This window comes from Cryptotermes secundus, unplaced genomic scaffold (genome assembly GCF_002891405.2).
Source record: "Cryptotermes secundus unplaced genomic scaffold, Csec_1.0 scaffold493, whole genome shotgun sequence".
Lineage (NCBI taxonomy): Eukaryota > Metazoa > Arthropoda > Insecta > Blattodea > Kalotermitidae > Cryptotermes > Cryptotermes secundus.
In genome coordinates this window covers 359,343-481,411 of record NW_019738879.1, presented here as the reverse complement: position 1 = coordinate 481,411, position 122,069 = coordinate 359,343, and the positions used below count along the sequence as shown (strand labels likewise).

Here is a 122,069-nt window from a genome sequence, read left to right as displayed (position 1 = left end):
AAAAAACAAGAGACTTGCTCCGAGTAACTCAGTTTGGGAAACAAATTTTCCAGGTTCATTATTTTCGATTTCGTCTATCTTCTTGGCTTTGATATTAATTTAAATGCAAATCGTAATATAGACACTCAACTCATTGTCGTAAAACGAATGTTTTATCTTATTTCTCTTTGTGTTTCGAAATATTTATCAAACAAAAACAAGTTTTTTACTGAATAAGATATTGGAACAAGACTTAAAGTACTATCTAAGTATATAAGCTTAGCCGATCACAGTAGCCGCGCGGTCTAAGGCATGAACTGTCTTCGCTCGCTCGGAAGCCGGGACCGTGGGTTCGGATCTGTTTCCTGTGAGGTATGAACTGAATTCTTATATATTATTCTTATACACTGCAGGTCACAGTAGCCGTGCTGTCTAAGGCATGATTTTCTTCTCCCGCTCGAACAGTGTGATCATGGGTTCGAATCCCACTAGAAGTATGAATGTCTGTGTACGTTTATTCGGTGTACATATATTATGCAAGTTTACACAGCCAACAAGTTCGTAAGCAGCAGTGACATAAATAATTTCTAATTCCTCTTTATGAAAAATGTATTTTATTTATCTCTGAAGCTAAATTTTTCAATTGCTGTAAAGAGACATCAACATCCTTTTAGAAGATAAAACAAGAATCTTTTCAGTTTAGCTTTTAGAGCTTTCAAACTTAGACAGTTGTTGCATTCAGATGTCTCAGTAACTGAAAAACGTAAAAGAAAAATGTAAAGATCACGGGTTGTCTATTGTACAGGGAAAAAAGGATAAAATTGAGTGCAAAATTAAGGTTATTCAAGGAAAGACTTGACTGATGGAAAAGAGGAATAAAATGGGATAGGATAATAGTATCACATTTCTATACGTTCCCCTTCCCCTCACTATCTGGAGTTTGCCTCAACAAATTGCTTGATTGATGGACAAATTTGCCTGTAAAGTCGCTGTCGGATACTTGCAGACGTTTCCAAACAATTCCTAGTAATATTGCTTTACCTTTTGTTATATGGGGAAAATTCTAAACTGGATTATGTATGAACATAAACCGTGAAGCTTGTAATGGAAATTAGGATGATCGGGGGACTATTGAGTGGCTATTAGACGTGTGTGTGTCGATCAGTAATCCTATTGCTGGATTTTAGGTTTTATTGGTTTTGGCATATGATACAAAAAGTTTTCTATTTTTTGGGGGAAGTAACGTTGTGTATTTCGATAGAAGTTCACCAAATTTTCGGAGGGAATTACCGTCTCCATCCTCAGGGTATAAGACTAAGAGGGGCAAGAAGGAAAAAGCAGCAACTCTGCTTATTATTTATGCCGCTTTTAATATCTGAACCGAAAAAAATTAAAAATTACTTCATGGCACCATTACGAGATTCAATGATTGAGAATAGTTCTTTCTAGTGTGCCACACGGAGTAGGTGCCTCCAAATCTTTCACCTGAGGACTGAAAACTGTAAAGTTTCCTGTATGCTGTCTTCTTTGGAATACTGGACGATGGAAAAAGTTAAAGAAAAGCCTCTTCTCAAGTGTTATATTCTATCGCCAAAATTTTTAGCAGTAAATAATTGCCTCAATTAACCACATTCCTACAGTTCATATAGCTGTGTCTTTATATAACAGGTTTTAAGGAAATTACTGACTTCAAAAATGAAATCTGCCTAGGAATGTAGACCTCAGCGACCCACCAATATTGGTGAGTATAAAAGTAAAATAGAGGTAGAACTATCCCTGTACCAGGCCCGTGGAGGCCCATAGGGTTATGAGATGTAGGGATTCCCACATTTCCTAGACAATCGGCTCACAGATGGCGGTGAAGTTGTCAACCTTAGCACCGACAAGACGAATGCGTCGCGAAAAGACCAACTGCTACTTACCGTCCGTCTTTAGACTGTAATTATTGTTATTGTCATTATTATTATTTATTTTTAAACTGCAAATTGGTTTTTACCCGGTGGCAGTGATACAACACATAAAACACAAACTCCGTGGCCTGTAGTCCGCAAGCGAACTATACCGACCGAACGACCGCCGCTTTTCAGAGAAGTTAGTGCCAACTTTAGCGAATAGAGGGTGTCGAGTGGTCAGTACAACGGGTCCCCACGGCCGTTAATTTCGGTTTTCTAGACCGGAACCGCTACTTTCCTTGAAATAGCTTCTCGATTATCCTCACGAGGCTGAGTGGACCCCGTTCCAGTCCCAGTACTTCTCAGAAAATCTTGTAGCGCCGGTAATCGAACCCAGGACCTCTGGATCTGTATCCAGGAACTCTGACCACTATACCACAGAGGCTGTCCAAATAACACACATCACACAAAACCACACAAGCAATAAAGGACACACTACACAAAATGAATGTTACAAGAAACAAGTTTAAATATTTCCCGTTTGTTATGCGGGCAAGTTTTACGTAGCGGAATGGGCAAGACGTGATCTTCAGGGATTTGAATGCATCATAAGGTGACTGCCATGTTATTTCGTTTATAGCAATGAACATTAAAAACGAATTACAAGACGGTTTAGTCCACTACAGAGTTACGCCGTACAAATTGGGTGCGCAATATAACGTTATATTCACTTAAGTACCGTTCGGAAGATAGTCAGTTGTTACATGTAACAGCTGGTAAAAATGTCATCTCATTCTGTTTAAAATAGGATGCGACGCGGAAATAGAAGTGATTCACACACGAAGGTATGCCCACTAAGTAAATTAAAATATATGTGGTCTAGTGGTCAGAGTTCCTGGTTACAGATCCAGAGGTCCCGGGTTCGATTCCCTGTGCTACCAGATTTTCTGAGAAGTAGTGGGTCTGGAACGCGGTCCACTCAACCTCTTGAGAATAATTGAGGAGCTATTTCAAGGAAATAGCGGTTCCGGTCTAGAAAACTGAAATTAACGGCCGTGGGAATTCGTTGCGCTGACCACGCGACACCCTCTATCCGCTAAAGTTGGCACTAACTTCGCCGACAAACGGCGGTCGCTCGGTCGGTATAGTTCGCTTGCGGACTAAAACCAAGGATTTCTTTGTTTTAATCATGATAATAGATCTCGGATTCATATTAACATGTAAATTTCACAAGAAAGGAGAAAAGCTTAAAAAATTTAGATTGAAAGGAGAACAGACGAGATCAACTGGGAGACTTAGGTTCAAATTGGAGAAAAATATAAAAATGGATCTAAAAATTTGGAGTCGCCGAAAAGGAATAAATTTATCTAGAGCAAAATGGGGGTATTGACAAGTGCACGGCAATGAATTTTTGGGCAAGTACTCTGTGACCGCTCCCTTCCAATTCCGTTTTTAATCATCTTATATTGATTACTATATTGAAGTCACCCAAAAATAACGAACAAAAAGTAACATCTGGATCTCACAAAAAGGGGAGATCTTGACCAGCTGAGCAACAGCCAGATTCACAAGAAGAATTTTGCTGCTTGGAGTTAGTTGCGCTCTTATACATTCTCCATTATCCTTCTTCCCTCCTTCCGTTCTTTGCTTTCCTCCTTTCTTTCAGAGTCGTGACGTGGCCTCTCTCATCACTGGCCCACCACCGTGCACACTGTTCCCTCTGAAAGTAAAACTGGCTGATGGCTTAATTTATTTTCGTTATGTCCCTGAATAGTATGCCTGTCTGCTTTATAGCGTTGCAGATAGACCACCCCCTGAGCTATTCGACCAACAGGAATTCGATCTGATCCATTCTTATATCCACACATCATCTTGCAGAATTTTAATGGCCGATCACAACAGAAAATAACCTTATACATTTATTTTTCTTTTGTTGAAATTTTGGGTTGTGATTCAAGTTGCTGTCTATTGCAGTCTCACCTAACATTTCTAGAGAATGATATGAAAAGATGACCTCTGGAAATTAGATCTGGCATTTTATTAATGCAGTTTAGTAATCGTTATGTTAAGCGGCCTCCGTAGTCTAGAGGTAACGTTCCCACCTCATGACTCGTAGTACGCGGGTTCAAATACCCGGCGGAGGTCGTCGAATTTTTAAGGGCGGAATCAGGGAACAAGTCCTCCGGGAGGGACTTTAAGCTGTGTGTCACGTGTCGTAACTTTACAGCACGTAAAAGAACCTCATATCCCCAAAGGGGATCACTGAGTCAAATTCCAGGACGTTTCCCGCCCAACAATAGTCTCTCAGGTCTCTGATAGATGGGGGAAGCATTATAGACACCGCTAAGCAAATGGCCGAACTCGCTTGCTCGGCGGGACTGATGGTACGCACCATTTATAGGTTGGGTATAGAGACTGGTAGAATATCATAGAGGGAAGCACAATAGATCAAACTGGTCGCGGTGCATGGGGAAACCCACCCTCTCTAAATAACTAACTAATAATCGCTATGTTATTTGAAGTTAAAAATCTTACGATTTTGTGAATGTATAATATTTTCAAGCTCGTTTTGAGAAGCGCCAAGGTAAATGTCTTTCTTTTTTTGAGAAAAATGTTTTTTTTTGGGAGGATGTAACCAAATACAGAGTAAGAAATACGATATATGAAATAATCAACGTGCTACAATTTGTGTTCATCACGCCGCTAGAAACAAAAGAAGATGAAAGAAAGCGCTGATCCGGAAATCTGCTAGTGGCACTTGAGATCAGGGTACCGCGATATTGTTATATGGGATATACGTCAAACACCTACGATGCGGACACAAACATGGACGCCGCAAAAGGAAAATAACGCGGAAGTGAAAGAGATTTTCGTTCTCAAATAAACACGTTTTAGTGTGAACAACGATATGCAGTAGCACGGAAATATATTGACTTAAGATCTAGTGAAGTGCGATAGTTTCTAAAAATAAATAATTACCTGAAGATGGCGAAGTAAGACCGAAACATGTAGAAATTTTAATGTTATTTTAAATTAAAGAGAAATTATGAACAATTTTAATTTGAAGAAAACAGTCTTCTGTGATGTGACGCCGTGTAGATATTGTGTTAACTGACGTTTCGGAGGAACATATCGCCTCCATCTTCAGTGTAGAAAACAATAAGAAATTAGCAAGCGAACCAGCTTGAGCAGGTTCAAATTTTAATCTGCATTAAAGATACTTGAATGATTGAATGATGACTTACTGACGGAACATTCCGGGGCATTATCATCGATTTGTTTTAACCCGTTTTATTTGATGGCGTTTTAAGTTGGTACCCAAAACAGCACTGCCAACCATAACATGCATTTGGAGGAAAAAATGATTAAATTTGAAATATACAGACATTATATTTGTTATGTTGTTGATTCCTGGGTTATTTAACAATTTCGATCTTATTTTCTTCTTTGCTAGCTCACAAAAAGAAAAAAAGGAAAAAAGACAGGAGAAAACATCCATATGCAACTTGTCGTTGATATAGTTGCTCTTCTTGTTCTTATTCTTGTTTTTGTAGATTTTCTTCTTCTTGTTGCTGGTAAATCGCTGACGGTTCTGCTTTCGGTTACTCTTATAAACTCCTTTTTCATTTCCTGCTCTATCGTCTTCTTCTTTTTCTTGTTGTTAAGTTGGCGACTGTTGTGGATTTTCTTACTCTTGTTCCTGCTTCTTCTGTCCCGCAAGTTTTTCTTCGTCTTCGACCTTTTAACAAGCGTTGCTGTCACTTTCCAGAAACGTTTTATTCTTTAGTCAGATCATACTGTCTTGGTCTAAAGTATGATTGAGTATTTATATTCACACGACTGAACATGTACTGAGAACTGCGCCATTCTCTAACGGACTGTCACATTATCGATCAGTTATATCGATCCTGTGTTGACAGTCGGCCATTGGTGATTTACAGGATACTTCAGGAGTTGGATCTCTTTCCTTTTTAGGATAATTGGCCGTCATACTGAAAAAGGTATTATTTTGCTTTGCAGTGTACGTGATAAGGACGCATATTCACTCCTATTGTTCGTCCTTATATTTTAAATCGAGAGCCACTGGAGAGATTTAAATTAAATTCTGTACGAAATTTACGTAATTAGAGACTGCCATAAACACGTAATGAATAATTTTCTACAAACAATAACAAACTGACAAATATATATTGTAACGCGTATACCCCTTGCTAGGCAAAGACTCGGTGAAAACTTTCCCGTGGTAAACACCCCTCAATAATAGAGAGGCTGTTTTCTGTGTGGTCCGCGCCGCGATCTTTTTTATGCAGTGGTACGGTAAACACGTCTAAAAAATTCGGGACAACAATACGGTGTTTTCCGTGGAATCAATGTAAAGTGGTTATAAAGAGGAATTCATTTGAGCAGGGGAGAGTGAAGAGTCGAGTTTCGAGACGCCAGCCTGCCAGGAAAAAAGCTTGGAAGTAGAGGAACTGAATTGAGTTGGCAGTTGCAGAATAATGGCAAGAAAGGAATTAAACAATGAACAGAAGACTTGATGTGTAATTTGAAGTGACAATGAGACTGTTATAAATCCGTTGTCAGGACACGACTAGTGAAGACTGAGAACCATGGTGCGTGTGTAACGGTGAAATGTAAAGTGTGTAGTACAGCGACAGCGCTCTATTAACTGTAGTCCCGGGTTGTGTGTATTAGGTGTCAATAAATCCTATCATTCAATCCAGACCCTTTTTTATAAGTCCCCCCCCCCCCCGAAAAAACGTGACACACTTAAGGATTTGTTTGGATATTTGCTTATTTTCCCCCATTTTTCCCCAGATATTCTAACAACCGGACTCTACACAAATTCATTTAATATTTTATTGAATATGTTTATATATCTCACATATTTAATAATTTATAACAATATTCATTTTTGTACATCCCTTGATTATTCTTAAATGTGTTGTTCATGCAGACTGCACTCGTAATTTGGGGGACTCGTTACTACGACGGATTAGGCGGGAGAACAGCTCGTTATTAATGGAATTGTTGTGAATCCTTTTCAGGTGTCCTTCCAACGTGCTGACTGAATTTCACGCCTCCTGGAATTTAATAAATAGTGCACCTGTTTCAGAGGTTGGTGGCTGGATCTCCAGACGTTGCCCTGCACGTCAGACGTTAAATGCAGCAGCAACAATGGCGGAAACCAGAGACGTTACAAGAATTCCATAATTTATTTTAAAATGAAGCGAATCATGAACGATATTAAGAAAAATGTGTGTGATGGTTAGTTTCTTATTCTGTAGGTACGAATTTAAAATCCCGGCTAGGTTACAGCTGCTGTGGTCTATGGAATTTTCTTGGATGACTTCAGTTCTCACAGGGACAGACAATATGGAGTAGTACTTTAAAACAGACTTCTGTCTTCTGGGATATAACGGTGTGTCATCATTATTCATTTACTTGCCCTAATAAGATTAAAACGGGGGGCACGCTGTAGCGTATTTGGTTGAGGCACTATGCTACAAGCCGGAATGTCTCTGGTTCAAGTCCCGATGAGGTCATTGAATTTTTTTCGATTGACATAATCCTTCCAGCCGCATTATGGCCCTGGGGTCGACTCAGCCTCTAACAGAAATGAGTACCATGAATCTTCCTGGGGGGTAAATGGCGGCCGGAGGGCTGACAACCTCACCGCCATCTGTGAGCCGATTGTCTAGAAAATGTGGGAACCTCAACGTCTCACAACCGTATGGGTCTTCACGGCCTGTTACAGGGATACCTTTATTTTAATAAGATTAAATGAGGATTAAATATCTGTAGTTCATGTTGGATTTGAATTCCTCACAACATTGACTATGAAGAGTATTGCCCTCTCAAATGTGACGCCGTGCAGTCCCTTAGAAGTTCACCGACATTTTGGAGGGATGTACTATCCAAATTTTTAGGGATGAAGAGTAAGCCAAGCAAGCACAGCTCTGTTTTTCGACCCTGAAGCAGGAAGCAGTATGTTTCACCGTCTTGCCACTAAAATTTTACTTGACTACACGGCGCCACAACCCGGAGCATATAATCTTCATATGAAGTTCCTCATTACGTATCTCACTGTAATGGTTCCGTTACTGCAGCTCTCCTGGGTGAATAATTTGTACTCTACTTACAACAGCGCTCTGTTCGGGGACACAAGTACTGCATGCCCATAAGGCTGCAGAGCAAGTTTCACACCCATGCAAAACAAAAATTAAAATTATAATTTAATATATATTTAGTTTTTTTTGTACTTATCAAGGTAACTGACAGTTTCCCTTCTTGAAATCGTACAAATAATAAATTTCTGGTTCTTAAATGTTCAATTTAACTGGAAATTAGACAATAACATAACATAAATGGAAGCCAATAATGTTTTTAAACGTGACACATCGTTTCTGGCACTACAACCGTTAATCTGCAACAGCATCTATTTGTTTGTCCCCCTAAAACCGGAAACAGAAGCACAGAATCTTCTCGACACAGAGTATAGCACTCCATGTCCGTTATCTTTGCCAAGTGACTGTTCGCACTGCCCTCAAGCAGTCGTTGTACCGAACTTTCCATCTGATATGCATAATGTTTACTTATCTGTGGTCATGGAATGTAAGATGAGGACGTGGGTTGTTAAAGGTGAGGTATAATTTATTTCGTAATTTGCTAAACCGCACCTACGCGACAGTCTAAACGTAATTTACTGATCCTGACTCTATCAGGGGTGTCACACACGTTGCCAGTTTGAATAATAATCNAAGGCAGACTCGCATTTCACGTATCATATGATTACTGTACTTCTATTGGCTTATTTTGGACTTCACCCATCGTCTGGTATATAAAAGACAAAAAAACCACGACGTTTCGGAGACTGGATCTGTCTCCGTCTTCAGGTGGATAGGGAAGGATAAACCTACTCAGTTGGGCCCCTTAGAAAGATTGATTGAGTGAAAGAGTGATTGAGACTAGCTCTTTCTAAGGGGCCCAACTGAGTAGGTTTATCCTTCCCTATCCACCTGAAGACGGAGACAGATGCAGTCTCCGAAACGTCGTGGTTTTTTTGTCTTTTATATACCAGACGATGGGTGAAGTCCAAAATAAGCCAATAGAAGTACAGTAATCATATGATACGTGAAATGCGAGTCTGCCTTGAATAACACGAGAACATTTTAATAATCTCCATATTTTGAAACTTGCAGGCAATATGCACGCTAAACTTCTATCACACTAGACGGTGTGGCATCTCAGAAGACAGTAATCTTATGAGTCACCGCTGAGAGAACCTCAGATCTCATATAGTTTGCTTCCTTTATATTGTGACGCGCCATCCACGTAACAATATGTAGTGCTTTAGAAAGGAGGTGAAGCTCGCAAGTTTTTAATCTAAACGGTGGCAGCTGCAGACATTGCGGTGTCCTCAAAGCTTCTGACGTACAGTAGTCGCACAATATTAAAAACAATGAGTCTTCTTTACCAATAAGTGCATTTTTATGTAAATGTTATTATTATAATATCAAAAAGAACAAACTCCGTGGCTGTAGTCCGCAAGCGAACTATATCAACCGAACGACCGCCGCTTGTCGGAGAAGTTAGTGCCAGTTTTTGCGGATAGAGGGTGTCGCGTGGTCGGCGCAACGAATCCCCCCGGCCGTTAGGCTGAAAACCCATTGACGCGACTAGTCGCGAGTGGCTAGCCGCTCTTTGTCGCGCGCGTCCGTTTACATATTAGGCGTGCGACAGCTCTGCCGCCTGTCTGCCGCGTTCCAAAACTTAACCGCGCGAGGCTCCTAAAAGCAATACAAAAATAACGGCCGCGAGCGACAACACTCGACAAACCGCGCGCGGCTTGTCGCGTCAGTGGGTTTTCAGCTTAAATGTCGGGTTTCTAGACCGGAGCCGCTAATTACTTGAAGTAGCTCCTCAATTATCCTCACGATACTGAGTGGACCCCATTCTGGTAGCGTCGGGACTCGAACCCGGGAATTTTGGATCTGTAGGCAGGAACTCTGACCACTAGACCACAGAGAAAGTAGATACAGTCCACAAAATCTGTCTTAAAGCAACATCGAATATCTCTGGCGTTCACATGATATGTGAGCAACACCTGAGCTGCACACAGCATAGTGGAAAAACATAACGATTAATCCGGAAGCAGAGAATTTGTTTTTGATGTTATTATTATCTCAGTATGAAAAACAAAAGCGTAACAGTCTGCTTCGAGTAGTGTTTCCGCACGCTGTGAAGACTATGAGAAGAATATTTGGCGTTGGAAGTCAGTAGAATTAGGTTAATCGAAGCGATAAATTGTCATAAACAATTTTATAAGAATGTGATCATTGCGTTTACTTAAATTCATACGAAAACGTAATTATTCAAGTGATATTTTGAGCAGCTGGTAAGTGTAACCGTAAATCGTGGTGTCTTATGACACTCTGACCACTAGACCACAAAGACAGTCAATTACTGGAAATTCTTAAGAACTTAAATTGCAATATTTTATAATAATATTATTTAAGTAACTGACCGCATCTGTGGTCTAGTGGTCAGAGTTCCTGGCTGCAAATCTTGAGGTTACGGGTTCGATTACCGGCGCTACCATATTTTATGAGAAGTAGTGGGTCTGGAAAGGGGTCCACTCAGCCTCGTGAGGATAATTGAGGAGCTATTTCAAGGAAATAGCGTCTCCGGTCTAGAAAACCGTGATTGACAGCAGTGGGGATTCGTTGCGCTGACCACATTACACCCTCTATCCGCTAAATTTGGCACTACGCCTATAAGCGGCGGTCTCTCGGTCGGTATAGTTCGCTTGCGGACTACAGGTCACGGAGTTTCTTTTTTGTTTTTGTTGTTTATTATTTATGTAGCTAAATCTGTATAGCTGAGCCTTTCTTGAGGAGCCACCAGTCTCTCAGATACTCAAGAATTTCCCAAAATTTTATGGAACTCGAAAGTTGTTTACCGTGTTCATAAGAGTCCGTCACCGGTCTCTATTCCAATGAAAAGGAGTGTAGAACCAAAGATTGATCCAGTCATTCGAAGCTCTTAACCTGCGTTACTAACAGCGTTGCTAAATGAACAGCGAACGAGCAAACGATCGGTAAGTAACGTCATTGGTCACAGATTCTTAAGGACCCTGTCACTCCCACTTGTTACACAGAATTCAAATAGTGCGTGTTCGCAACAGCGAAGGTCTTCGATCTGCTGGCCATTGCGTGGGTTAGCAGTGGGTTGGTGCGTGCTGACTCTACTCCGTACGCGACGATCTGACGCAACTCTTGTGAGGAACAACAGAGCGGGTCCTGGGAGGAATTCATGATAACTACATTCATCTTACGGCCTTCATCAGATGAGAAATACGGCAGAACTTAAAATAATAAATTGGTCGTACCTAGCAAACAGGTTTTCAGGGGCAAAGTACAGCTTTCTTTTGGAGCTCATGTCTGTCCGTCTGTGACGAAACATCAGTAGCTACACGTCTGGATAAAGGTAAAGTTGTCTCTGTAATCAAACACTATGCCATGAGTGGGAGTGGATTTATAGTTCCACTCTTCTTGACCCCATTAAATGGAAGTGAATAGTCAGTTTCACGCCCCGGCCGCTTAACCTCCTCGGGCATCGTGTGGTATCGTAGCTGCTGAAACAAACTGTCTGAAATACACGCATCACATATCTTTAAACAACCGGATGACGCCCCTTAACGAGGTGCATAGAATTTTATGAAAGATTTTAATTTAAGTGGACTACAACGCGCAATTTTAGCGCGCATCAAAACGGCGTAACAGTTTAGACGCATCGAAACACCTGAGGATGGTCGCCTGTGGCCGAAACATGTCATGTTAGTGTTGAATGGTGAATATTTTAATGATTGTTGCAGTATTGACGGACTAAATACATACATGTAAGATTTAAGGTTTTCATGGCGGTGACTATGAAGAAAGCAGTCTTCTGGGATTTGGCACCGTGTATATGTGGTGTTAACCGACGTTTCGGAGGAACGTATAGCCTCCATCTTCAGGGTGGAAGGAAAAATATAAGAAATCCGCAGGCGAAGAGACCGTGGGAACCGGTAAAAGCAGACTGCTTTCTTAAATACATAGATTTTTAAACTTTTTTCATGAATATGACAATTGAAGATTTTTTATTGTGAAAAGTAATTGTAAATACAAAAAAGACATAAGCAATGCCTATCCTGCCCTCTGTAGCATAAATTAATTTCTGTCGCTCGGATTCGAACTTGGAACCACGAAGTAAGCTCACTACCAATGAACTACGCAATGTCTTACTATAGGCTCATGCATCATCATAACACATTAGTGCATAGAGGTGTCTAGTAGGCTACTTTGCAGTCCTGCCTGATGGCTACCCGCGCGCGTCACCTGTCTCTTCCTGTACCACGCCCCATTTTCAGTTATGGCCGTCGCACGTGACATATGCATGTTAGGCGTCAGCGTTACTATATGCTAAAACGTGGGCAGCATTTCGTTTCAGGTTTGTTGAACTCTTGCTTAAATCTTCTCACAGTTTTGTCCTGGAAGTTCTGAAAGTCTTCCTGTATTTTTCTACAGATTTCCAAAGATTACGCCTCAGTCCTGGGACATAATATTCCATAATTCAAATTCGCAACCTTACACTAAACTGGAGACAAGTTCCGTATTTAAGCAGTTGAGATATGACGTTTATTATTGTAAGCAGTGAAATATATAGATATATATGGGGAAGTAATGAAATTTTACACAGAGAGTGGTTCGAAAGTCAGTTAACCTAAAATATTCTCTCGTATTAAGACGAATGTTTATATTTAAACCTGCCAGTCAATTTGTAGCACGGTATCACAGCGTTGTGATTTGTGCATTGAAAATGGAGGATCTCATTTCGAATGATTTTTATAAATTCCATAAAAGGAAAAAGAAGTTTCCAACGGAATTTACCTTGCATTTTACTAAGCAGTTAACTGGCTTTTGGGCCATCCTATATGTTCCGGGATGTAGCTCTACGTAGCCCAGTAGAATTTCACTCTTACATTTCTTTGTTTTGGGTACACTGTAGCGTAGTTGCTTGAGGCGCTATGCTACAAGCCGGAAGGCCGTGGGTTCGAATCTCGATGAGGTGGATTTATTTTTTCCAATTTACCTAATTCTTCCAACCGCAGTATGGTCCTTTGGTCGACTCAGCCTCTAACAGATATGAGTACCAGGAATCTTCCTGTGGGGTAAAGGGAGACTGGCGCGTAAGGTTGACAATATTACCGCCATCTGCGAGCCGATTGTCTAGAGAAATTGTGGGAGTCTCGACGTCTCACAACCCTATGGGCCTTCACGGACTGTTATAGAAATAGTTTTACCTTGTTTACCTTTTTACAATTCTTTGTTTAAAATTCATAGTAGTTATATAAATTATTATCTTTTGCTTGAAATATGATTCCCTGGTTACGCTGAAACAAAAGCGCAGTATTGTGGCTCTATGAAAGACACGAGTATATACTGTCTTCTTTTTTTAGTCGTAAGCAATCGCTGCGTGCTCTTGTTTCAATCATAGGCCACTAGAGGGATATCTTGAACGTCATGTCAGCTGTCGGCAAGTATGGCGTCTGCGAACAAAGGAACATCGAAGTTTAACCACGTTTGTTATATTTTACGCATAATGAAACACTAAACTCGTGCCTAACCTCAGCGACAGGTCGTGATCTGCAGACCAGAATCTTCTTGCATCTGTGTCTGTGAGTTGCTTTCCTTTTATTTCTTTCCGTTTATTATAATTAGTATTCTATTCAGTTTAACAAAACAATTTAACGGCAATCCAAAGACATATTGTACGATAATTTTAACAGGGAAGTAAAGTTTTACATTTTGCGACAACATAAATTCAGTTGACATATTAAAATTATGTAAAAATTGAAGTTCTCACAGCAGTGGTTATGAAGAGTTCAGATTTCTTGGACATAACGCCATGTAGTCTGTTGAAAATTAACTTACGTTTCGCAGAATATGTCGTCTCCATCTTCAGAACGAAGAATAACCCAAGCAAGAAACTAGCATGAAGCACGTTGCAAGAAACGGTTTCTTGCTTATTTATTCTTCGACCCTAAAGATGAAGGCGACATGTCCCTCCGAAACGTTTATTGACTTTCAACGGTCTACAAGGCCTTATATCACAATCTCTTCATTTTAAAATTAAATTGAAACATAAATTAACAATGAGAATACTGGGCTCATGCCCGATTTTCTGTAATACGTACTTTATACCGATATTCTACACGCAGATTTAATTTAATAAAGAACGTAAATAATAACGGGACATGCACTGTAGCTGTCAGCATGATGTTCACGTTATAGGAGGGAAAGGATGTGACGTCACACACTATTTTTTATTTACAACTGTGGAACCGAATGGTCAGAAGGTTTGTAGAGTGCTCTATGCATTATTCCACACAATTGTTGCCAGATGTCACTAGTATGCATAGAAATGGACTTTCAAAAGTGTCATAAAACGGAAGAGAGAATTTGAATATGATACTAATTCCTCTGAAATTAACATTGTTTTAACATGACATTGCATTTAAATTTACTCTCTAATCGTCTTAATAATCTTAATTTAATAAGATAAAATTATTTATGAAGCCATTAATGTATGGAGTCTTTGCTACAGTCATTCGTGTAGCAATTTTTTTCTCTCATTATGATGAAACATTATAAGAAACGTCCGAAATACGTCAAGTGTCTTTATAATTATATTGTTGAAATAAAGTTAATTTTACGTTGCGTTCAACACTCGAGGCAGTTCTGTAAATTGTATTACCGTAGAGACAAGTTAAAATATGCCAGTAATGTGAAGATGATTATACGAGCAAGAACTATTTTTCTTCTATTCTTTGCCTTCACACATCCGACGTCCTCTGGCAAAGATGATAAGAAATTCGACCAGAAACCTGCCTTCCATTGCATTTGTTTTTATACGTAAGTAGGTTAAAATTTTCTTATACGAGAAACAAATTTATTTTACGGCAGCCTTTTAATTGATGCTATAAGAACTGATTCTTTGGTCCACGTCCTACCCGATGCTAAAAAAAAATTGTTGCATTTGTATCAAACGACAAATTACGTTTTATATATGTGTTTGTACGCCGACCTCAGGCCAAGTATTTTAATGTAATTAATATTATTGTATCCAATTTTATTAGTACTGCAGTTCAGTGGTGTATATATGTTGGCCATGTATTTGCCTGATGATGGCTACTAATAGCCGAAACATGTAGCAGAGCCAAACTAGGCACCGACCTTAATATAGTTGTGTTGTGATGATTTTAATAAAGAAATTAGATATTATTATAATTAACGCATACATTCAATATGATTTTGAAAGGTGTACTCAAGGTCGTCATTTTGTGTCTAATACGGGTAATCTGAACTTTATTCATTCTTATCCGTCACACTAGTAAAATAAATTACAGAATAATTGAGAGTATATTTACATATATAATACCCATAATATAATTGCATAATCATAACAAATTAAAAAAAGGCGGGGACATCACTGCGAGGACATCTGAGGACTCCAACTAACACCCCAATATTCCATTTTGACAGAAGGGACACAAGGACATGAACCATATCCTCAAGATCTTAAATATTAGACATTAATAAGATTTTAATCCAAATAATTATAAATAATTTTTTATATAAGAACTTCTAAGTACGAGTATGTATTAAGAACTTTGTAATAGTACAGAACTATTAGGCTTATATTGGACTCTGTCGATCGTGTGGGATATAGGAGACAAAAACCAGAACGTTTCGGAGACTGGATCTGTCTCCGTCCTCAGATGGATGGGGCAGGATAAACCTACTCAGTTCGGCCCGTTAGAAAGAGCTAGTTCTGTACAGCATACACCATCGTCAGTCTATTGGTAATAGTAGTTCTTGAAAATTCTGATCTTATGCTTTCTGAGGTGGTCAGCTGACCGAAACATGTAAAGGCAATGACATCTACAAATTCTATCACACCGGACGGTGTTAACAATTGTTCCATAACGAGAAATCTACATAACTAACAACAGAGGAACATTTCAGTAAAAATTGTACCATAATTAGAAGTGTTAAAATATGTGAGACATTAAAGGTAATATTTCTAGTGTCGGTTTACTTTTCATAAAAATTATATTAATTTCTTCATGTTCGCCTTTCTGTAATTAAGGCGTTACAGGAATAAGAAATGATCTGGATCTGCAGTCATGCACACCATGGCCATATGACGACACGATTTACGGTTACACTTACCAGTTGCTCAAAATATCACTTGAATAATTACGTTTTCGTATGAATTTAAGTAAACGCAATAATCACATTCTTATAAAATTGTTTATGACAATTTATCACTTGGATTAACGTAATTCTACTGACTTCCAACGCCAAATATTCTTCTCATAGTCTTCACAGCGTGCGGAAACACTACTCGAAGCAGACTGTTACGCTTCTGTTTTTCATACTTAGATAATAATTATATCAAAAACAAATTCTCTGCTTCCGGATTAATCGCTTTGTTTTTCCACTATGCTGTGTGCATGTCAGGTGTTGCTCACATATCATGTGAACGCCAGAGAAATTCGATGTTGCTCTGCGACAGATTTTGTGGACTGTATCGACTTTCTCTGTGGTCTAGTGGTCAGAGTTCCTGCCTACAGATCCAGAAGTCCCGGGTTCGATTCCCGACGCTACCAGATTTTGTAAGAAGTAGTGGGTCTGGAACGGGGTCCACTCAGCCTCGTGAGGATAATTGAGGAGCTATTTCAAGGAATTAGCGGCTCCGGTCTAGAAAACCGAGATTATCGACCACCACGTGACACCCTCTATCCGTAAAAGTTGGCACTAACTTCGCAGACAAGCGGCGGTCGCTCGGTCGGTATAATTCGCTTGCGGACTACAGGCCACGGAGTTTTTATCTTATAGAGTAATTCTTTTTTGTTTCTTATGACAATTATAATCTTAAAAATGATCCGTCCACAGTCTGTTACAATATTGTCCTTTATGTCTGTCCAAAGTATGCTTAAGAAGACACGAAAATGCCACATAAAGAAATTTTATACGGATGTTTTATATATAGAACAGAATACACAGCAAATATTTTATTTTAAGTTTTGAAATTAGTGATTACAAAAGCAGGGGGTGTGAACAAGAACTGGGTTCAGTTACTTCAGTTTATGATCTAGGCATATCCCATAACACCAGAATTAATAATAACGACGTACAAAATGCGTCCGTTGCAACGAACGTACTTTATGACGGACGTTACTGAGGACACCACACAGTTGCAGAATGCGGTGCGTAGTTTTTTGTCTGCAATGGAGCCAGAAGAAAGCGTAGCATTCGCCTGTCTTGTTTATTTCTACAACGGACGTCACGACATTCGTTACAAAGGACGCATTTTGTGTGCTAGTGTGGCCCCAGCCTAGAGTACGATTTGGCGGTGCCCAGTGCAATGGATTCGTTAAAATATGTTGCATGAAGATGGCCCTGTGTGGCCGATGAATGCAGCGCAGAAAACACAGAATGTATATACTTTTAATTATATTTTAAACATTTTAATGAACATTTTAGTGACTTAAATGTGAATTAGTGTCATCTGATTCTATATTGATATATTTGCATTGCAAGACGGAAGAAGGCTACAAGTGATGGTAGTGATTACGTTAAAGGCAGAGAATTTCTTGAACAGTTGTAGGAATATCAGCTTTTCCAGAAGGACTCTTCTACACTCAATCAGTTAGCGTAGTTCGAGTCCCGGTAGGGTGAAGAATTTTCACTTCTCCAATCGTCCAGACCGGCTCTGGGGTCCACCCAACCTCCTATACAATCGGTACTGGGGGCTCTTTCCCGGGGGTAGAGCGGCCGGGGCGTGAAGCTGACCACTCTCCTCCAACTAGTGCCGAGGTCAAGAAAATTATGATCTATACATCCACTCCCCCATACGCCTTCATTGGATAGTGCTTAATTAGTTAAGCACAGGGGCAAATTTACCTTCACCTATTTTTTCTTTTTCCTTGGCACTACAGCCCCAGTGGGCCTAGGCCTACCTCCATGAACTTCTCTGTTCACTTCGGTTTTTCTAGATCTTACACATTCGGTAGGACTCCTTGGGCGGGTGATCAGCTCGTCGCAAGGCCTCTACCTGTACACAAACACAGAAAAACGCACACACACAAACTAAACATCCATGCCCTGAGTGGGATTCGAACCCACGATCCCGGTTTCCAAGCGAGCGAAAACAGTACATGCCTTAGACCGCTCGGCTACCGTGACCGGCTACCTTCACCTTACCTTATGAAAATAACTCCGAGAATTGCGTACTGATTCTGGTGTTACAAAGAGAGCAAACGGCTCTCGGATCAGGTAGATAAAATAAAGTCAAGTTCCAGTTTTATTTGTAGAGCGTCAGCCTCCTTTTGAGACTGTGATTTGAGTGGAGCTTTGTATAGAATTAATCTACTCCCTGGCGCCACAGTACCAGACATTTTTATATACGATAAATCAAGTTGTCCTGTTCCTGAGTTAGGAAAAGCAATACCTTCCACATCTCTCATGTTCTCAGATGTTATCTGATCCGGACGTCTATTGCGCATGTGTGATGTGTGTCATAAAGCAGAGGCCCATAACCTTCTTGGCCAGAGGGCCATATTAAGAATTCAACTCGCTTTTCAAGCCGGATAATAAAGACGTTTTTGAGATACCTGAAGCAGCTTCGTAAACAACAATTTACCAGTTCTGTCTGCGCTTTTAGCGGTAAGTCTAACTCGTGTAGGAGTCTATGAATTTCCATTAAAGTATCGATTTAATAGTTTCAAGATGGCGTCAGGTGTGTAAACACTGATCAACTCTTCGCCCTGGGATGTTAACTGTCATGTGATTTCCATATCAGTCCTTTCAACTTACTGGCTGAAGTGTCTTATGCTAATTTCCTTGTCATTGTTTCCAAACGAAATGACTTCGCAGTAATAACGGAATTTATTATTTTTAGATCCCCTGAGGCGTGTCGTGGTGTACCGATTTACAACACGTCATGGTAAGACGATGCCCCCGTTTGAGGCACCGTTTCATCCTGTCGTCTGCAGGAGAACTGCGTTTCCATGCATGTGTCAACCGTTATGCACACTGAGAGATACAGTGTCCCTGAAGAGGATGTCGTTAGGCTAGCGGCAACACGTCACAGGTCGCTTGGAAGATCTCCACATAGAAGAATAACATGAAAACGAATCTGAGGAACGTAATGTGAGGGTGTGGTCTGGATTCATTCGGTTGAGAAAGACAAGCTGTTGTGAACACTGTAATGAACGGAAATTATTGTATTCTGGGATGTGATATCGTGTAACTTGGTAGGCCCTTACTAAAGTTTCAGAGGAATCTGCTATTTCTTTTTTAAGAGTATCTTCTGGGATGTGACGCCGAGTAGTCTGGTAGTTTGTTACCAGTTATTCAACTGAGCCTCTTGACCCCATTTTCAGGATAGGATATGAAGGCAGTAAGTTAACTAGACGAAACTGTTGCCTCTATCTTCAGACTATATTCTGATATGTAATGCACTGTGTATTGGTACGTCGTTAAAGTAATTTCAGAGGAACTTGCCTCAGTTTAAGGGCAATATTTGGGTATAAGTTTTTTTTAACTTGTGTGATTGATTAAAAGTTGTGCTTTAATTTTTTCATTCTTTACGTGTTTCGGTCAAAACGACCATCTTCAGAACATATAAAGAATGAAAAATTAAGAACACAAATTTTATCGATCACACTGGACAGTGGTTAAAAGTCTTATATACAGTTATTAGTGTGGCGGACCAGGATGAACCGAGATAAGTAACATTTGGCATGTGACTTCGTGTATACTGGTAATTTGTTACCAGTTACCATATGAGAATGCTGCCTGCATCTACAGGGTAGGATCCACGAGAGAACATGCTGCTTCTATCTTCAGGGTATCCTCTGATATGTGACGCTGTTTAGTGTGGTAGATGGTTACCAATGTTTTCGACTAATTTTCTGCCTCCATTCTCAGAATAACATAAAGGATGTGATACCGTATAGCCTGGTAGATGGTTTCCAGTGTTTCAACTAAGCCTGCTGCTTCTATCTTCATGGCAGGATTTGGAGGTAGTAGGGTCACCAGAGGAACGTGATGCCGCCCATCTTCAGGATGTATCCCACTATGGAGGCCCTGGTTCAATCCCAGTGTAGATGAGAAATTAATAATACTAAAGTGGAGTTTCGTGAAATGCGCGTGGGTGGCGGATGTGGACTGAGTCGACAGGATAAGCAAAGCGGTAATTCACGGTTGGGTGCCACAAAGGATAGGGAATTTCTAGAGTGGTTGAGCGACCATCAGCTCCTCAAGAATCACTCTCCTCCACGAAGTAGAGGCCACGGGGTCTCCATAAAGCAAACAGAATCCACACGTTTCATTAAGACATTTCCGTCTCTAGAATTAAGCAAATCTACTTTGTATTTTTATTCATTATAGGGAAAGAAGTGAGGGCAGGCGGTAGCGTAGTTGGTTGAGGCACTATGCTACAAGCCGGAAGGTCGCGGGTTCGATTCCCGACGAGGTGGATTTTTTTTTATATTTACCTAATCCTCCCATCCGCACTATGGCCCTGGGGTCGACTCAGCCTCTAACAGAAATGAATACTAGGAATCTTCTTGAGGGTAAAGTGCGGCCGGCGAGTAAGGTTGGCAACCTCACCGCCATCTGTGAGCCGATTGTCTAAAGAAAATGTGGGAGTCTCGACGTCTCACAACCCTATGGGCCTCCACGGCCTGTTACAGGGATATCTTTCTCTTATAAGGAACGAGGACAAAAGAATTATTGTCGTAACTTAAATTTGTTTTTACTGACAGGGGCCTCCATACTTTGACTGTCCCCGTGCCCCCACAACTGTAATCTCTACCCTGAAGTGGACATTCTTATATGGCTCTGTGTAGTGATAAATTGCAGTGCTAATATTTCACACGTCCGCGCGACTCTTTGTGTATGCTACGTTCTTCAGTGTTGCTGAAAGCTCTTTACTAGCAAATTCGGCACAAAAAATATGATGGAGTCTCCGCTTGGATGCCCCTTACTTTTAATTGTTCTTATAATGTCTGCATTCCCACTTACCGAGTGCCTTCAGTTTTTAAGCGTTTTCGATTAGAATTATAAAGGGGTAGGGCTATGTCCGTCAGTCTTGAATGAACAAGAAGAATAACATTGTGTGGGGGCATCTGTGCGGTTATGTTTCCACTTCAAAAAAAGAAAAAAAGTACCTGAACCACTGAATAGTTTCGTTTTAAAATCGATTAATTTTGTCGCTTCCCGTGAGTAATTTAAGAGTGACGTAGGACATAATTATTCCTATAACAAAAGGTTCAAAGAAGAACTTGTAGACAGATTTATCCAATGTTTACCTACGTATACACGAGAGTGAACAGAATTTGTAAATGATGCTTTATTGATTAACCTAATCCTTCCAACCGCACTATGGCCCTGGAGTCGACTCGGCCTCTAACAGAAATGAGTACCAGGAACCTTCCTGGGGGGTAAAGGGCGGCCGGCATGTAAGACTGAAAAACTATCGCCATCTGTGAGCAGACTGTCTAAAGAAAATGTGGGAGTCTCGACGTCTCACAAGCCTATGTGCCTCCACTGCCTGTTACAGGGATACCTTTACTTTTTACCTTTTTATAAAGCAGTGACAGTTTTATAAATATTTTTTTACTAGTTCATATTTTTACAGTTGATATTTGGGGAGAGCTTAGAAAATATGGTCTATAGTTACAAGATTAGGAGTTTGATTCCCGGTAATGAAAATATTTTTGATTATTTGCCAGGGCGTCAAGACCTGCTGTGCGTCACAGCCCGTCTTCTATCCAATGGCTGACGGGCTAAAGCGGCCGAAGGTGAAGCTGGCTACTCATCTCGCACCGAGATTAAGAATACTTGGAGTTATATTTCCGTTTCCCACAAGCCGGAAAGTCGCAGGTACGATTTCCGACGAGATTATTGGAATTTTCACTACATCCTTGGGGCCGACTCAGGTTTAGGTTATCGAGAGGGCTCTGACGGAAAGTACGACGAAGTACGCAGTCTGTTAACTCAACAGTTGCTGTCTTATGGTTATATAAATTCAGCCCTCGTCGTCCCGAGTAGCACGTAATTTCATATACCCAGCAAAATGACAGATGGCAGTAAGATACTCCGTAACAAGAAGATTACTGTAACTGGATGCTAACATCATTATGAAACAAGTATTTCTATACAAATTTTAATTTTACGGTTATTATCTCACGTTCACGAATAACATGTTTATGGTGTCAGTCCCTTTTCTTCTGCTTTGTGCCTGTAATTCGTACACTTCCCTGCAGCTGGTATCATAAGCCGCAAGGGGGACGGTTAATGGGGTCTCGGTTACCCATCCGAATATTGCTTCAGGCTCAGACAGCCGCCAGCCATATAATAATGTTCAGTGATTAGTTTGTATCCTGACTGTACGTTTCCGGGTTGGTAGCTACTAACAACTCTCCGGATGAAATCAAGGATAACGCGAGACTTTCATTATTAGATTAGAAGAACATTAGCGCCCATACAAAATATCAAAGCTGATTGTCAAATTAATGTCATAGAAGTAACGGTAACAGGCCGTGAAGACCCATAGGGTTGTGAGACGTCGAGGCTCCAATATTTTATAGATAATCAGCTCACAGATGGCGGTGAGGTTATCAGCCTTACGCTCCGGCCGTCCTTTACCCCACAGGAAGATTCCTGGTACTCATTTCTGTTAGAGGCTGAGTCGACCCCAGGGCCATAGTGCGGATGAAAGGATTAGGTCAATTGAAAAAATCCATTGACCACATCGGGACTTGAACCCGCGACCTTCCGGCTTTTAGCATAGCCCCTCAACCAACTACACTACCGCATGCCCCGATGCAAAATTATAGTTAGCATATTTTAATCTTTAGGCCTTTAGTCAGGATACGAGATGACTGTTCTGAACAGAACGGTAGCGAGCATACCGGAAAATAACCTGCTCTTTATTTCTACATGAATAAAATTTTGATATGTTGCTGTCGTTCACAAATGTCTGAAAAACATTATGAACACAGTTTAAATTCTCATGGGCTGGCTATTGCTCTCAGATATTAAGCACATAGACGAAGAAACGAGCACTTTTATGTCTCGTGTAAAAAAGAAAACGCATGCCGCCATATTGCCAGCAGCGTATGCGAGCAATATCTTGATATTCACAAAACTGAACATGCCCTAATGCCAGGTTAGGGCACAGCCTCTACGTCAGGGAGAAATTAACAAGTTAATTTATTGTAATTTGGGGTTCCACATACTCGCAGGCAACAAACTTAGCACTGAAAACCCAAAATTTGGGAGGCACCAGAGAAAAAATATGGAAATATTATAACTACAGCTTTCAAATGCTGTCATTCTAAAATTAATAGCTTATGGATATACTTTTCTAAGTACTTATTTGCTTCTGTGATGAGAGAATTCGTACGAAAGTAAAAATGCTCCCAGTTGTAAGAATTGTTGGACTGAGACGATCAGGATCTTGATTTAGATAAATTGCTCTAAGCATTATATCACTGTCTTCTTGGAACAGGGATGAGAAAATTAGGGCCCACGGAGCTATCGTAAATTTTCACCTAGAATATTGTTTTCAGTTCTTATAAATATGTTTTAAAATTTCAATATAAAGAACTATAATTTTGCCTGTCGTTATGTATGTGCTTGAAACTTTGTTTCTGACCTTAAGGGAGGAACATAGACTGCGGGTGTTTGAGAACAGGGTGTTGAGGGGAATATTTTGACCGAAGAGGGATGAAGTGACAGGAGGTTGGAGAAAACTGCATAATGAGGAGCTTCATAACTTGTACTCTTCTCCAAGTATAATTAGAATGATCAAGTCAAGAAGGGTGAGGTGGGCAGGGGGGGAATGGGGGAGACGAGGAATGTAATGTAGGATTTTGGTGGGAAACCAGAAGGAAAGAGACCACTAGGAAGACCTAGACGTAGGTGCGAGGACAATATTAAGAAGGATGGTAGAGTGATAGGATGGGATGGTATGGACTGCATTGATCTGTCTCAGGATAGCGACCAGCGGGTGACTCTTTTGAATACGGTAATAAACCTTCGGGCGTCACGTCACAATATGTTACTCTACTTAACAGATCTTGGCTACGTCTAACATAACCTGTTTATAGATTGCTGGGTGAGAAAAGGCAAAGTTATCCCTGTGCTTAATTAATTAAGCACTATGACATGAAGATGTATAGGGGAAGGGATATATAGATCCACATATTCTTGACCTCGGCATTAGTTGGAGATCAGTGGTCAGCTTCACGAACTGGCCGATTTACTCCCTGGAAAAGAGCCCCGGTGCATTTTGGAGGATGGGTGGGCTTCAGAACCGATTTTGACATCATGGAAGGGAGAAGAATATTGCCCCATCTCAGACTGGAACTCTTGACCCATCGGCCGTTGAGCCCGTGGCCGTTCATCATACCGACTACGCTATTCAGGTTCCAATTTACAGATTGCTTCTAAACAATATTACGAACCCGAAAAGTTGGGGGGGGGGGCACCATGCTACAAGCCGAGGTCGCGGGTTCAAGTCCCGATGAGGTCATAGGATTTTTTTCAATTGACATAATCCTTCCAGCCGCACTACGGCCCTGTGGTCGGCTCAGCCTCTAACAGAAATGAGTACCAGGAATTAATTAAATAATTTTTCTGGGGAGTAGAGCGCGGCCGGCGCGTAGGGCTGACAACCTTACCGCCATCTGTGAGCCGATTGTCTAGATAATGTGAGACCCTCAACGTCTCACAACCTTATGGGCCTTCACGGCCTGGTACATGGATAGCTTTACTTTTTTACTTACCCGAAAAGTGTAACCGTAAATTTCCTAATTTTATAACGTGAATTTCGACAACTTTCCCGCACATATCTGACGCACATACAGCAGTATAAATACAATTATTCAAGGGAGTAGTGTTAATCCTCAGAAAATGAGAGTTTTAAGCGAAACTCTTTTAATACATGGCTCTTTTAACGCACCATAAAAATGTTTAGGAAAAAAGTTACTACCGTAAAAATTATTGCAACACTCAGCTGGTATTAAACCGCCTGCTTTTATGCTACCGAAATAACTTCATCTCTGTTAACGAGAGCCTGTTCTCAGGGTTCTCTCCTGAGTCAAATCCCTCACGTTCCTTTACATACTCCTTCCTTAACATGCATTTTAATAATCTCCTCCAACTCATGTCTTGCAAGAAACATTTTCCTTCCAGGATTTCGGAAACAGATTTTGATCGAACCATTTATTTTCCACATGTGCCGTAACCCGCCGCCTATATAATCAGCCTTGACCTATTCACCGAGATAATACTAGATACCAAATAGGGATTACAGAAGAAAGAATAAAATAAGTCTTCAATTGATTAACTAATTAATAGTGTGAACGAAAGCATGTCTAAAAATACATATATTTGTCTTAAGTTTTACATTTAATGATTTCGGTTTATGCACCTTCATACACAGAAATACAGTTCTTTCTTTTTTTTCCCCCTTGGCACTACAGCCCCAGTGGGCCTAGGCCTACCTCCATGAACTTCTCCGTTCACTTCGGTTTTTCTAGATCTTACATTCGGTAGGACTCCTTGGGAGAGGGATCAGCTCGTCGCAAGGCCTCTACCTGTACACAAACACAGAAAAACGCACACACACACACACAAACTAAACATCCATGCCCTGAGTGGGATGCGAGCCCACGATCCCGGTTGCCAAGCGAGCGAAGACGGTACATGCCTTAGACCGCTCGGCTACCGTGACCGGCCACTACAGTTCTTACAAAGTAAAAATGTACTAGTGTTCTTATACCGCTATACTTGGGTCAAGACATGAATGAATGCAGATGTTACCTGTTTTTCTAGCACCTAATTTCACTTTCGGCACCTTCCCCTTCTTTTACAATTGCCATTTGTAATTTCTTTGTTTCTCTCTTTCAGTTCCAGGTTTGCTATTGGTTCAGGTGAAGGGAAGGAAATACCACATTGAATATATTAGTTCAAAACTAAATGCAGTCTGCTACATAATGAGATTGCTTAAACCATATATGTCTATAAATACCTTAAAAATAGTTTATCACTCTTATTTTAATTCTATTATAAATTATGGTTTACTCTCCTGGGGTAATTCACCCCAAAGTATAACAATTTTTAGAATGCAAAAGAATATAATTAGAATTATGTTGGGATGCAGAAGGAGGGAGTCGTGCAGAAACTTATTTAGAGAATTAGAAATCTTACCTCTGGTATCTCTTATGCTCTTTGTGATAAAAAACAGAAACAAATTCATAGTAAATTCAGAGATTCATAGAATAAATACCAGACAGCAAAATAATCTCCATTAACCTCTTGTAAATTTGAGTAAATACCAAAAGGGAGTTTATTATTTAGGAACAAAGGTCTATAATAATCTACCGCAACATATTAAGGATATATCGAGTGACACTAAGAGTTTTGAGGTACAATTGAAACAGTTTTTACATTTACATTCTTTTTATTCATTACAGGAATATTTCTGTTATAAATGTTTTTAAGATGTGAGTAGCTGTCTTGCTTTACAATTGAAAGAAGACAAGACTGTCAGTCTGTGTTCTGGTTTTTAGTTACTTATTTTAGATATACACAATCTTTGTATCACTGTATACTAGTCTTTATTTCAATTTATTACAATATTAATGTATGTTATACAAAATTCATTAATGACATTGTGTTTTAACTATTGAATTTTTAATTAAGAAACTTGTATAAAACTGTACAAATTGTATAAGGTTTGCCATTACTTTTACTACTAAAATTAACTTATTTTATTGTATTGTATATGTTTATCAGTATTGTATTACAAATGTGTATGCTATTAGATGACAACTGTAATTCTTAGTTGTGACTGTAACCAGGACGATCTCCACATCCGCATGAGAATGTACTCTCGACAGGATTTATGGAAGGTGAATAAATGAAATGAAATGAAGAGCCAGCCAGGATACTTATCACCTGAGAGCATCTCATTATCTTCCCATAATGAGGAAAGGAACTGTCATATTCATCATGTCAGGGTCATTGTAATTTCTCTTTGCTTTATGAGAAGGCCAGAAATAGGGATTTCCTATAGAAATACAAAATATGGTTTCTGTTTTTATAAAACTATATTTTGCATTTCTAATCTGGTGTTTCATTTGATTAATGATATTCTAACACAATTTGGTACTTTATTTATCTCAATGTTATAACTTGTTCTCAGTTGTATTTATTGTTCCTAACATGATTTTACAATTCACAGTAAATGCACCAATTGCTATTAATCACTCTGATTTTATCTGTAATCAAATAATAATCACAATCATGATGTAATATGATTTAAATTAATAATCCCTTAGTAACACATTATTCTGAACACTGTTGTTCCACATTCTCTCTCTGTGTTTCACTGTTACAACACAAGTAAATTATCTATAGCCATTTCCAAAACACAATATCTGTTCCTGTTATGTACGTCACCTATGCATGTTTTCAAGTCAAAATATTTATTCTTGGCCTCTCTTAATCAACACTAAAAACTTTCATATTAAAATGTCAGTAATTGTCTTTTGTCATCTATAACCATTTTGAAGTCAGAGAACTTATGTCCATCATATCTGCATCGTCTACAGCCATTGTAAGGTGGAAGTATTTGTGTCTGACATTTCTGTGTTATTTCCAGCCAAGTATTTATTTCTGACCTGTATTTGTCGTCAATGCCTGACTTGTCTTTAGCAGTGTACAAATATTTCGATGTCAATTACTTACTTGTCTGTACCATCAGTAACCATTTCCAAGTCAAAGTATATTTTCTTTATTATATTTGTCTGTTTTAAGTCAAATAATCTGGATTTCCCTCATCAAGATGATGGGTGTTCTCGAATTGTCTTTCTTAGCCAATGCTATTTTGAAGATAGCGGATGTCTGGAACTGTCTTGGTCATCAAAACCTTTTGAAGTCAATGCAGTAACTACTGACTTCCCTTTGTTAACTTCATCTTCAAATCGAAGGATATGTCACTGAACTGCCTTTGTTTTCTCTAATCAATTAAAAAGTCATAATAAATGTATTCCTGATTTTTGTGTGTCATCTGTGACTACAACCACATTCAAACCACAGGATGCTTATCTGACCTATCTTTATCACCTACAACAACTTGTATCATGGTTAATCAAGTCACGTCCTGTCTCTAATTATAACACAACGTGGCTCTAATTAAAGTCCTATTGAACAGTTTAAATGAAAATAACATCCTATTGTCATTTACTCATAATGGCAAATGCAGATGTCTCTTTATGACACCATAAACTCTTACTGATGTCACTTCAGAGTTTTGAGATTGTAGTCAGTTAAGTTTTGTGTGTAAATAGTTACATTATTTGTCTTTATATCATGTTGAAATGATGTAAAAACTAACAAATCTGAATCCATGTTCTGTTGAGTGACAAATTTACTGTTCCAAGTATGACTGCAGTCATAGTACTGTACATTGTCAAAGTAACAGTGTTCTCTTCTGTCATCTAGAAAGTTACATAACTGAGATGCCTGTACCAGTTCCTCAGATCCCTAGTTTGACTAGTACATCATAGCAGGATAGTAATTATTCACAATATTTATATTGGCCTAATAATATCACCTGTTAGTGCCACTAGCATTTTTAATTTATTAAAATTGTTGAGATTATAAAAACTTCTCAGGTCACTGATAATTTGTGAGTTACAACAGTTGTGTCAGTGTCCTGATTTGTCTTTTGGTCTGCTGTCAGTTGTCATTGCCATTTCAATGTCAGTCTCATACAATATAGGCTTACGATTCTTTTTCAGGTTAGAAGTTTCCAATTACAATCATAGCATCAGTTCCTTCAGCATCAGAGATATATGTTCTCTCTTCTGAGATTAACACCTTGTAGTCCCAACATCAACCCACATTTCAGAGGAACATGTTGCTTCTATCTTCAGGGTCAAGAAATTAGTCAAGCAAGAAACCAATGTGAAGCATATCAAGATCAGCTACATAATCATTATCAATGCCACATTGATGCATCTCTTTTAAAATGAAGTTAGTTATATGTCAGAAAAATTATGTCTGAAAGCAGTCATTTGCTTGTGTCAGCTGTGTGTCTAATTTTGTTGCATCCAAGTAGACCCAACAGCTGTTGTCAGTTTCACGTCAGTTATTATTGATGCCTCATTGTTAAAGACTACATCAACTGTTATCAAAATATTATTTCCTCAGAGCTGTAACAGACAGATATATTATGAATTTATCACTGAATCTTATAGTACTTCATCTTTTGGAGCTTCATAATTCTTCTTACCAGTTCAACAGTGACATCTGTTAACTTTTTCTAATTTAATGTATATAATTTATCTACCAATTGAGTCACATCTGTTTATTACACCTCTTAATTGATTCTTACCTGTCCTTTCATATTAAAAATAACTTGTTTCATATATCATGTTGTATGCAATGTAACTCTTTGTCTCTTAATTAAGCAATTGTCACATTAAATTAATGATGTCTGAGTCATTACTGTAATTAGTGTCAGTCTTAAATCCTAGTATGGACTTAAAAGTTCTTTTTTACGTCAAAGGTAATTGCAGTAATCATGAAGTACATTTTAACTTCTTCAAACAAAAAAATTTATTCTACTATGATAGATTCCAAATATTTCTTTTTCTTCGTCATGGAACACCATAAATACCTTTACCAGCTCGTCATAACATGTATTTTAAATTGTCTTTGTTCTTCCACCTGGCATTATTTAATTTAATTTCCTTACTCATAACACAGAAGGGGTTGTCTATATTGTGGTGTCATTGTGTCTGTTTCTAAGTTTCATTTACTCCACGAGGAATGCATTTACTGTTGGCAAGTAATTGTACACATTTTGTTGTCTTGTGACACAAACCATTATCTTCTACTGTAGCAATGTAATTCATATTCCTAAGTTGTCTTTATATCAGAAATGGCATTGCTGACACTAATAGCAAGTCATATTTATTGACCTTACTTATAACAAAGGCAACCGTTATTCATGCTGAGTCATTTATATGTTTCTGAATCATTCTTATTGTAGTTTCATAGTACATTTCAAATTAGGCTGACAGCACATTGAACTCTACTGGTACTACTACAGAATTATACTTCTTTGCATTTATTACACAAAACAATTTATTGTACTGTTATGCTGTAGAGTCTGTTTCTAAGTTATGTCTTAGGGATGCTGTTATCACTGTTACCTGTTTAGCCTGTCTTCACAGTACAGGGAACTTGGGACTTACTACTATTATGTCATTCAGTCTGTAATTCCTTCCGGTTTCAAAGAAGTCACAATACTTCTATCTCTGATTCTGGCTTACATCTAATATCCTGGATTGTCATTCATCTTGTGTTGCAGTGTCCTCTGTCTTTGGCTTGATACACAGTTCAGTGGTCTCTGTATTGTGAGTCAGACATTAGGTATGATATGATAAATTACTGTGTGTTTATAGTCATTCAAATGATATTTTTCATGATTTGAATTTGAATTTCTAGTTCCTGAATGACAACAAATGCTGTACTTGCTTTTATATCTTTGGTCTCAGTTTGATGACTCTGCAAGTTATAGCAATATGTAGTGTTCTTAGACAGTACTGTAGTCATAAAAAACGGAGCATATATTGTATAGAAAGGTAAACTGTGAGAGGAATCAATCCAGTTCCTTTCTTTTTAAGTGCAAATTGCACAGTTTTAATAATATGATGGAATGAATAAACATACAAAAGGCTTTACTGTGAATTTCATAGGACAGTACGCACCAATCACAATGGTTCTTTCTTTTTCTAACATGTCAATTTCATAACATGAAGCGTTTCCATCTATATTGTATAACAACTTGCAACAATTTGTTGTACAACTCATTTCTTATAAATTAAAATAAAAAAGATAAAAAGAAAAGTTGCTTTTCATAAAATTGTATAGTTTTCATAATGGTAGGGTATAAGTTATCTGCCAGAAAAAGATGAGGGTAAATCTACTCATTTAAAAAAAAATAAGGCATATGGTATATACCACCATATAGCCTCCATTAATATACTGCTTTTAGGTTGTCATCTAGTAATCTGATATGTCTATGAGAATAATATAGCCAATTTATAGACATATCAGTGTATTTTTACAAAATTGTTGCTGCTGCATGACAGACTAATATTTTCTTACTTCACAATTAAATATTCAAGTGCTGGTGTGCCTAATCTTGACTCCAATTTTATATTCAGTCATATTATGTCCACTGTCATTGATCTCAGCCTAATTTCTTTGTTCCCTGTTGTCACTGTTAAGCTGTTATCTTTGCCTTCTTAACTTATTTTCTATGATCTTTGTTCTGTCATTTAAGCATTACTTCTCTTAAGTCATGGTGCCTCATCTGTCTGTTTAGTTTATTATTTTATGTCACTGGCTGTCATTTTTCAATCTTCTTTCTTGTTTCAGTTGTATAGTCTTTGGTTTGTCACTTAGATGTCACGATATAATTTTTTACCATTTTGTGTCTCTTGGGATGGATTAAGCTTCACAGGGTCCAGATTGTCATCAAAGTATTATACGCCTAGTAAGTTGAAGTCTTCTCAGTGTCCAGTTCCATGTCAGTTTTACAGTCACTGTTTGTCAGTCACATGTTACTGCTGTAACATCAGAGGAATTCACATATTTCTTGTATTATTCTACAGTATTCTATTCTGTCAGTTTAGTTTCATATTCATTGTTTTGTCAATTAAATGCTGTGGACAGTTTCTCATTATTTTAATCTTTTAAAATATAGTCAGTAGTGCACAAGTCAGACTACCATTTCAGTATCATATTTGTTACAAGTCTTCTCAGTCTTTTGTCACATCTCTGTTTTATAGTCAATATTCGCTAAAGTTGGCACTAACTTCGCTGACAAGTGGCGGTCTCTTGGTTGATATAGTTCGTTTGTAGACTAAAGCCACTGCTGTAATGTCGAAGTCTTATCTGTCTTAGGCCAAATTAATGTCTTGATTTCCAGTATATCACACATGTATTTCTTTCATTATATTATGGTCTTCTATCCTGTCAGTTTAACTTCACATCCTTTGGTTTGTCTGAAATTCTGGAGTTATTTTGCCATTGTCTTATGTCTTGTGGGGATGGCTCAGTACAGAAATCAGATAGTCGTCCAAATGTCACATTTATTGTATAACAATTGTGTAATTTTTTGGTCACAACTCTGATTCATTGTCAGTGTTTGTCATGTACATGTTACTTAAGTAATTTTAGTCATATCTGTCTTAGGGTAAGTTAGTTTGTTTCCTGTATATCATTCATATACTATACAGTCTTCCTTTCTCCAGGTTTAGTTTCACATTCCCTGGTTTGTCACTTACATTTTGTCGTCATTTTGTCATCACACTGTGTCTTGTGGGACTCGGCCAATGCTGAGATCAGATTGTCATCATGCATCTATTTATTATGTAATAATATTGTCAGTTTTTGGCCACAACTCTAATTCACAGATAAGGTTTGTAATGTAAATTTATTTCTGTAATGTCAAAGTTATGTTTGTCCAAGGCCAAGTTAGTGTTTTGTTTCCAGGCTTGTCATTTTCATATGGTACAGTCTTCTATTCCGTCAGTTTAGTCACCCATTTTTGTAGTCATTCTATCATCACTCTGTGTCTAATGTGGCTCAGCCAGCACAGAGATCAGATTGTCATAACACATCACATTTACAAGTAATCTGTTAGAAGTTAACAGTCTTTGATCACACTGTGTTTTATAGTCACTGTTTGTCATGTAATTTTTACTTCTGCAATGTTAATAACATATGTGTCTTAAGGCACGTCAGTTTCTTGTTTCCCAGTTGTCATGCATGTATTTTACAGTCTTCTTTTCTCCAAATTTAGCTTCACAGTTTTTGGCTTGTCACTCAAATTTTATACATGGTTATTTTGTCATCACTAGCACTGAGATCAGAGTGTCATAACATATCGCATTCACAAGTATTCTGTCATATGTTCACAGTCTGTGGTTACAACTGTGTTTTATTGTCACTGTTTGTCATGTAATTGTTATTTCTGCAATGTTAATGTCATATGTGTCTTAGAGCAAGTCAGTTTTTTGATTCCCAGTTGTCATGTATGCATCTTACAGTCTTCTTTTCCTTAGTTCTAACTTCACAGATTTGTCTTGTCACTCAACTTTGTCATCACCTTGTGTCTTGTGGTGCTGAGCCAGAACATAGGTCAGATTATCATCACACTTGTGTATCACATTTATTCTGCAAGAGTGTGGTCAGTCTTTGGTCACAATTCTGTTTTATAGCTAGTGTTTGTTATGTAAATGTTATTCCTGTACTGTCAATTTTATCTGCATCTAGACCATGTCAGTCTGTCATCCAAATCTATAATTTACGTTACAGTTGCAGTCATTTGGGTGTTGTTATTACCATTAGTGTATCATGACCTGCATGTACATGGTGTTCATTTATCGTCAACATGTTACTGTTTTTTGTAGTGTTATTCCTTCTTGTCTTATTGTACCTTGAATGTTAGAGTGTATATTAAATGCTACAATTAATTGTTAACTTGCGTCCATTGTCTTCTGTTGTTGTTAAGTTCTTCCATGGTCATAGTCTGCCATTAATTTTGCCTCACTTGAACTTCTTGGTAATTTGGCTGTCATGAAGTCATGAATTTTCTCAGTCTAGTCTCAATTCAACCTCAGAGATTTAGAGTGGAAAATTAAACGTTAATACTGCTTCTATCCCTTTCAACTTGCAAGTCATTAATTTGTGAAGGCTGTTCTGTCAAGTATTCTTTCATAGTATTTCCAGTCTAAGTCAAATCAGAAAATTTCAAATTACCCCATGATAGGGTATATAGTCTTGTTCTGTATGATGTATGGTGAGTTTGATTGATATTTCAACAAGAGGCAGAGTTAATGTTCTTTGGATTTCAATAAATAAAATCCTCTCTTGTATTATAAGCAGTTTACATTCATTCCCAAAGAACTTTATCACACTCTGTGGACAAGCAAATAAAATCGAATATGGGCCCTTGATCCCTCTATTAAGGCAAATAAAGAAACATGGAATTATGACTATAAAATTTTAAGAAATTTTGTTTGAATTGTATATTGTATTGGATGCATCTGAATTTTATTATGCTAGTCCACTGACCTCAGTTAAGAATTTAACAACAGTTATATTCTTATATCTTCACAAAATGTAATCTGCTTCTGATAAAGGTCACAATACAAAATCTGAACTTGTTCTGTAATGGAGTAAATAATACACAGGTCTACAGTATGAAGGAATGATTGTGGTTCTGTAATGCCAATGGTGCAATACTGACATTAGTCAAATTCATATATATGGAATAACTGAAAATTAAATTCCCTGTTTGAAACCTCAAAGGTCATGACTCATATGTCTGTAAATCAGAACAAATTGCATACTGGTAGATAAAGGAAGAAAAAGAAAGACATTAACTTATATACACATGTACATGAATATGGTGATTTTTGTATACTTATTTGTATCGAAGCTTTGAGATCTTGCAACTTCATTGTCATAATATTATACTGAAAGACATCCTGGCATGGTTTCTTGTGATATTCGGTGGGGTTTATTTTGTGCATTGTAAAGTCAGTAAATTGCAGGAAAGAGTTATTCACAGCCAGAACTGATAAGTATCTTGCAATGTTATTTTCATGGAAAGAATATCATTTTCTTCTCAATACACTGAATCTTGTAGAATCTTATATTTAGTGAGTATGTCCAGTACATAATTAATTAAATGGAACAGAATATTTCTTGCAAAACTAGCATTTGCTTAAGAAATTCCTTTTCTTTTATAGAATCCAAAGGTTCACAAGAATTATACCCGCTATATGCATATTTTTAAATTTAAAATGAAAATATATTTCATAACAGAAGAGTATGAACCGTTCTGAAATTCACTAATACATGTCTGTATTGTCTGCAGACATGAAACAAGTCATATATATGAAGTAGACTAACTACATTTCATAATGTAATCATTGCTTGTAATATTCATATGAGGTCTACTGATCTCATGTAAGCAAGTGGTGGCTGTGAATTTTTTAAAATATTTGTAATTAATATTTCAGAATTACCGTCATTCACTAAAGGAAACTCTGTATCATTAAATGAGTATGGACTCTAAAATATATCAAGCATTACAAATAACATTGTCAAGACACTCATAATGCAACAAAACAAATTCTTGGATAATGAATCTGTCTGTCAGTTTATAAAGACTTGATGAGTGCTTGTATCATCTCATCATTTTCATTCAAACTTACAGCTCAGACAAGATCTGGATTGTGTAGCACTAGCTGGGTAAATAATAAAATTAGGCACATGTATGTTTCCATTAACTGCTGTGCATGACTGAATTTTCCCACACAAAAGAAATTAAATGTCATACATTAAAAATTAAAATCATAGTAATAAGTTTCTTGCATATATAATTCACTAACCTTACGTTCTTAAATTATGCATACTATAGGAGCAACAATATCATAATTATATTACCTTCCTTTTGTCATTTTGAAGTAAACATGAGATCATATTTTTTATGAAGTTAAATACTGTTTTGTAATCTTCTAGGTACTGACAATATGGGTTCTGGTGGGTAGGTAGTTAGCAAAGTTAGCCTTCAACTTCAGGGAATAAATATATGTAACCTGACTGATCTATATTAGACCTATTAAATATGCCCATTTGAATTAATTCTGTAATTTGTGTTTGTATGTTTGTATATGAAAATCTGATAAGGCAGTAGTGCAATAAATACAAGAATTCTGAAAAACAGTTCACATAATATTTTTACAATAACAATATGACAATGGCCAGCACTGTCAAAATATTTAACCACCATAATTAAAAATAAACAATAAGTTTAAAATTTTGACATTCATATTTAAATGAATCCTCATTCTTTAATACTTGTACTTTTTGAAGTAGTTGTGATAAGTAATGGGTTCTACTACCCAATCACAGGGCTTCAAAGAATATCATCATTACCATCATCCATCATCTTTGGTCCCATTTATGATCACTCATACTTCATTCCAACAAAGGTGTTTCAAAACTTCAAACTATTACAGGAATATAAATTTATTCATGTCATTTGTTTCAGTTTCAACTTACCACTTGACATCTCACATCAATCCTCTGCCTGATTCTTCATCTTCAAATATCATGGGTCGTGGAAGTTCTTTCAGTGCCATTGGATCACTGGCTATTGTTGGCATCTCTGGAATAATGGTAGCATTATCTTCCTCTTCTTCAGTGAAGATCCAATCATCCTTACTCTCAGTAGTAATGGTAGATATCATGTATGACTCAGTCAAGATGGTGTCAAAGGTCGATTCATGTATAATCATGCCAGTCGTATCTTCTTCAGATGTTTCAGTATTTGAATTTATATTCCCATCCATTTCAGTTTCATTAATTATTGAGACATTTTGCTTGTCAGTGTTTAAGTTTGAATCTATGATAATGTTGGTATTGCTAAATATATTGGCATCAGTAATGTGGGTAAATTTGTTTATGTGCAAAATGGTACTGTTATCTGCTGTCTTATTCTGTTCTTTGACAGATTTTATATTTTCATTTGCTATATTGTTATCAACGGAAATATTTGTTTGTGTATCTAAATTTACATTATTATTATCCAGATGGCTATTATTTTCTGTAATTTTTTGCTCAATGTCAACTGAACTGAAAGTATTCTTATTTGTAGTGTTTTGATTACTTATGTTCGAATCATCTGTTTCATTTTCTCTTTTACTGGAGAATATGATGAAAGTATTTTTTTTCTCAGAGTTTGTAACATTATCTGTTGACTTGTTCATATTTATGAATGTCTTCAAAGTAATATTATCATTAGCGTTATCGAGTGTTTCTGTATTTATAGCATTCATGACTGTAGTGGTGCCATCCAATGTGGTCATAAATTCAGACATTGTAACATTACTGTTTTCAGCAAAGTTAAGTTGCTTCTCATTGTAAAATATGTTACTGGTGTTGTGAGCAGTATTATTAATATCAGTGTCCTCAGTGATATTAATTATATTAATAGAAAGTACAGTTTCTTGCATCTCATCTGGTGTTGTATTGACATTGGCAACATTTTCTTCAGTGGTCACAACATCAAGAGGTGCACTGTTGAATGACGTGGTCAGAGTAGTAAGGTCAATGTACAAGTTGTCACTGTAAGTATGGAATAGAGACATAAGCCATGAACTTTAAAAATTTCCCAAATATAAATCAATTATTAAATAAATTAATACTGTTTATATTATGCCTTTATCCATTTATGACAAATTCTTTTTTATTGATTTAATTTCTCTAGCATGGAATAAGAAAATTTCTATTAGGAATATAAAGCAGTGTCATAAAGTATTGTTTTTTATTGTTAGTGGGGTGGAACTAAATCCCTTGTACTGTGGCCACTTCTGGCCTATTGTACCAGCTCCAGATGATAGGTGAAGGTGATTGTGGAGCAATTGGTGGAATTAAGATTGGCAGGGGAAACCGAAGTATTCGGAGAAAACCTGCCCCAGGGCCACTTTGTCCACCACAAATCCCACTTGACCAAACTCGGGATCGAACCTGGGCCACTGCGGTGGGAAGTCAGCAATTAACCACTTGAGCTATGGCACGGCCCAGTGTCATAAAGTAAATCGATCCATCAGTTTGATGGGCAGCTGGCATAACTATTAATTCCCCCTTCAGTGTGTTTTAAATTTGGTGGGGGGGATGACAAATGCTGAAATTACCTTGCAGGATAGTGTTCTGCAAATATGAGTAGTTGAATCATAACTTGAAAATTATATTGAAGATATAAACAATTTACTTGTGAGCTTGAAGGGTTTAAATGAAAGTCTAATATGGAAAAAGTTAAAACTTATATCTGACTGGCAAGACACTTATATATGACAGCAAAGGAGTAAATTACAGAATGAGGCTGGAAGTCGTTTAAGTACCAGCTTTAAATTTTGCTTTTAAGTCATGTTGGAGGGTGAACCCAATTCAGTCACAAATCTATATTTGTTGTGAATAAAACAGCAACTGTTTTCCTCCCTTTGATACATATTCTGGTGAATGAATATACAGAATTACTTGTAATTAGAAATATCTCAAACTGAAGAAATTCGTATCTGTACAAAAATAATTATAGTATGGAGACCGAAACAAGTTACTAGCTAATTGGTATCCTTGTAAATTTATTTGAAAGACAAAGTAATACTTACTCATCAGCTGGAATATTATAACCATTATCCACTGCAATTCTAGGTTCCTGTTCCATAATTGAGGCATCACTTTGCACCATGGAAGTGTTAATGTCTTCAGCAAGGAGTCCGGGATTTGGTTTGTTTGTATAACCCACAACTTTTCTCTCATCTAAATAGTAATAGCTGGGTTCATTGAATACTTTAATGTAGCTGTATGAAGTATGATAATACTCAGAGGATGATGGTTTCTGGTAGTCTGGCCTTCCAGCTGAAGAATCACTTTCAGAATGATGTTGCTCTTTATATGGAGGGTTGGTGAGAAGTGAGTAAGTTCCATCATGATGGCTGCTGGGTTTGGTTGGACGTGGTTTGTATTTGTTGTAATCCAATGTACTGGGAATATGTTCATTATCATAAGGTTTTGTGAAGGATATATATTCATAATGAGGTTCTGAGCTGCTTGTGACATGGGATATGTTAAATTTATATACATATTGTGGCTTGTAATGGTGTGTTGTATGCTCATGATATGGCTTAGGTTGATTTGTATGTTCATAATGAGGTTTAGAATAACTTGAATATTCATGATATGGTTTGGATTGTGTTGTATGCTCATATTGAGGCTTAGAATGGCTTGAATATTCATGATATGGTTTGGAATATGTTGTATGCTCATACTGAGGTTTAGAATGGCTTGGATATTCATGATATGGTTTGGAACTTGTTGTATGTTCATACTGAGGCTTAGAATGGCTTGGATGTTCATGATATGGTTTGGAATGTGTTGTATGTTCATACTGAGGCTTAGAATGGCTTGGATATTCATGATATGGTTTTGACTGTGTTGTGTGCTCATACTGAGGCTTAGAATGGCTTAAATATTCATCATGTGGTTCGTGGTGTGAATATTCACCATGTGGTTTATAGACTACTTGATGTTCATCATCCGGTTTATGATGCAGTAAATATTCGCCATGTGGTTCATAATGGTTACTTGTAAACTCTTCTTGTGGTTTATGATGTGGATTATATTCTTCATAATATTCAGGAAGACTCAGGTGATTATGACCACCGGATGGTTTTGTTGGTGCATACTCTTCTTTGTGATGAAAGTGGTAATCATCTGGAGGTTCAGTTTCTAGCTTGCTTGGAAGTTCAGCACCATGACCATGATCATAATTATGATTATTAAAATCCGGCTCTTTATGCTCCACTGGTAGGTATGCTGAATTAATGGGTTTATGACCAACATTAGGCCTTTTACTTGCGGGTCTCTCTGCATCTTCGAAGCTCTCATCTATGAGATATGTTGGCTTATGTGCTTGTTCAGGCTTTGGGTATTTGGTTGTTGTGTACATGTTTTGAGGTTTTGTGGGTTTACTTTGGAAGTTACTGTCTATCAGATATGTGGGCTTATTCTCTTCAAGGGGTTTAGGCGGTGGCTGTAATTCTACAATGAGGTAGCTTGGTTTGTGTTCTTCATATGAAGGTCTTGTTGTATGATGGTAACTTGGGGTTTGTTCTGTGGGTGGCTTTTGGTAGGATGGGTAGCTTGGTATGTGGTGTGATGGTGAGTGATCATGATCTGTCGATTCCTGATGATGGTACTCTTCCTCCTTACGGTGTTCTGCCCATGGCTTTAAATCCAAGTGGGGGATATAGCCACTGTCACATGGTACCCGATGATTGCTGAAATAAAACACTTGCATCATTTAAGCTCTTTAACGTCTTGCATACCAGAAGTCTGACTTGAGACCACAATGGTAAGTCCCAGAGCCCACGAGTCAGACTTTTTGACGTATTCAAGACAATCTTATTCTTTCAACCATTTGAATAGGTAGGTACTTTGCCTTCCATAGAATGCAAGAAGGTGAAAAGCATAGTTATATTTATGTATCTATATTTATATATGTTATGCAGCAATTAGGTTCCTTTTGTAGTGAAACTTCACTTCTGGTTTAAAGTTTTGATTATTCGCACAAAAAATATTTTCTCATAGCTTGTCATCCTGGGCACTTATGTTATTTCACACATCTGCCTGCATCACAAAGAGGTGGTACCTGTACTGGTTCTCTACATTCCAGGAGAGTGTACCTGTCACATTATCTTTTCTGTTTAGACTGTATTATCTTTATATTTCAAATTACAGTACATGACACTATTATTGCATACTTAAAGCACACTTTCTTTTAAAATCCCACTAAGAATAAATTAAATGTAAAGAAAATGTAACATTATCATATTGTTACCTACATCAAATTCTCCACAAATAAATATCTAACTCATAGTAAATTGTAATCAGCAGTAAAAAATTGTAACTATTGTAATTTTAATCTACTTATATATCAAATTGTTAATATTCAGAATTAACTGGACTTGTCATATATCATGTACAATGATCTATAGTGACGAAATAAATCAATCAATCAATCAATCAATGTGACATATTTTAACGAAAGCTTTCTGCTGTGAGTTTTCATATAGATGATCAGGAATATTAATTATGTGTGATCAATAATGTCCACTTGCACATGTAAAGTATAAGATTTAATGTTTTATGATAAAACCCAAACCCATTTGGTTTCGATGTTTATTTTTTTAATCAGGCTATCTTATCTGAATGCCTACCTCACTGTCATTAGCACACCCTGTTTCCACACATGAGGCTCTTGCAGCTTAGTTGTGACAGCATAATATATGTGCACTACTATTACTGAGCATAATGTTACATTTCAGCATTATGTTGCAATAATATCTCACTCATTCACTTTCCTTCATCTACAGTGCAAACACAACGTTTTATTTTATGTGTGATTATAAATGACATTTTAAATAAAATATTGTTTTTGCATTATAGCAGCTTCAAAACTATGAGGAATTGTTATGTAATTTTATGTACCATGATTTAAATTGAGTAAGAACAAAACATTGATGCCAACATCTCCTTAAAGATGTACAAGTCATGAGGATTTGAAGTGACAAGTATACAGAACTTCCATTTTGAGAGAACAAGGATAGTCCTCACATACAGTGTTTCTGAACCAAATGCAATTTAACTCACCGGTCATTGTCAACAGTAAGAAACACAAAAGGCTGTAATGTGTCAATACCATCCAAATTGTCACACAACATCCGTGCAAGTGTTACACGTCGGATCTGCTGCAGCTGGGCCAAAGTGAAGCTTGACTCAAACCCTCCATTCTCATACCAGAATCTGTCACCTGTAATAGATATATATATAGTTCATATCAGCTTTAATTCCTCTCTTTTGGTCAAAATTCTGACACAGGATGAAACACTATGGTACATAAACCAAGAACTTCAGAAATTCAAGAATTCAATGAAGTTTCAGTCACAAACACAATTCATAGATTTAACTTACTTTAAAAGTAATCTTCTATTCACTATGTATGTGTGTGTTTATGTGTATGTATGTAGGTGTGCATGTGTGTGTGTATGTGTGCGCACATGCATGTAGGAAATTGGGAGGGCAGGTGTGCAGACACATTTGCTCTGTACATATGCAAGATTAAAACATAGCAGAAACTGCATATGAATAAGCTAACCATAGTTATATTTTATATTTCTTGAGCCATTTCAAACAGTGAATAATCTTTATACAACACTGTACTACCTTTCCTAAGATTGCTGAACTGCTGGGCTAGGATGCAGGCAAAAGTGGGACCCACAAGTCCACCAGATACTGGACGCTCTGCCATTGCTCCAGGAAACAAATCAATGTCATCCACATCTCTGGAAACCAAGTAAGCATGCAATATATTATTTGCTGCAGATGTAACTAGACCATATTTTACATTGTTTTTATGCATATTTGGCCTCCATCAGAAAAATAATTTCCTTATAGGGTCATAAATTTCGCTTTTTAAACAACTTTAATTTGGTTCAGTTATTTTTCTTACATTTTGTGATACATAATCAAGTTTGTTTATTTGCATTAAAACCAAATTGCATATTAGCAGGATAAATTATAAGCAAGATAAGCCCCTTTTAAGAAAATTTTTAATGTTTATGGATTAGTTTTACATTACTGAAAGATGATATTCTGTTTTTGTTTATGACCTTGTGAAGTATTCTTGCAATAAATAGATACAAGGATGCAGTCATAACAGTGCAGTTGTTTGGAGCAGGAGACTTTCCTGATGGCACAATATTTCGTTCCTATGGCTTTGTTGAAGTCTTCACAGCTCCTGCAGTTTCCAGTAGTTAAGTACTCAAATATCAATGTATGGATATTCGGTTTACTTAAAGTCTATTTCAAGTGATGCAGAAATATTGAGAAATAGTGCATGAGAATCTGTTTCAGATATTAAAATCTAATACAGTTTGCACATCTATTCTATTCAGAATCATGCATTACAAAGAAGAATTGACAATGTAGTGACTTATAGTGTCCTCTCTTTCACATTGACCTTACTCCTCCAGGTAATTGCAATTCATTTCACAATGGCTACAAAGAGGAACCAGGGAATGAAGAGCTATGTTTATCCAGTAGAATGTTTTGTAATGGACACTATAGATTTTTGACTTAGAGAAAAATAGGTTTCAATAAAAGAAGGCATAACAATCAGTGGACCTCACAGAAATGAAGTTTGGGAATATTTAGAAACTTTTATTGCAAGCAAACAAAAGAATGATCAGAATTTCTCAGAACTTGAATGAAGTAATGAAAATACTGAAAGCATGAAGTTATTGTCATCATTCTGTCTGCAGAATATTAAGGGAGCATTTATTTTAAGATCTGGCAATATCATTACTCACTAAGCAAATAATTTTAAAAATTCAACATGAAACAAGTAAAAGTATGAATAACGTAGAATGCAAGAAAATACAAAACTCTGAATATATTTCATTTATGAACAACAGAAAATATCTATTGCAATGAAGACTGATGAATACATTTCAAAATTGTATCTGTCTGACATCTTACTGAACAAAACCATAACTCTGACTTATTCAGACTTCCAAGATGCAAGGTTTCCAAGGCAGCAAACTGTTTACAACTGTGATTTGCAGCAAATTTAGAAACTTCCTATGATAAACCAGGTAGTATGCAAATGATAATAGAGATGTTATTAACATCCTATTTTTTTTTGTTGCACTGAATAATAAGAATTGCCTAAGCTGACCTGTATATGCGTTTTAGCCTGCGTTGTGTTTCAGTTGACATAACTTGGAGTAAATCTGACCAGTCAGTCAGGGGTTGAAGTCCACATGGCTCACGCCAAGCAGTATATGGGGCCAATCCATGATCGCGTCCTCTCTGGATATTCAAGGCTGCCAGATCCATACCATAGCCATAACCTGCAGAAAGCATCCACAACAGATTTCTCAGTCATCACCAGCCTTAGGGCAATTATGATGGACAATGAATGATATAAACAGGTTTAATGTGAAATGCATTGTATTTTTAATTATTTGTGATGAATTCATTGCCTATTTTGTTATTAGTTTTCTCTGGCATTATTCCCTCATTCTGCATCAATCTCAGAGTAAGACATTAGACATCAAGTTAATAGAACTAAATGGAAAAATTGTTAATATGAAATGGTACATGGTAAGTATTTCTTATGAATTCATATGAAAAATTCTGTGATGTCTAACAGACATTTTATCTTATTTATATTGCAACATTTCTCTCAATAATATAACAAAAAAAGTAAGAGAAATTCTTAAGAGATCTTATCTGAGGTTTCCAATAGATATATCTCTCATGGCATGGCTACTTTAGTACTGTCACCTGTGAAAGACAATGATGTTAAAAAGTATTGTGAATTGCGTGCAGTGGCAATGTGAAGTATAACCCATGGTACGTACTTGGAGTCTGAAACAGGTGATTTGTGAGTTCCTCTGTGATGAACTCATCCCTTTTCTGTGCTGGCTGCTGACATAGTCCCAGCAACAGTCTGTCCACTGACCCAATGTTGTATAGATTAGCTGGATTTGTCAACTCCTCATGCAGAGAAACATCTGGAAGTGTGCATTTTGTCATTCAACAGTTAGCAGGCTAATAGCGGATTCTAAGTTTTTCATAGATAAGTGGAAGGTGTTGGATTATGGAAGCTTTAAATCATTGTGACATTCTTTTGTTCCAGAAAGAAATAAAGAAAGAAGGGGTATGGAAGAAGACATGTCCTTTGTTAAAACTAGGCTGTCTCCCCAAAGAATTTTAAAAATTCAACACAGAATCTTTTTATGTGCCTTAGTAGTTTGTTGTTTGTTTAGATAAAGAGATCACCTGTTGAAGTAAGATCAACATTCAGAATATAAATTTGTAATGCAGTGTTGGGTCCAGTCCAATGATTGTTAATTCACACAATTTTCTTTTTCAAGGCAAAATGTCATATGTCAAAATATTTGTGTAAGTATATATTCTGCACATTAGCACTGATAAACATGCAAATAAAAGCATTAATCAGATCTTACAATGAATATATTTGACTTAATTTCCACACAATTTATGCAAAAAATAAAAATTATTTTTCCAATGAACACAGGCAATCGTACTATCAGTTTCTGTACTCATTTTTACATTTCTCACTGTCTGGTGCATCCAACTTCCTTTTATTGCTTAATTTTAGTGAAACACAAAAAATAATATTGTGCATTTGCTTGATTTCATAATTCTTAAAATATATGGTGCAATGAGTCCATATATGATAAAAATTACTTATTTTTCGAATTTTGAATCATGTATGAGAAATGGTATCTTATTGTGGGGTGGGGAAGGAGAAAGTAAAAGAAATTTTAAATTGCAAAAGCGGGTTCTTCGAGTGATTAGTGGTATTAGTAGTCGCACGTCATGTAGACAAATTTTTAAAGATTACAATGTTTTAACATTGCCTTCTCTGTATATATTGGAGGTGACATGCTTTATCAAAAAATACAAGGCTTTTATGGCAATAAATTCAGACATTCATAATTATAACACACAAAGAAAATTAAATTTTCATGTACAGCACTGTAATACAGCTTTTTTTAAAAGGAGTATGATAAATATGGGAATTAGTTTGTATAACAAGGTCCCCAATCAAATAAAACAAAGGGAACATTTTAGCTCATTTAAAAAGAAATTAAAATCTTTTTTGCTGAAACATTCCTTTTATTCTGTAGATGAATTTATGTCTTTTGATTCATCAAGTGTGTAAATGTAATATGTAGCTGATTAATTTGTTGTATTTGTGTAAAGACAATGAAATTAGTGGTTACTAGATTTAGATAATATTATTCAGATGACAAACCCCCTATATTAGGGTGGTACAGTGTATACTGTAAAGATATGCACGAGAATTATATGTAAAACTGACAATTTCCTTATTCAAATGGTTGTAATACCTGTATGTATGGATTGTTGAATGATAATAAAATGATAAATGAAAAAATGAATGGAGGATGAATTCCACACATTTACCTCCCCTGGTACTAGATGGGCTGGAGGCACTATCATATTCCAGGAAGAAAGTCCTGGTACCTTTTGAATAGGAGGCTGGCTTGTCCCTGAAACCAGTCTGGATGCTGTATAAAAGGATAAAATTCTTATATATACCAGGAACTGAACAGTGGGTCCATAGCTAGTTACTTAGATGACTGAGAGATCCTGGCTTTCTTAAATTCGTGATTTTCCATTTGGGATGAAGTAATTTTGTGGAAAATATCTTATCATCAGTGAAGTAATATTTAAAAACAGAATGTCTCACAATATGCACAACTACATACTTTTGAATCACTGCACTAATTTTACTGATAAAGTAACAGAAAATTTCTAATACTTACTAGTATATGTAATGGTGATAATAGAATGACATGTGAGCAAAGTATTACCATTTATTTTTGGTTGTCTTTGAATGCTTCAACTCGTTGACATTATGTAACTTTAGTCTCTGTTATGAAAATTAGTTTGCAATTGAGGTTATATTTTTCCATTTTCACATCAGCTTTAATATTCAATGAACTGCAGAATATGATTTTATGCAAGAAACACATTTTCGAATTAGTAGACATACTAGTGTTAAGTATATATTAGAAATTGTAACAGTCATGTGACAAGTTATGGCACTCACTAGAAAGCAGTCTGTGATGACTTCTGTCACATCTCACAAGACTATGCTGCACGAGACTGTGTCCAAACCTGAAAGCTGCTGTACCAAACGCATTAGCTGCAGTTGGCTTGGTCTTTATGTTATATCCTGTAAAGTACCCTCTCTTCATCAGCTCCAGGTCAAAGAGCTTCATGACATCATGGCCTGAATATTGAAAACACAAGAGTTACTCATAAGTAACAGCATATAAATTTGATATTTACCTGTTCAAGATAATGGCTGCTTTTTTTTCTTTTCTTTATTGCTAGTGGGGTGGGACTAAGTCCCTTGTACTGTGGTCACTTCTGGCCTATTGTACCAGCCCCAGATGATAGGTGAGGGTGACTGTGGATATTCATTCATTCATCGGTAATCTGTCAGACGACAGGTCCATAGTCTCTTCCAAAACAGTTCCTCCACTTAATGCGATCTCAAGCTTTCTCCTTCAGTTAAAATATCTTCTTCGGTCTTCTTCCTCGTCTTTTGGGCACTTCTATCTGCCCCTCCGGTTTGTTTGTCTCCAGAGGAAACATCTCGCATACATGGTATCTCTGTTTTTGGAAAGAGACTATCCAGGAAAAGTGATAATGTGGTAGTTTTTCCATTTGCTTTCCACATCGCAGTACAACAGCCGTTCAAACCACTCTGGTCACGCCTGTTGCTATACGAACTTGAACCATCTCGAGCATCATTTGCTCTGTGCTTCAAGTCGCTGCTGATGACGCTGCTTCCGGCATCAGTTTTTGGTTTTTGGTGTCTCTCTTCGTCTGATGCCTACCCTTTGACCTGTCCAGCAAGGGAGGCCCTGCCAGTAGCTACGCTACCGCTGGTATAGCTCTCAGGGTCCTTGGCATACTCAAACCCCCTCACCACGATAAGGTGGAGACACCAACGAGGGGATTGTGGATATATGGTAGGTAAAAAGTGAGCTAAAACTGTCCCTGTGCTTAATTAATTTAGCACTATACCATGAAGATGTGTAGGGGAGTGGATGTATACATCCAAATTTCTAGTTTAAGGTGAGTGATCAGATTCACCCTCTGGGAAAGAGCCCCCTGTACCCATTGTATAAGAGGCTGGGTGGGCCCCAGAGCCTGTTTGGATGACGTGGAGAATAGAAAATTATTAACACTACCGAGACTTGAATTCCGATCTCTCTGTCTTCCAGTCGCTGTACCGACTGTGCTGTCCTAGCTCCCGATATGTGATAGGTAAGCTCTTGAATACTGAAGATGAATAAAATTTGTTAAGATTCTTAGAGTACTAGCGAGTCATTGACATGCAGGGAGCGCATTCGATGTTCTGATATATACAAATACATCAAAATTTTGAGACTGATTTTTTTTTTAACGATCCCAGTATTTCTTTATGCTACTCATATGTGAATCTTTTTTTTTTTTAAATTGCTAGTGGGGTGGGACTAAGTCCCTTGTACTGTGGCAACTTCTGGCCTATTGTACCAGCCCCAGATGATAGGTGAGGGTGACTGTGGAGCAATTGGTGGAATGAAGATTGGCAGGGGAAACCAAAGTACTTGGGGAAAAACCTGCCCCAGCGCCACTTTGTCCACCACAAATCCCACTTGACCAGACTCGGGATCGAACCCGGGCCGCCACGGTGGGAAGCCAGCGACTAACCGCTTGAGCTATGGCGTGGCCTAACGAGTGCTTAATCATTATTAATTATTTAAAACTGTTGCTTTTAAGGTAAAAATACAAAAATCTTAGTTCCATTGTGAATTAACATTAGGTTTGGTCGTGTATAAAAGACAAACGTCATGAAAACAAAATAAATTTGTCAGATCAGTTGTTCTAAAAACAGTGACTCTGAATAGTACTGTCTTCTGAGTTGTAATGCCAGAGGAATATACTGCCTCATTATTCAGGATTATAGGGTAGGCCATGCAAGAGATCAGCAAACAGTAAATGACAAGCAGAGCTCACTCTGCTAGAAACCGGAATGAAGCAGGTACGCAGTGGAGCTCTTTCTCCTAGCTGCCTGCTTCTTGCTGGTTTCTTGTATGATTTACTCTTCAGCCTTGAAGATGAAGGTGATACTTTCTGACAAAATAGTGGGCATTTTCCGAATTATGTGGCATTACAGCCCAGAAGACCATAATCTTCAAAATAAATCTGCATGAAGATGAAGTTTAATTGCAGTTTTGAAAAAAACCGAACTGTCATGGACTCACCAAGGACAATGGGTAGGAACTCCCTGAAAGTTATATGCTGCATAATGGCCCCAATGATTCTACGTGTTTCCTGGTACAGCTTCTCGTCTCTCCAATGTGGGTTGATGTGACTAAGCTCTGTAGTAATTTTGTTGTGAGCTCTCAGCCATATAGTGTGCAGGGCTATGAGTCCTGGTTGTTCATTGACACGCTTATCTCCTGCATGGAAACATCTGATGTGACCTGACTGACCCCGGCATAAGTCTGCCTTGTAATTTGCGGCTGGCAGCAGTGGCAGCCGATACTGTACACGGCTGTACTTCAGCAGACCTGTAGCAAACAAAATTAAGCTGCAAACTGAACTGTTATTTGAATCAGTCCTCACACTAAAACATTAAATTGAGCCATTCAATGAGTCTACCTCAACAGGTTAAGAAGAATTGAGAACAAAGGATGCAAATTGGCTGGACAATATATCCTTACCATTCCTAAACATCCTAAGATCATCTTCATCTTTTTCTGAGCTTCCATATATTGCAGAAGCATCAATGAAGGAGGTGACTTGGTTGATTTGGTCACGTGGTCCCAGAGAACAACCGACATGGGAGGTTGGACTGCTCCGTACAAATTCCAAACAGCGAATACCAAAACGGCTGTAAAACCAGTCATCAGGTTGCACAGGGATGGCCATACAGTCTGGGTGCTGTGGGTAGAATCACAGAATTTGCATAAGTTATAAAATTATATTCTGTGTATGAAAAGATTCTAAAACTCTTCTTAGCCACTGATGTGAGCACCTCAGACAGAACATTCCAAAATTAAACATGAACTGGAGACAGGAAATTAGAATGGAAAAAAGACACCCAAACGCAGATATTGTGGAATGTAACTGAAAACATATTTTTCGAATTCAGTACCTCTTTACCGAAAAAATGCAAAGTATTTGTGGCAAATTAATCTGAGAGACCTAACCTGTTTATGCAATATAGATATAAAAGGGGATGAGCCTGTCTATCAATCAAATGACTGAAGTATAATTGCAATATGCTTTTGTCAAATATATTCTTGTAAAATACAAATGCAAGAGAGGAGAGGAAAATATATAATCAATGTCTCTGTGCCAAGGAAGATAACATCAGGGTAAAGGCGATGTGAAGAAGTATACAGGTATAACTCACAGTAAGTTCCAGTGGCTGAAAATCACGACCTCCATCAATGCAGCATTTGGGTACTGATCCATTAAACCCTCGGCTCTGTGCAGAAGCTGTATAAAACATATAAAAGGAAGTAAAGTAAATCTATCCCTGTACCAGGCCGTGAAGGCCCATAGGGTCATGAGACGTTGAGGGTCCCACACTATCTAGACAATCGGCTTAAAGATGGCGGTAAGGTTGTCAGCCTTACGCGCCGGCCGCGCTTTACTCCCCAGGAAAATTATTTAACTAATCCCTGGTACTCATTTCTGTTAGAGGCTGAGTGAACACCAGGGCCATAATGCAGCTGGAAGGATTAGGTCAATTGAAATAAATCCAATGACCTTGAACCCGCGACTTTCTGCCTTGTAGCATAGCCCCTCAACCAACTATGCTACCACATATATACAAATGTAAATACAGTACATGAAATAAGAAGCGTCTTCATCATTTAATTATTTATTTTTTTAAAGAAAGTAAAATTTGTGTAGACTGAAATAAGTATATCTGTTCGCAAGAAATGACACATATACTGAACATTGTCTATCAGCTCATCTTGACTAGCGAAACACTTCTCTAGAAATTAGTTATGTCTGTCATCATGTAAGTGTAGCAGCCTACACAGTTGCAGCTAATCTCTATCCCTCAGGTTTTTACTTTCATTTGATAATGGAAACAGAACAAGTTTCTTCAGCATTGTGTTTCTGTAAACGGAATGATTTGATGGAACTGCCCAATATGCACAAAATGTCCTTCCAAATCTTAAAGCTCATCCTGCTCTAATTTAGTTATGTAACTTTTCATAATTCAAGACCTACCTTCAGCATCATGTACAAATGTATAAAGAAATAACTGTGTTCAGTTATAACAATATTAAATGAGACGTTTAACCCTTGGAAGATTCGAGGTACTCATTTCCATTAGGGGCTGAGTCGGTTCTAGGGCTAGAAGGATTTAGTCACCTAATAAATCCAATGACTTCATTGGGAATCAAAGCCTCGACCTTTTGGCTTGTAGCATAGTGCCTCAACCAACTACGCTACAGCGTGCCCCTGGTGAGGCTGGGGGCAATTTTTCTTAAGTGTCTAGTACATTTAAGTTATAATTCTGGGTGTTGGTTTCAGGAGTCATAAAGTTTGGAGAGAAGAATGGCTAGTTCGCCGCTAATGCCCAACATGTTGCGCAACTATGGCTTTATGTAGTTTATGTAGTTCCTACTTCTGCATTTCTTAAGTTTAGTGAGACTGTTGTGTTGTGCTTACATGTGAGGTCATGGTCCAGAAACTGTCCCCATTGCATCACCATGTGTGTGATGGATGTCAGGTCACTGTCTCGGTCGCTGTGGATTGCTGAGCTTACTAAACGGGCACTGGGAAGTGAGCCCCCTGACACTGATATTCGTACCTTCTCCAAACCTGAAACATTACACAGAGTTTGGTTAAATTAAGGCTTTTAATGACTTACAGTTCCACAAATTGTGTTCAGTTTTACATCCTGCTTTGGTGAAATTCTTAACTGTTGTGTGGTTGGTTAGTGAATAAAATGGATCTGCAAAATCTCTAATTTACAAATATATAGGAATATCTATTATTGTTGTTATTGTTGTTATTGTTGTAGGTGGTGTCCCGTTGTTGTTGTTGCTGCTGCTGCCTTCATTGTTGTTTTGTTTTGTTCAAGGTGGTGCTTTGTCCCTGTTGTTATTTGTTGTTGTTCTTGCTTTCGTTGTTATTTCGTTTTCTTTTGTTTGTGCGTTTTGTTTCTTTTTCTTTACGCATGTTCATTTTATTATTTTACTTTGGGCTATTAAGTTAGAAAGTAAATAAATAAGAATTAAATTATGATAAAATACTTTACACTATGTAACAAACAAACAAAAAACCAACTCCGTGGCCTTTAGTCCGCAAGCGAACTATACCGACCGAGCGACCGCTGCTTGTCGGCGAAGCTAGAGCCAACTTTTGCGGATAGAGGGTGTTGTGTGTTCAGCACAACGGATCCCCACGGCCGTTAATCTCGGTTTTCTAGACCAGAACCGCTATTTCCTCCTCAATTATCCTCACGAGGCTGAGTGGACCCCTTTCCAGACCCACTACTTCTCAGAGAATCTTGTAGCGCCGGGAATCGAACCCATACCTCTGCATCTGTAGCCAGGAACTCTGATCAATAGACCACAGTGGCGGTCTACATACTAAAAATGGTGCAGGACCTTGTTAGTAATAATCATCATCGTCATTGGCTGGATTTACGTCCCATGATAGAGATTAATATTTCACACACTTTGAATCTTAGCGAAAAACTAAATGTCAGATTTAAAGGGACTTTGAGCGGGAAGTTAGAAACTTTATAGAAGACAGGCGGTCTCTGGCAAAGGAACTGATTCTGTGGTAATCTTCACGCCAACTCCATTAAGTATTAAGGGAGAGGTTTATAGAGTCCGAGCATGTTTCACAATATTTGTTTGGGTTTTGGTCCTTCGTGGAATGGGCATGCAGCCCCGTACATACCGTCCCTATAGTGTGACGGTAAGAAGCGATGGAGGGGCATCATTGAAGCGCCCCACCAGGGGTGTGCTGGGTTGTTGCAGCGGCCGTCAGCAGTTCGGTAACGGCCACTGGATTCTGGACAGTCCACGGGCTGATCACCTCGCAAGGGGCACTGGTCGTGCAGTGCCGTGTGCAGTAGTGAAATTGTGGGTAGTTTGAGCCCACGCACAGCGGCGCGGCTCTCTGCCCCAGAGTACAACCTGAAACAGAATCATCTTGACATTTCCTATTCTAAGACCCAGATAGAGTAACCTAGGTTTATAACCGTAATTTTGGGTTAAAATTAAACATGCATTTATCGCAGACTTTCTCTCCTTCTGTCACCTAAAGATAAAATTATTTTGTTTTCAAATTTTCTTCCGTCCTGTGTCTCTGGCGGTTGCCAGAAAATTGTAAAGTATAATGAACAAAACGATCTATGTTCACCCCTGTTTAGTCCCGAAACGAGTATGTACGGTTAACTGCGTAAGATTTACTTGGGTTAACAACCCTTTACACCATACGGCACAACGGCAATAAATACGAGAAACACGTGTGATATCCTTTTCATTCTTATAACCCGAATTTAAGGGAAGCCAGAAAAATCCGGTGGTAACTTTCTCAATTAATGGTTTAAAATTCTCTATTACTGTTCGTACTTTTATGAACATCATAAAGTGAACCGCCTCTGTGGTCTAGTGGTCAGAGTTCCTGGATACAGATCATAAGGTCCCGGGTTCGATTCCCGGCGCTACCAGATTTTCTGAGAAGTAGTGGGTCTGGACTAGGGTCCACTCAGCCTCGTGAGGATAACCTAGGAGTTACTTCAAGGAAATAGCAGCTCCGGTTTAGTAAATCGAAATTAACGGCCGTGGGGATCCGTTGCTCTGACCACGTGACACCCTCTGTCCGCTAAAGTTGGCACTAACTTCGCCGACAAGCGGCGGTCGCTCGGTCGGTATAGTTCGCTTGCGGACTCAAGCCACGGAGTTCTTTTTTTGTTTGTTATAAGAGCAAGTGAACAAATTCACACACACAGTAACAAGTAATAAGATAAATCGTGTTGAAAATGGAGAATATTCCCTTCGAATATGGAGACTGGTTGTGGAATATTTAATTAAGCCATGAACGGAAGAAAAGGGATGATATTCCAGTTGGAGAGTCGACAAAGAAGTGACAATCTCTCGTCGTATGATGGAAAATACATTACAAAATGCTGCATATTTTCTCGGGAAACTGGATCCTAGAGAAACAGGTTATGAAAGTTTGAGCTGGATTGAGATACTGCAGCATAAAGTTAAATGCCAAATTCCTGTGACACAGTAACGTACCTTCGGGTTTTATAGAAACTGGGGATTGCTTGACCCGATTAATAATTATCAGTTCCTCATGGAATACGTTGCACCCAAGTGGTTAGTTAGTTTTCCTTAATTCGCATAGTGGGGTGTAGCTGAGCGGTCTAAGGCATGAACTGTCTTCGCTCGCTTGGACACCGGGGTCGTGGGTTCGAATCCCACTCAGGGCATGGATGTTTAGTTTGTGTGTGTGCGTTTTTCTGTTTGTGTACAGGTAGAGGCCTTGCGACGAGCTGATCACCCGCCCAAGGAGTCCTACCGAATGTGTAAGATCTAGAGAAACCGAAGTGAACGGAGAAGTTCATGGAGGTAGGCCTAGGCCCACTGTGGTGTAGTACCAGGGGAAATAAATAGTGGGGGGTGGAGTCCAACTGGGTCCACTCGGCACGGCGCCCATTGTTTGGCCTATTGTAGCCTGCCCCGGGTGATTATGATGATGGAGAATTTGGTGGAATGAAGATTGGCAGGGGAACCGAAGTACTCGGAGATAACCCACCCCACCGCCACTTTGTCCACCACAAATCCCACTTGACAGAACCCGGGATGGAACCCGGGCCGCTGCGGTGGGAAACCAGCGACTAACCGCTTGAGCTATGGCGCGGCCTAGTTAGTTAGGAAACTAATTACGAATATGAAACTCGATATATTGAAGTGTATAGGTCTGGAACGTAATTTGATTTACGTGCTACATTGCTACATGCTGTGTATTGTACACCGAGTAAGCTGGTTCAAGCGATACACGTCTTAATTGAATTAGGGGCCCCATTCAAATCTCGGCCAAGAAACACATTAGCCTGGCTGAAGTCTGTTGTGGCAGTCTCGAGTCCCTCAAGTAACATCCCACGCCATAGCTCAAGAGGTTAGTCGCTGGCTTCCCACCGCGGTGGTCCGGGTTCGATCCCGGGTCTGGTCAAGTGGGATTTGTGGTTGACAAAGTGGCGCTGCGGCAGGTTTTCTTCGAGTACTTCGGTTTCCCCTGCCAATCTTCATTCCACCAATTGCTCCACAATCACCCTCACCTATCATCTGGGGCTGGTACAATAGGCCTGAAGTGGCCGCAGTACAAGGGACTTAGCCCCACCGCACTAGCAATAAATAAAAAAAAAACATGTCGTGACAGTGACTTAAATTAGGCCACAACCTCTTCCTTTCATATCCTTTCCAACTCATTATTTATAGTCGCCCAATTATTCTACGCTATATAGTACGAATCACTGACAGTGTCGCTAAGTAAAAAACAAACAAATAAAATGTACATCTTCTGAGATGTAACACAGTGTAATTAGTTGAAAGTTAACGAGCGTTTCGGAGGAAATTGTTGCCTCCTTCTGCAGGGCTCAAGAATGAGTCACGCAATAAGCTAGCATGGAAAACAAACTTGTTCTAGCTGGCTCTGCTTGCCACCTGGTTTCACGATGTTTCTTGTTTGGCTTATTCTTCTCCCCTGAAGATGTAGGCGATATTTTCCTCCGAAACGTCGGTTGACTTTAAACGGTCTACACGGCATTATAACTCATTAGAACTGTTCATAACCACAGCCGTGAGAGCCTGAAATCCTGTAAATAAAAGGAAGAAAATTTAAATATTATAATTTATATTATTTTTCTACTGGCTCTACAGCCCCCACTGGTCTCTGAATTTTCAGTTTCATGATCATTTTACAGACGGTAGGACTCCTTGGACGTGTGATCAGTTCATCGCAAGGTCTCTACCTAACACAGGACAACACAAACAGAATAAACTAATACACATATGAAACATCCACGCTTTGAGTGAGATTCGAAACCACGATCCCAGCGTTCGGGAAATGGAATTAGGGAGGAACTTACTGGGCAGGGCATGTAGACTTAATGAAGAGATGAGCTATGCATACAGAATGATGGTCGTAACACAAAGAAAATAAGCAGCTAGGGAAAGATAAGTAGATGACAGGAAAATATTCAAACAGATCTGAAATGAATGAGGCATGAGAATGTGAATTTCATTCGTCCGGCTTACGACAGGGTCTAGTGGATCTCGTGAACGTAGTAATGAGGCCTAAAGTTTCATAAAAGACCAGAAATTTTTGTTTAACTAAGTGACTATTGTACCAAAGAATTCAGCTCCAAGGAGCTGAGTTACGTTTCATTACAACTGATTTCATGCCTTACCATGACGATGTTTGTTTGAAGATCAGTAACGTAAACCTTCACAGAGCTGCACATTTACAATACTGGTACGAAGCAGAAAGTCTGTAGAATAGCGGAAATTTCTGTGATCAGGACCAAAACCGTGGATCGTTATTAAAAAGTTGTTCAAATGAAGAACACTTCACAGCTGTTCAGCTCTCTTCTCTCTGGAGTCTTCTCATCAACTGAAAGGGACTAGTTTCTCCTGGTCTCATTTATACGGAGTCTCGGGTCACTACACATCTCTGCTGCTATTTGCCGCCTGATTTCATTCACACAGCGACGTGACAGTGTCTTCTTAAAGTGGGGTACAGTTATGGAAATAAATCCTCAAGAGTTCCTCTTCCGTGACTACTAGAGTTTTTGTAACCCTCTGTATACTGTCTCCAGAATTAATGAATACGATTTCAGGATGTAATCCATTGTGCCGTGGAAACGAAAGTTAATGAACCCTCTTTTTTTTCTGTATACTAAGTAGGTGCCGGCCGGTCACGGTAGCCGAGCGGTCTAAGGCATGTACTGTCTTCGCTAGCTTGGAAACCTTGCGACGAGCTGATCACCCGCCCAAGAAGTCCTACCGAATGTGTAAGATGTAGAAAAACCGAAGTGAACGGAGAAGTTTATGGAGGTAGGCCTAGGCCCACTGGGGCTGTAGTGCCAAGGGAAAACAAAGTAGATGCCGATTACAGTCACCGAGCAGTGTAAAGCATGACTTGTCTTCACTCGCTCGAACACTTGGATTGTGAGTTCGAAATCAACTTAATGTATGCATGTATGTGTATGCGTTTGTTCTGTGTTTAGGTAGTGGCCTTGTGACGGGCTGATCCCCCCATCCAAGGAGTCCTGCCGACTGTGTAAATAATGTTACGAAACTGAAGAAGAGGCCAGGGCCCAACAAAGGGTTGTAGAGCCATTGACGAATGAATTACGAAGTAGGAACACTCGATTTTAAGGCCTATATCTTCTTCCTGGACAGGGTCTCTGTATCAACGATTCTGTCTTTTACTAAAGAGAAAAACTTTACGTATCACTTTTATTTACATTAATGCTGCATAATGAGAGGTTTTATAATTTACACTTTTTATAAGATATTATTAAGATTATCGAATTAAGGAGCGTGAGATGATCTGGGAATGTAACAGATTATAAAAATAAATGTATAAAAAATTTCAGTTCTAAAACCGGAATTTGTTAATATCAGCCAGTTTTCATAGAGAATGCTATTTTTTAAATATTCCAATTATTTTATAAACCTCAAGAGAATCATACCTAAATTAGCACAACTGTTTGTCTTTTCGAGTCTTATAGAATAGTTACTGAATTTATATTATGATACCGTACAGTCTCGTAGACTTTTTTACCTACGCTATTGATGCTTCAGAAGACTAAAGTTGAAGACTGCATATTCACCCTAAACGCTGTTAACCACTTACGAAATTATACGGTGCTGTAACCCACGAAATCGTAGTCTAAGTTTTCACCACACTAAAAACCTCAAATCACGTACAGTTTCTGAATCTTATTCGAGCCATCAGATACATTTTGTTACCTGCTTTAATCGCTTGGTTTCCTGAGTAGAAAGTAAGAAGTTTTTATGGAGTGTCTTCCGCTCTCTCAAGGGAGATGTTTCCCGACATAACACAAAATCCTCTTGCCTATTCGTGTCTGTAATTGCGTGTGGAACCCATTATACTTCGTCAACTGAGCGCGACAACCACGCAATTTGCAACGCTTTTGTCCGCTTCAATGATTAGTCGCTGTGCGTGGGAAAGCGTTACTACACCCAAGAGCCAGGTTTTATTAAGTACTTAAGCATGTGCAATGATTGATTCTCTGAAAAATTGTGACAATGACTGATCCATGAAAAGAATATGACGTTAGACGTTGATCTTTATTTTCTGAGATTTATTGCATACACACAACGTTTTAGCACTTGACTCTACTGCCGTCTCCAGGCTATGGGTTGCCATTTTACTCACGGATTTGGCGCGTAAATAGATTTTAAGATGGCTGACACTAGTAAAGAATTTGGAATAGAAGTGAACGGAGAGAGAAATATAGTATATATTGATGTCTCGTCGTTAGAGTGCACGGCAAAATCATAGCATAAATAAAAGTAATTTATCTTTGAAAATGTGGAGAAGTTCAAGTATTTGGGAACGACAGTAACAGATCAAATTTCATTTTTGAGGCAGTAGTCTTCATAGTCAATGCCATGAGAAGTATCCTATACTATAGCCTCGAATTTATCTGATGATGGACTTACGAGTACATATTTTCGGAACGAAATGTAGATAAGGCTTTTAGTTCTGGTTATCTCTGAATTTCTGTGTTACTAATGAGAACAATTGGTAACCGCTCTTGAAAATCGCTTTTATGGTTAAAACGTTTGTGCTTAAGATCGTAGAAGACACGGAAAAGGATAAGTATTACAAGGACGTGCAACGAATATCGTGGTCGAATGATTAGCAAATATATTCCACATTGTAGAAGTCTAAGGTTCGATTCCATATTCTGAAACAGGCCACATGACAAAATTTTCGTTTGTTTCTCTCAGACCTCCAAGAAAATTCTAGAAAGCTTACTTTCATACACAGCAAACAGGAGAGAAAATGGAAGATCATACATAGTTTTAGTAGAAAAACTCAAGAGAATAGACCACTTTGGAGGTACTGGAGAAAATAAGAGAATAATATTAAAACGAATGGGGTGTGAATTGGATTCAGGTAACTTACAATGAAGTCCATTGGCTGACTTTGTGACCACAACGATGAACTTCGGGGTTTCACAAAAAAGAGGGGGTTCTTGACGAGACGAATGTCTGTCAGCTTCTGAAGAATAACTCTTCTCTATGGAGACAACAGACTCTATGCAGTAAGCTGGTTTAGAATACTTCAAGCTTGATTTTTTTCAACATATTTCCCAAATTATCATTCATGGTCATATTATTTTACACTATATACTTTGTATAGTTGTTAGAAAATAGTTAAAATTTAAAGAAATATATTTTTCATTGGTTAATTGTATCCATTAATATTTGAGTGTCCCGGAAGCGTTTGGTACCAGTCCCCGATCTGTAAATGACGGATGGATGGACGTGCAATGTCTGTTATCTGTTTCTCACGCTCCGCGCCATTTTGACTAGCGCCTCCAGCGCCAAAGTTTCACGGTTAATTCCGCAGAACAATATGCGATTCTTGCGCTACAGTGCTCAGATTAGTCAAGCTTTGTTAAAGTTACCTACCCGAAAGATTAATGCATGATTAGCATTTGTTAAGCTTCTTCTAGTCACGAAGCTTTCATTCATCTTGACGTCTTTAAAAAGTAATTAATTTTTTCACTCTTCTTATTCTTTTTTATATTAACTATCTCCACGTAGCGAACCCTTCTTGAACAGCTGATATTCCTTTCCGATGTTCAAGATATACCAATCTTATATATTATCAAATTTTTAATGTTGGCTCATAAGTTTATCTTCACCATCTTTTTACTGGCTCTACAGCCCTCTAGGGGCCTGGCCTCTGATTTTCAGTTTCATGATCATTTTACAGACGGTAGGACTCTTTGGATGAGCGATCAGCTCGTCGCAGTTGGTCTTCAACTACTAACCTAAAAACAAGTTTGTCGCTGGTTACAATTACGGAGTTGAGGTTAGGTTAAACTCATTCATCTTCATGTTTTATTTCATAATTTTTATTAACGGAGTTTTTATGTGATAACAGCGAGGTTACCCGACATTGAGGAAGAGATCAGAGATAATTTTGACGGATACTTGCATCTATATACCCACTACCGTATCGAGAGTATGATCGAAAGTTATTTTATAATATTACATTTAGACTAATTTCATGGTGTAGAGATCTCCTTGAGAAACCTAATAGTTACTGAGCAGGCCTTACATATCTGCATTTTACAGAACCTGAAGATTCATGATTGTGTTCACAAGATATGAACAATGGTCCCTACCTCGGTCCAGACGAATCCAATGCACATCATCATATTCCATTTATTTAAGATTAATTTCGATATCAACCCCATTCTACGTATGTTCGTTTCCCAGTGACCCAAAAGGTATTCAAGCTAGTGGCTAGTAATTCTAATGTAGCAAAGACAAAATAAAAACGAAGGGAAGACATTAATTAGTTACATTCTGTGTCTTAAAAATTGTTGAGGTTATGTCATCATCAGATAATAACACTGCCAAATCAGAGATGGCGTTGAACTCATAGGGCTTTCCTTCCTTATGATTGCCTGCTTTAGGTATGAACTACATTCAGAGCTATTGTAGATAATGAAGAGGCCCTAATATAGGGCAAAAATCTGCAAACTGCTAACCACCTGAGTCATATTGAAGCGAAGAAAAACAAACGGATTGTTCCACAAAAACGTAGTTTATTTGCTGTACCATATTCTGTGAAGCAGGACGCGTTCACGCTTCATTGAATGTGGTCACCGAAAACCGCAAAATGGCATGAGGCGCTAAATGACCTGATTTAATTTTAATCCAGTCTTTCTGTATATTTTAAAACAGGAAACTAGTTTTATTTTTATATAAATATTTGTTAAATTCGTTTTCAGCATTTTTCAAACTTCTGTGGCCTCCAAAATTAACCATTTAAGAATTACCATCATATCGACGTGGAAATCTTCGTTGCTCGTACCTAACGTTTGCACCAAGAACTCGATAGAATATCGTGTCTATCTCGTGAGAGTCAGAACCTAGTCACCTTAACTAAAGGCATCAATTTTTGGGCTGTGGCATATGAAAGATACAATTTTATAAATTCTTTAATTGATTATATTAATTTATTGCAAATACAAATAATTTATTTAACAGATAATACATATAATCTATTAGTAATATATCGCGGTGATTTACGCGTACATAAAAAGGGAAACGGTTTGTTACTATGTGTGAATGTATGTATGTTAACTGAGGATGTGTATATGTGATGTCGATCTCGTGCTGCAGTAGTTACCACATACTTACATAGGTGGCAGCTGTGCATTCGCAACTCTGCCATCTGGAGATTATATAAGCAACTTAATACAGTTTTAACTGAGGAATAAGGGAAAGAGATAAAGGTAGCTAAGGTACAATAACAATGGAAAGAACAGGATAAAGAACAAAAGTAATTAGAATATGATTCTCTGTTGATAGTCAACAGGCTTCCCAGTGGAAATTATTAATCTCTTCATTTCATTAAATATTAAACGCAACAAAACACGTTCAAAATGCAGGATTATATGTCGTGATATTATGACATGTAAAATTTGTTGTGTGACGAGCTTTCGTTTTTATATAAACTGATAAATTTTTAATTTGACATCGTATAAAGCAGGTGCCAGTTACATTACATCGGTAGGTACCGATATGATGCTCGCCACGAAATTTTCAATAACAAATTTTATCTAAAGCTTTCAATTGGTTTCGGAGGTGAAACAAGCGCAACGGTCAGGAAAATACATATTATCTCCTTTTTACATGTTTCCTCTATGCATTTGTTTGCAAAATAATACGTAAATATGTTCCTGATTTTATGTAATATACTGATACTCGTTTTCTTCTTATTTTCTTGTATATATGTTGTAGTTGGTACTTCTGTTACAAAGGAGATGTCATCACTTCATATGGGAGTATCTTCACATGCTGCTCTCCTCAGGGAATTATATATGTTACCTTAGGGATAACAGCATACTTTGTCTTAATCCTGACATCCTAGTGTATTTGCACGAGTGTTATATGCACTGTGATTAATGGTCGGTGTAATGTAACAGACAAGTATCGTTCCCAGGACAACTTTTACATAGTGATGTGCTTAATATTTCTAGCGAGGAGATATACACTAAAGGGCGTTTATAATTTTACGCCTCAGCCAGAAGGTAGGATTTTTCTTTGCTCGAAAAACAAAACAAACTCCGTGGCCTTTAGTCGGCAAGCGAGCTATACCGACCGAGTGAACGCCGCTTGTCGCCCAAGTAAGCGCCAACTTTAGCCGATACAGGGTGTTGAGGTGTCAGTGCAACAAATCCCCACGGCCGTTAATTTCAGTTTTCTAGACCGAAGCCTCCATTTCCTTAAAATATCTCCTCAATTATCCTCACGAAGGTGAGTCGACCCCGTTCCAAACCCACTATTTCTCAGAAAATCTGGTAGCGCCGGGAGTCGAACCCGGGCCTATGGATCTGTGACCAGGAAATCTGACCAATAGACCACAGAGGCGGTCTTATTTACTCGAAGGATAAGTTAAAATTTGCATAAACTTGTTCCGGTTTCAACCTTAATGAGAGTAATATAATTTTTATTTTCGGTGAATATATTGTTATCCAAAGCTTCCAATTAGAACAGCTTGACAAACCTTCTTAGTACCAGCAAAATGAGAAACGCGTGTTTGCTTACCTCATTTCTTTGACGACCCTGTAAATATCAGAAAATATGTAACTCCGATTGATAGGACGAGCAGTAAATAACGGAGAAAATGTAGTGGCCTATTGTAAGACACAATGGCTATAATCACCCGGAGGTCCCGAAAAACCCCACAAATATCTAATCAGGAAAATCAATATCCCGGCGCATATATAAATGAAAGTAAATGAATTCAAATCCAAATGATGATAAAAATGCAAATTTCGGGCTTACAGTACACGCGTTTACTGTTCTGATTTAATACTAAAATGATAGCCACGCCATAGCTCAAGCGGTTAGTCGCTGGCTTCCTACTACGGCGGCCCGGGTTCTATCCCGGTTCTGGTCAAGTGGGATTTGTGGTGGACAAAGTGGCGCTGGGGTAGGTTTTCTCCGAGTACCTCAGTTCATCCTGTCAATCTTCATTCCACCGAATTCTCCATCATGATAATAACCTGGGGGAGGTACAATAGGCCTATCAGTGCCCGCCGTGCCAAGTGGACCCCGTTGGACTCCACCCTCAATTAAGAATTTTTTTTTAATTTTAAAACTAAAATAACTGAGAATAAGAAAATGTGACAAGCTCCAGAAATTCGGTTTAGTTCGTATATTTTAATAAATCAATAATAATATTATAATATGTAAATTTATACATCCACTCCCCCATACGCCTTCATGGCGTAGTACTAAATTAGTTAAGCACAGGGAAAACTTTACCTTATTAGCCTACTTTCCTTATTTTGTAAAAAAATAAAAGCAGGCTTATGAAATCACCTTTCCATGTGTGTGTGTGTTTGTCTCTCTGTATGTGATTCCCCCTACAATAACTTTTGAATACCTGAATCAAACTTCACGATTCTTGGTACGTATATCACGGGACCTAACCTTATCTCAACGGCGTAATTCATAAATTCTCACCATCAATAATACCAATATTACATCTGGAGGCTTCTCTCTTCTTTGCGACGTCCACGATGGTTCTGAGGTCCTCCCAGCCTGATATCTGATGAGTACTGTGATTACTTCTCCCAAGGGATAACGTGGCATTGGCGTGAAGCTAAATATCAACCCCATCTAGTATCGAAGTTAAGAAGGCTTGGAAACACATCTTCACTCCCCCCATACACTTCATGGCGTAGTGCTTAATTAAGCACAATGACAGTTTTATTTTAGTTTATCTTATATAATTATCTTAGTCATGTGTCTCCGCGTGAAAATAGTTTTCCATTTCTTGTTCAGTTAAAAGTTATTCCCGTTGAAATGTCTGACAGAGAGAATGCCACATCTGAACGTAACATACGAGTAAATAAGTGTAGAAATACCGAAGTTCTTGTTATAGTCTTTAAGTGCTCATAAATAATAGATATTTGGATTCCCGTTTATGTTATTTAATAGTTTATAGTGCCTCTAAATGAATATATTATTACTGTCTTGTAAAGACACAAATTTCCACTTACTGCTGCACGAGTTTCGAAGTGGCCTGCAGAGATGCGTACCCGAACTTGGCCAGTCTCTTCGCTTCGACACTCTGGCTGTTAAACGCTGCCACATACCTCGCAGGATTGTCCCTCTCCAGCCACATCCCTGAAACCACAACATTTTGATACAACATTAATATTTCAATTTTAATTCAACTTACAAGAACAAGTTTTATGTTTCAGGGCATTATCTATCTCATTGTTTCTTATTTAAAACACTATATTTCGGAGAAAGGATTCTGCCTCCATCTTCAGGGGGAAACCTACTCAATCGGCTCTGAAGACCGAGACATAATCCAGTCTCCGAAACATTGTATTTAAAAATAATATTAATTGTATTTGTGTACCATAGTGCCAGTTGTTCTGTATGGGTGTGATATATTGTCTCTTCTTTTTAGAGAGAAAATACATGAATTACAAGTGTTGGAAAACAAAATGCTCAGGAAAATATTCTTGGATGGGATAGACCAATTGTGACTAAACTAAACTAGACGACCGGTTACTGGGTGTTCGATTTTGAGCAGAAGTAGAAGTTGATTTCCTCTTCACAGCTTCCAGAGGCATTCTGAATCCTACCCAGAGGGACTTTTCTTGGAGGGAGGGTGAAGCAACGGGGCGTGAAACTGACCAATCACCTTCATCCAGAGAGTACGGTTTCCAGCGGGTGGGGCCACTAACCGCACCCGCTGGCGCCCATTCAGGTATATATCCCCAGGTTTAAAAAAATACAGGAAATACGCTGATATTAACCCTGTAAAGCCCAGTGCTTACTGTATGCACGTCCTGCTTGAACATACAGAAACAAATTCTCTCTCCTTGCTCCCACTTTGGAGCACAAGGCTGATTTTCAGTTTAAAGATGGTAGGACTCCTTGGATGGGTGATCAGCTCGTCGCAAGGTCTCTACCCAAACACAGGACAACACAAACATAGAACAAACGCATAAAGACACCAAATATCCGTGCCTTGTATTGGATTCGAACCCACGATTTCGGCTTCCGAGCGAGCGAAGGCAGTTCATGCCTTTGACCGCTCAGCTACTGTGACCGGCGAACATACAGAATCTCTAATTTTAACCCAGAGTGTATTTAAAATGTATGATTATATTGTATTATTCTCATCACAAACATCGATTATTTCCTTAAAGATCATTAAAAGGTAAAACTTGGCAGCAGTTGCGTAATCTGGTTCCTGTGGGATATGAACTGAGTCGTTATATATTTATTATGTGAATTTTCAGTATTTAAAGAATGAATATTAAATATTATTTTTCTTAATTTACTCTTCTAGCCAAAATACTCTTGAGGGATAATTAAAATAGCCTTAGACGTCTTAAATAAATATGTAAGCATATCTTGTCTTTACTCCTCAGAAGAATTGACTGTCTCCTCTTGAAGAAATCCTCACCATGTCCATGACCTAGTGCCACTCCTCCATACGCGTTCGTGGTGTCATAATTACTTAAACACAGGAGCAACTATATTTTACATAAGTAGCATAGTAAATAAGCAATTCAGATTTCATGATATATAGGCTTCATATTATTGTTAAGAAAATGCATAAAGCGAGTACTATGTGGCACCATAACAGATAATAATAGAACGATGATAACGCGAGATATGTATGCATAAGATCGTCTTAAAATGACAAATTTCATTACTTCAGCATAATTAAAAACATACATAGGACAAGAGCGAACACGTAGCCGGTAGGTTATTTTACGAAAAGATACAGTCGATATAGAGACTAACTACGAACTGGACGGCCGAGGGGTTGGAGTTCGAGTCCTGGTAGGGGCAAATATTTGTTCCTCTCCACGTATTCCAGACCGGTTCTCTGGACCATCCGGCATCCTATCCAATGGGTACCAGAGGTAAATCGGCCAGGATGTGAAGCTGACAACTCTCTTTCATCTAGTGCTGAGATCAAGAATACGTGGATCTATACATCCACTCCAACATACGTCTTCATATTTTAGTGACTCATTAGTTAAGCACAGAGACAAATTTATCTTAGGTTATTTAACGACGCTTTTAGTATCATGACCATACAGTGTCGGATAATAGGATGTCTGTTGAAATGTAAATGATTTCGAAGGAAGCATTTGTATGGCTTTAACTGCCTCCCTATTGGTTAAATCATGCCTAAAACATCTTTGAGATTACGTCATACTTTGCGTAGACAACCTTGCTGTACGAGATTCCTGTTTATCCAACGAGATATCCAGTATGGCGGGTTTGCTTCCTACCGTACTTTTAAAACAGATTATAGTAACTTTCTAGCAATTACCTAATTATCCGCGTCAATATCTGATTATAGCGACCCTCAGTAATATTTTAGACACAGTTTATTTGTTTGTTAATTCTAAGCAGTGCTACATTAGATAGGGATATCCTAATTTGGACGGATAACATATTAGACATCTCACATAAGAAAATTTTCTTAGAAGGGGAGGGGGGACACTGCCGCGCGTGCGCGGTACAGCTGATTTGCTACACGAGTCACTAAAGTGTGTCATACCGATCTGATATAGGTGTGGCTCCTGGACATTGACCAATTCGTTCATTTTATGCAGACCATAATCAGTGGCTTCCACTATGTATGTGCGTTTCAGTGGTTTGTCTTCATCACTCCAATATCTACCACTGCGTGCTCCGACCGTGAAGAAAATCATAATGGCGTAGACCACACTGAAACATAACACAGAATTTCTTTACATGTATTCATAGTACTATGGTTAATCGAAACGTGTACGAGGGTAAATTGTGTGCCCGTGTATGCGATCACAACGACATAAAATGGGATATTGTACTATTTTTTATCTACAAATGCTAATTATCGAAATTTCGATCTAGATAAAATCTATTATTTTGACAGCATGTGACATCTGTTGGTAATTTAGTTCAACTACATAGTCAAGAAATATGTAGAGAAATCTTTTCTTACATTTCAAATTTTTAAGGCAGTTTTCTATATCATTAGCCCATAAAAGAATAGCAGCATATGACATCTGCTGGTAATATATCTGAACTACATAGTCAAGAAATATGTACGGTAAATTTTTTCCTACATTTGAAATTGTTAGGACAGTTCTGTATATTATTGAGCCAAACATCAACACTGGTAGTCTAATCTGGTGTCTTGACACTATAAGAAATAAAGCTGACACTTCTAGAAAATACAATTCGAAATTTACTGTGCTGGTTAGGAATATTTATCTTGTGTTTCATTCCATGTCACAACGTTACACACACAGAATAAAACAGCTTAGCTAAGAAGTTTATACTTCACTCAAGAAACAAGCTGAAGAGCTTCTGGACGTGCTGTGTGGTCACCATGATGCTGCGTCCTGATTACAGAGAGGACTGACCTCACAGGCCTCTCGATGCCTCAGTGTTGTACTTGCAAGACGGGTTCTCATTCGGGAAGCGCCTAGTGATAATGACCTCTCTTCCTTCAGCCTCTTGCTAAAATTTCTACCTGTCCTTGACTTCTCAGTTTCAGTTCATGTTTTATGTTGCCTTTGCTATTTGTCAGCAATAAGTTTTTTTATTGCTAGTGGGGTGGGACTAAGTCCCTTGTACTGCGGCCACTTCTGGTCTATTGTACCAGCCCCAGATGATAGATGAGGGTGATTGTGGAACAATTGGTGGAATGAAGATTGGCACGGGAAACCGAAGTACTTGGAGAAAACCTGCCCCAGCGCCACTTTGTACACCACAAATCCCACTTGACGAGACCCTGGATCGAACCCAGCGACTAACCGCTTGAGCTATGGCGCGGCCAATCCAAAGTTTATCTTATACAAATAAAAAGAATAATGCAGGAAAATATCTCTGGACTTTATGGCCTTCATCTATTGGTATACGAATATTTGTCAGAAATATCTCAGTCAGTGTAATGACTGGACTAAGGGATAGATAACAAGGCAATTGGGATTGGATCTGTGGTAGGGACAGAGATCTATATTTTCTCCAAGGCGCCGAGATTAAGATAAGGGTCCACCCAGTCTCCAATTCGGGGACTCTTCCCCAGGGATACAGCACCTGGGTCTTGAAGCTTAATCTTCAAGTACTGCATCCTGTTGTGTGTATAAATATATATTATATATAACTTTGAACATAATATTTTAATACAGCCAAAGTACGCGTATAAAACTGAATTGACCTGTGCAAATAACGATATAAATTAAATTAGATTAGTTTATAAATTATTTTACACGCTGTAGCGTAGTTGGTTGAAGGACTATGCTACATGCCGGAAGGTCGCGGATTCCAATCCCGATGAGGTCATTAGATTTTTTTTTAGTTTACCCAATCCTTCCAGCCGTCCTATGGCCCTGGGGTCAACTCAGCCTTTAACAGAAATGAGTACCAGAAATATTCTTGGGGATAAAGGGCGGCCGGCGCGAAGGGCTGACAAACTCACCGCCGTCTGTTAGCCGATTGTCTGGAGAATGTGGGAACCTCAACATCTCACAACCCTATGGGCCTCCATGGCCTGTTACAGAGATAGCTTTACTTTACTTTTTACCTACTAGTAGTAGCAGTATTAGAAATAATCCTACTACTACTACTACTACTACTACTACTACTACTACTACTACTACTACACTAAACATCATCCCTACTACTACTAGCGGTTGTGGGATAATTTGAAGTACTATCCCGTCATTTTTCTGGAGGTACTGACAAAAACCACGAAAAACTAACAAGGATAGCAGGTCCCCGAGCCGAGATTTGAAACAGGGTCATCCATTATAGGTTTCGGGACTACTAATCACTCGAAAGTAATATAAATTACTCTATTGAATTAGGCCTATAGAAATGTTCGGCGACTGAAATAAGTGCTTCAGAGATGAGCACGTAGCTGCACATAAGCCTATCACGTCCTTATGGAAGAATGCCAGGTCTCGGTTAAACCCGTTTCATTTGATTGTTTTTAATAGATAGATCTACTTTCATATTTAAAAAGTCCCGCTATTCTTACTTATGCAAGTGAAAGTTGAGGTTATGTAACATTGCATGCACGAGATGAGGAAAGCATACCAAATTTTTGTCTCAGAGCTGAAATGGCAGAGACTGATTCTGAAACCTAAATGAAGGGATAATAATAAAATTCATCTTAAATAAACTATGTGTGAGCCAGAGGGAAAGAGACCACTGGGAAGACCAAGGCGTAGATGTGTTGATAATATTAAAATGGATCTTGGAGAGAGGACGGTACGGTGTGGATTGGATTTATCTGGCAAGAGTATTGGGCATTGACCCAAGGAAACACACTATTTTCTACATGTATTTGAAACTTTCTAGTTACAGCCACCAGCACAACAATTAGCTTGAGACTCACATCCGGTCACGTGATGTACACGCACACAAGACACGCAAGTCCATTGCGTGCAAATAGAGAAAGCCACAAGCAAATCCAAATTACCACACAACTCTTCATACTATTATACTATAGCACCTTGTTGCACTGCATATTCCAGCTACGTGTCCGTAGTTGTCGCCGTTTTTGTGCAGCTTCCTTGATATTTTAATATGCACACTTCAACGTCTTATCTTCTCGTTATACAACACTACATGTTTCGGCCTAACTGTCCATCGTCAGGTGTATAAGATGTTGGATTAAAGGAAATTATTAATCTATTATCATGCTCACTGATATATTGGGTTTCTGGACTTTATCCATCGTCCTGGTTTTTAAGATAACAAATAAAAACACGACGTTTCGGAAACTGGATCTGTTTCCGTCCTCAGGTGAAGGAAAAAGGAAACACCTATTCAGATCCAGTTTCCGAAACGTCGTGTTTTTATTTGTTATCTTAAAAACCAGGACGATGGATAAAGTCCAGAAACCCAATATATCAGTGTGTTATACACCATCGTCAGAATCCTATAGTAACTACTTATTATCATGCTGTTCTGCTTTTCATTTTTATGTAAATTACTTCCAAAATATTTTATTTTCTGTTATTCTTAGATTTTCATATCATTCTTACTCTATTTGGGGAAATAAACAAACAAAAATCACAAAATTATTCAAAAGCACGAAAATAAAAGTAATATTCAAAACGCAGAACACAATACAAAACTTAGCGAAACAAAATCCACAAACAAATACAACAAAAGTAGCATCTACCAAGTAAAATGATTAGGCCGTCGACTAAAATGCATAAGGTAAAGAGGCAGGACGTTCCACACTAGATACAAAAACATATATAAGCAATTATAAATAATAATAGTAATTATGGGTACTCAAACCACATATTAAACACAGGACATACTCGTAAATATGGGACCATATCAGATAAAATTGACATTGGAAGGACATATAGAAAAGGAAAAGGCTTAAACACACTGGACAAATACTAAACATACAAGATCACCAAAATAACTTGCAAATGAATAGCACAAACATTTAAACACATAACCCAATATTTAGAGCACTGCAGGGAATGAACACCAGGTAGCAGCACACATGCTTTGCATTCTATATATATAAACAGAGTCAACTATACGGAAACATTCAGAACAGCTGCACACGACACAAAAGAATGAAATGAAAACACCAGTAAAACGTAAGTAGCACCACAAATGCAGTGACAGAGCAACAAAATATAACATATATTATCTTATAAACAAAACACTAATATGATACAATTACATATTGCTGATAACCAGACACTTGCATACAAATAGAGAAACAAGGGCATGATTATCTAAAAATAACACGAATATAATATTTTGGAAGTATTTTGCATCAAAATGAAAAGCAGAACGGTGTGATAACACAGCATCTGTTTTCTTTAATGCAGCATGGCGTGCGCCTGACGTTGGACAGCTAGACAGAAACATGTAGTGTTGTATAAGGAGAAGGGAAGAAGACGTTGAAGTGTGACTGTTAATATCTCCACGAAGTTGCACAAAGACGGCAAGAAAAGAGAACACAAAGTTAGACTAAGACACAACATCATGATTGGTGGAACAAAAAGTTGATCTGTGAGGAGCACGAACAGAGAAGAAAAAGCATCAGAAAATTGCAGAAGGTGTACCTTCTCTCCAAAAATGATACAGAACATTAGAGTAATATGGCGGTATGGGCCTCCATGACCTGTTACAGGGATGGCTTTTACGTTTTACCTTTTTTACTGCTAGTGGGGTGGGACAAAGTCCCTTGTACTGCGGCCACTTCTGGCCTATTGTACCAGCCCCAGATGATAGGTGAGAGTGATTGTGGAGCAATTGGTGGAATGAAGATTGGCACGGGAAACCGAAGTACTCGGAGAAAACCTGCCCCAGCGCCACTTTGTCTAACACAAATGCCACTTGACCAGACCCGGGATGGAACCCGGGCCGACGCGGTGGGAAGCCAGCGACTAACCGCTTGAGCTATGGAACGGCCATAGTTTTGTTAAGTTGTGTGTATGTGTTTCTTTTGGAAAATAAATGTACACTGATATTCCAGTCGATAAGATGACTTCCTGCGGCCAGGTGACCGGGTTTAATTCCTTGAAAGGCAGGCCCTTCACCACCAAGTCCAGACCTGTTCCTGGTCCCAAGTAGCCTCTTTCAAACGAGTACCGGGTGCGTTTTTATCCGAGGGTAACCTACTAACCTCCATTTAGTGTCGAGGTTAAGAACGCACTCACAACTCCCCCATACGGCTCCACGTCCAGCTCCTTAATGAAGCATAGGGATAATTTTTACCTTTACTTTTGACCTCTATTTATATTACATTTGAAGTAGGTGGGAATTTATAACATTTGAATGGCTGGGTCTCGTCATCAGCATGGAAGACACCAGGGCACTCTACGTGATACTCAACATCAAACCGGAAGCCAGGCTTCAAGCTGGAAGGTCCACTCTGAAATGGTTAGATGACGCAGAGGCTGACATAAAAACTGCATGGCAGAGAAGTGGTGGGTCTGGAACGGGGTCCACTAAGCCTCGTGAGGAGTCGTTTAGTAAGGGATGGGGTACAACTGGGTCCACTCGACACGACAGCCACTGATTGGCCTATTGTACCTGCCACGGGTGATTATGATGATGGAGAATTTGGTGGAATGAAGATTGGCAGGGGAAACCGAAGTACTTGGAGAAAACCAGCCCCAGCGCCTCTTTGTCCACCACAAATCCCACTTGACCAGACCCGGGATAGAACCCGGGCCGCCGTAGTAGGAAGCCAGCGACTAACCGCTTCAGCTATGGAGCGGCCAAGCTTCGTGAGAATAACTGAGGAGATATTTAAAGGAAATAGCGACTCCGGTTTAGAAAACCGAGGTTAACTGCCATGTGGATCCGTTGCGCTGTCCACGTGACACCTTCAGTCCTCAAAAGTTGGCACTAACTTCGCCTACAAGCGGCGGTCTCTCGGTCGGTATATTTCGCTTGCGGACTAAAGTCACGGAGATTTTCTTTTTGTTTTCCACCAATATTCGTGGAAGCATAAAACTGCAGTATCTTACTTCTGATGCCTTCTGGTTACTAGGCGAGACAGTGTCCGCGTTCCCTCACTCGCATAATGGACCCGGCAATTCGTGTACTTGTGCCTATGTTCTTCACCATGTATTCTGATAATAATAATAATAATAATAAAAATAATGATAAGAACGTACGGGTCATGTGCCCGCAGCTGTGCAGTCCAGGGCTGGGTTAATGTGATGTTCCCTGCGCCTGCGCCACTGTTCTACTTGCAAGTGGGTCACTGGAGGTGAGGTGAGCTTTGTTCTGCCCATGCGCGTATGAAGACTTTCTCCTCCGCTGTAAGTCTGTTTATTCAGCACTGCTAATGGCTGCCACTGACGTGAGAATTTATGAACGTGTGTGTCACCAGCCTAATGTTTGGAAATCGATGTCATGTCATGTTTGGAAACAAATTGTTCAGTGATGGATATGTTACTACGCTGCCAATACAAATGTGCTCAAACAAACTACTGCGTGTTTTATGAATACTGTTTCCGCAACATTTTAGGGTCCGTTTTCATCATATAATGACGTAGATTGTTACGTCATCATTAGAAAATTACTAGATTCTTCTCGTATGTAGGATCTGCCGTTCTCAAAGTTATGGTTACGAAGAATTCTGTCTTCTACAATATAGTCCTTGGAAAATTGAGACCAACAACTGAAAAGACCTTTGAATTTGTTCAGCAATTTTCTCCTACGCTCGCTTCCTCATTTCTTCACAGGTGTCGAACAGTAAATTTATAAAAGGTAAAGCTATCCCTGTGACAGACCGCGGAGGCCCATAGGGTTGTGAGACGTCGAGGCTCTCACATTTTCTAGACAATCGGCTCACAGATGGCGGTGAGTTTGTCAGTCTTAAGCGCCGGCCGCCCTTTAACATCAAGAATATTCCTGGTACTCATTTCTGTCAGAGGCTGAGACAACCCCAGGGCCATAGTGCGGCTGGAAGTGTTAGGTCAATTGAATTCAATGACCTTATCGGGAATCGAACCTACGACCTTCCGGCTTGTAGCAGAAATTACAACATTAAAAATTATATCTTGTATATACTATATTATGTACAGGATAGTATGTTGCATGCCTGTGATAGCAAGCGGACTGAAGTGGAGAATTTATGTCAGTGATAGCCGGTGTGGATTCTTGTGTGTAGAAAGATCTGACGAGGGTATCTGTCTCACTGGTAGACTGAGCCAACATTTGTTGACCTCTACTCACATAACCAGACTAACTCACAATATTGAGTAGAATAAATTCTTGAGATGCCAAAAGATCCTCAATCATTCGAAAAATCCCCAACATTTTACGGAACACGAGGGTTCATTACCGTGTTCACGAGAGACTACAACTTGTCCCTATCGCGAGGGAAAACGAGCCTCGTGCACATCCATCCATCCGATTTCTTTACGATCGTTTTTAATATTATCCTGCCATTTATGTTCAGGTCTTCCTAGTGGATCCCTAACTATATATAAAATAAAGTTCATAGTCACATACGTAAGAGAACCGGCACATGAAACACCTTCAGTTTTTTCTTGTTTATTTTTTTCCCGAAGTCTTTGTCTGGAGCCAGTGTGGCTGCAGTGGTTGCTGGGAGATGAGGTAGGTGACCCGGTTATGTGGCAACATAGCAGACTCCGTGACCCCCTTTATAGAAACTTCAATGCACGATTAGCATTACGAGATAGCAGCCAGTCAAGACATTATCTGCATAAACCCGACCCCGTTCAAGAATCGTCCGTGAGGGCCCCCTCGACTGGAAAGAGCGGAACATCCACGCGTCAGAATATTCACTGCAAGAGTTTTCATTTACATAGCGTAAAAAGAAAGGCAAAGTTGTCCCTATGCTTAATGAAATAAGCACCAAGCCATGATGACTTATGGGGAAGTTTTACTTTAAGAGGCTATTATGTTCAGATGTTTTCTCTATAAACAGTCAGTTCCTGTTACGAGACCTCCTTAGTGGTTAGTATTCTTTACGCATTTCCGTCTAAACTAAACTATTTTTTTCTTTCGCTTAGTAGGAGGTGGAGTCCAACTGGGTCCACTCGGCACGGCGGCCACTGATTGGCCTATTGTAGCCTGCCCCAGGTGATTATGATGTTGGAGAATTTGGTGGAATGAACATTGGCAAGGGAAACCGAAGTAATCGGAGAAAACCTGCCCCAGCGCCACTTTGTCCACCACAAATCCCACTCTATCAGACCCGGGAACGAACCCGGGCCGCCTCGGTGGGAAGCCAGCGACTAACCACTTGAGCTATGGCGCGGCCATATATAAACTACGAACATAGGTAAGTTTTCTTACATGAACCAACAAGAAACAATATTCACAGAGTAAAGGATTTGAGATATTCACGATATTGCAGATTGATGTTCTGGCTTTCTGGATAGTGAGGCCGTGTGGACTTGTATGTGGCTATCAAAATTTCAGAGTATTTGTCTTTATTGCTAATGGGGTGGGACTAAGTCCCTTGTACTGCGGGCACTTCTGGCCTATTGTACCAGCCCCAGATGATAGGTGAGGTTGATTGTGGAGCAATTGGTGGAATGAAGATTGGCAGGGGAAACCGAAGTACTCGGAGAAAACCTGTCCCAGCGCCACTTTGTCCACAACAAATCCCACTTGACTAGACCCCGGGATCGGACCCGGGCCGCCGCGGTGGGAAGCCAGCGACTAATCGCTTGAGCTATAGCGCGGCCAAATTTCAGAGTAACATTCTTATATTCTTCCGAAATTCTGTGCCCACCTGACAGTCTACATTGCGTCGTAATACAGAAGACGACAATATTGGCAAGTACTTACGGTCGTAACCGCTTCTGGCACCAAAATATCACGTGTCTGGAGTTCCGTGATTGTTAATAGCAGGTTCTGGATTGGATGATTGCATTTACTTCCGCCTTCTATTACAATTAACAACCAATTATAACAGCTCACAATCAGTGACTGTTTACGACTCGCTCCATTCCTCATTGGACTACGAGTGTCTTTTTTTCTGCGTGACTGACTTGGTTCTGATTTACGAACAACGAAGCCGAATGACGGCTCACTTACAAATGAACTCTCTTTTATAACTCTGGGCGAACCGAAGAGAGACCACCTCGAATATTTCTTCTATTACAAGCGTATTCGTTCCTATGAAAAGTTCTTTTAGCTAGCCGTTGTCTAGCAATGGACCATCCCGCATATATTCGTTGTCACGGGAAACTGCTTACCGAACCGTTGTCTAGCAATTATTTTATTCGTCACAATATGAGCATTCATGATGCAAGGTCCTTAATTCGTATTTATTTATGTATAAAGGAATTCACTTCTTTTACTGAACCTGAATATTCTGTACGTTAAATATCCCACTCACCCTTAAATAACTTTTATCACCTCATACCGTCTTACGATTAAGATCCGTTAGACTACTGAGTAAAATTTCAGATCAAGTGAAACCATTATTAGACACTTATAGAAGGAGACATCCCTTTCACTACTCAGAATCATGCAGAGGAAGATGTACTCAACACTAGCTGGTTCTTAACGTTTTACTTAGATGCTAAGATACGGGCTCCGGTGGTAAATGGGGCGAGCCCGAGTGTAAAATGATAGGTCTGACACAGCAGGACAACGGGGTCACCAGTCAGTCTTCCAAGACCGGATTTCCCACAATTCAATCCGACACACACACACACAAAGCTGAGAGAAGTAAAGGAAATTTCAGCATCATGCGACAATGGAAAGCGTGTAAAGGTATTCTCGCCAATTAGATGCTTGAGATAGGTGGAATATTTGCAGAGAAAATGCTTACAGTGCATGTAGCACGTACGTCATTCTCGCTGGGATCTTTCACAGAAATAAGTAACGCCATGAGAAACAAGAATAGCTTAAAAGGAGACTTGTACGGTGAATTTGTTTCTTTGTTTAATTAAGCACCGTGCCTTTAAAACTTATTATTAACCTCGGTATTAGATGAATGTGAGTACTCGGTTTCACGCTGTGACCGTTTTACCCTCGGGGAAACATCTTTGGGTATTCATGTAAATGAGGTTATGTGGGCCCCAGCCACGATAAAAGGTAAAAAGGTAAAGTTATTCATGTAACAGACCATGAAGACCCATAGGGTTGTGGGACGTCGAGGCTTCCACATTTTGTCTAGACAATCGGCTCTCAGATGGCGGTAAGGTTATCATCCTTACGTTCCGGCCGCCCTTTACCCCCAAGGAAGAGTCCTGGTACTCATTTCTGTTAGAGGCTGAGTCGACCCCAGGGCCATAATGTGACTGAAAGGATTAGATCAATTAAGAAATCTACCTCATCGGGACTGAAACCCGCGACCTTCCGGCTTGTAGCATAGTGCATCAACCAACTACGCTAACTGGTTCCCCTAGAAACGCTTTCATGACTAATCTCCATGCAGTGTCAAGGTTAAGAATGCATGGAACTGTATCTTCACGCCCGCAGACTTCTTTGTGTTTTGGTGCTTAACTAAGCTGACAGATCTCGGTTACTGACTTTAAGTCATTAGAAATAGCAGAATACAGAAATTTTTGAAATTTCATGATATACAGCAAAAAGGTCCCTGTGCTTAATGAAGACATATCGTGGAGTGGAGGTATAGCTCCACCATTCTTGACCTCGGTAGTAGATGTACATGGGTCATCAGATTCAAGGCCCGGCCTCTTTATCCCAGGGAAAAGAGTTCCTGGTACCCTTTGAATAGGAGACTGGATGGGCCCCGGAACCGGTCTGGACGCTGTGGAATACAGAAAAATTATACCTTTCGGGAAACGAACCCCTGGCGTCCAGTCCGTAGACTGTCGCTCTGCCGACTGAGGCTTCCTGACTGTGACGTACAAATATTTCATGTAATTTTAAATACTTCATTTTTATGAGATGAACTGAGTAGGTGTCTCCCTCTCGCATGAGGACCTGGCCCTGTGATTGAGGTTAGCTCTTTCTAAGGGACTCAACAGAGTAGGTGGTACCTCTCACATGAGGACCTGGCCCTGTGATTGAGGTTAGCTCTTTCTAAGGGACCCAACAGAGTAGGTGTCTTCCTCTCACATGAGGACCTGGCCCTGTGATTGAAGTTAGCTCTTTCTAAGGGACCCAACAGAGTAGGTGTCTTCCTTTCACATGAGGACCTGGCCCAGTGATTGAGGTTAGCTCTTTCTAAGGAATCAAACAGAGTAGGAATCTCCCATGTCACCCGAAGACGGAAACAGATCCAGTTTCCGAAACGTTGTGCTGTATAATTTTTAGAATATCTGATGATGGACAAAGTCCAAAAATCCAGCAATTCCAACTGTAAGGGCTTGTGTCGAGAGAAAGCATAGATATTTTCGTAACAGATCAAACTTTTCTTACACGAGGTTCAGGTGATAAATTACTCTGACATTCTTTCGTATGTTCAGTTCATGCTCCCATATCATTGTTCGAACGACAGTAATATTTTCCTCGGAGATCAGAATGCTAGAAACATGGTATGCATATTAAAGAAACTGAGAAAGAGATGCCTATTTGTGAACGTTCAATATGTTATATGGAGATATAGGACCGTATAGAATTATCTTCAAACAGACATTAATCTAAAAATGTATCCCTTGTTTTGGTGCTGCATGTGTGCATAACATAATGAATGACTTACAAGCATTTGTCTGTCGGAACTTCTTTACATCTATGTAAGATTTGAGGTTTTCACGGTGGTGACTATGAAGAAAGCAGTCTTCTTGGATGTGGCGCCGTGTAGAAATGGTGTTAACCGACGTTTCGGAGGAACATATCGCTTCCATCTTCAGGATAGAAGACAAGAAGAAATCCGCGAGCAAACCAGCAGAGCAGGTGCAACAGACACCTACGTTCCTCCGAAACGTCGGTTAACACAATTTCTACATTCTCATCCCAGAAGACGTCTTTCTTTACACCTGTTCCCTCCTTTCGTCTACCACATCCTGAATCATTTATCACATGTTCAGAATTCCTTCTCGTTATTTTCTAAAGATTCTATCACCAATATTTATTATTTTTCAGGTTATAAATGCATTTTGCTCCTTAGGGAATACAGAGCGTAGTTTCATGACTGAACCGAGGAAAATCACATAAAATTAGAAGAAAATTCCTTTCGTTCTGTTGTTAATGTTAAACTATCAATGTTTCAAACATTGTATCATTGTCTCTCTATTCCATAGCTACGGTCTAGTTTTTGTGGATCGCCCTCTCTGATGAGAGGACGGGTCTGTGTTTTGTACATGCTGCTGGCTCTCAGGGCAGTCTTTCTCTGGTCCGAGTCCCTTGGGACTAGCGACCATATTTTACTGCCTCGGATTTGAGACTTCCCTTTTCATCGCCTCCTACGACTCGCAAGATCACGGTGGAGGAATTCGACCCGCCTCCACACGGGTGGACTCAGTCCTTTCCTCGATTATTCTGGGAATCTCATTATATAGCCGCGACACGGACCACACAGACAACACAATTCTATTGTAAGAAACTTAGCCTAACCTAGCAACAGGTCACAGAGAACCCCGATCTACTGTTGCTCGGCGCGGATGACATAGAAAACACAGCGTCATGTATTGTTGCGTAACTTAGCAACGGACTGTTTACCAAGAATAGGTCTTGGTCGGAACTTGTTTAACAACACGTTGCCTAGTAATGGGTGTACATGTAACATTACGTCTGTATGTGTGCTTCAGTAATCACATGAACATTTAGCTCATCAGGTATCTACCCTCATCATTATGCATCCAAATTTGTATGTAACAACTTATACATTTCTTTGTCACCAACAGATAAACAATCACGTTTCCTAAGACCCATCCGTTACATTTTGGGTGCATTACCTTGAATTTAGAGTCAGGATGGCTCTGTCTGTATAGTGACAAGCTAAGGGCTCGACGGCCGATGTTCAATTTCTTGCAGGGATAAAATTTTTTCTCCTCCATAACGCCCTGACGTGCTCTGAGGCCAACAGAGCCTCGTACATTGGAGGCAAAGCGGCCGGGGCGTGAAGCTAGCTAATTATAGTGTCACCTAATGCCGAGTTCAAGAACTGTTTAGCTATACGTTCACTTCCTCCACGTCTTCATGGCGTGGTGCATCATTAATTAATCATAACAAACTCCGTGATTTTAGTCCGAAAGCGAACTATACCGACCGAGGGACCGCCGCTTGTCGGCGAAGTTTAGTGACAAATTTTGTGGATAGAGGGTGCCGCGTGGTCAGAGCAACGAATCCCCACGGCCGTTAATTTCGGCTTTCTAGACCGGAGCCGCTATTTCCTTGAAATAGCTCCTCAGTTATCATCACGAGGCTGAGTGGACTCCGTTCCAGACCCACTACTTCTCAGAAAAAATCTGGTAGTGCCGGGAATAGAACCCGGACCTCCGGATCTGTAGCCAGGAACGCTAACCACTAGACCACAGAGGAGGTTTTAGTTAATTAATTAATAAATGACAGGAACAAATTTACATTTACCTCACCCTGGGGTTCGTGTTCTGCACCATCGTTGAAATTCCCATAGAAGTTCTTATCCGTTTGTATATCTACAGAATAACGAAAGGTAAAATTATCACTTTGCTTAATCAGGCACCACGACAAGAAGATGTATGGGTGAATGGCGGTATAGCTTCACGTATTCTTAATCTCGGCGCTATGGAGATTATCTTCAGGCCCTAGCCCCTTTAACTATAGCAGAAATTTTCACGTATCCGTTGGCTAAGTGGTTGGATGGATTCCAAGGTCGGTCTGGATACTGTGGAGGAAAGAGAAATATCTGACTCTGTTATGAATCGAACTCCGGTTGCCCGGTTGTCCAGCCCGTAATTTAGTTACGGTCCTGTCCGAAGAGTACCGGAGGAAAGTGGCAGGGGTGTGAAGCTGGCCACTCAACTCCAACTAGTACCGAGGTCAAGAAAACATGGATCTATACACCCATTCCTCCATACGTCTTCACGGCGTAGTACTTAATCAGTTAAGCACAGGGACAAATTTACCTATCTTTATAGTGAAAATCTAGTTAGGCCAAATCCTGCCCTGATAAAATAAATACATTTCAGGAATATGGAATTAATTTCTGCAACGGAAAACAGAGTTATGGAATGACACACTCTCTTCTCCAAGTCGTCCAGACCGGCTCTGGGGTCCGCCAAATCTCTTATTCAATGGGGGCTCTTTCCCCGGGATTAAAACGGCCGGGGAGTGAAGTTGGCCACTCACGTCCAGCTAGTGCCGAGGTCAAGAAAATATGGATTTATACATCCACTCCCCCATACGCCTTCATGGCGTAGTACTTATTTGGGTAAGCACAGGGACAATTTTACCTTACTCATTTTCATCCCTTAAAGGGCCTTAACTATGCACGTAGATGATATTTATTCTCTCCGAGAAGTCATAATATACATACATACATATACATGCCCGTGTTTCCAAGTCTATTGACTTCTGAATCAGTTGGTTAAATCTGTTATGACCGAAAGTAATGTTACGTCATTAGAGGAGTCTATGGAGTGTTCATGAACACTGTCACTAATATTAGCTACTTGAAGAGAGCCCGAGATCTGTACTAACTGCAAATGCTATATGAAATTGTTTTTCTTTATTTTAAATTGCAAACATGGCAGGTGTGCGAAACTTTGAGGTTATGTGCGTACACTATGAAGGTTACTGCCGTGTGACCTCCTATAGTTTTGTAAATATTTACGAAAATTTAGAAAATAATTGCTATTTCATTCTACAGAATAGATAATAGAAGCAGCTGGTTCCTCCGAAACGTTTATAAATATGTATAAGACTACACAACGTCATTTCCCAGACGACAATAATGTTTACGGTTACGTCTTAAATTAAATGAAGTGGGATTCTGTACTGGCAGAAATTATTGTGAAAATTAGTTCTGTTATTTTTACTAGCATTATAAATATTTGTATTTCTTGCTAACGCCTGAAGTCAAATACCAAACGTTACAAGTTCTCAGTGCTTGCCAGAACTCATCCCTTACTCTCTAACACTCCAATGGCGACGTTATTTTGATTCAATACAAATATGCCATCGTGAGGGGTTTATATTTATTTTTGATCACACTCAATAAGCAACACGAATGAAGAGTAGATTTTGAGGAGGTTTGACGATGGTGTACAACACAGAATTACTGGGCTTTTGGACTTTTTTCCATCGTCCGGTAGTCTAGAGAATAGAAAACACGACGTTTCGGAAACTGGCTCTGTTTCCGTCCTCATGTGAATGGGGAAGAAACCTGAGATTAGCTCTTTGTGACTGGCCCAAATGAGTAGGTGTCTTCTACTCCATTCACCCCAGGACGGAAACAGATCCAGTTTCTGAAACGTCGTGTTTTCTTTTCTCTTGACTACCGGACGATGGAAATTCCAAAAAGCTAGTAATTCTATGCATTGAGAGTGTTTGAGAACAGAATGCTGTGAAGAATATTTGAACCCATGAGAGAGGAAGTACGTATAGCATGAGGCTGGAGGAAGAAGATTCACAATTTGTGCCCCTCGTCGAATATTACTAAGTTCATGAAATCGAGGATGATAGGAAGAACGGGGCATGTAACTCACATAATCGATGAAAAAATGTATACAAAAATCGACGAAAAATTGTATACAAAACATTAACATAAAAACCTAAAGGGAAGAGACCAGCTAGAGGATCTATGAGAATAATATTAAAATGTATTTGAATATATTAGGACGTGAGAATGTTGAATGAAACCACATGGATCAGAATATGGTCCAACTGCGAGATTTTATATTCATGGTAATGAAAATTTGGAGTTTAAACATGACAGGCATTTCTTGACCAACATATGACCATCAGTTTCCAAGCAAGGGTTCCGCATGGCAATGAGTTTATGATGAAAGTTCAGTTTCTACTAGCTCAGGTGTCGGGACACTTACCTGGTCCTACTGTGATCTCTTGCGAGTCGCCTTTTCTGCGTTCTTCATATTAGAGATGGCACTGACGGACCCAAAGAGGATTTTGGCGGTGACCTGAACACGCCTTTGTGTGGACGAACCGCCACTGGCTCCGGTGTACCCTGAAGTCAGACCCTGTCCCTGGCTAACGCCGCCACCCAAGCTTTGTCCCTGGGCGTAACAACAACCACCGCTGCTGTTATTGGCATCACTTGCCAGGCAAGACTTGCAGCCTTCTGGCATCTTACCAACACTTGAATAGAGATGACTAGTCGAAAGAAATGCAAGGCATAACGTTCGTATTTCTAGGAAGTGTTTAATGATCCATATGAAGTCTACATGTTCATTCACAGCTTCAAGATATTGAAGCTCTTCGCACCAACGTACACATTGATCTTGAGTATTGTTCGTATTGTCACGTGTAGGGGGTACGCGTGACGAAATGACGGCTATATACACCCTTTTTTTTTCCTGCAAAACTTTTGTACACGACGCCACCGAGAAAACTTAACTAATAATATTTCTTCAATTCTTTAAAATATTTCCTACAAAACAAACTTCAGGAACATTTTAAAGTGTCATAACAGAAATCATATTTTCAATTCTTGCTACTGTAGGGAGTTAACATTCTGATTTAAACTGAGCTACGTGTTATAAATTTTTAAGTCCAAGGGAATCTGAAAAATCTTGTGCAGTTCTTAAAACCCTAGAGCAGGAGCATTTATGTTTCTGAACAAACATTTGTGTGCCTACTTAAGAGACAGAACATTATTAACTTTCTAACAATAAGCGAGATCACCAAAAATCAACATCACAGCGTTATATGCTAATTTTTCTATTATCTTTCAAATCACAAAACCACATTCTTTCAATTATTATTATATTTCTTTTCGCTTCGATCCATTTCTATACCAAATTCAATGGCTCGTTCAGTTTCACGAACTAGAAAAACTCACACACGATTTAAATTTCAATATATTTTATAAACGCATTATAAGTTATATTCAGATTTAACAAATTTCAGATCTTCCACCTGCCTTCTGCACTGCGAATGTATCTTCGTATATAATCTTCTGTGTCTTCATGTTCAACACAGCTGCATGCAAGAACTGAAAGCCTTTACAATTGATATAAGCTCATATCATAGAGATACTCCTTCATGAATCGAAGAATCCAGTGATTGCAACACATTCCTTTCGGTTCCTTGGATACAGTCTAGATGAAAGATGTCCGAATCTGAACTGAAGGTGTGTCCGTCCCTTCGATAGATACAACCAGGGTTACTATGCATTGGTCAACACACTGTCTTCTACTTGAAAAGTTTCAAAACTGAGACACAAGTGGGGGGAGACCTTAAAGTTTGTCTGTCCCTCCGTACACCACAAAGACGTTAGGCTGCACTCTTCAAGAGAAAAGTATTTTAGTTTTTTTTTCTGCCTTAAGTTCTCTAGATAGGGATATTGGAAGTGGGCAGTGTTTATGTACGAGGGGGTGTGTGTCCTAGCCCCTCTCCTCCACTGGCGCTGTAAGTAAGCCAGTGGGTCATCACCTTTCTCTCTCTCACTGCCATGTTGATCCCCATAACTCGGTCACAGAAGTAGGGTAAAGCGGTGGACACAAATACAAGCCAAACTTAAAAAGGTGGAGTAGCAAAATGGAGGGGGTATCGAGGTGGGAGCAGGAGGGGTGTTTGAAATGCAGTTGTTTCTTTCTCTGGAGGGGAAGGAGTTACGATTCCTGTCAATGATTTAGCCAATCATGAGAGTAAAAAGAGGATTTACTGATGATCGCCATTCTGCAGCTGAGAGTTGCGGTAGCCAAAAGACTACTGTTGAAATGTCTCAGTGTCACGTCTGGCTCCCGTTAGATTTAAGCCTTTATGAGTGATGAGTCACTGTAAATAATTTTTATGGTAATTAAAAAAATATTTAACGGACAGATAATTTCAAGTTGGTTGGTTTTGTTTCCACATCCAAAATAAATATATTCGATACATTTTAATGAAACCTGACTTAAGTACACTGGTACACATTTGTATGGAGCACAAAGTTGAAGCACAACCACGCGTATCCTTGTTGTAGCTGTTTACTGCCAAATTCCTACATCCCTACATAGAAAAATATTGAATGTACTTCTTTCAGGAAGGCTAAGGTAAAGGTAGCAGGTCACGGTAGACGAGCGGTCTAAGGCATGCACTGTCTTTGCTCATTCGGAAGCCGGGATCATGGTTTCGAACCCCACACAGGGCATGGATGTTTGGTATGTGTTTATTCTGTGTTTGTGTTGTCCTGTGTTTAGGTAGAGGCTTTGCGACGAGCTGATCCCCTGTCCAAGGAGTTCTACCGTCTGTAAAATGATCATGAAACTGAAAATCAGAGTCCAGAGCCCAAGGAGCTGTAGAGCCAGTGAAAAGTAAAGGTAAATTGTACCTGTGATTCATTAATTAAGTACTACACCACGAAGGCGTATGGGGGGAGTGGCACTAGTTGGAGATGAGTGGTCAGTTTCGCGCCAGGGTCGCTTAACACCCGAGGAAAGAGCCCCCGGTTCCCATTGGATAGGAGATTTTGTGGGCCACGGAGTCGGTCTGGACGACGTGGAGAAAAAAATTCTTGACCCTACCGAGACTCGAACTCTGACCCCTCGATCGTCCATCCCATAGCCAGTCGCTATAGCAATTACGCTATCCCGGGTCCTAGACAGTAAAGTAGTCTTTATACAAATGCTGTGTTAAATATGAACCACGTTATTAAAAAACCAAGGATGTGATAATGTGCTGCGTGGTCAGGGCTTTCGCATAATTCAAGAGACGATGACAGATCAGTAGGAATAATTGGTGGAATGATGACTAGCAAGGAAAAACCAAAGAAATTCAGAGAGAAAACTGCATTGGAACAATTTTCCAATTCGAAGAAAGCAGTCTTCTCGATGTGGCGCAGATTGGTTGCAGTCTGTTGCACCTGTTCACGCTGGTTCGCTCGCGGATTTCTTCTTGTCTTCTACCCTGAAGATGGAAGTGATACGTTCTTCCGAAACGTCGGTTAACACAATATCCACACAGCGCCATATCACAGAAGACTGCTTTCTTCATAGCCACCGCCGTGAAAACCTCAAATCGTACAATTTTCCATCTTGTTTACTGCAAACATCACATGCAATCATTTGGAATTGAACCAGGGACTACGAAATTAGAGACCCCAGGTTCTAAATCGCCTGAGATATAGTACTACCAAATCGTATTGTCACTCGAGGAAACGCAGAGTTCACGTGATCCCCACTTCCCGTTGTGCCATTCACGTCACAATACATTTTGGTGACAATATTTATTACAATGATCTTGTCTTTATCAAATAGATTGCAAATTTTACATAAATGTAAGATCGTAAATGACGATCTTTTGTGTGCCTCGTTCCATTCTGTATTCAGAGAAGACCGCGTCTCCTGTTGAGGAATGCTGAAGGAACATTTACAAATTGGAAGATAATGGAGTTGACAAGCAACCTGGAAACAGAGGCACGAGTAGTGGTGTTGCTTGGATCATAAAGGACATAAGGGGCACGCGGTAGCGTAGTTGCTTGAAGCGCTATCCTACAAGGCGGAAGTTTCGATTGCCGATGAAGATAATTGTTTCAATTTACCTAATCCTTACAGCGACACTGTGGCTTTATGGTCGACTCAGCCTCTAACAGATATGAATATCAGAAATCTTCCTGGGGTTAAAGATGGCAACCTCACCACCAACTGTGAGCCGATTTTCTAGAGAAAATGTGGAAGCCTCGACGTCTCACAACCGTATGGGCCTCCACGTCCTGTTACAAGGATAGCTCTAGTTAACCTCACCACCATCTGTGAGCCGATTTTCAGAGAAAATGTGGGAGCCTCGACCTCTCGCAACCCCATGGGCCTCCACGGCCTGTTAAGGGATAGATTTACTTAACCTCACCGCCATCTGTGGGCCGATTGTCTAGACAAAGTATGGGAGCCTCGACGTCTCACACACCTATGGGCCTCCATGGCCTGCTTCAGGGATAACTTTAACTTTCTTTTACCTTGACCATAAAGAAGGTGAGAGACTTGGCAACAAAAGCCAATCTAAACGTGAGAGAAATGTAAAACAGATGCTGTATGGTACAGCAATATACGACATTTTTACTATTTGATGCACACTTCACTGTCGATTGGACGACATCCTGGATTCTCATGCAGGAGATCTTGAGAATTTGATCTAGAGATAAGTTTATACCAGCTGAGGTCTTTCGTGATTTACCTCATTCAGTACAGCATATGCTGGGATAGTACCTCAAATTCAGAGCCAATATAGTTTAGTCGGTATAGACTACGAGCTGGACGACCGAGAGGTCGGAGTTGAAGTCCCGGTATGGTCAAGAATTTTCACTTCTCCTTGTCGTCCAGATCGGCTCTGAGGTCCACCAAACTTCCTATTCAATGGGTAACTGCAGCCTGGGGGTGAAGCTGATCATCATCTCTAGCTAGCGCCGAGGTCAAGAAAATATGGATCTATACCTCCACTCTCCCACACGCCTTCATGGTGTAGTGCTTAATCATTTAAGCACAGGGACAACCTAGTATCTCAAAGTCAAATAGGTCCAATTCCCTGTACATTCATTCCTACAGATATTCGCTGATCATTCTACAATCCAAACTCTATAGACGGACAATGAACTCTACGTGAAATTAATCATAAAACACTTGTCTTCCTCTTTTTGATTAGATTTTTAAGCTTGTAAATTCTATTATTTCAGATAATTAAACGAGAATTGATGGAACCATAAATATTGTATATATTAGTGTAGTACCTGTTGAGATTGGAGAAAACTGCATAATAATTAGCTTCATAATTTGTATTTTTCTCCAAATATAATTAGAATGATCAAGTCCAGGAGGATGAAGTGGGCAGGGCATGTAGCACGAATGGGGATAGGAGAAATGCATATAGGATATTGGTGGGAAAGCCAGAAAGGAAGAAACCACTGGGAAGACCAAAGCGTAGGTGGATGTTCACAAGAGCCCCCCACTGGTCCCTATCCTGAGCCAGGTCAATCGAATCCATACCATACCCTCCTATCTAAGATCCGTTTTAATATTGTTCACCCATCTACATCTTGGTAGATGGTATGATATAATAAAATCATTTAACCCTATTTAACTGGACGTCAGTTCTTAGTCCTATCTCGCCCTTAGGGCAAAGGAATGGAACTGAAACTAAATAAAGTGCCTAAAGCAACAGGAAAGTTCTTTGTCACGTCTATCGCTTTGCAGTTCATTGTTTCTCTAACAAAAGTCGTTGGGCCCATTGGTTTCGGTAGCCTAGTTTGAGGTTACGGCAGACATGTCCCACAAAGTGAACACATGCTTAGGTTCCAATTATTTTCCGGGTTACTTAGCTATTCAATAATACTCTAAAATTACGAGAGGATAATATTATAATGGATTTTCGAGAAATTCGATTGTAATTGTGGATTAAATTCATGTAGTTTACTCTGTTCTTCTTATACCTTATGGCGTCGGGGTTGTTTCTTTTTTGTCAGTTTACACACGGTAGGACTCCTCAGACGAGTTAACAGCTCGTCACAAGGCCTCTACCTAAACATAGAATACACATATACACATACCAAACATCCATACCTTCTGCGGGGTTTGAACCCACGGTCCCGGCTTCCGAGCGAGCGAAGACAGTGCATGCCTTAGACCGCTCGGCTACTGTGACCGGCAGTGTATAAGAATAATATATAAGAATTCAGTCCGTACCTCACAGGAAACAGATCCGAACCCATGATCCCGGATTCCGAGAGAGCGAAGGCAGTTCATGCCTTAGACCGCTCGGCTACCGTGACCGGCCATGTATGTAGTTTAAGATAAGGTACTCTTGCATTATATTTGTGGGGACGTTATCGAGGTTTAGGGCTCTATAAATGCTTAAATTTCTCGAATAATTAATTAATTATTACTTTTTTGATTTATGTAATAACGTTATCAGGAGCTCTAACTATAGAACGAAGAAGGTAGGAAGAATGATGAAAGGAGAATTGTGAAGCATTTGGAATGAAGTCTAATTGTGGTCCTATTCCCGGATATTCCTGGAGGTTCAGACGAAATCCACGAAGGAATTGTCAGCTCTGTTCAAAATTGGAACCTACCCCCCCCAATCGAAATTATGTTTAGATTGTTATAGCTACACACACCGAAGAGGAATGCATTTAGGGTATTGGTGGGAAAGCCAGAAGGAAAGAGACCACTGGGAAGAGCAAGAGTAGGTGGGTGAACGATATTAAAATGGATTTTAGAGAGATAGGATGGGATGGTATGGATTAGATTGATATGGCTCAGGATAAGGACCAGTGGACGGTGCTTGTGAACATAATAATGAACCTTTGGGTTCCATAAAATGCTCGGAAATTCTTGAGTAGCTGCAGATTTGGCTTCTCTTCAAGAAGAGCTTAGCTCCATATGCAAGTAAGTGAAAGCTCGGTTCAGGAGGTGTCAGCCTCTGAAACTTCATTTTCAGCCATTAAATCAATCATTTCGGCTTATTAAATTATTTACTTTCGAGTTAGAGTTCAAATATGAGTTCCTGAAGCCAGAAGATTAAGAAATTAATTATCGTTTTATTGTTATTTTTCAGTACATTCTTCGATCAGGAAACCTGGTCATAGGAAGGATTCGAACTGGGTACCTGCCGTATATACTTGGACTATTTTGACTAACTCAGCAATTAGTATTGTTTAAGGATAACCCTGTTTCAAGGAGTAAGAAAACATGATTTACTAGGAGAGACTATAAGGTTTCTTTCAAAGATATAACAACCACGATATTCTCCTCGCTTGTCCTTCACAACCTACAATTCATAACCATCCTACCACTTCGTATTTTACTTTTTTTAACCTCTCCATTTGGCACAATACTTAAATAAACCAAGTAATATGAATATCGAATGGAACTAACTTTTGGCACTCCCTGTGCATACCGGACCTGACTAAGCATCTCTGGCTGGACCAGGTTTGTGCACCCCGATATGTGGGTCTGTGCTACGTCTGCCTTATGGAGGTCAGTGGGTCTCCACGTGTAGGGGGCTGACAAGCTGGTCAGTAGTTTGATTGACTATATTTGCAATCCCATTCATCCTTATGACGCCCTAGGGGTCCATCTATTGTCGTGATAACGTGCGGAACACTTAACTTCGCTTCTTAAATAGTTCCTGTTGTTTTTCGTCATACTATATTCTTGGACTTTGGCGTCTACCTCCTTTCGGTTTGTGTTTGTAATATTTTACAACCAATTTCATTTCATAGACCCAAACTAAGAAAGTAATTTCCATCAAGGTTTTGGCCTTCAGGTTAGTTATATCCTCATAGAGACTAGGCTCATGCACCAGCAGTAGTTTCTGGGGTCCACTGATGCTTTTGACTTTGAAGAAAGAAAAATCTCCAGACAAATTAAACCCAGAACAAAAATACTATAAGTTGTAGTACCGCTGCTACGTAACGATCATGATAAGGGACATGTGTTGCTTGGTAACGGCCTCTAAACACGTCAACAATATCCGGGCTGTCGCTAGGCAACCGCCTATAACAACATTAGAAGCACTGTTGGGGGCGATGTTTCCTGTTAGGTCCGCCCCGGGACTGTATAACGACCCCATGTGGAGGCGGGGTAGATCTCAAACCGTAGCCCTGCGAGTCGTAGGAGGCGAAGAAAAGGAAACCCAGTGCCTGGGGGTATAACCGGACCACCCTGTTCCCGGGGGACATAAATATGGGGACCTGGCCCTCCAGGTGGATGTAGTCTCGAATCTGAGACAGTAAAATATGGTCATGAGTCCCGCGGGGATTCGGACCCGAGAATGACTTCGTTGGCGAGGGCCAGCAGCAATTGTAAACGACAGACCCATCCTATACTCAGAGAGTATGTTACACGAAGACTATAACTGCAAGTGTTTAGGTGAAGAGAATGCTAGTCTTGAGTTTCAAGGGGCTTGTCGCCAAGAATTCTTGATTGGCGGTAAACCGCCAGTCGTAAAGTAACTCTGACTCTGACTCTGGCTCTGGCTCTGGCTCAAGGGACTGAGAGTGTTCATTTGCGAGATGGACATGATGGACCTGACCATGGGCAAACTGAAGAATCTCCACTGTTAGAAACCGTTACCTGGAAACGGCTAGTGAGGACACTGCAGACTGTTTGCAGCAGTGATTTGTAAAGTGTGGAGATTAGCAACGGCGCTGAAATTACTTGTAGTTCCTAGTGGTCAATACATCCATTCACCAATCCATATCCCTTATATATCACCCCCATTTGGACAAGTCAAGCAGTAGCGTAGTTGGTTGAGTCACTACGCTACAAGCCGGAATGTCGCGGGTTCAAGTCCTGATGAGGTGATTTGATTTTTCAGTTGACCTAATCCTTCCAGCCGCACTATGGCCCTGGGGTCAACTCAGCCTCTAACAGAAATGAGTACCAGGCAGTAGTTAAATAATTTTCCTGCTGAGTAAAGCGCGGCCGGAGCGTAAGGCTGACAACCTTGCCGCCATCTTTGAGCCGGTTGTCTTAGAATCTAGATAATGTGGGACCCTCAACGTCTCACAACCCTGTGGGCCTTCACGGCCTGTTACAGGGATAGCTTTACTTTTTTTATTCAAAATGGGAAATATTTCCTTATGTAACGATTAAACCGAAATGGGTATATATTTTTACACATACACTCGTATACGTTTTAGGCTACTTATATGAGTTCCTTTCAGACCTGCGCAGAAGTTCATTTGGACAACTTTTAATGCGTCTTTTTCTGGAGCTACCCGGTATATGTGTCACGGGACTTAGTAAAAGATTTTCAGTTTGGTCACTCGCTACGGTCCAAATAATTTATCCAGTAAGAAACCACATTTTTTGGGCCTGCTAAACAAAGACAAAGGGGGCATGCGTCCAGGACAGGTTTTGGATTCTTGAGTGGGCGGGTCAGTAGCGTTGTCTTTGTCACGTTTCTGAACCAGTGACCTACAACAGCTCTTTTGTTTCAAGTGACGTCATTGAGTCGAACACAATGACTATCAAACTGTGATTACTCGTCATCTGAACGGTGATTGATTGCTTAGCTAGGGAACCCGTTAACATAAAGAAATATCGAATTAGTTTTTGACTGTAATCAACGATTAGGACGAAAGTTTAAAAATGGCGACACGCTTGTACAATTAAACGGTACTTTAAGCAGTACAAGAGTAAAGATCGGATCTGTGTTAATCTAGGAACTTGTGTCGCATAATTGTCTCATGGTCGCCCTCTGTCCGTACAACATGTGTGTTCCCTGGTGCGCGCGCTCACTCACACATCATTTGAACGGTGGTAGTTACTATAGGATTCTGACGAAGGTGTATAACACACAGAGATATTGGGTTTTCGGACTTTATCCATCGTCCTGGTTTTAAGATAGTTAGTTATGGGAGAGGGTGGATTTTCCCCATGCACTGAGACCAGTATTGGTCCATTGTGCTTCCCTCTATGATATTCTACCAGTCTCTATACCCTACTGATATTGGTGCGTACCATCAGTCCCGACCGAGCCAGCGAGTTCGGCCTCTACTGACTTGGCGGTATCTATAATGCTTCCCCCATCTATCAGAAGCGTTGGAGACTACTGTTGGGCGGGAAATGTCCTTGAATTAGCTCAGTGACCTCCTTTGGAGATATGAGGTTCTTTTACGTGCCGTAAAGCTACGACACGGGACCCACGGCTTAAAGTCCCTCCCGGAGGACTTGTTCCCTGAATTTTTCCGCCCTTAAAAATTCCACGACCTCCGCCGGGTTTGAACCCGCGTACCACGAGTCATGAGGTGGGAACGTTACCTCTAGACTACGGAGGCCGCTTGGTTTTAAGATAACTAAGAAAAACACGACGTTTCGGAAACTGGATCTGTTTCCGTCCTCAGGTGAAGGAAACACCTATTCTGTTGGGTCCCTTAGAAAGAGCTAGCCTCAGTCACTAACCCAGTGGCTCTAGCAAGCTTGATAAACCTAACTTTGGATACTTACTCTTTCTGTTTGGATTGGTTCATACTTTATGCCTAACCAGGCCAATTTTTGTTGCTCGATTCCTACTTTAAATAAAACGGATAATTTTTAATAATTCTGTTTTGGGGTTGTTACATCGTGTGGAAGCCGGCAGTTTTATCGACATTCCGGAGTAAATACTGGCTTCATCTTCAGGATCGAAGTAATTTGGTGAGTTACCAAGGCGTTGTATCTCATAAGATAGAAGCCTTCATAAGCACCGCTGTGAGATTTTCAAATCCTACATAATTAAAAAAGCAACACGATTTATAAAGCACTTCATGGCGTAATTTTCTTCATTCTATGGTTATCTGCTGCAAGTAGGAGCGACAGGTCTTCTGGAGACATTAAATATTGAGCCAAGGAATTCTTCAGGGTGATAATGTTGAAAATATGTAACTTATATTAGTACGATTCACATTAATATTGTTGCAGAATTAGTGTATCCTTTGACTTCAAGGATCGTGTGATTATTCCATGGCCTTTTTGACCATAACCTATTTCTTCCACAACATACTACACAGATTTTTAGACAAAGATAATTTACTATCAATTCAGTGGAGTTGGTCAGCTATTATCCTGCTTAAAGTTCCTTTACTTCTTCTTTACTTAACTGTTTTGTACAGGCATGTTGAGATCGTTTAGTTTCAGTGGTTATTTCAAGAGGAAATGGCTAAGAGCCTTTGCTATGTAGGATTAAGAACGATAACAGACTTTAGTTTTGTGATTTCCCCTTGACAGTTTCACTTATTGAGTCACTTTGTCACGTGATAGTGTGACTATAGTGGGGTATTCATGACTCGATTTATTGCACGCTCTGATACAGGGCGTGACTACATTTTCCAGTACACTAACACGGACATTAGTGTCCACAGTCACGTCTTCACTGCCGTTGCATAGTGGCGGCTTCCAATGTTGGAAGTTCCTTTTCCTTCGGGTTCCCGAACTATTCACGGTCTCAGCTACCAGCTTCTACCAGCAACAGCTCACAACGACTGACAACCGGCAGTCCTCTAACTGACTAAAACTCAAGTCAAAGTCAAACTCAAAGTCATGTTACGATCTACGGTCAGTCGTCAAGTCTTTCTGGTTATAATATCTCGGTACGGAACGCGCAGAAAAGTCTCTTCCATTGTTGCTGTGTTCTCTCGCCCTGGAAATGTTTGTTTGCCGAGCCGTTACTTAGCAATGGCTGTTATATAGTTGCTTATATCGCGGTCGTTGCTTAGCAATAGCTGTACATGCCACAATATTTATGTATCTTCATCATAGATCTCCACTGAAGATCGCAATGACACTTCCCCTTAAATCGATATATCCAGCGAGTGGAACGAAGAACTTACCAGTGGGGTTACTCCATGGAGTAACATACTTCTTCAAAAGCCGACAGTTGCTTAGCCACTCAAGAAATGTCCAGCATTTTATGCAACCCGAATGTTCAATGCCGTGTTCACAAGATGTCGCCATTAATTCTGTCCTGAAGCCAGTCCATAACTTCTAACCTATTTGTCTAAGATCCATTTAAATATTATCCTTCCATCTACGTATATGTCTTCCTGGCGGTATCTTTCCTTCAGCTTTTTTCTACAAAATCCTTACATGCAACCCTCTTTGTGGGTCTACACTGGTACCAGCCTTGAACGAAAATAGTTCACTGTAAACTGTACAGCCTTACGAGTCATAAAATAAAACGCAACAGGTTTATCTCATATTGGGAATAACAATATGGAGGACACTGAAATATATTTTTTTTTATATTGCACCAGTTAACTTAGGGTACACAGCAGCGTAAGTAGAAGAGGCACTATGCTACAAACCGGAAGGTCTTCAATTCCCGATGAGGTCGTTGGATTTCTCAATTAACCTAATCTTCCAGCAGCGCTACGGCTTTGAGGTTGACTCAGCCTCTGACAGAAATGAATACAATTAATCTTCCTGGTAGGTAAATAGTGGTCGCCCGGTGTGTAAGGCTGACAACCTCACCGCCATCTGCGAGTCAATTGTCCAGAAGTGTGGGAGCCTCGACGCCTCATAACCCTATGGGCCTCCACGGCCTGTTACAAGGATAGTTTTACCTTTCTTTACTAGTTAACTTAACATTACTTCTTCTGTACAAATTTTGGCGTTGTCAAACAGAATCTTTGAACTACGTTCGAGAATGCCGTATGAAAATAGTGTGCACCTAGGGCACGTAGTTTAGAGATCCTCTTCTATTTCTCATTATATGCAGAGGCTGTCAGGGTATTTGAATATGAATGGGTTATAAAGAGATTGGCAATTGTGCTAACAGATGAAATACAGGCATGTGACTTCTTATAAACGATGTGGAGCTAATACTGGACCCTGAAGGAGCTGTACCTCGGTTAATCAGGCCTTGTATTACATTAAATTTTACACAAGCACATGAAGATAAACTAGTCATTAACAATTTAAAGCATTATTTATCAAAATGTGAGTCACAACTCCTATGGGTGTCGCGAACTGCTGGAATGTAGTGGTCAGATTCTCAAGAATTTTTTTAAATCTACTTGTATCCACTCAGTTTTGGCTAAGAAGTGAATCTGCAAAGTTTATTATAAGTTTTCCCTAAAACGTAGCTGCAGTGGACAGACACGAAAGGAGGTACGTGTACTGGGTTCCTTTCCCGTTAGTCCTAATGACAGGAGCATTCTAATCATGGTGTCAAGGCATCAGAAAGTTTGAGAACCCCTGATTTAGGGCACAGTAATTTCTAGAGGCCTATATAGGCCTACCGTCTGCTTTAAAATTAAAACACTGCATTCTGCATACAAATTATATTTATATATTATTAAATATTATATATTTAAAATTATTCTCAGAATAAATAACAGTTATTTCCCCGCACAATATTAACTCGCTAGATTTTTCCAGTGGAGATGAAGTATGTTTTCTGTGATGTATAAATTATATTATTTATATATTTGATGAAGGTCACACTTCGAAGTTCGATTCACATTTTTGTGGGGGTCCTCGTTAGAGGGCATGAGTTCCCACACAAATTCCACATCGGGCTATGTGCTGCCAATGTAACTATCCCTCTGTTAACAGCCGATTACGTCTTAATTTAGCAAACACTTCTCCAGTCTTTGTTGCTTGCTGCATAACCACTTCGCTTTACATTGTCACTAGCCCAGTTATATAACCCGGCCGAGCGGAGTTAGTAGAACACTTCAGAGCTGAAAATCCCCTGCTAGGTTCTCCCCATGATAATCATAGCATCTCTCACTACTTCCTCTCCATTTTAATATGAATGTACTGTTGATTTATTTGCCAATTACTTGGTTATCCTCTTCCTTCGTCTATATTGAAGGCACTGGACTAGAGCAACGGCAGAGAATAAGGTTGCATGTACTGTAGAAGTGCGTGTAGTAACGGAATAAGATCATAGATGGCGGTAGTTACCACTCAAGCTATAATGACTTCCATCCGATTATAAATGAGCGACAATGACGACAACCTTTGCATTTCAGATTCACTAGCACAGGAAATACAAATATATATAGAATATTAATCTCTCTAAGCTCTTTCTTGCAGATAGCGTTTGCATTACAATTTTATGATAAGGTTATCTTATATTTATAATTCACTTTATATATATTGTCTTTGGGAAATACAATATTTGGGGTATGTTTGAAAGCTTTTATTGGCATCTATGAAGAGATTGAAATTTGGACTTGTGAATGAACTTGGCGGCAAGTAATCGGTGTTGTGGCGTTCGTTGTTCATTACAGAGGTACAAATGTTTGGTGTGTACATAGCGTCTCTATCTTCTGCACAAAAGATAAGCATCGTATCTCAGAGAACCGTCATTCTGAAAAGAAATGATTGTATGGCAGCGTTAAACATTGTATTTTGTTTATATATCATTGTGTCAGTTCCATATATTAACTCCATGGGTCTGAGCCCTTCTTGAGAAGCAGCCAGTTGTGCAGCTACTGAAAAGTTTCACAGCATTTAATGGAACCAGAATGTTCATTACCATGTTCACAAGAGTCATCTACTGGACCTTATTCTGAGCCAGATCAACCCAGTCCATACCAACCCATCCTATCTAAGATCCATTTTAATATTAGCCACTCACCTACAGCTTGGTCTTCCTATTCGTCTCTTTCTTTTAGCTTTTCCACCAATATCCTACATGCAGTCCTGTTCACCCTCATTCGTGCTACATGCTGTGCCATCTCATCCTACTTGATGTGATAATTCTAGTTATACTTGGGGAAGAGTACAAGTTATGAAGCTTGTGTAGTTTTCTCCAACCTCCTGTCACTTCATCTCTCTTCGGTCCAAATGTTCTCCTCAACACCCTGTTCTCAAATACCCTCAGTCTGTGTTCCCCCCTTAATGTCAGAGACAAAGTTTCACACCCATACAAAATCACAGTTTTGTTTATTCTAATTTTTACGGTTTTAGACAGCAGATGAGAAGATTAAAGTTTCTGAATTGAATGGTAGCAAGTATTACCTGGATTCAGTCTCCTCTTAATTCCTTCATGAATTAAATTTTGAATTTTTTACTGTTCCCAAATATTTTGAAATGTGCCACATTATCAAAGGATCTATTACCTGCCTTAACATCATGATTTTGCCCTGCATTCTGGTGACGAGACAGCAACATGTAGATTTCTGTGTGTTTACTTCCAGACAAACCTACTCACTAATGCAGACTGGAGTTCTGATGTTTTTGTTTGTGGCAACTGTGTTATATCCCAATAGATTTACATCAGCATAGACCAGCAGCTGATGTGTTTCATTTAATTTCTGTCCCACCTGGTTTTCCTAGACCTTTCTAATGCCATATTCTAAATCAAGCAAAGTAGAAAAGCAGTGGTGTTAAAGTCATCTTTTACACCATTCTGGATAAGAAAGTTATGAAATGTTGACCTATACAGATGTTACATGTTTCAGTTAAACAGATTTTTTTCAGCCTAAGTAGTTTCATGGGTACGCCAACTATGAGAATATTGTAAAATACTTCCCCCTAACCGAATTATAGGATTCTTGAAATCCTATGAATAGCTGATGCAGTGCCTCATTGTTCTCCCATCTTTCTCCAGTGTCTTAATATTTTAAAATTTAAATATAGGCAGTTCTATATACCACAGCTTGAATCCTTGAAGTTGTAGATTGCAAGGGTTTGCTTTAAAAATTCTCTCCTAGACTCCAAAAATAAATTCTCGACATGTTTCCTATTAGCGCCTTTTGAGCAACCAGTTATAATTGTTTGGCAGGAGACAGGAAGATTTAATATTTTGAATATAGGGGGCAGAAGTGATTTGTTTATAAAATACTGCAATAATGGATTCAGGTAAGTGAACTAAAACATACAACACTAATTACCGAGGCAAAAAATGAATTACTTCAGTAGTGTCCATTATATTTATTATAGTTTTAATATTGTCTGGATATATTCTTTCTTTTCAGTAAGGACTTTGTGATGGAAAAGCAGACCAGGCTATGGAGTACGCACTGTGCATTCTGGTTCTCTACCAGAGAAAAACAGGGATTCTGAAATAATTACATCCTTGTTGGTACTCTAACCTCAGAAGAACCCAGAAGTTTTTTACAGCTTTGTTTCAATGGAGATTTCTGGAGGAATAAAATGTCTGTGTTGAGGAAAACTGTATTTACAGAAAAATTCCTTTAATAATACACACTTCTTGAGAGGGCTGTCCATGGGTAGCCCAGAGTCTGAAGGGGATGCTGAGGAAATGTTATGGAGTACAAATAAGCTGACTCACAGGAAATAAACACCAGTATATACATTTGTATTCATTGCACTGTCACTTTCGATTTTATTCTGAGAAGTAACACATAAATGCAATATCTTTATTTCCATTGTATACGTAACAATAAAAATATTTTTAAACATTTTGCCTCAAATGTTTTTGTGAAAATATTTTGAACATATATTTTTCTTCTACAATGGAAGCAATTGTAGAAGAACTCTAATGAAGGGACCACTAGATCCTAGTAGCAGCATCAGACATCTAAAACTACTTGAAATCAAAGATAAGTACAACATTTTGAATAAAGGGCAAGTGTAACACCAAATATAGATATATTAGGATTTCTAATTACTTAAGGGCATCTTTTAGATAATTTTAAAAGCATAGTTCTTCTTCAAGAGGCATTATCATAACATTTGAAATGTGTTTTCAATTATTTAAAAAGAAATCCTATGTTTAAGCATCCTGTTGTATTACATGTCTAAATACTATTGTACTACACAGTCCATCAACAATGCAACAAAGTGTTCCTTCTTTTTTACACTTTCATTTTTGATACATCATGGATATTAGATATTTTAAAGGAAAGTTTAGTTTTTTGCCTACTTAACTTATTTTGAAAAAAAAATAAAAGGAAGCTTATAAAACCACCTTGCTGTCTGTACTTCTGTGTTTCTACTGGCTCCAGAAACACATTGCTGCAGCAGTAAGTGTACATCAACAGAACTATTGGGCACAGTGTTTTCTATGCAGTCCATGTAACATCAAATATGTTATGAAAGGAAAATAAGGGATTGGTTCCTTGCAGAGCTTTTCTTTACCCTACTTATTTTGGAAGAATGGAAGGAGGCTGTTGAGATCAGCTTGCTGTCTGCATCCCCCCCCCCCCAAATTTTATCATTTTCTACGTGATCTCAGCTTCACTATTAATTTTCTATGCTGTCCATGTCTTATTAATGGAAAGTAAATGATTGGCTCTTTCCAAACCTTATGAAATTGCATCCTGTTTGTATGTAGAAACTGTCAAATTAATTACAGGCTACAACTCTGAGAGAACTGTAATTCTGCCATTTTCCGACTGCAGAGTGCTTGGACCATTCAAAATATTCCCTTTTCTTCTAGATGTCACATTATACCATGTACCATAACATGGCCACCATTCTGCTTCCAATGTAGGGTAAATTGTGTACTTCTTGTCTGCCTCCAAGCACAGTTCCTTAAGCATATGCAGTTTGTACAATGCCAGCGACTTGTTTTCAAGATCCAGTGATTCTGACATCCCAATTTCTACAGCCATGCAGCATAGAAATTTATTCTGTACAAGTGCAAACCTTCCATGCACTGATGTTGTTACATCACCAGAAGCAAGCTGTGATGTTCCTTTGCATGGTTTAACCCCATGAACTTAGACAACTTCCCCATGCAGTTACGAGTAACTGGACTCCATTCTTGGAATTGTGTTGAATGTTTCCACGTCTTCTGGTTGACTGTGACGTCTACACAGCAAAACTTACTCCTTTGGGTCCTCCTTTACGAGTGCCATTGCTGTAAGCATGAGAAAGAAAACATATATTGCCTATGGCTTGAGCTTTGTGGGAACATGTAATATATTGAGTTAAAGATCGCAGATACAACATATTTTTAGGGTAGCATTCTGTCGAATATTCAGTCTTGAATTTTCCTTCAATCACCCTTACAAGATTAAGAAACTTTTCCTATGCTTGTTAATGAAATTAAGTGTATACGAAGTGACACTAAAATCTCTGGGGTGCATGCAAATGTACATCATGCCTGTTGTCTTTTAATTCTTCACTGTTTGGTTTCTGATCGCCCTGTCCAACTTCTGACAAAACACGTAAAGAAGTACTATTTTGGTTTATGAAACAAAATATGAAGTTCGGTTAAATATTTTTAACACATTTACTTCTAAAATTCAGTGTCTTGTATTTTCTTGCTTAATTTAACAGTGCTCTCATTAGCTCAGACTATATACCACCAAATGGTTCGTGAAAAATTAATTGTTAAGATGAAGGAGCAGGTAAAAACCTAACTTGAAGTGCTATCTTATCTACTTGAAATTCTTTTGGTGCGACATTCGAAAAAATGGTCAATATAATGGGCGTTTGGTTTAAGATCTGAAAATGTGATCTCCCAAACACCATTACGATACTCAGTCAAATCTGACATTTTCTAATATTAAAATATATGCTGGACCCTGTTTAGCCAAGGAAAGTTGCATTTCTTCAAGTAAGAATCATAGAACTCTTCCAATTCAAATGTACATTGAAAGAAAATATTTAATTCATAATTGAAGTGATGGAATGAAACATTTCCACCTGTCAGCAGTATGCTTACCACAATGTGTACTACTAACAGATGGCTGTTTTAAACACTCTTTAATCAGTGGGTTATGTTGGAGTAATGCATAAAAAGCTGGTAATGTAACACAATCTTTCTGCTATTTTATGTATTTAGAACACATAATTTAACTATTATCAATGCGGTTACTATTATTTAGCTCCAAAAGTTTTCTTTAGAAGTAATTTTAATGAATAGGTGACAACTGGGATAATTTGTTATTCATGTTTCTGAAAGAGTCTCGTACACCAGCAGAAACACAGCGTAAGAGGAATAATTAAACTGGTATGCAACTTTCCTTGTTTCACCCCCTCGGCACGATGAGCCACAGGGTCAGTGAGGGGGAGGGACCTGAAACAAAAAATCAAAATATATTAATTGTACCTGAAAGAGAAACAATTATTAGTAAATTGACCGAGGACAGAAAGAAACAAGAAATTAAGAATTCTGCTAGATTTTCAGTAATTTAGTGTCCTCATGTTCTAATGCAGATTACATCTGATCCGGAAATCCTAACAAATGGCCTGATTCCCCCCTCCCCCCACGAAGTCCTACACAATTTTGAGTCACTAATTAAAAAAAAAGGAAGAGATGCAGTCTGCCAGTTCCAAACTTGTTAAAGCAATTGTTAGAGAAAGGAAATTTGGAGCGAGATTTCAAATCCACTGATTTTCCATCTGGCAAAGACAGACGACTTGCAACCTGCAACAATTCAAGCAGAACATTAGAATACCTAACAAGAGAAATGACATGATTAGCAAAATAACCGAGGGCTTACTTCAAAGTGTACAATTTCAAGAAGGAGACTATAATTGCTCCAGATCTTTTAATTAATTTTGAGCCCTCTTTTTCTTTACAGGCTGCAACTGATCCAAAAACCCTAACAAACGTACTGGTACCCCCCACCCTTGTCGCAGTCCTATCAATTTTTGAAAAAGCTACACTGATGAACAGTGGAAGAGCTGCAGCTTGGTGAGACCAAAGAAGTACAATACAAGAAAAAGAACGTGACGAGGGAGTTTGAAATTTGTCCCTCTTCAATATTCGAAGGTTTTCCTTTCGCTGAACACAGAAGATGAGAGTCTGAAACAATTCAAACAAAATCATTAGAGCACCTGAAAGAGAAATGATTAGTTATGAAAGTTTGAGGACTTTTAAAGTTTCACTGGTCCAGATCTCTAACCAAGTCCTCGTATTCTAGCAAAGGCTGCAGCTGATCCTAGGAATCCTATCAAATGGCCTATTTCCCCCCATCCTTGAAAATTTTGTAATTTAGATAAAAGAGGGATGAATGACATACATGTTGGAAGAGTTGCAGCCTCATATTCCAAAAGAATGTTCTCAATAAACATTCAAATTGTCCCGGATGCTTTCGGAATTAGCTAATTTCTCAGACAACAATGGCATTTGCTCTCTTCTGATATTTAGATGCATGGTTTTCTAAAGACACCAATGCATATTGGCATTGTTGGCTCACGTAGCGTCCCGTGACATTTGTAGCGGTTTCTGAACACGTTCAGGCGACGCAGTGTTCCCCCCAACGCAAACCTAACAGAACGAGAACAGAAACAGCTCCAGGGATGTTGGGTGCACTCCGCTCGCCACCTCCGGCTGCCAATGGAAACCGGTCGAGTTCCACAGCCCAGTGTGGTCAGTGTCTTGGTGTTGGTACGGTAACATGACAGAATAAGTTTCTTATCACTAAGCATGTGTGGTAATGGAGACGGGCTGCTTCACTCTAGGAGCTAAGGGAAGAATTGGGTGCACACGCCATTTATGGTTGTAGATGCGCCCCCGTTTGGTGTACAAACAAGAAATAATTTCATTCAAAGTAAGAAAACAATAGATTTTTAAAATGTAATTTAAAAATCCATCATTCAATAAATAGTTCAGGCGTTAATATTACAGAATGTTATTTTCGGAGGGCATCTACCTTAAGCTAAGTGAAGGTAGGTAGGTTAGAGCGTTACGCCACTTCGTCACTTGAAAGCAAGTGACAAATTTCAGCGGATAACTCTAGTCCCTGGCGTGTGCGAACCAATTCTGTGAGAAGAGGCCACTACTTACACACAGAGCTGGCCTCGAAATCGTAGAGGCTTTTAATTATTGTTAACAAATCCGCGATAACAAGTCACTTTCAATATTTCTGAATGTGACTGGTTCATTAAATGTTGTGAACAATCGAAAATCATTATCAGAACTTCGCCTATAGGACAGCAACTTTCGTGTAACGCACAATTTGGTGTGTCTTTCTGCGACCTCTTCAAGTGATGCTTCCGCCCGCCATTGGCTGAACCACAGGGGTGTCAAAGTTTCCTGCAGCCTGTCGGAGCACTACGCTACCAGTGCAGCCCTGCACACTGGCACGGCTCTATATCTAAAACAATTGCCTGCCTAACACCAGAGAAACCTAACATAGCGACCTATCTCCGAAGAATTGGGGGGGGGGGGGGGTGTACACATCAAAAAACACAAAAACAGTAAACACTTCCTTAATTATATAGTGACTCCTCTGAAATGCAGGCTGCCAACTTGACGCTTACATACTACAAAACCCTGCGACTCTACGTAATTCAAAAGCCACTACATATACCGTGGCTTGTGCAGTTCTAAATGATTCAGCCAGTGACCCTTACAGACCGGAAAGCAACGGGGACAGAAAATAACCACCTACTTTATCCGGGGCGCTTCGCAGTTGATAGCTGACGTAGCTGAAGGTGTTGGTTGGTATTGATGCTGAAGTTTTGTTGTGGCGTTGAATCTGTGTGTTGATGTTGAAGCCTGTAGCACTGAATTCTTGAAGTTCACAGTGAGCACTTATTTTTGCAGCACTAAAATAATTTAGACGATTTCTTTGCACATTTTGCACTGATATGCACCTCCATCACTAAAATGAATTTCTATTTTGCACATTTTCACTGATTCCTTTACTGCTCAAAATATTTTGCACTGAAACTGAAACACACTTTTCCTCCAAATTTGAAGAAATACTTTTAAAACACTGGATGATAAATTTATTTCGAAACACTTCCCTTGGCGATTCTCACTTTTCCATCACTTCACTGACTCTACACTGAATACACTATCACACTTTAATCTCTTGGACATTTTGACGTTTCACTTAATATTTTGCTGACGTTCCTCACAATGGATGCAACTTTTGCTGAAAATTTTATCGAAAAATTTTTGAAACGTACAATTATCTTCTTGGTTTCATACGCCCATAATTCAACTTATATAAATTAATTTAAAACTGAAGAAAATTTTGCGTAAAATAAAAACCTCACGAAGCAAAATGTAATTTGAAAATTGTTCCAATTCTATTCCTATATGCAAAAAATATTATGAAATGCGCCGAATAGACACGTGGGATGATATAGGCCTAAATTTCACTGTAAAACAAATTTCGAAAATGCGTGAGATGCATCACTGCCTACATTTTAAAAAAGAAAACCTGGTGTTGATTTTTATAACGGTCGCGCAAACACAGCCTTCTCTCATCACGAACTGAATATGTTTAGTTTTATATTTTAAATTTATTCAATTTAATTCAGATTAAATGCAGGTTTTCGAAGTTTTGTCATTTTAACATTTTGCTGATAAAATATTGGTCAGTGAGTGCTGTAACCCTTCTTGCGTTGGATTCAATATTGGATTACGCCAAAAATTAAAAACAAAAAATATTTTAGAGTTCTGGAGTTACATTTAAATATTTTTTTAAAAAAATATATTTAACAAGGTTATCTCTTATCCATTTTGAGCGTGTATGGGGGGAGGAAAATCTGCGAAGATGGAACTAAAATAATTTGTGAATTTAGCGTAAATAACTTGGCAATTGTAGGTGCTCTATAAAACATCCGAGGATAAATTGCCGGCCATGCAAAGTGTAAGGAAAATACGTCACATGCACACAAACACATTCATCCATCGCAAACACAGTATACAGAAAGCCTACGAAGTTGTTAGTGTATACATATGTTATGTGTAAGCCTCTGGGTGAATCATAGAGCACATTGCCATTTTCTGTTTGAATAACTTTTCTTATCTCTCTCTCTCTCTTCTCAAAATGGTTTCATATCAAAGAAGTAGAAAGAGGTATATTTTCGTATCAAATGTTAATTTTATTATTTTAGGATCCTTTTATGCGGAATCGTATTGAAACTGATTAAATTTAACTGCAGTTTATTATATCAAATTCTGATAAAAAGTTCCGTTTTGCCGTATATTTTGAGTTCTCAATTTTAATTTTATTTATGACTCATTTAGACTACGTTTGATTAATATACGTATGGTTGTGATCAAACATGGTATGTCTTATTNCCAGAAGACGACTTTCTTCATAGTCATCGCCGTGAAAATCTCAAAATTTACATGGTAATGTCTTGTTGATACGAACTTATACGGATTCAAGTAATGTCACATTGCGTATCTGATCAGACAAGAGTTGTTAAAATAATTTTAATTTCCTTTGCATATTTTCAGTCTTATCAGAAATATACGTAATTTATTTTATCTGGTACAAGGCAGCATTTGATTTCGCGGACAGCCCCAGTAAACTGTCTTATCCTTGCAGTTGAAATCATGAACTATACCGATAAGCACACTGGACTGTGTTCATAGAATTCTGTCAGATTTATAACACAGGTTGTTTCAAAAGTCAAAACCCAGGTTTTGTACTTTCATATTTCTGAAAAATTTTGACTTGCATCTCTTAACACGAAGATTTTTTCGTTGCTTGGTGGGTATAACAGCGAGAATATTGTCATTACTGAAGAAAAAATTATTAAAAACATCCTAGTAAAATTTCAGTTAAATGTTCAACTAATGCAGTAGGAAAAGTACAGGAAAACGACATTTCTAATACAGAATTTGGAAAGAATCTACTGTCTGTCTCCAGAACAGAAAGTCGAATGCCCAAAGCTTTGCGTTTTCTTCGAGACCAGTCTCTTTATTAGTTTTCATTAGACATTTCTGACGAGAAGTACTTCCCTTCTACTTATTGTGCTTTCTCACGAAGAAAACTAATTTTTGACAATCCAGGTTTTCCTTAACATGACACTTATTTTACAAAAGTTTGCCACAAACGCCCGATTTTCTTAGTATCGTGAACTTTAATTTCGTGCTCATTACATAATTTTTTGGAGAAGGCGGATAAGAATGCGTATTTACGTAGTTGTTATTCTTCAGTCTAATTTTCCCATTAAGATTTGGTCGAAAGTGACCATCATACGCGTCTGAAACACGTAAAGCTGTATTCGCCAAAAGAAACATAAAAACACGTTACAATATTATTTGAATTTTTGGGACTGTCCCTTTTTATTGCCCCATAAAGTTAACGGCTGCATTTCTCATACATTTTCGATACTTCACGGTGGAAACGATGAAAGTTTACTGATATATTTTTTTACGATTTGCAAGTTCCGAAAATTCATTACATAAAATTCAAGACCATATTACGAAAATGTTCGATGCAAATAATAAATATACGTATACAATTTAATTCTTTTGACACAAGTTTCTGCACTCGTCATGCCAGATTTAACAAAGAATAACGCAATTTCAAAATTAATTTGGAGTTGAACTACTGCAGATAGGTCTTTATATACGTGAGGTACGAGCATATGAGTACACCAATTCGTATATGAACTCATGGATACCTAACGAACATTAAAAGTTTCAGGCTTCTGTAAAACACAATAAGCCCACCGCACTTACTCTGCTTTCCCCACTTGACCGGAGCACATACACACTCAATGCTGACGATGCTGACTGACGGAATCAACTGAAACCCGACTCGTTCTTTACTCCAAAACTGAACTCCTGTTTCTATGACGTGATATCCTGGTGGACATTTTGTGTACTAATATTATTTAAGTTTCACGTATATGAAAGAATTTTGTTATATTTTAAAATATGGATTTTATAAAAGAAAATGCCTAATAATTTAAATTTTTTATATCAATTTAGATCAATATTTCTCCCTTTTGAATTTATATTCATATATCTTGGAAATAAATATGCAATACTTCTTACAGGGTGAATACAAATATAGTATATGAGATCTGTGGTTCTTGTGGTAATGAGAATCGATATTATGGTCTTCTGTGAAGTGATGCCGTGTAGTTTGGTGGATAAATATCAAATTAACGGCATCAAATCAGACAATATTGTGATCTCCAAATGTACCTTCTCGTGTATTTCTGGACCTCTCTTACGAAATATTAATTATGCTCCATATTGTTGGATTTGAGTTTCACACAGTCGTGACTCTGAAGAGGATGTACTGTCTCTTCATTCTTGCTGGCTACTTGCTTAGCTGACTCTTCTACTCTGAATATGGAGGCATTATGTTCCTCCGAAACGTCTGTTAACTTCTACCGGACTACACAGCGTCACATCTCAGACGACAGTTCTTTTAACACTATATCTTAATTATTTAATGAGTTTCGGTTTATTTTAATTACACTTGAAACAGTTCAGACAACATATTGTCGAGGCATTATGTCATGTTATGAGTTGATGTGGAGAAAATGGAAGTTGTGAGGATAATATTTGCATGTTATGAAGGGCGGAAGATGGCCGTAGGCTAAATTAGGACGCTGTTCTGAAATTTTTTATAGAGAATATTTAATATCTGGAAATTAACAACAAATTACTGCAGGTTGTAAAATTGTAATACGTAATATTAATCATGTTGTGAAGACATCAATGGCTGTCTTAAAAGTATATTTCCAGATATCAAATATATTTTTTTTCAAGACAGCCATTTTCCTGTCGGGGTTGGAATTGTCTATTTTAACAACTCGAAGGTTATTGCTACACGTTTACCAAATTCAGCCATTTGTCATTAAATTCCCCATTTGACGAATCGGTTACGTGACTGAAGCAGGGACAAGCCTTATCCTCTAATCGCATGGAGACACAATTGAATGTGGTATAGCTTGAAATTCACGTAGCAGATTCCTTCTTGAGAAGCTGATAGTCGCCCATATGATTAAGGAATTTCTCGCTTTTACGGCACCAATGTTTCAGTACAGTATTCACAAGAGTCCACCTTCAATTGAGCATTGAAAAGAAGATAAATGCTTAAAGTGTTGGCAGGAAAAGCTGAAGGAAAGAGACCAATTGCGAGACCTAAGCATAGACGGAAAAATAATATTGCAAGACGTTCTTGGAAGAACTAATCATTTACTTTCCTTTGATATGGTAAATATCGTATATAAAAAGGGAGAACTGTAGCCGTTACAACCAAGAATACGCTAACCTTCATGCTCATCGCCGTTAGAATCTGAAATCCAACCTACACGTACTTCTACGAGTATGACGTAACCGGAAAACACCGAGGCATATATATATATATAGAGATAATTTTCGTTATTTCTTTTAGAGATACACTGAACTCATTTAATAAGCTCTGCACATCAAAGAGATTATGTCTCAGCACTGAAAACTCATTTCAGCTCAGAGCCTATATAATTAGATCGATAAAAGTATCCACAAGAGATTTGGAAACCTTTAATATCTTATGATCACAAAGTTCAGATAAGTTTAAAATCCCTAATTATAAATCCAGGTTATGGTTTACGATTACAAATACACGAAGCTGGCCAAATAAATTCACAACTTAAAAAACTATTATTTACAGTCTCCTGGAAAGCCAGATTTAGTACAGAAGTCTGTTTTAGTTGGATCTGAGCTTCATAGAGGAGTGGTTATGAAGAGTTCTATCTTCTGGGATAAGTAGTCCGATGTAAGTCAGCCGACGTTTCGGAGGGATATATAGGCTCCACCTTCAGATCTTTCTACCCGCTTCATGTTATTCTTTTGCTTTACTTATTTTAGATTCTGAATATGGAGGCGAAATGTTCCTCCGAAACGTCGGTTGACTTTCAACGGTCTACATGGAGGTTTAACGACGTTGTCAGTATCGAGATTATATTGTGTCTGATTATAGGGTGATCAAATGAATGTGGAACGGCTGGTGGGATGAGAATTGGCAAGGGAAACTGCAATACTCAGGAAAACCCGCCGCAGTGCCAGTTTTGCACCTCAGCACCAAATGAGACGATCTGAGATCGAACCCGGACCACCGTGAAGGGAAGACAGCGACTAACCGCCTAGTCTTTCAATACGCATATTGGGTTTAAGTCAAATATAAATAGATCATAACGGGCTCAAGTAGGAGCCGGAATAGCTCAGTCGGTATAGCGACTGGCTACGGGATCGACGGCCAAGGGGTCGGAGTTCGAGTCCCGGTAGGGTAAAGAATTTTCTTTTCTCCACGTCATCGAGACGGATTGAGATCGTCTCTGGGGCCCACCCAACCTCCTATCCAATGGGTATCATGGTCTCTTTCCTCTGGTGTAAAGCGGCCGGAGCGTGAAGCTGACCACACCTCCAACTAGTGCTGAGGTCAAGAAAATGTGGATCTATACATCCACTCCCCCATACGCCTTCATGGCGTAGTGCTTAAGTAGTTAAGCACAGGCACAACTTTACGCGCTGGAGTACCTGAGGCACTGTATTAGCGACGAGTACCTAAGCTACAGAGGATTTACGTAATATATTAAAACGTCAATGACTAGAGAGTATTTCGGTAGTCCTAATCCACGACTTATTTAAGTTTCACAGCTTCTGAGAGCAAAGTTCCGAGCTACATTTGTGATTTTCATGTAAAAATGTAAAAAAAAAAATTGCTCCCTTGCTTAATTATTTAAGCACAGAGCCATGAAGACGCATTGGGGAGTGGATGCATAGATCCACCATTCTTGTTCTCTGCTCTAGATGGAGGTGAGTGGTCAGCTTCACGTTCCTGTCGCTTTATTCCCGAGGAAGGAGGCCGCCTTATCCATTGCATACGAGACTGGGTGGGCCCCACAGCTGGTCCGGATGCCATAGAAAAAAGAAAAAATATACACTACCTGGAATGGAACCCGTACCGTTTAGCCAGTAGTCCGTCACTATATAAACAGAGCTATCATGAATTACAATTTATGAAGCAACTGTAGGTTACTACTTGAGTGTAAGTTGATAAAGGACCGAGAAACTCTGACAGTTCTCATACATAGCTATGGTGCCCACAGATAAAATTTGAACCACTTTCATACTTTAGAGCCCTTCAAGGAAACTTTGAAACAACGTTTTTATTGAATATGCATATATGAACTTGAAATTTCTGGAAATACAGCAAAAGAAATTAAGCACAATTTTACTGTTCAATAGATTACTCTCGTGTGCAATGTTCGACAATGTATAATGTGATGAGAGTGCTGTTATATGGACTGAAATACTGGCGTTTGTTCCATGTATCTTCTTGTAAAAAAAAAAGGCAAAAAAGTAAAGCTATCCTTGTAAGATACCGTGAAGGCCCGAAGGGGTGTGAGAGGTCGAAGCTCCCACATTTTCTAGAAAATCGGCTAACAGATGGCGGTAAATTTATATCTTCTGGTTCTATTCTTAATTAAGAGAGATTAGTTTTGAATTTGGTCTCCATGAAAACAGCAAAAGAATAAGCCCAAAACACTGACCAGCTTAGAAAAATACATATAGATCTTTCAGTTACTAAATGTGTATCTGCATGTGTTTTGTAACACAACGAATTGTGTCAAACTGATGTTCTTCTGTTTAGTAGTTTAATTTTAACATTGAGCTTTAAATGTCAACAAAAAGGCAAGATCGTAATATGACCACAGTATTTTAGCGCTTGCGCAGGCTTAAACTCGCAGGAAAACACATACAAACTTTTCATCCACGTCCCTTCCTTTCTTACGGAAGGAGTTGGATTACTAAATCACCGTGCCATCTGTTGGTAGGATGCTGAACGACAAGACGGCGACTGCTTGATGTCTGTAATTAGCTCTCGGTTTCATGACGGTGACTGATGAGCCATTGGAGCCGGTATTGTGAAACTTCGTACCTAGATAATCGGGAACATAGGTTTAAGTTCTGTAAGGAATATTTCCTGGGCCAACTCAAGGTAACGGAGCGAAACTCTGAGTTTATATCTGATAAATTTAAAGTGGGCTAAAAATGCACTTCGGAGAAAGGTTCCTCCTAAAAAGAAGAGGCTACTTTTTTCCATTTGCTTTCCACATCGCAGTACAGCAGCCGTTCAAACCACTTTGGTCTCTCCTGTTGCTATACGAACTTGAACCATCTCGAGCATCATTTGCTCTGTGCTTCAAGTCGCTGCTGATGACGCTGCTTCCGGCATCAGTTTTTGGTTTTTGGTGTCTCTCTTCGTCTGATGCCTACCCTTTGACCTGTCCAGCAAGGGAGGCCCTGCCAGTAGCTACGCTACCGCTGGTATAGCTCTCAGGGTCCTTGGCATACTCAAACCCCCTCACTACGATAAGGTGGAGACACCAACGAAGGGAAAACACCTGTATATAAGAACCTTTCGGTTTATTTTTGACTCTATCCATCGTCTGGTATTTATAAGACAAGAAACCACAACGTTTCGGAGACTGGATCTGTCTCTGTCCTCAGGTGGATGGGTTAGGATAGACCTACTCAGTTGGGCCCTTTAGAAAGAGCTAGTCTCAATCACTGGACCCGTGATTGAGAATACCAGACGATGGATAGAGTCCAAAATAAGCCTACTAGTTCTGTACAGCATTCACCATCGTCAGAATCCTTTCAAGTCTACCTGTATATAAGCCTGGGAATCTGAAATAGGAAAGCAGGTTTCGTGAGCCACTTGGAGTTTCTAATTGACGTTTGGGAGGGCTGATCTTCAGCTCGCCACTTCATAAAGAGAGACAGATAATCGAATTCATGTTTTATAAGGCGAAGTAATGCTCCTTATTTAAAATCCTTCTCTTGAGGTATTCGGGTTCATGACGAAATAAATTTGTAACGAGAAGACAGCGCTCTCGGATATATTAAAACTGGTTGCAGTGTTACAATATATCATTCTGTCTTCTTGCAGCCTGAGAGCGAAGGAGCAATTTCGCTGTTTGCTGCGCAATCCTTTGGTTGGCGATGTACGGTTGGGGTTATTTACGGTGTCAAACGAAACTGCGACGTACCAGAAATTACACTCTCAGACCTGCAGCCTGATTTAACTGAAATTGCTGACATGATCAGCACAACGTTTCATAGGAAACGTACTCTGTTATATTACTTGAAACTTAACACATTTTCTGTTACGTATGAGTGGTTAACCTTTTCCACAAAGGGACCCAAAATCCAGTTAAGCTAAAACGCCCTGTCGTGTTAACATTAATGTATAGATTTAAACTTGTCAGTCGATTTATGGGAAGATATGACAGTATTGTGAATAGTGCATTCAACATGGTGGACCTGATTTCGAGCAATTTTTATAAATTCACGAAGTAATGACGGTATTTCTAGCGTATTTATTGTACGTTTTTAATAACCAGTAATTATTTTGGGGCCAATCTGTACATTACGAAACAAACTTCTATACAGCAACACTGTCTAAGTCTGTCCTTGACAAAGGACGTCAAGAGATGGGCACAGTTGGAATGATATAGGTACATTCCAAGTTTAATAAAAATCGATTCATATATTCAAAAGTTGTTGTGGGGGGGCTATGCATGTACAGACACACAGACAACAAGGTGATCTCATAAGATTGGTTTCATTTTCCAGAAATAAGGAAATTATGCTAAAAACTACATATAATTACAATAGTATGTATTTAAATCTTCTTGTTTTTATGTAAGACTTGCAACACGAAATACTTTGAACCAATACGAAGAAGCAGCTCGGAAACCTTTATATTTCTGTATCTTATCTAAAACAAAATATGACTGAAAGAATTTCGTCATTTATAAATGTTCACAAATGAACAAATTTTCAAAACTCTTTGACTGTGTTGTTTGGACTTGCATATTTTTTCAGGCTGATGTTATACAACGGAATTCGGAGGGTTTTCATGTCGAAATAGCTTTCACTTGAAAGGCTTTCTTTCTTGATGAATGTCAAGGAAACCATGCTCATGTACCACAGGGCGCCCCTCAAGTATCTTCATAATCTAAAAATGTTATATGTTTAACCGCATGGAGCACATCCGTTTTTTTGAGAATTTAATATTCGTTTTCCTTCCTTTCCATAACTCAAAAAGATAATTGTTTACTGTTTAGATTGGTGCCGGCCACTGGACTAAATCTTGAGTCAGATAAAGCCATTCCTGAACCTTACACCTCGTTTCTTAAACATTTATTTTAATTTTGCCACGAATCCTGGTAAAGCGACAAGAACTGAATGGGTTCCGGAGTAGACGAAGCTGTTTATTGGATAAGTTGTTTACAATTACAATCACTCAGAAATAATGTCTTCCAGGCGATGCGACCTGACTAGTCTGTCGTCTTCTGGTTCTTAGCTGAGCTGGCTTCTTCTGCACTCAGCTGCTCCGTTCGCCTATGTTCTATTCTCCACTCTGTTCTCGTGTGGTCTCTTATCTTCTACAGTCGGACCGGCTAGAAGACACTTTCAAGGGCTCCGTTTCACGTGTTCTATGCACCGGCCGCTGGTGTAGTCGTTGCCGCTGGAACTGCATTAATTCTGGCTTTTACTTCCGTGTGTAACGTCTGTTATGTATGCATTGCTGCGTGAACCTATTTCATTGTCACGATACGGAACAGTGGATATCGAGCCGTTGCCTAAAAATGGACTCCCGCTCTGACTACGATATTCTGGCTTTTAGGCGGCACGCCCCGGTATTATTCTCCTAGCTACGCCTTGGTTTTCGAAGTATAAATTTCTCTTCAGGCTTTCTGACTAAAATGTTTTATTAATTTCTCATAATGCATCTTTCTTCTTAACTTGACAACCGAGGTAAGTTCTGATGAAGATTATAATCACCAGGTTCCTTAGTATGCAATTTTCTCAAACTTCCTGTTTCTTCCTCTCCCTTAGATCAAATTATTGTCCTGAAATAACCTCAGTCTCTGTCATATGATCCGCTCAACATGATCTCCATTTCAGGTGGCGAAACTGATTTTATGTACTGTTTATCGCCCAGCCACATGGCGCTGTTCTCTCAGTCGTGGCTTCGCTCAACGAATTTTAAGCGTCCCACATCCTATCGGCCTTACTGACATTTCCGCTTTCAGAAAGTCAGTAGTCTAGATTCACGACTTGAAACAGCGTTCTTTACTTTTACGTATAAAAGCCGATATTAAACGAAGCCATTTCTGGGTGTAAGTATGACATTTAGAAATCCGTAATCAGTCTACGCCGGTCACGGTAGCCGAGCGATCTAAGGCATGTACTGTCTTCGCTCGCTCGGAAGCCGGGGTCGTGGGTTCGGATCTGTTTCCTGTGAGGTACGAACTGAATTCTTATATATTATTCTTATATACTGCCGGTCACAGTAGCCGAGTGGTCTAAGGCATGAACTGTCTTCGCTCGCTCGGAAGCCGGGATCGTGGGTTCGGATCTGTTTCCTGTGAGGTACGAACTGAATTCTTATATATTATTCTTATACACTGCCGGTCACAGTAGCCGCGCGGGCTAAGGCATGAACTGTCTTCCCTCGCTCGGAAGTCGGGATCCTGGGTTCGGATCCCACATAAGACATGGATGTGTGATGCGTTTATTCTGTATTCGCAGCTTTGCCCCCTCCCCATCTGTTAAGCACAGGGAGAACCTTATTCTTGTTCACGCCAAGCACAGGGAGAACCTTATTCTTGTTCACGCCTCATATAGTTTCACTGTGTTTGCTGGGTATAATATTTGTACCTGAGCAGCAGTAATTAACAACGGGCTGGATAAAGGTAATTAATAAAGAGCATTATAATTTTTACTTCTCTTTAAATATTATTAATATGATCAGCTCAAGGGGCATGAGATGGGAAGGAATCTGAAAGAAAGGATCCAGTTTGCTGTTTGAAGCAGCGAGAGCTGTGGGGGTGGTTGATCTCGTATGGACTGTTACAGCGTTCAGGGAAGAGGGTTGGACCATCAAAGCAAGCGAACATCTCGCCATTAGCTTCACTGGGTTTCTTCTGAAAGCAACTCTGTAATTGAAATGACCCACAGCAACAAACAGGCCGCTTTGTAAACAAGAAGCATGCTTCAGTAATTACATTATATTAATTAATATTTAATTACGAAAATATACGCAGTAATGGAACCGGGATGGTTCAGTCGGAATGTCAAGTAGATAACGGGTTGGACGGCCGGGGTTCGATCCTCTGTAGTGGAAAGATATTTTCCCTTTTGCACAGCGCCCTGACCAGCTCTGTCGACCAATTGGTGCCATGGGCTCCTTCTCAGGGGGTAAACGGTCGGGGCGTGAAACTGATCATTCATCACCCACTGCCGAAATCAGCAATGATGGAGCTATACCTCCACTATCCATGCACCTTAATGGTATGGTGCTCTATTAATTCAGTACAGGGTCAACTGACCTTTTTAATTTTACCTAAATGTATTCTGCAGTGCTTTAAAGATAATAAATAAATAAACAATAAAATATTGTTGCGTTGACGGTAAAAATTATATACGAGTATGTTTATGGTAAGCCGGTCACGGTAGCCGAGCGGTCTAAGGCGTGCACTGTCTTCGCTCGCTCAGAAGCCGGGATCGTGGGTTCGGATCCCACTCAGGTCATGGATGTGTGTGTGCGTTTTTCTGTGTTTGTGTACAGGTAGAGGCCTTGCGACGAGCTGATCACCCGCCCAAGGAGTCCTACCGAATGTGTAAGATCTAGAAAAACCGAAGTGAACGGAGAAGTTCATGGAGGTAGGCCTACGCCCACTGGGGCTGTAGTGCCAAGGGGGAAAAATGTTCATGGTAGTCAACAGTCGGATCTAATAAGGGCGTGGGATTTCGTGACGAGCTTGACGACTATTAGCTTCTCAGGAATTGCTAATGCTGTATGAAGTAATTTAATTGGCCAGACAGAGAACAGCGTAAGAGTATGAATAGTTCTATCTTATGAGATATAACACCATATACTCCGTTGAAGGACATTTTACCCGAGAAGATAGAACCCTTCATAACAGCCGCTGTGAGAACCTGAGTTCTTACAGCCTGCATGTATATTTGATTGTACAAACTCAGACAATTAACTGCAATGTGTGTAAATATTAGAAAATCTAAGCAGTAGCTAATTTTATATCTAAACGCCATTGTACTTGCTCTGATATGAGTCAGTGATAAGGTAAAGTAAAGTAAAGCTATCCTTGTAGCAGGCCATGAAGGCCCAGCAGGTTGTGAGACGTCGAGGTTCCCACATTTTGTAGACAATCGGCTCACAGATGGAGGTGAGTTTGTCTGCCTTACCCCCCAGGAAGATTCCTGGTACTCATTTCTGTTAGGCGATAGTGCGGCTGGAAGAATTAGGTAAACTGAAAAAAATCCACCTCATCGGGATTCGATCCCGCGCTCTTCCGGCTTGTAGCATAGTGCCTCAACCAACTATGCTAGCGGGTGCTCCATAGCAGATATAAACATTCGTCAATAAATAGAATTAACACTGTACGGCATTGAAGTTGCTGAAGCGAACGTCTGTGTTGGTATGAGAAACGTGCTGTGCTTGTCAGTAATTGGTTTAGTTGGTATAATCCTGACACAGTTAATGCTACGGTCAGGTAAACACAACTTGTTCAAGTTCAAAAGCATTTCGCAAGTGTAGAGAAGCTCCTATGATAACTGTTAACAAGGCCTTGAAGATCCCTATACAAACCTCTAAAATGTATAGTACAAACCAGAGCTATTCAAACTACGGAAACCTATTAATCCATTTTAATCTGAAATACAATACAGTCTGCGAATATTGGCTGTGTTAGAGTTCCCCCACGGGCTCAGCTAGTACTGAGCAGGTCGATTTGCGCAGCTGAGGTTGCGCAGGCAATACGGAGTAAAGGTTCTTCACTCACTAGATCACGTGAGAATATGGGAACACTAGCGCCCAGTGGGAGTTATTATCAACGCTCCGGTTTTTATTTAATTTTTAAAGCTCTGAATGAATATTTAAGGGGATTTTCTAAAGAATCATTGAGGAAATTTTTTATCATACACCAAAGAATGCCGTATTTATGGAAAGTAAAACGTAAAGAATGTTCAGACAGAAACAAGAGGACAGCGTGCGAGGTTTTCGTAGCAAAGGGGAAAGAACTAGAACGTGGAAGAACTATAATAAATTAATTGAGGAGGTCTAAGAAATCTCTGAACTTTTGTTTGGGATGTCCTGATTATCCTTACAGGCTCTTCGTGTTTTTCCTTAGTATCTACACAAGAATGCATGAATGTTATTTTCAAATACGCCACCACCGTCTTAATTCAAGATCTTATGTATTCACCAGCCGAAATCATTTCTTACTTCATTCATACAATATGCGAATAACCTGTAAAAAAACGCAATTAAAACACGAAAATCGATAAATTCTAAATTAAAATTACTTTCACGGCGAAATTAAGAGTAATTTAAATTCGAGGAATATCAAGTCAGTAAAAAGTAAGTAAAGCTATCCCTGTACCAGGCCGTGAAGCTCCATAGGGTTGTGAGACGTTGAGGCTCCCACAGTATCTAGACAATCGGCTCAAAGATGGCGGTAAGTTTGTCAGGCTTACGCGCCGGCCGCGCTTTACTCCCCAGGAAAATTATTTAATTAATTCCTGGTACTAATTTCTGTTGGCTGAGTAAACCCCAGGGCCTAGTGCGTCTGGAAAGATTAGGTCAACTGAAGAAATCCAATGACATCGGGACTTGAACCCACGACCTTCCGGCTTGTAGCATAACCCCTCAACCACTGCGCTACCGCAGGAATGATGACCGGCACAGGAAATCGAACGACTCGGAGAAAACCCGCCCCAGCGCCACTTTGTCCACCTCAAATCCCACTTGTCCGAACCGGGATCGAACCCGGGCCGCCGCGGTGGGATGCCAGCGACAAACCGCTTGAGCTATGGCGCGGCCTTGTCGGCGAAATTAGTGTCAAATTTAGTGGATAGAGGGTGTCGCGTAGTCAGCACAACGGTTCCCCACGGCCGTTAATCTCGGTTTTCTAGACCGGAAGACTATGAAAAGTTCTGACAATTTAAAAATTCCGTCGATTCAGTCTTACTAACGACAAGCGACATTTTCCCAAATGCAATTATCAACAGCAGAATCTGTAATGGTCTCCTCGCTCCGTGCAATAATTTAATAACTGTCTACTGCACGAGGTAAATTTCCCACACAGGGAGGAAGACGAATCCTAAACACACTTAGAAGGGCAAGTGAAGGTATAGCAACTGTAACCACACTGCCGACAAAGTTGGTGCAACAGAAAACGTAGGTTTTCCGAGTTAACAATTTTGAAGCTTTTGTTGAAGGATTCACATGCATACTGCGATAATTACATAGAGTTGAATAGCGATATAACTCGTTTGACGAGGGACAGCGTAACTGGGTATGAAACTTTCTCTCTGGCATTAAGGGACAGACATAGACTCAGGGTGTTTGAGAAATATTTGAACTTAAGAGGGATGAAATACTAGAAATCTGGTTAAAAACTGAATAATGACGGACTTTGTAACTTATATTTTTAGCGAAATATAATCAAAATGTTGAAGGCAAAGAGGAAGAGATGGGCAGGCATATAGTACGCATGAGACAAATAGGAAAACATATGGGCATTTTGTGAGAGCTAGAAACAGACCACTAGGAGGATCCAAATACAGGCGGGACGATACTATTGTGACGCGTTACCTTACGTCCATCACCGCGACAACCGCTGCCATCGGAACGGACACTTCCACGGCAACGAATACGTGGAAATTGTGGAGTTCCCGCAGCGACAAAACGTAACAACGAATTGCCGTTGAGTAACAACGGACTGTCTGAACAGCGGCAACGGAACCATGAGGAGTGGTGCCCGGTATCCGGTCCGCATAACCCCTACATAAGCAGAGCCAGAGACGACAGACGACGAGACAATCTTGGGACAGCCGCCGCCAGAGACAGTTGAAATGCAACCACGGCCAAGGATAGTTGAGACGTCGCATTGAATACTGGGCCAGAAGTCAGGTGATACTGCAAGCGATAATAATTGTAAGGTGTGTAAGTGTGAGTGTCCAATAAAGATTCGCTAAATCCGAAACCCACGTGAAGTTATTTATCGCGTGACATACCCGACACGTGACAATATTAATGTAGATCTTATAGAAATATAATGGGTGCTATGAACATGATTGATCTGGCTCAAGATAGGGACCAGCGGAGGGTTCGTGTGAATACTATAATTACACTTCGGTTTACATAATTATTTTTTTTTGGAAATTCTTGAATAATTGAGCGACTATTGGCTTCTCAAGGACGACTCAGGTCCGTGGAGTTAGTCGAGGGAGAGCTACAGTTCCTTCGGTATTAGTATATGGAATTTTAGTGCAATATGATAATTGTTGGAGACTTACACTCAGCAACAGCTGAGCCGTATTTCGAGATCATTTGTGGCCTAGCAGTTTGGAGCAGTTAAATTTTACTAAATGAGCGAAATAATGCAAAATTAGAGTGAACAAAAACATAAAGCCTTCTTATAGCAGATTGTGGACTTTAATCCCTCGAACTACACGGTACAGCAAGGAATGTTGCAGCACAATGTTATCCAGTAACTAACACATTTCACAGGAATTCCAATGAAATGAAATACGTGTAATTGTAGAATGGGACAAAATCAAAGACGCGGTTTATTCGAATCCGCGTATTAACGAGGGTTTGCTGTTTGTAGTTTTCGTGGGAGGTACTAGATTCGGAACTGTCGTTACATTTCCTGGTAGCCGCGTCATTGCTCAAGCGGCTAGTTGCCCGGGTTCGATCCAGGGTCTGGTCAAGTGGGATTTGTGATGAACAAAGTGGCGATGGGGCAGGTTTTCTCCGAGTACTTCGGTTTCCCCTGTCAATCTTCATTCCACCAATTGCTCCACAGTCACCCTCACCTATCATCTGGGGCTGGTACAATAGGCCAGAAGTGGCCGCAGTACAAGGGACTTACTCCCACCTCACTGGCAATAAAAAATACATTGATTGGTGGTTGTTCATGGACAGTACTTCTTGAGTTGTGTTAGTGTTTATGTGACTGTGCGTGGTGTTCTTATCAGAGANTTTATTTTCTTGGATATGACGCCATCGACCACTTCTGTGGCCTAGTGGTCAGAGTTCCTGCCTACAGATCCAGAGGTTCCGAGTTCTATTCCCGGCGCTACCAGGTTTTCTCAGAAGTAGTGGGTCTGGAATGGGGTCCACTCAGCCTCGTGAGGATAACTGAGGAGTTATTTCAAGGAAATAGCGACTCCGGTATAGAAAACCGAGATTAAGGGCGGTGGGAATTCGTTGTGCTGACCAAGCGACACTCTCTATCCGCTAAATTTGGCACTAACTCCGCCGACCAATGTCGGTCACTTGGTCGGTATAGATCGCTTGCGGACTACAGGCCACGGAGTTTGTTGTTTGTCTGGATATGACGCCATTTAGTTTGGTACATTTACGATTTAAATAAAAATAGGGCGATAGAAAGTATTCAAGCCGATCACAGTGGCCGCGGGTCTAAGGCATGAACTATCTTTGTCCGCTCGAACACTGGGATCGTGGGTTCGAATCCCACTAAAATCATGTATCTCTCCCTGCGTTTATTCTATGTTTGCGTTGTCCTGTTAGAAGGTAGCGGCCTTGTGACGGACTGATCTCCCATTCAAGAAGTCCTAACGACTGTGTATAGGATAAAGTAACTGATAATTGGCCAAGGTCCAACAAAAATTACTGTAGAGCCATAGATAAATAGGTAATGTCTAGAAAGCCAATAATATATCATGTCCACAAACTTTTAGACCTTATTAACCTGCTATATGGTCCTTCTACTGATATCGTCGCTAACAATCTGTGCAAATAGAAGATTTCTGTATATTTAACGAGATATCTGGTACGGGGATATCTGTTGTCATCATTTCTTAGAAATAGCACCTAATGACGTGATCTGCGCTACTATCGGATGACTACAAAGACTCAAAAGACGTTTTGAACTACACTCGTTCGCTTCGGTTGTTCTTACGCCTATGAATCCAGTTCGCTATACAGGAACGTCGGAGAAGTTGCCTAGATGCCACGGCGAATTGAAATGAAACAAAGAGTATACCGGGTGAATAACCAGACAATTGCCATAACACAACAAAACCAAAGGAAGCAGCAAACATACCGATTTAACTACATTCTGTAGAATGAGTTCTAAGCGTGTATGGCTACTGGACAGAATATCCATCGCGATACGCATTTTAAAGCGTGAAAGGTGAAGTCTCCTCTCTGCTTCATTATTTAGGCCCCTGCAGTGAAGGAATGTGGGAGACTGGAAGTTTAACTGCACCTCTCTTCACCTCGGCAATAGATGAAGGTCAGTGTTCGACTTCACGACGTTGCAGCTCTATTCCCTGAGAATGAACCCTCGTTTCCCATTGGATGAGAGGCTGGGTGGGCTTCAGAACAGGCTCCAGGGCCATAGTGAGGCCGGAAGGATTAGGTCAGTCGAAAAATTTAATGACCGTATCGGGAATCGAACTCCCGACATTCCGACTTGTAGCATAGTGCCTCAAACCAACTACTTGCAGAATGAGTAGACAAAATTCATATTTCGGTTCTTGTGAATTGTCCCTCCATCAGTAGAATATTTTCTGATGTTTTAAAAAGAAAAATGTTCCTTTTGACGAGAATGAAATATTACAACGCCCAAAAATGATTTTCCTACATGAAATAGACCAAGAAAGAAAATTATTCCGAAACTAATAATTTTGGTGATTAACAAAAAATTTCTTCAAACTTGTTGCGATCATTGAACCCAGACCAAGACACAGACCTAAATAATGTCGTGTAAGAGTGAAAAGAATCTAATCTGAAAAATAAATTCAGGAAATTCTGGAAAAATACTGAAAACAACAGCGATGACATTACAAATGTAAAAGCACAGAATTATAAGAAACTGAGAATACTGTTTTAGTGGTGATGAGATAGTGTTCAAGAACCTAAATGCTTTTAGTATAAAAACTGAGTGTCCCAGACAATTTTGCAAATTTCAGCCCAAAAACAACATATGGGGCCGAAATTTGGACATATTCCTGTCAGGAATTGCGAGTAATTAAATATTCTTATAAAGTAATAAAAAAAATTGTGGTTGACTCGCAGATGAGAGTGCTTTAAAGGAAGCAAGACAAGAACTACCCAGTACATTTAAAGTTACGTCACAACAAAAAAGCCATCTTGTAGGATTATCTAATTTGGAGGTTGAAACTACAACACCTCTTGACGACAAATGATGCGAAGTTGTGAATTCGTAATGACTCAGCTGAAGACAATGGCAAGATAAATATAAATTCGTACCTGTATTCAATTAATTAATGACCACGCCATGCGGGCGTATAGAGGAATGGAGGAAAACTCTACCCTTCTTGACCTAGGCATTAGATGGCAATGCATGAGCAGCTTCACGACCCTGATGCGTTTCCCCCCGGGGAAAGAGCCCCCCAAAACGAAATTGATAACAGGAAACAGTATCAGACTTAATTGCCAAGAAGAGAAATTTCCCTATTCCATCACATCAGGGAATTAATTTATTAGCTAGTGACTCACCGAGTCATTTTCGCTAAGTTCCAAATTGCCCCGATCTCAACAAACTTTAACACTGTAATCTAGTTCAGAGCTTTGTACTCGTAGTTCCTGTGCAAATTCGCTGCTATTGCAAATTTGTATCTCAATTCATAGTCCCCAGATTAAGATATTCATTGCATATCCGCATGACTAGCGCTGTGATTATTCTAAATCAATCGTTCTCTAAAGAGTTCACCACTTACTTTCTTACAATTATAACAAAGATTTCGAAATTAACACGAATCTATACCTCATTAGTTTTAAAGTGATTGGTTCTTAAATCATTTAATATCGCTGTTTC

At 39.4% G+C, this 122,069-nt stretch overlaps 1 protein-coding gene and 2 long non-coding RNA genes across 3 annotated transcripts; 2 read left to right on the top strand and 1 right to left on the bottom strand.

Moving 5' to 3' along the window:
- The first annotated feature begins 13,455 nt into the window (after positions 1–13,455).
- Positions 13,456–19,565, top strand: LOC117282838. The gene is made up of 3 exons (XR_004513743.1): positions 13,456–13,590; positions 18,456–18,646; positions 18,882–19,565. It is a non-coding gene; the product is annotated as an uncharacterized LOC117282838 (long non-coding RNA).
- A 7,307-nt stretch (positions 19,566–26,872) lies between these two features.
- On the bottom strand, positions 26,873–82,259 carry LOC111871180. Its single transcript, XM_023864081.2, has 15 exons — positions 82,138–82,259; positions 66,152–66,321; positions 63,612–63,738; positions 52,208–52,446; positions 50,966–51,118; positions 49,689–49,774; positions 48,994–49,213; positions 48,532–48,840; positions 46,323–46,505; positions 44,080–44,232; positions 43,392–43,566; positions 41,879–41,997; positions 41,306–41,465; positions 38,263–39,933; positions 26,873–37,219 (listed from the first exon to the last, which is right to left on the bottom strand). The coding sequence occupies exons 1-15, from the start codon at positions 82,257–82,259 to the stop codon at positions 36,166–36,168; spliced, it is 4,941 nt and encodes a 1,646-aa protein (XP_023719849.2). The 3' UTR covers positions 26,873–36,165.
- A 14,313-nt stretch (positions 82,260–96,572) lies between these two features.
- On the top strand, positions 96,573–97,971 carry LOC117282837. The gene is made up of 2 exons (XR_004513742.1): positions 96,573–97,403; positions 97,520–97,971. It is a non-coding gene; the product is annotated as an uncharacterized LOC117282837 (long non-coding RNA).
- Positions 97,972–122,069: the final 24,098 nt, after the last annotated feature.

Bases quoted from the DNA above. Each gene is read 5' to 3' on its own strand.
- LOC111871180 (XM_023864081.2), bottom strand. From the start codon at position 82,259: ATGCCAGAAGGCTGCAAGTCTTGCCTGGCAAGTGATGCCAATAACAGC. The intron at 63,739-66,151 runs GTATGACACACT...TTGTGGTTTCAG, and splicing joins GCCACACCTATATCAGATCG to GGATGTGGCTGGAGAGGGAC. The intron at 41,998-43,391 runs GTCAGCTTAGGC...CTTGGTTTCCAG, and splicing joins AGGCTAAAACGCATATACAG to AGATGTGGATGACATTGATT.